General features: G+C 54.1%; 7 protein-coding genes across 15 annotated transcripts in view; 5 read left to right on the forward strand and 2 right to left on the reverse strand.

Moving 5' to 3' along the window:
* Positions 1-6178: 6178 nt before the first annotated feature.
* Positions 6179-12646, forward strand: ZP1 (zona pellucida glycoprotein 1). Its single transcript, XM_039253540.1, has 12 exons — positions 6179-6413; positions 7646-7767; positions 7922-8234; positions 8401-8544; positions 9325-9512; positions 9591-9688; positions 10492-10619; positions 10703-10892; positions 11000-11144; positions 11988-12069; positions 12183-12302; positions 12486-12646. The coding sequence occupies exons 1-12, from the start codon at positions 6179-6181 to the stop codon at positions 12638-12640; spliced, it is 1920 nt and encodes a 639-aa protein (XP_039109471.1). The 3' UTR covers positions 12641-12646.
* Positions 12647-23012: 10366 nt separating this feature from the next.
* On the reverse strand, positions 23013-33691 carry PRPF19 (pre-mRNA processing factor 19). The gene is made up of 16 exons (XM_039253600.1): positions 33467-33691; positions 31673-31822; positions 31434-31510; positions 30534-30675; positions 30378-30451; positions 30201-30263; positions 29295-29336; positions 29095-29169; positions 28712-28787; positions 28442-28551; positions 26995-27150; positions 26748-26817; positions 26435-26520; positions 25944-26114; positions 25696-25801; positions 23013-23538 (listed from the first exon to the last, which is right to left on the reverse strand). The coding sequence occupies exons 1-16, from the start codon at positions 33483-33485 to the stop codon at positions 23441-23443; spliced, it is 1515 nt and encodes a 504-aa protein (XP_039109531.1). The 5' UTR covers positions 33486-33691; the 3' UTR covers positions 23013-23440.
* Positions 33692-38406: 4715 nt separating this feature from the next.
* Positions 38407-50499, forward strand: LOC120246194 (transmembrane protein 109). Of its 3 annotated transcripts, none has more exons than XM_039253592.1 (4): positions 38407-38587; positions 47162-47406; positions 48306-48408; positions 48876-50499. In XM_039253592.1, the coding sequence occupies exons 2-4, from the start codon at positions 47170-47172 to the stop codon at positions 49265-49267; spliced, it is 732 nt and encodes a 243-aa protein (XP_039109523.1). In that variant the 5' UTR covers positions 38407-38587; positions 47162-47169; the 3' UTR covers positions 49268-50499. The 3 variants fall into 3 exon arrangements, with proteins under 3 accessions (XP_039109523.1, XP_039109521.1, XP_039109524.1); XM_039253590.1 differs by lacking the exon at positions 38407-38587 and adding an exon at positions 41697-41875; XM_039253593.1 differs by lacking the exon at positions 38407-38587 and adding an exon at positions 41873-41941.
* A 3682-nt stretch (positions 50500-54181) lies between these two features.
* On the forward strand, positions 54182-57545 carry LOC120246202 (transmembrane protein 109). The gene is made up of 3 exons (XM_039253610.1): positions 54182-54452; positions 55352-55454; positions 55922-57545. Exons 1-3 carry the CDS (start codon positions 54216-54218, stop codon positions 56311-56313), a joined length of 732 nt encoding a protein of 243 aa, XP_039109541.1. The 5' UTR covers positions 54182-54215; the 3' UTR covers positions 56314-57545.
* Positions 57546-58567: 1022 nt separating this feature from the next.
* On the forward strand, positions 58568-71369 carry TMEM132A (transmembrane protein 132A). The gene is made up of 11 exons (XM_039253519.1): positions 58568-58786; positions 61499-61713; positions 61945-62163; positions 63157-63488; positions 64780-64929; positions 66414-66612; positions 66705-66848; positions 67947-68149; positions 68871-69150; positions 69519-69710; positions 70125-71369. The coding sequence occupies exons 1-11, from the start codon at positions 58687-58689 to the stop codon at positions 70872-70874; spliced, it is 2784 nt and encodes a 927-aa protein (XP_039109450.1). The 5' UTR covers positions 58568-58686; the 3' UTR covers positions 70875-71369.
* Positions 71286-84551, reverse strand: SLC15A3 (solute carrier family 15 member 3). 4 transcript variants are annotated; one of them, XM_039253520.1, is made up of 9 exons: positions 83716-84551; positions 80414-80703; positions 78581-78649; positions 78184-78331; positions 76217-76327; positions 75344-75512; positions 73761-73919; positions 72019-72174; positions 71286-71571 (listed from the first exon to the last, which is right to left on the reverse strand). In XM_039253520.1, the coding sequence occupies exons 1-9, from the start codon at positions 84436-84438 to the stop codon at positions 71417-71419; spliced, it is 1980 nt and encodes a 659-aa protein (XP_039109451.1). In that variant the 5' UTR covers positions 84439-84551; the 3' UTR covers positions 71286-71416. The 4 variants fall into 4 exon arrangements, with proteins under 4 accessions (XP_039109451.1, XP_039109453.1, XP_039109452.1 ...); XM_039253522.1 differs by having other exon boundaries at positions 83899-84549; XM_039253521.1 differs by lacking the exon at positions 78581-78649 and having other exon boundaries at positions 83716-84549.
* A 15295-nt stretch (positions 84552-99846) lies between these two features.
* The window catches only part of CD6 (CD6 molecule), a 42878-nt gene continuing 5515 nt past the window's right edge, over positions 99847-137209 (forward strand). For 3 of the 4 annotated variants that reach the window (XM_039253596.1, XM_039253597.1, XM_039253598.1), the window contains exons 1-7: positions 99847-100087; positions 129898-129966; positions 131054-131404; positions 132191-132502; positions 133195-133497; positions 134670-134735; positions 136783-136923. In XM_039253596.1, coding sequence (XP_039109527.1) covers positions 100027-100087; positions 129898-129966; positions 131054-131404; positions 132191-132502; positions 133195-133497; positions 134670-134735; positions 136783-136923 — 1303 coding nt within the window. In that variant the 5' untranslated portion in view covers positions 99847-100026. The remainder of the gene's footprint in view (positions 100088-129897; positions 129967-131053; positions 131405-132190; positions 132503-133194; positions 133498-134669; positions 134736-136782; positions 136924-137209) is intronic. The other variant, XM_039253599.1, reaches the window with a different exon arrangement.

Genomic DNA, 137209 nt, shown 5'->3' on the forward strand with positions numbered 1-137209 from the left:
CTCTTAATGACCAAACTCCTCAGTGGCCATTAAGCCCCCCCATCTTCATTTCTACTACTACCCAGTCACCTCCTAGCATCCATCAGGACCGATCACCACCTCCCAGGCCGTTTCTGGGCCCTTATACTGTTTGCTCCCTGCTTTAGAATACTATTTTGGGGGCGCCTGGGTGGCTTAGTCGGTTAAGCGTCCGACTTTCGCTTAGGTCATGATCTTGCGGTTCGTGGGTTCGAGCCCCGCGTCGGGCTCTGTGCTGACTGCCAGCTCAGAGCCTGGAGCCTGTTTCAGAGTCTGTGTCTCCCTCTCTCTCTCTGACCCTCCCCTGCTCACGCTCTCTCTCTCTCTCCTAGAAATAAATAAAAATATTTTAAAAAATATTTAGAATACTATTTTGTCCCTTAGCGTTTTGAACTCCTATTCATCCTTCAAAACCCTGGCCTGAGGTTGCCTCCTCCGGGAAGCCTTTGCTGATCCTCTCAGACAGACCCTCCCTCCCATCTCCCAGCCCTCCGGCTAACTCTCTCACACAGCTGCTCTCCACCCTCCCGACAGAGACAGTTCCTGTTTCACCGCCACCTCACCAAAGCCAAGCAGAGGGCCTGACGCGTGGGAGGGGCCCTAACGAGCGCTGAATAGAGTGAATCTCCAGGTATCGGAGATCAGACCCACGGAGCCCCCAGTTACGGTGACCCACCTGGATCCATTGTTCTCCATGGCCTGCCGCCATTCTCTCCGGCTCTCTTTTCACCTGTGGTGGGCACAACACAAAAACCTTTGTTGGTGGTAACTTTCTCGGGCCCACACGTGCACCAGTTAACCTTCACAAAACCTAGAACTCTCTAATAGTGTCCTGGGGCTGCCGTAGCAAAGGGTCACCAGCTTGATGGCTGGAAGCGACAGAGATGTGTTGTCCCCTGGTCCTGGATGTCGGAAGCCTTGGGGAGACCATCCCCTCCAAAGTCCCAAGCAGAGCCTCCTGCCTTGCCTCCTTCAGCTCTGGTGGCTCCAGGGGCCCCCTGCCTTGATGCTGCCTCCCCCCCCACCCCCCTTCATGCCAGGTGGCCTTCTCCTCCTCCTCCCTGCATCTCTCATAAGGGCATTTGTCATTGGACTTAGGGCCCAGCCACATAGCCCAGGAAGACCTCACCTTGACATCCTTGACTCAGCTACATTGGCCAAGCCCCTTGTCCCGAACAAAGTCATATTCCTGGTTTCCAGGGGGTTACATACTGGTTTACATACCCTGGTTTCCAGGGTTGTAGACATACTTTGTTAATGTTTTATTTATTTCTGAGAAAGAGATCGCAGGGCGGGGGCAGAGAGAGAGGGAGTCACAGAATCTGAAACAGGCTCCAGGCTCTGAGCTGTCAACACAGAGCCGATGTGGAGCCCGAACCCACGAACCGTGAGATCATGACCTGAGCCGAAGTTGGACACTCAACTGACTGAGCCAGCCAGGCGCCCCTATTGTAGACATATTTTGGGGGCCACTACCCAGCCTACCACAAATAGCAATAGCTAACATTTCTGGGATGCTCATTACACGCCAGGCACCCCACTCAGCACTTCACAGGTATGAGCTGATGTAAACCTCACAACCTCGGCCTTTCCAGCCTGGAGAGGCACCATCCTCCTGGGGCACCCTCCTTCCATCCGTGGCTGACACGAGCAGGAGAGACGGGCGGGAGAACTCAGTGAGCCCTTCTGGCTCAGGACACCCCAGCTAGGTTGATCTTCTTTTTCAAGTTTATTTATTTATTTTGAGAGAGAGAAAGCACAAGTGGGGAATGGGCAGAAAGAGAATCGCAAGCAGGCTCTAGGCTCTAAGCTGTCAGTGCAGAGTCCAACGTGGGGCTCGATCTCACAAATCAGGAGATCACGACCTAAACCGAGATCGAGAGTCGGACGCATAACCGACTGAGCCACCCAGGCGCTCCGAGGTTGCTCTTATTCTTAATTCCATTTTACAGATTAAGAAATTGAAGCCCCTTTTTTAAAAAATAAAATTTTAAAAGGTAATGGAGAAAGGAAAATGATAAGAAGAGGTGAGCAAACTGAGGTTTAGAAAGAGGCCAAGTGAGAAGCCAAAATCCCAGGTCAGGTCACTCTGATCTGACCCTCTTTCCTCCGCAGTAAAAACAGCGGTGGCTTTTATGGCCATCACGTTCAAGAGATGCAGGCTTTGCTCTCAAGTGCTGCACGTGGGGCCTCTTACTTCATCTTCATGGCCAGCCTACAAATTAGGTACTGTTAACTGGCCCCATTATACAGATGAGGAAACTGAGTCAACAAGGTCTCTGGTGGCCGAGCAGAGGAGCTGGCATCCTTCCTGGGCTGATGAGCTCTGGTGCCCGTGAACCTTTGCAAGAATTGGAATCCTAACCAAGTGTTCGGGGCTCCCCCTCTCCGGAACAGCTTGGCACAACTATTCTCAAGGGCACCCTTCCACCCTTGGCCGTGAGGAAGCTCCCTTGCTCTTTTCCTGCCTTTCTGGGGCCTTGGGAGACACACTGCCTCATGAGCAGGGACCTTTCTGTTTATCTGATTCCATCCCTACCGCAGTCATTCCCATTTCTACTTTACAGATGCGGGCAGGTCCCTTCGCACCGGAGCAGCGAGCACAGGACAGAACCCAGGTTCTCCACACCCCTGGTGGGGGCTCTCTCGGCCACCTGAACCCCGCTTCCTGAACCTTCCATTCTGCTGTCGCAGAAAAGCGAATGCACGCAGAAGGAATGATGCAGCCAGGAACTGCCACTCCCGTGGGTGACTGCTTGCCGAGGACTGGGGTCATCACATACTCAGTCTCGAAGCAGCTCCAATGTTCAAAGAAAAACAGTAACTGGACCGCAGAGGCACCAGGCAGACCCCATCTCACCCAAGTGTTTGAATTTATACCAGCAGCGATAGGACACACCAGTATGATGAGCCTCCTGATAGAATGCCCTGAGGACACAATGTCATGTCTGGGCTATTCCTGCCTGTTACGGGCTGAGTCGTGCCCCCCCTTCGTATGTGCGAGCCCTAACCCCCCAGCACCCCGGAATGTGGGTGTATTTGGAGACAGGGCCTTTAGGGGTGATTCAGTTAAAATGAGCCCATAAGGGTGGGCTCTAATCCAGTCTGACTGGTGTCCGTATAAGAAGAGGAAATCTGGACCCACAGAGAGCCGAGAAAAGACGAAGTGAGGACACAGTGAGGAGGTGGCCGTCTGCAAGCCAAACAGAGCGGCCATGGGAAAAACCAGACCTGTGGACCTTGACCTTGGACTTCCAGCCTCCAGAACTGTGAGAAAATAAATGTCTATTGTCGAAACCACCTATGTGGCTATATTTTGTTACAGCAGCCTCAGCCAACTAATACACTGAATCTAATCGGGAGAAAACACCAGACAAACCCGAGTGAGGGCCATTCTGTAAAGAAATTGGGGCCTGTATGCCTCAAAACGTCAAGGGTATGAGGAACAAAGAACATGGACTATGCCAGATTGGAAGAGTCTAAATAAAGAGGCACGATCTTGGTCTTGTACTGGAGCCTAGTCTAGGGGGAAAGAACTTTGTCCTTTGCTATAAAAGTCATGATTTGGACAATTGGGGAACTGAATAAGGTTTGCACGTTAGACATCTGTGTTATATCAGTGTTGATGTCCTGGTTTTGATCCTTTCCCTTGTGTTTTAGGAGTAAAGGAAGTGTTTAGGGGTAAAGGAAGAACCATCAGCAAGCGGCTCTCAAATGTTAAGGGAGAAAGTGTGGCTGTGGGTGTCTGTGTACATAACGGAGAGAGAAAGAGCTAAAACAAATGGAAAAGAGACAGTGTTAAAAAACAAAATGCAACTGAGTACATTTCTAACATCTTATTGGCTTCCTGCAACCATTCACGAATCAGGCAACATCCAGTCCAACAGACGCTCCGAAGAGCTGTCCAAAAAGACTTTCCTAGGCAGAAGGGGTGGGAACAGAGAAGCTACACCACCCAAAATGGGGGTTGGTTAATTGCAAGGTCACTTTCTTTTAGGGCATGGCAGGGGTCTGTAGGGCAGGTCGGGTTACTAACTAGGGCTTATCAGGCGATTCCACATTGGCTGGCTTAAGATTCCATTTTTGGGAGACCCAAGACTTGAAATGTCAGTTTGATACCGTGGGGCTTAGCATAAATGACTCCATTCGGGACCTTTTGTCTTTTTTTTTTTTTTCCTTTTGTTTTTTGTTTCCTTTGGGTCTTTTTTAAAAAAAATTTTTTTTACCATTTTATTTATTTCTGAGAGAGAGAGAGAGACAGCACGAGCAGGGGAGGGTCAGAGAAAGAGGGTGGCACAGAATCCGAAACAGGCTCCAGGCTCTGAGCTGTCAGCACAGAGCCCGACGCAGGGCTCGAACCCACGAACCATGAGATCATGACCTGTACCGAAGTCAGATGCTTAGCTGACTGAGCCACCCAGGTGCCCACTTTCGTCTTGTTTTTAACAACAGTTAACATTTGAGGAATCCAGGTGAAGAGTATATGGAAATTCTTTGCAGGAAGTCTGAAATTCTTTCAAAATAAAAAGTTTAAAGCCTTCCCTTGTCCTTCAGGAAAAAACCCACCTCACCGGCCCTTCCTCCTCCAGGGGCCCCGACCTGCCTGAAGCCCACGTTTGCAGCCCTTATCTCCCCCAAATTCCCTCTGCCTCAACACGATACCCCCACCATCATCCCCTATGCCCCCCACACTTCTGACTTCCCCCACCCCCACCCCTGCCCTGCCCGTGGTACCCCGCCGACCCACCAAGCTTCCCCCATGTAAGCTCCCATCACAGAAAGTTCATCATCGCCAAGCGCTCAGTCGTTATCACACAGGACTTGTCCCACCCATTCCTCGTTGCTGTCCATCTTTCTGTCCATGCTGCGAGATTGGATTCCTATCCCCGGTTCACAAGCAGGAAAATGAAGCAGAGAAAAGTGATGTGGCCCATCCACAGCTAGGAAGAGGTAGGGGCTGGGTCAGAGCCAGTCTCTGAAGGACGGAGCCACTCGGCGCACTGAGCAGCGGGCCACGCTCAGCGGTGTTGGCTAGCGCTGATGGGGTCGGGCGGGGCGCTCCCCTGACACCAGGACAGCGCTAACGAGGCTTTGGGACAGCCTGGCTTGGGGGACCCCTGCTGTCTGTGGGCCAGTCTCCTTGTCAATAGGCTTCATTTCTCTGAACTGTCCGGGCTTCAGCACAGAGGTCCCGGGTTCCCCGCATGGTTACCAACGCACATTCGGGCAGTACGTTTATTACAGTTATTTTTATTTTTTAATGTTTATTTATTTTTGAGAGAGACAGACAGAGTGCAAGTGGGGAGGGGCAGAGCGGGAGGGAGACACAGATCTGTAGCAGGCAGCACAGAGCCCCCATGCAGGGCTCGAACCCACCAACCGTGAGATCATGACCTGAGCTGAAGTCGGAAGCATAACCAACTGAGCCACCCAGGTGCCCCCATTTATTAATGAACCACTGATGACCTGCTGTGATGAACCTAAGTCCGTTTCCTCAGCCTCTACCTGAAGTCCTCCTTCTGCTCCAGGATCCCAGCCAGGAGGCCTCGTTACATGTATTGTCTGTCGTTATATTTCATTAGTAACAGCCATGGTCCCATTAATGTCCTGACCCTCTGGAGAGCCCCGTGGAGGCCCTAGTCTGTTCGCCAGCCTGTCCCCCGGCCATCCATCCACGTGCTCTCAGGGCAAGGGTAGCGCCTCGGCCTCTGGGGTCTGCACAGCCGTCCAGAGAGCTCAGTTAGCAAACTAACCCCGCCTGCTGCCTACCCCTACGGCCCGGAGCCCCCAGTGCACACAGGAGGCCCTGGAGAGCCAGACAGGGCACGGAAGGGACGATGAGGGGCTTGGAACCAGCCCCTCCGCCTACCGGCAGCCTCATCCATCCCAGAAGAGTCCCTCCTCCCCATCTCCCAGCTGGGATCACTCAGCTGAGCCAGCATCAACCCCCAGCTGGAAGGCGGGAAGTCAGGGTGAAGGCAGATTTCTGAGCAGCTACAGGGCCCGGGCCTGGGAGGCTGCCTTCCTCCGCTTCCAGGGTAGGAATTTCACCAGAGCCCCTGGTGGCCAGGCGGGGCTCCTCCAGGTGAGCCCCCTTTGCCCCTAGATGTTCCCAGTCGCCAACCCCCGCCCCCATATAAGGCCGGGGCTTCAGGGAGGCATGAGCCAGTGCGGGTTGCCAGTGGTGGCTGTGGTGTATCTGGTGACGAGAGCTCCGGCCATGGTGTGGGGTTGCTGCGTGGCGCTGCTGCTGGTGGCCGCCCTGGGGCTGGGGCAGCGGCTGCTCCCTGAGCCTGGGGTCCGGGGCCTGCGGCACAGCTCTGACTGTGGAGTCAAGGGCATGCAGCTGCTGGTGTTTCCTCCGCCGGGCCAGACCATCCGCTTCAAGGTCGTAGGTGAGCATGGCCGAAAGCAGGTCCCCACCTCCCTTGTGGTAGGAACAGGAAGAGAGGCCTCTCCACCCCTACTCTGTCACCATAATGGGGAGAGGGAGGGAGCAAGGTGAGTTGCCAGCCTCAGTTTCCCCGGTCACCCAGGGCCTCTCTTCCCACGGTAAGTGTTTACCGCCACCTTGCGGAGTTGCAGGTGTTGGCCCACTCTGGCCACTGGCCCACTCTGGCCACTCTGAGGGACAGGGCCCTGGTGGGTGTGGCCTGGTATGGAGAAAACGGCAGGGGAGGTGTCACAGGTTCCGGGGAAGACCTGAATCTGCAGCTTCTAAACTTTTTGTGAGCAGCTGACCTGACCTCTCTGAACCTGTTTCCTTGACTGTGAGATGGGAAAGATGACCCCAGCCTTGCTATGTGCTCTGAAGGGGGGGGGGGCATGCCCGCATGCCCGCATGCCCGCCCCCGCTGTGTGCCCTGGCGCTCTGGGCGGGCAAACAGCCAGTAGGTGTCCCCCAGTGACTGCAGTGGCCAGTTAACCTGGCAGACGGGTTACAAGACCCCAGGTCCAAATCCTTCTGCCCCTCATTGGGCCCACCTGAGAAGGCTCACGCTCAGCGTCTCAGCCACAGGACGGGGATGCCTGGCTTTTCAAGAACAGATCTGAGATACCCAGCCCAGGGGCACCTGGGAATTTCAAGTCAGTTAAGCAACTGACTTCAGCTCAGGTCATGATCTCCTAGTTCGTGGGTTCAAGACTCACGTTGGGCTCTGTGCTGACAGCTCAGAGCCTGGCACCTGCTTCAGATTCTGCGTCTCCCTCTCTGCTCCTCCCCCACTCACATTCATTCATTCATTCTCTCTCTCTCTCTCTCTCTCTCTCTCTCTCAAGAATAAATAAACATTTAAAAAAACTGTTTTAAATAAAATACCCAGTCCGGTGCCTAAGACCGTACTAACCTTTTCTCCTCCACGTTTTCATTACTGCTTGCAGTCGCCTACCGTTAACAGGGACCCACAGCTGGAAAGATCCTAAATCCGGCTGAAGCTACTCCCTTACAGATGGGTACACTGAGACCAGCAGGGAGGGGCACACTGTCCACGAGTCGGGAAGCTGAGGCTGCAGCTGGGGTCTCCTGCTCCCAAGTGGGGTTTTTTTCTGCACACGCCAGCAGCCTCTGGCTTCACCCTCCAGCACAGCTGGCCCTTCCAAGCCCACAGCCCTCTCTCCCCCGCCTCAGATGAATTTGGGAACCAGTTTGAGGTCAACAACTGCTCAGTCTGCTACCACTGGGTGGCCGCCAAGCCCCTGGGCCCCGCCGTCTTCTCCGCCGAGTACAGAGGCTGCCATGTGCTGGAGAAGGTAGGGATCGCTGCTGGTCTCGGGGCCCAGCCCGACCTCACACGGGCTGGAGAGGGGGCTTCAGATGGCTGTGCTGGTCCCACCTGCCTGTGGGCTGGTGGCCGGAACCAGCCCTCAAGTCCAGCTCCCTGCCTGACGCCCTTCTCCCCTGCAGGATGGGCGCTTCCACCTGAGGGTGCTCATAGAAGCCATCCTGCCCGATGGTCGAGTTGACACGGCCCAAGAGGTCACTCTGATCTGTCCTAAACCTGGCCTCACCTGGACTTTGGACTCCCAGCTGGCCTCCCAAACGGGCTTCTCCCTTTCTTCCCCTCATACCCAGCCCCTCCACCCCACCCCAGAGGGCAACTGGGGCCATCCGACCCCTGCCTCGCTGCCCCTAGGTCCTGGACCCACCCATCCCACCCTGACTCCACCCCAGTGGAGCACCTTGGAACCCTGGGGAGTTGACGAGCCCCTTTACCCAGGTACGTAGGACTTTTCCACGTGTGTACAGAGTCTGGGCCTTCTGGAGCAGTGTGCGGCCTGATGGCCCTCCACTGGGCTCCGGAAGCCACCTGCCTCTGTTTCCCTGGAAGTCCCCTATGCAGTGTGGCCCTTCCTTGTGTCCTCACCACTCTGTCCCATCCCCAGGCGCACCTCTGACCCGGGAGCAGTGCCATGTGCCCTCTGGGCACATCCCCTGTGTGGTGAGAAGAGGCTCCAAGGAAGCCTGTCACGAGGCCGGCTGCTGCTATGACAACAGCAGAGAGGTTCCCTGTTACTATGGCAACACAGGTAGACCTCTCAGCACCTGAAAGCTGAAGCTGCAGGAGGGCTTCCTCCCCTGCCCCTCCCCCAACACTGCACTCCCTTTACACCACCCAGTCCCCAGGAGAGCCTGAGTCCCCTTTACACCACCCAGTCCCCAGGAGAGCCTGAGTCCCCTAATGGGCCACAGGAGGGACCTTTAGATGGGGTGACCACCCGTCCCAGTTTGCCTGATGACTGTTGTCCCACGGAACTCTCTCCCTCCTTTTTTTTTTTTTTTTTAAACATTTATTTATTTTTGAGAGACAGAGCATGAGCAGGGGAGGGGCAGAGGGAGCACAGAATGTGAAGCAGGCTTCAGGCTCTGAGCTGTCGGCACAGAGCCCGATGAAAGGCTCGAACCCACGAACCGGGGGATGATGACCTGAGCTGAGGTCGGACGCTTCACCAACTGAGCCACCCAGGCGCCCCCATGATAGATCTGTCTTTCCATGTACCCCTGCCTTTTTAGATCTAGGACATCTCAATTTAAGTAATCGCCCCAACCCAACGTGGGGCTCAAACTCCTTCCAAGATGAGTCCCATGCTCCCCCCTAGAACATCCCAGTTTAGATGATAATAGCGCCCCTCTTTCTGGAGCTTGTTTTGTTTCCATGCATGAGAAAATCTGGGTCCGTAAAGGGTTTGCTCAAGCTAACACGGGCACAGAGAGGAAGAGACCCTGTCACTGGCCCATCCCCCATGTCTGGGTGGCATGGCCCTAACCCTGGGGTCCCGGTCGGCCTCTCTGACCTCCGTTTGTCCCAGCAACTGTCCAGTGCTTCAGAGATGGCCACTTCGTCCTGGTGGTGTCGCAAGAAACCGCCGTGGCACACGGGATCACGCTGGCCAATATCCACGTGGCCTCTGCCCCCACCAGCTGCTCCCCCACTCAGGACACGGGGTCCTTCGTGGTCTTCCAGTTCCCTCTGACCCACTGTGGGACCACCCTCCAGGTAGGGGCGGGCGGGGCCGCAGGCTGGTGCCCAGGACCGCCCCCCGGGAGGGCCTCACCCCGTCCTCCTCTCCCGCAGGCCGTTGGCAACCAGCTCCTCTATGAGAACCAGCTGGTGGCAGACATCGACGTCCGCCTGGGGCCACGGGGCTCCATCACGCGGGACGGCGCCTTCCGGTGAGGGGAGCCTCCCTTGAAAGGCTGGGCTGTGGCTTGGGTGTGAGGGAGCACAGGTGAGCTTAGGACTGGCTTCGGAGCCACCTGGGCTCCTGTCCATGCTGTTCCCTGCTGCGTGACCTCCGGACAGCCTCCCGTGCCAGGCCGGGCTCGGGGACCAGGGCTGACGCGGGCATCAGCAGAGTCTGCCCCCACGTGGCAGGCAGGAGCCACGGCAGTGCGTGAGCGGGCCGGGGTCCTCAGCAGCAGCCTTTATCCCCCCAAGAACTAAGCTCAGAAACCAAGCTGCAAACATTTTCCTCGAGGCCCCTGGAAACAGTGGAAGCCGTGAGTGTGGCTGTTGCTACCTCCCCATTTCCGAGGTCACCAGCCACAGATGAGGCAAAGATACCTGGGGGGGAGGAGCCCTGGGGGGGGGGCGGTTTGCAGAGAGTTACCTTTTGTTAAAAGGGAAAGCATCTAGAAGCTGGAGGTCAAGGTGGATACAGAATGCCAGGGGGCCAGATGTGGGCCCCCACTAGGAGTGTGTGGGGTCATTTAGGCTAGCGAGAGACCCCAGTCCTGGGGGCCCACCACCTACCACTGCAAGGACCGTGACGACACTGGGGTGCTATCCGTGACCAGCTCCTGTCCGGGGCAGGGGTGCAGAGTCCCCTAGTGCTTGCTCGGTAGTGTCCGGCCGCCCTGCTGGACTGGGCCCTGGCTGCTGCATCCACGTAGTTGGTGTCTAGTTTGTGGAAGTGAGCAGGCCGTGCTGATGCTGGGTCTTCTCCCCGCCCCATGCTCTTGCACTTGGACTTCAGGCTTCATGTGCGCTGCACCTTCAACGCCAGTGACTTCCTGCCGCTCCAGGCATCCATCTTCCCGCCCCCCTCGCCTGCCCCAGTGACCCGGTCAGGTCCCCTGCGGCTCCAGCTGCGGATCGCCAAGGGTATGGGGTCCCCAGGGTCTCCTCCTCCTGCCCCGTGTCCCCACACACAGCCCACCGAGGCTCACGAGCACCTCACCCTGCAGATGAGGCTTTCCGCTCCTACTACGAGGAGGGGGACTACCCCGTCGTGAGGCTGCTCCGCGAGCCCGTGTCCGTGGAGGTCCGGCTCCTGCACCGGACAGACCCCAGTCTGGTCCTGCTGCTGCACCAGTGCTGGGCCACTCCCAGCGCCAGCCCCTTCCAGCAGCCTCAGTGGCCCATCCTGTCAGACGGGTGAGCGGCAGTGGGGGCTGGGACTGCCCAGGGGGCTCCATCCCACCCCCCTCCCCCCACAACCCTCCCAGTCTCTCTGCAGCTTCCTTGGTGTCTTTCTTTCCCAGGTGTCCTTTCGATGGTGACAGCTACAGGACCCAACTGGTGGCCTCGGATGGGGCAAGACTGCCCTTCGCATCACACCACCAGCGCTTCACCATTGCCACCTTCGCCCTCCTGGACCTTGGCTCACAGAAGGCCCTCAGGGGACAGGTAAGAAGTGCCTGCCCCCAGTCTGTTCAGTGGGATAAGCTGGTCCCCGAAGCGCTCTAGCACCCTGCAAGCCAGAGGTCCCCAGATGGGGCTTCGTGGAGGGTGGCAAGCCAGGTCCCGGCCACCAGCAGACCACTGGAGAGGGACGAAGGGAAACCCAGAGTGTGGAGGCCACCAACCCTAAATCTGAACCCAGTTCACGGTGCTCTAGAGTGACTTTGCTTCTGACTCTAGAAATCATGCGTTTCAACATCATCCTGCTTGAAATGGTTATGATCTTACAACTTCTCCGGAAGGTAAATGGGTCCACCTAGGGTATATTTAGGTTTTCTGCAGAATACATGAATGGCCCCATAGGCCATGGGCTGCCACCGAACTTGTTCTGCTGAAAGCCGTTCTCACGTTACTACGTACAGCCCTCTCTGTATCTTGAAGCACATGCAGACAGACGTCGCCAGTTAGCACTGTTAGGGTGGCTTCCTTCTCTTTACCATGTGCCTCTCAGGAGCCCAAGAGCCTCTCCCCTGCTGGATGAAGGCGCATCTGTGGGCGGGGCCTCCGGGGGGCTCAGCCCAGTTCCACTTGTCTGGCTCCTCCTCCTTCTGGCAGCTGCCCCTGGGAAGGAGGGAGGCACAGATTCCAAACTAGGAAGCCACAGTTCTGGCTCTGACTCTCTGCAGGAGGGGCTGTGGTCTTGGAACACAGCCAGACCTCCACCTACCTAGGCCAGCTGGCAGCAGTGTGGACTCGGCCTAGGTCCTGGATTCTGGGTCCCTGTCCGGTGCTTCCTGCCCGTGGCTCCCAGCCCGCCCCATGCCCTTGACCGTCTTCTCTTCCCACCAGGTTTACCTCTTCTGCAGCGCCTCTGCCTGCTCCCCGTCGGGGCTGGAGATGTGTTCCACCACGTGCAGCCCTGGGCCTGCTAGTGAGTCCGGGGTGGGGGTGGGGTCTTCATTCTCCTGTCCGTAGGCCTCTGGGCCACTAGGGCAGAGACCAGCCCCAATGCCACTTCCACCCCCTCCCCCCCCCCAAACACAGGACAGCGACGCTCCTACGCTCCGCACCACGCCGCCGCCGGGCCGCAGAACCTCGTGAGCTCTCCAGGGCCAGTGCGCTTCGAGGGCTCCTCCAGGCTGGAGCGTCCGCTGGCGCCCACCGGTACGTGCAGGCAGGAAAGGCTGTGACAGCGCTGGGGCCGGGGGACTGAGCGAAGACGGACACCGTCCCCCTGACCTGCAGAAGGGCGGCCTCCGCTCTGCGGGGCCTGATCCAAGAAGGTCAGGCAGGTGGGGACCGTCGGAGGGGCCTTGCTCAAGCCTCTGAACCCCTTCTCTTGCACAGGCTCCCCCAGGAGCACCAACCAGAGGCCTCCCCTCTGGGTGGTCCTGCTGCTGGTGGCTGTGGCCCTGGTCCTTGGAGTCGGAGTTTCTGTGGGCCTGAGCAGAGCCAAGCCCAGCAGCTCCAGGAAGTCCATGGAGGGTGACCGGGCTCAATAAACTGCCGTCTCCAGACCACTGAGCAGGTGTGGTAAAGCTGTTCGTGGCGACTAGAAAGATTCGGTCTTAGAAGCATGTTCCTTAGCATCAGTTCTGACCTGGGAGAACCGTGGTCTCTCCTACAAATACTCAATAGGGGCCACACCGTGGGTGGGGTCCAGGGTCTCCCGAGGCTGAATTGGGAGACTTAGCCTTGCGGCAAGGGGAGACGGCATTCCAGAGAGAACCGGACAAACAAGGGTTGACAAGGGTAAAATCACGGCAGGGGTCAGGGCTGCAGTAGGTAGGAACGGGGAGCCCTCCGGGGGTGAAACGGCCTGTGATGGGGGCTCCTCCCAGCACGCTGCTCAGCTCCCTGTGGGGAGGGGAGCCCAGAGCTCCTGGGGCCTTGAAGAAGCTCTTCAGTCTTGCTCTGAGCCTCTCAGCTTCCCACGAAAGGATGCTGGGCTGCCGTTCCCCTCGCCAGCGTCCTCTCCCCTCCTTCCGCGCCCCCCTCCCCCCAAGGACTAGTCCATTCCCAGGCTGGCCACAGCAGCCAGTTGGCCCTGATGCCAGCTGCCACTGGGCATGGCCACCAGATGGGTCAGTATTGGCATTGGCTGAGTGTTCGCCTTCGTGTGCCCATGTAGGACCTAGGCCTTCAGCTCTGATGTGGCAGCAGAGAACTTTCCAGAAGAACATGTAGATCTAGGCCAGGAAGACTTAGCGGGTGGGAGAGGGTGGGGGTGTGGGTGGGGGGTAGGGTTCGGCCTCTGGTGAAGGGAGAGAATAGTCTGGTAGGTGGGTCCAAACTTGACTTTGGACTTTATTCTGAAGGCCTTTGGGTGGGGGGGGGGGGTGCGGTTATGAGCTGTGAGAGGGAACCTGACAAGCAGGCCAGGGGCCTTGACACTGTGCAGGGGCTCCTCCATTCTGGCCCACTCCCCCTTCTCAGTCCAGGCTACAGGTCAAATGGGGCGGGGGGGGGCTCCCAAACCGGGCTTCTTTGTTACAGACCCAATTCCCTTACTAGCTGTGACCCTGTTACTGAACTTCTGGGGGCCTGTTTCTTCCTCTGTAAAATGGGAACAATCTTCATCCCCACAGGGGTGTTAAATAAAGTAACAGAAGAGGAGAACAAACTGAGAACTGATGGGTGTGGAGGGGGGGAGAGGGGAGATGGGCATGGAGGGGGGCACTTGTAGGGATGAGCACAGGGTGTTATATGGAAACCAACTTGACAATAAACTTTTTTTTTTTCCAAAAAGTACATAACCGTCAACGTTTACTGAAGGCCATAAGCCACTAGTTTTTCTTCTCTGCCCCAAGCTTTATGGTGTTTTGTGGGGTTTTTTCTTCTTCTTTTTTTTTTTTTTTTTAAAAGTGTATGTGTGTGTTTTAACTAAGACCAGTTTACAGTCTAGCTGAGGAGGGGCTGGGAAAAGGCAGCCTTCAGGCTTTTCTAGCTAGGGGTGGCAGAATCGGGCCCAAGTGTTCTAGACACTTGTTGCGGGAGTTAGCCAAGGACCTTCCCTTGTCTGGGGCTGTCTTGTGTCCCTGACCAGGGCTGGCTGGTGCCAACCACCTTCCCGGCCTGTGCCGGGGCTCAGGGCTTGTGTGAAATCCTGAGGATCCTTAGCTCTGGTTGTTTGGGGGAGTCAGGCCGACTTGTTCTTAAGGGGTCAAGGTTGTGGCTCTTCCACCCAGGACCAGATCTCCCTTCTTACCACAGCCTTCATCACCCGCGCTCACAGAGCCATTTCGAACAGCACAGAATTGCATCTGTGAATTGCATCAATGCTGTACTTAAACATGATTCTAGAGATACCAAATGGAATCACATTACGTAACTTATCTCTAAGGGTTTGTGTGTTTTCTAGCACAAAGGTAGACCTCTTGAATTGCCTTTCACCATTAATAGACACCTTATCTTCCACAGCGCAGTTTAAACTGATGCATCTGATCTTTTGGTATTACATGTGCTAAGCACTTGTTATCATCTAAGCACGTAATTCTTTGCACACAGTTTTCTCAGAAGTTCTCAACTGCTGGATCAAGAGCTGTGTGCCTTTTCTCAGGCTCTGTGGACCACACAGGGTGCCAGTCCCCGCCACCCCCCAAGATCAATACCACCACAGATCAATACCATTCTAAAGCTTTGCCGCCTGAGCACCCTAAGGCTTAGAGCCTTGAGCACCCTAAGGCAGAGAGCATTGCTGACCTAAAATGTAATTCTTTGGGAAGGCCTGAGTGGCTTAGTTAAGAGTCCAACTCTTGATCTCAGTTCAGGTTATGATCTCCAGGGCATGAGATCGAGCCCCATGTCGGGCTCAATACTGGGCATGGAATCTGCTTGAGATTCTCTCCCTCCCTCTCTCTGCCCCTTCCCCCTTTCTCTCAAAATAAGCAAATCTATATTAAAAAAATAAAATGTACCTCTTTGATTAGAGGATGAGCATCTTTGTAGCCTCGGTGTCTTTTATAAATTGGCTCTTTGTGTCTCTGCCCTCCTGAACTTCTCTCCCCGTCTGCTAAGCCCCTTCAAGTGGGGGGCCAGACAGCATCATCATCTTCCCCCCGCCAGCCCCTGCTCTTTTCCTCGGTGGAGTTCGTCCATCTTGTTGTTAGACGGTGTTCTGCAACTGTTAATTTTTCCCTCCTAGTTTTATCTTCGAATACGGCCAGCACCATATTCCCCTGCGTAGTCCTGAAAGGACCCATTTGCTCTTTTGATGTCCTGACGTGGCACTTGAGGGGTTTCTCATCCACCGTCAAGTGTATGCAGGTGCTGGCCTCTAACACCTTTGGCCATCGGTACTTGTCCACACATCTTGCCGACGCCCGTGTCCAAGGGCCCCATTGCAGGAGCAGACGTACAACCTACGTGAACGGGGAGGGTCGCTGCAGCGCAAGGTCCCCTTGCTTTCCCTGGAGAGGGGCAATCTCGGCTTTGACTTTCCCAGATCTCCAAGCCTCGTCCACGTTTTGCCCAGCTCCGAACTGCTTTCCCTCCCCTAAACCACCTCTGAGTTGGAGCAGGAACTTGAGCCTCGAGAACAGTTGGGTCAGACCCGATGGGACTGATAAAAAACCGCTTGTGCTGACCTGTGGCAGGAAGCAGAGCAGCTCAGGGGCCTCTCAGGTTCTCTCTTCCTGCCCTTTTAGGGAGAGGGTAAGGGCTACGATCACAGCACAAGATCACAGCGCGAGATCACAGCGTGGCTCCCCTGCCCCCGGGCTCCCTCGTACTTCCATGTTGGTGGAGAGCCTTTGCCTTAAAGGGGAAGAACACCTACAGCCTGTCACTTCCACTTCAGGAAACTCCGACTCCCTGAAGAGTGGCTGCATGCCACTGTGCGGGTTCTCATACACAAGTGCCACTTGTACGGCTGGAGCTGGCCAAGGATCCAGGGGCTCCCCTGCCCCCCAGCGCTTCTGTGCAGGCTTCTCCTATACAAGTACCACTTCTGTCCGGGCGGCAGGAAGACTAGATGCCTGGACCAGGCTTCGGAAGGAAACCACTAAACCGTCAGATTCTATGTGCATCTTTTCAAAACCTGTTTACATCATTGCTAAGCTAACAGGAGACAAGGGAAAACATGCACATAGGCCAAAAATAAAAGCAAGAATGCTGAGAAGTAAAACTAACTTCTATTCTGGGGTTTCTGCAGAACTCCGGAGACCTTGGTGTTCCGCTTTAACGAGTACAGGGACCCACGGGGCAAGCCCAGAGCCTGTCACAGGTGGGGGGGGGGTCTTGAGCCGGGCCTCCTATGGAAGCTGGGATGGAGAGGGCTTCATCGTCAATGCAAGGGTGAAGGACAAATAAACCCCTTGCACGGATGGGGGCAGCAAAGGGTCTTGCCTCTGTTGAACTCCGTGCTAGATCGACAGGCAGAAACAACGAAAAGCAGTCCCCAGAGAATGTCAATTCCCTCTTCTCTAGGGCGTGCAGTCCAAATTCTTAGACTAGGGCAGGGGTCTAGGGAATGCTCAAAGTTTCGATCAAAAAAAGCTCAATGGCTAAATTTAATTTGATCTCTGGGCTTCAGGCAGGAGCAAATAAATGCAAATCCTGTCTGGAAAAAAAAAAGCGGGGGTGTGGGGTGGTTTCAGCCAGTCTCAATTCTCATAAAGTCACAATACCTCCAAAATCACATGATACTATAGCGTGGAAAGATATGGCACAGGCTGGGAAGAGAGTTTAACACCTTGAGAGATCAAAACCAGCATGTTCGCATGTGTGCGTGTGTCTGGGCGTGGAAGAAAAGAGGCTCAACCCTATTAATAATCATGGATGTGAAAACTAAGCTTCAAGGCACTATTCTATAACCACCAGGCTAGCAAAACTTAAAAATTAGAAAATATGAAGGGCCGGTGAAGGGTTGGAAGACAGGAATGCTCGCCCACATGGTTAATGAGCATGCAGGCTGGTAACGCTACGTGGGTAAAGCGCTGGTCATGCCTATAGGTGTCTATAGTGCCAGCTATCTCATAAGTCCCCTCCTAGGTTAATATCCTAGGAAAAACCCTTGCAACAGAATGTCCACAGAAACGTTTATAACAGAAAAGCTCAAAGCAACCCGTATGCCAGGTATCAACAGGAAGCCGTATTGATGCACCGCGGTGCGAACCTATGAAAGGAGCCCACAGTGAACGAGAGGGTTCATCTGTTTGGGTTTGTCACTCACAGGCTGGCCTCCCCGAAAAGGGAACCATCCTCTTACAAGGCTCCATAGAGTCCAGCCATTGCCAAGTGCGTAGTGATCAGTCACAAAGCTCGGCCCCCTGATGAGGTCAGAAAGCGCTGGCACCTTTCTGGGTCTGTGTGAGACACATCAGATTGTGGTGCTGGCTAGCCACGTCAGCCAGCTGCGAGGGCACGGCATGGGCCCTAGATCCGCAGCTGCATCAGGGGAAGAGTCAGTGCAGCCACTCCACCCTCCCCCACCCGATGACGAGCTGGCAGATGAGGGCTGGCACAAAGGTGCGGCTGCATCGCAGTTCCTGTGTCCCCTCCCCCCGGTGACCATGGCAGAGCTGTGCCTCGTAATCATGCAGCTTGAATGCGCCGCAGCCCCCGCCGTGGGGGCCTCCCGCCCCCAACACACTGCCCAGCGAGGGATGGGCCGCGTGGGACTACTCCCCTCTCCAAGGAGCGCCGTTCCAGAAGTCTGGTGGGAGCTCTGTTTGGCCACTGCCTTTGTTTGCTGTGAATGAGCCACAATCACACGTGCCGACAGAGGCAAATCTCTTTTTTTTTAATTTTTTTTTAAATGTTTTATTTGTTTTTGAGAGAGAGAGACAGCGTGTGCAGGGGAGGGTCAGAGAGAGAGGGAGTCACAGATTCTGAGGACAGGCTTCAGGCTCTGAGCTCGCTGTTAGCACAGAGCCCGATGAGGGGCTCGAACCCACAAACCGTGAGATCATGACCTGAGCCGAAGTCGGACGCTTAACCAACTGAGCCACCTAGGCGCCCCCAGGCAAATCTCAAGAACGATGTGGAGCAAATGAAGGCAAAGCAAGATGAATGAGTTCATGTGTATAAAGTCCAAAACTAAGCACACCCCCCCCCAACACACACACACACTCAGACTCACAATACAGTGGCAAAATTAAAAAGAAAAGTGAAAGAATGATCCACCGCAATTTCGGGGGAGTGGTGTCTTCATGGAAGAACACAGAAGGCCCCCACTACCGTCCTTAAGCTGGGTTCTAGAGCTGAGGGTGTTTATTATTCTTTACACTGAAAAGGTATGTTCGAACCGGTGTTTCACAATAAGAAATTTCAAAAACGTGAAAGACCCTGTTCCCACGGCTGAACATCTTCAGGTGAGATCTTTGACCTCAGGCTGTTGGTCGAGACCTGCAACCTTGTAACCGCCAGTCTGCGGGACATTTCTCCAGTATTCCCGCACCCCGCCTGTCTACACTGGCCGTTTTCCCCTTCCCACCCCTCCTCGCTTCAGCCAGATGGTGGGCGGCCGCGTCCTCTCTCCTCCGCCGGCCACCCCCACTCTGCTCCTCTGCTCTGTGTCCCAAACCTGCCAGTCACCTCTCCTCAGACCTGCCTGACTTGGGGAACGGTCACAGACACCCCTCCTCTGCATCTGCGCCCGTCAGAACTCGCCCCGTGGCTGTGGTCGTCTGTACCCTGCCACCTCCCTGACTGGCCTCTGTCCCGGTCACTCTATGTCTCTGTAACACAGCAGTCGAGCGTCATGGACCACCACCAACCCCAGAGTGTCGCTGGATTGCAGCGCAGACAGAAGCAGGGAAAACAGCAGCCGGTGTGTGCAGTCCACGTGTGCGCGCCTGGCTAACCCTCAGCCGCCCTCTGAACCAGGCACCCCGATGCAGAAACGGGGACCCGGGACGCGCTCATGGCTGCTGAGCCGGGATCCAAACCAGGCTGGACTCCAGAGCCCACACTTCCCCACGACTCTGCACTCCCAGAAAGCTGGAGGGGGCTGCCAGCTCCCAACGCCTGCTTCATAGAGGACAGGCTAGTCCGCCTGCTCTGTGAAGCCCCGGCTCTGTCACTTGCTGGGCGGCCTGAGGCCAGGGCACCCCGAGAGCCAGTTTCCATCTGTCGAAAGGGGGCATAGCACCTGCCTGGCACAGCTGTCCTCTGGGGCCCAGCTGCCCGGGTGCCAGTGTTGCTGGAGAGACTAATGTCACCACAGTGCCCCCTGGTGGCCACCCTGCTCAGTGCCCCAAGGCCAAGCAACCTTCAAGGGTGGAGGGACATGGGGTTTGGACCCTGGGTCCCCAGGCACGAGCCCAGGCATGGACTGTCAAAGGGCTCAAGTTCATGCCGATGCAGTGAGCACTGATTACACCACCAGACGATTTCCCTTCAGATCCCCCGACTGTTAACCTCTCCTGGATCCCGAACACAAAACGCAGGAAGGACCCTGACAACAGGAATCCAGAAAAGTCCAGAAAAGGTGAGCGCTCTTAGAATCTACCACACTCCAATCCACCAGCTGAGATCTATTGCCAAAAGCTTCCCCTACAAGGCAGCTGAGCCCAAAATGGAGATAATGGCGGGTGGGGGGGGGGCGGGGATGGGCAGCTCTCCATTCCCTTTTTTGGTGGAAATAACCAAGTCTGTCATCACCCTGCTTCTGTGTTCTGAGAGTCAGAGCCTGGGCTCTGGACTGAGCCCCGGGGTTGAATCTGTCTGCCACCTAGCAGCACCGTGACCTAGAGCGAAGGGGGAACGAGGGAGGGGAGTACAGCCCCCCCTCCCTGGGAATGAAAATCTCATTCAGAAAGACAACGCAGAAATGCCTGCAGGACCCCGGTGGGAACTGCGGCCCAGTGAGGTCCCTCGCCCGCAGGGCTGCCTACAGCAGGCCCGGCTCTGGGGACAGTGACAGGAGAAGAGGGTGCAGGGCAGAGCGGAAGGGCTGCGGAGCTCGGGCAGCAGTGCTAGTGGTGGTGTGGCAGTCGCGGCGCCAGGACAGGCGGGAAGAGCCGTCGGGGCAGTGCCGGTGGCGTAGGAGGGCGAGCAGGGTGGGTGAGCCGGGAACGACGCAGAGGTCGGGGTGCCAGCCGGGGGGCTGGAAATCCGTGTGTCAGTCTGACTTGGCAAAATGTGACTAGCAGCCTATTGACCAGAAGCCTCACCGTAACATCAACGCTGGGGAAGACACATGTGTACACGTGTCGTGTGCCTCATGCCGACGGGAGGGCGGCTACAGAAGAGGTTACTCGGAAAACCACGAGAGAATATGTTCACAGCGCGGCCCCGCAGCCACTGAAAACGGATCTGCGTGTAAATGGACCTGCGCAGTTCAAACCTGAGATGTCGAAGGGTCCGCTGTGACGGCAGCAAGAGTGATCGTGGCAGCAGGGGCGGCAGCAGTGGAAGAAGGTGGAACGGTAGACGCGGTCACAGAAGTAACAGCGGTAGCAGCGGTAGAAATGGGAGCAGCAGGTGGTGGTGGTGGTAGGAGAGCTGGGGGCAGGGGGAGGGAGCAGCTGTAGGAGGGGCACACGTGCGAGCAAGGTAGGAGTACCACAGGGAGCAGCAGGAGGAGGGGAGGAGGAGCAGGAGTAATAGTGGGGGGGGGAGCGGTAGGAGGAGGAGGGGTAGTAGTAGTAGGAGTAATTGGGGGGGGCAGGAGGAGGAGGGGAGGAGGAGCAGGAGGAGGAGTAATAGTGGGGGGCAAGCAGTAGGAGGAGGAGTAATTAGGGGGGGAGCAGTAGGAGGAGAGGAAGCAGTAGGAGGAGGAGGGGAAGCAAGAGGGGGAGCAGGAGGAGGGGGAGCAGCAGGAGGAGGGGAGCAGGAGGAGGGGGAGGGGGAGCAGCAGGAGGAGGGGGGAGCAGCAGGAGGAGGAGGGGGAGCAGCAGGAGGAGGAGGGGAGCAGGAGGAGGGGGAGGGGGAGCAGCAGGAGGACAGGAGCGACAGGAGGAGGAGGGGGAGCAGGAGTGGTCATAGTTGAAGTGGCAGCACCAGGTGCCATAAACACAGTACGTGTCATGTGCACCCCGGTTCCGTGACCTTTTGTGCGTACGACATCCTAGTAAGTACGACACCCCCAAGTTATGAAGCAAGCAGACCAGAGAGAAGGTAAGACTATGCCCGAGGGCCCCACCCTGGGGAGTGCAGAGCTGGGATCGCACCCTCCCCTCGTCCCCTGGGCGCAGAGGAAGAGGCCGGAAGCCCCAGCGGGGTGCAGGGCAGGAGGCAGGAGCTGACAAGGAAGGGAAAGCACTTCAGGACTCCTCCCCCAAACGTGAGGCTCCCCATGGCCAGGCCAGCAGGGGGAGGCCGGGAGTTGGGGCAGGGGTGGGGGGGGTGTCTGGGACCGACCGGGGTAGGGAGGGGCGGACTAGAGTCCCTGGGAGATCCTGGAGCTGCATCCCAGGCCCCTCCCTGTGAAACGCGCACGCGAGCTCGGCCGGAACACAGGCTTCACACCGTCGGAGGAGGAGGATGACCAGGGTCCCCCCCTAAGCCAGGGACCCCCCCCAAGAACCGGTGTCTTCATCTCTGTCCTAAACAGTTTTCCGGGAAACAAGCAGATGAACCGCACCGATCACAGCCTGCCAGGAAGCAACAGAGGGCGAGGCCGGCTCAGTGGCAGGCAGGCCGCCCCTGACCCTCCACCCACCAGGGCCTTGAACGCCGCCGCTCCCTCACCTGCAAACCACAGCTCCAACCCCTCCTTTCCAGGCCTCTCCTACCTCGGGAGAAATGCAGGACAGTTCTTCTCTCAACAAGGGGGGATCCCCAACTCTTCAAATCAGAACGGCCTGGACTGGGGTTACTCTGGGCAAGGCTGGTATTCCGAGGTCCCTAGGTGTTCTGAACACCGCCGCCTCACTGCCCTCCTGGGAGTCTCCTTTACGAACTCACCTACCAAAAGGCTGTGCACTTGAAGGCGCCCACGGCAGCTACAGCTGTGGTACGTTCTCCAAAGGTGAGTTCCATGGACAATTACACACACACACACACACACACACACACACTGTTCGAGTCAGATATTTGAGAAAACTGGGGTGAAAAGTTAAAGGGCTTTTTTGCTGTTTTCAAAGGTTTTACTCCCTAAGAAGCACTGGGACCATCCAAGGGAGAACACCGCATGCTGGAACTTTCTCCAACAGGGAACAGGGGCCCACACAACACAAATGGAGCTCTTAGGTGGCATCAACATGGACCCTGTGCTTTGGCCCATGCCTCCGGCCTCAGCCTAGCCACTCATCTGCCGTCAAGGACCCCCTCCTCCTCCCCTCACATTCCCTTACCGGCTCCCATCAGGCCATGGGGCCGCTCTCATCCAGGGTTCAGAAGACCTCCCTGGGCCACCCGGGGGCCACCCACCCTGGCCGCCCTCCCACCCATCCCCATGCCTTGATCACGCCCCCTGGGAAACCTGGCCTCCCGGCAACCCCCTTCCTCCCTTTTAGGTTGTAAGCAAGAAGACTTCAAGCTTTACCACGTGAAGGAGGCCACCTAACCTTCAGCAGCAAGAAGCCTGCGTTCACTCCCAACAGCGGCCTTCACCACCTGGTCTCTCCTGCTCATTCACATCCCGGAGGCCTCACCTGGAACCAGCTCTACTTCAGGTGTTCAAAAGCCAGAGCCTGGAAACTCTGACTTCAGCCAGCCTGGGACAGGCTTCCCAGCGACCCCCGTCCCCCAGCGGGGGAGTCCTTCCTGAAGGCTCACAGTTCCTCACCAGCAAGAAAAGGCTGTTCTTCCCTCCCCTTCTGGGCTGCTGGGGAAGCCAATCCCACAAAGAAGTGGCGGTGACAGGAGAGCCTATGAAACACAAGGTCAAGGCCTGCAGGGACACGAAAGGTTCCTTCTGGCAAATGTGCTCCCCTCCCCCGACCTTCCCAGCTCGAGGCTCCTTTTACAGACACACACAGGAAGGTGCCGGGTTTATTGTTTTCTTTTTTTAATGAAACTAAATCACTGCTTACAAAAACCTGCGAGAGCCCTCACGCCCGTCCCCTTCACACTGCCCCTGGCGCAGCCTCTCCCCGTCTCCCAGCAGCTGGAACAACTCCACAAACGCCATGAGGGGAAAGGCCCTGGGCTCCGACCCCAGCCTTCAGACAGTGACAGTTCGACCTCCCGTGATCCTTCCTGTCAGGCCTGGAGGTTGCATGGATGAGGGTGGTCCCCGCCGCCGTGACTCTCAGGTCACCACCCGGACCAGAGTGAAATGATGTGAATGTCCCGCCCCAGAGACCCACCCCCCCTCCCCCGGTAGTCTCTCCCCTTCCTCCCCCCCACCCCCCACCCTAACTCTACCCGTCTACTGAGATGAGGCCCAGCTCCCAGAGCAGAAGGGCCACGGCCTACAGGCTGTAGAACTTGAGGCTCCTGTCCATGCCCGTTGAAGCGATGAATTTGGCGTGGTGCCCAAAGGCCACCCCTGTGGTCAGGCCGCTATGCTCTGAGGAGAGAGACAAGAGGCAAGGTGAGAGGCTTCTCTCCCCTCGGGTCTGAGTGCCGATCCTGACCACAGGCTCCCAGTCCATCCAGCCCTCCCCGGGTCAGTGCGCGCTCCCCACGGTGGACTCCCGCTGCCAAGGGCAGGGCTAGTCCGGCCTGCACGCATCTATCCCCGGGGCCTCACTCGGCGCCTGGCACACCGCGGGCACTCAGAGTTGTGTTGGGGGGTGAGTGAACAGAGGAGCGTCACTCCCCCTCGCCTGAGCTTCTGGGGCAACTGCAACTGTGCACAGTTCAAGTCCTAGAACCACCTGGGAGCTGGCTAAGGGCGGGACAGACCAAGCAGACATGGTCTCGTTCTTCCGCTTCTCACAACCTTATTTTTAAAATCTGGCCTGAGTTTTCAGTTCGGTTTAAACTCTCAGTGCTCAGCTGACTGGCATATATTTATAGTACGTATTTAGTTCTAACTCCTCGCTTATAACTGGAACCGTCCATTGGCTTGTCCGTGCTCAGTGGCTTCTGACTTAGCTGGGCCCCCCACCCCGGGCAGGGCTGTGGCAAGGGCAGAAGAGGCGAGCTGACATGCCTTGCTGGACTGGGACAGCTCATGAACATCAAAGCCAATTCCTTGTGGGTTTCAGACAATGCCTGGAGCCCCCACTACAGGGCCCGGTCGGTGCTTCTGGCCCCCTCCTCCACCTCACTCAACTCCGAACCTCAGAGCCCAGTGAAGGACCCCCCCCCCATGACAGACAGACAGACCCTAAGCCAGGATCAGTGAAGGACCCCCCTGTGACACCAACACACACACACACACACACCAGGCTCAGCAAAGGACCCCCCTGTGACACTGACACACACCAACACACACACACACCAGGCTCAGTGAAGGACCCCCCCGTGACACTGACACCGACACACACACACACACATACACCCAGGCTCAGCGAAGGACCCCCCTGTGACACTGACACAGACACACACACACACACACCACAGCCCCTCCCCCGCCCCCCCGATCCAGGCTCAGGAGAACACAGGGTGGGAGAAGCATCTTGGGTGCTGCCCACACCCTGCTAACAAGGATGAGAACTTCATCCACAAAGACGCCTAACAGCTGCCATTCACTCCGCTCCCGAGTGTGTAGCAGGCACTGTCACCATACAAGCCACTTCTGTGTCACCAGCTGGCACAATCTGCGAAGCAGTGCCAATGTGACCATTTTAAAAAATGAACAAGCTGCGACTCTGAAAAGGAAAGTCACGTGCCCAGGGCCACACAACTACTAGGAGGTTAGCTGCCCTACTGTCCACGGGCTCGGCATTTTATACTTTTCTTCTCTGACATTTACAGCTGCGGTAACTAAGTAGGGGTGCCCAGGTGGCTCCGCTGGCTGAAGGGTCCACTCCTGATTTCGGATCAGGTCATGATCTCACAGTGGTGGGGTAGAGCCCCATGTCCGACTCCGTGCTAAGCCCAGAGCCTTCTTGGGATTCTCTCCCCTTGCTCACTCGCTCTCCTCCTCCACTTTCACCCACCCGAGCACTCTCTCCTCCAAAATAAATAAACTTAAGAAACAAACTGCAATTAAGTAACTATTTGTGAACTCATTCCGCATCTGCCTTCCTAAACTGACTGAAAATTCCATCAGTGCAAAGACCGGTCGCTGCTCCAATCCCACAGAAGGCCAAGATGCAATACCAAGCATAGCAAATCCAAAAACAACTGTGTACCAAACACCATCCTAATTATTTATGCGTGCGTGTGTGTGTGCGTGTGTGTCCATGTGTGTGACTACACAGCTATTTCATCTGTTCACGTCTGTATATATGAACGTGACCTCACATACATACACGCTCATCTAAAACTCACCTACTCATGCACTGAGTCTGCACTGTTATCATCCCCCAGAGACACTAAGTAACTTATCCCAGGATGCACAGCTTGAAGTGGTAGCGATTGCATTTAAAGCCCAGCAGTCTGACTCTTGAGTTCAGTCTCTTAGCCACTAAGCTATTGCCTCAGGAAGGGAGTAAAAGCTGCCTCGGCAAACTCCTGCCTACCCCTAGAAATTCCTAAACTCGTGGTATTATTTCCCCGCCTCCCCCTGGGTCGGGGCACTCAGAGACCTCGGGATCCTGGAGTCAGACTCTACCTGTGAAATGCAGGATCTCTGTCCATTGCTTGCAGATGTAGATCTGGACATCAGTGCCCCCGAGGGCCAGATAGGTACCGCTCTGATCAAAGATGAGTGACTTCACCTGCCAGAATGAGGGGAGAGGTCGCACAAGCACAGGAGTTATGGGGCAATAAAGAAGAACAGAAGCAGTTCAGACTGATTCCCTGAAGAATCAATGAATGGGGAGAGGCAACCGACGGCACCAGGGAAGGGAGGGGGCACACCTCGAAATTGTTATCCAGCTGCAGTGTCTTGAAGTTCTTGAGCTTGCGCAGGTCCCAGAGCTTGACAGAGGAGTCATCGGCCGCCGTAGCCAGATAGTAGCCGTTCTCTGAGAAGGCAATGCTGGTGATGGGGCCCGAGTGGCCAGGGAAATTGGCCACGTTGGTGCGCTCCTACAGCAGAAGAGGAGTGGTACAACGTCACCCGCTGGTCATGGCACGGGGAAAATGGGAGTCCACCAAACATCTGCCGCGGAGCCATGCTTCTCCGTCCTTCAGGGAAGGACGACTAGCAGGAATGGCAGAAGTAGATGGCCCAGCCCGAGAACCCGGGCCACACTCATCACATCACATCACATCACACACATGCACATTCACAGCCACTGTGTCTCCACCCTTGGGACACCCCTAGGCCTGGGTGCCATGGGCACTTAATCACATGGTGTGGTCAGAGCTCAGACCCTGGGCCTCAGATGGAGGCTGCCATGTCCCACCTTCAAGTCCCAGATCTTGATCTGCGAGTCCATGGTGCCCGTTCCGAAGATGAGCCCATCAGGGTGGAACTGTGCACAGGTGAGAGCTGTGGAGGAGGGACAAGGAGTTGGGGTCAGAGCCCACGGGACAGACCAGCACAGCAAGGGGGTCCTCTCTCTTCACATTGCTCACTGCACCCAGCACAATGCCTGGCACCCAGCTGGTGCTGGTGGTAAATGTATCTTACGAACAAATGAGCAAATGACTAACTAAAACATAATAAATGATAAGCGGCAAAAGAAGAGACAGCCTAGTGCCTCTGGGGCAACTTACAGCAGCCAGAGGTCTCATCTGTCACCTTGGTGAGCACGCGCCCTGTCTGGATGTCAGAGAAGGCCCAGTACTGAAAAAATAGAGACAGTGGAGCCAGTAAGAAGGAGGGTACCCATCAGGAAGGTGGGGACCCCCTCTCCTCTGGGGTTCTGGGTAATCAGCCGGTGTTGGGAAGGTGTTCCCTCCTCCCAGGATGTTCGAGCTTGGAGCCCAGCAGGCCTCTGCAGGGCCCAGACTGGGACCCCACCTGGTCATCGGAGGAGCTCAGGAGATAGTCCCCAGTGGCATGCAGGCTGAGGCCAGTCACTGCGCTCTCATGGGCCCGAACAACCTGCACACAGGAGGCATTCGGGACCGACCAAATCCTGATAGTAGCATCTGGGGAGGCAGAAAACACCAGCTCCTACAGGGAAAGCAAAGAGGCAAAATATCAGAAGCAGAAGAGATCAACCCTGACAATCTTATAAAAGGGAACTGAGGGTGGCCATGAGCCCAACAAATGCTTCTCTTTCAGTCCTGTCCTGTCTACAACCATCCATCCACCTGAAAGCCCATGGTAAACATTACTTAAAATGGTAAAGCAAACAGCCTTGGCCTAGAAGAGAAGGCATCACATCTAGTGGCAGAAGGGTAACTGTAGCAGAGAGCAATCTCCCACACCCTGTTTCCAGGACCAGAGAGAGAAATGTGGCCAGTGCCATTGAGGAAGTGAGTTTTTTATTTTAGTTTATTCCACTTTGTTTAAATAGACACGTGTAGCTAGCTAATGGCTACTGTCAGGGGTAGTGCACGTGTGAATAGATAGCTCTGGGTCTGCGAGGGGCTACAAGGGCCTCTTTCAGTGCATCGCATACTCCAGGATTTCAGGAACAAGTTAATCCTCAGAAAGATTTGGGACAGAGAGAGAACCTCTACAGGATCACTCACCAGTTAGTTGGGCTAAGACAATAGAAACTATAAGGTGAAACCAACTACTCTTTCATCAACACGATTTCATAAGAGAAGCAGCATATCCATACCCTGGCAGCAGGAAAGGAGTGCTTCCCATTTTAAATATACTTAGTTTTATGAAAAATTCACGTTATTCATCATTTCTAATTTCCTTAAGGAACAGGGAAGAGGCTGATTGTCTGGGAAGCACAGACCTGGCCACTATCCCACAGTCAGCCTCAGACCCCAACCATCCCAGACCTAAAGACCCAAATCCCGCAATGTCACTAATCTGGCCTGAAGAGCTGCCTGTACCCTCTAAACCAGCAACTCCATCTATTTCAGCCCGCTCCACGTTCAACGGTCAAAGTCAAGTCCCACACCTACCCCCGCAGGACCATGGGAATGTGGACACACCTGTCCTTCCGAAATACGTTGAGTCAAGATTTTGTGCAGCTTTGTTTTCCATAGTTTGTACTATAAACACTAGAGAACTTTTTTCCTTTTCCTAACACGCCATATGCCTAGAGTCTGTTTGTCCAAGCTCTCATCTCCTCCCTCCCCCTGCACTGAAGGCCACTGCTCTAGCGGCTTCTACAGAGGACAGGGCAGCCCACGGCTGCAAACAAAGGCCTTGAACACCCCACTCTGGAGGCCCAGCCTCCAGACACGGCAGGGTGCTGGGTGACTGAATCTGCAACCCTAAACCACTGCAAACAGGGTGCAGGAATGAGGGGCCCCGGGTGACTGGCAGGACCCTTTACCTGGGAAGGGTGAAACACCACGCTGGTGACTTTCTTGGTATGGCCTTTGAGGGTGGCCAGGATTTGCTCAGAACTCTTGTCGAAGACGACGACGTTTTTATCCGCCCCTCCTGGAAAGGACCCAAATGAGATCCAACAATGAGTCATGCCCACCCGCGTCCCTCGGCTGAAGACGGTGCTTTTGTCCCCAGGCCGCCGCAGAGGACAGGAGCGTGGCCCCTATCCTGCTGCCCTCCCTGCCACGGCCCGCGGGGCCAGCCCGGCTCTCACCAGTGAGGATCTTGTTGGTGTCGGCAGGGCAGAGGTCCAGGGCGAGGATCCCGGGAATGCTGGCGCTGTGCAAGCCCTGAGCAGAGGGCGCGACCCCAAACCCAGTCACGGCCGAATCAAGGCCAGCCACGAAGCCACACCACTCCCCCACTTCCACCCCGGGCCCAGGGGGACAAGGGTGACTTCTGTCCCTTAGCCACTGCGCTTGGCCTCCCGCCTGGAGGCGGCACCTCCCTCGCCGCACTACTGGGAAAGCCAGCACTGGGCGAGAACTCGAGCCCTGGGAACTCGGCGGCAGGGCCCCCTCAGCCCGTGCTGGCCCGCCCACCCCAGCAACAGCGGGAGCACCCCGCCTCCCAGGGAGCGGGGCCCTGGCCACTCACCACGTGGGAGGCCACCTGCCGGTATTTGCTCAGCTCTTCCGGCTTCACCAGCTCCTCAGGCACAGTCTTCCCTCTCTGAGAAAAAGAACAAGCCCCCCGCACAGAGGCGGCAGTGAGCGCAGGACTCAGTGAGGCCCCCGTCCCCCAAGGCGTCAGCCGCCTCCACTGGCCAGCCCCCGCCCGCCTCTGGGGGGACTCACCTTCTTACGCTCCGTGGTCAGCACGGTGGCCTTGTCTTGGAGCTGGGGAAGAGAGGGGAGCGGGCACAAGGTGAGACCCGGCGCTCTGCCAGGATGGCGGCACGCTGGACGCTGGCCACACCTCTGCTTTCGCAAGTGGTACCTACACTCGCGACCTGCCAAGTTCTGTGCTCAAGGCTCATGTGCGTTACCTCTTCTTACTTCCCCCCAAGCTGATGAGGGGGTGCTGATGGCCTTACTTCACGCAGGAGGACACAGAGTCTCGGGGGAGTGGGGTCACTTGCCCGCGGCCTCAGAGGTGACAAATGGCTGAGGGAGCACCTGAGCCGGCTGCGCAGGGCTCCCAGACCGGGCTCGCACATGGGCACCAGGAGAGCGGGGGTGCAAGGTGAGCACGGGAACTGCTTTGGCAAGACACACACGAGCACCTCCTACAGAGGGGAGGCCCGTAAGCACGACAGAGGCGCCGCTCAGCCTCGTGGAGTGTGCCTTTGTGCCTGAGGCTCAGGCTCCCTATCTGTCCTGTCTCCCTTGAAAACGTGCAGCAAAGTGTTCCACCATCTGCAAAGAACCCCGACAACAGTAAGGGCTCCAAGCTGCACTGTCAATAACTACAATGTTTTAAATGCCCACGAGCCTAGAAAACGGACGCCGTTATTCCCGGTTTAGAAGGGAAACGGGACACGGAACCAGTTAAGTCAGCCCAAGATCATAAAGCTGCTAGGCAGTGACCTCAGAGCAGGAACGCAAGCAGTGGCTGGCAGAGTCGGTGCCCAGTGCCACCCTGGCGAGCCGCACACGGGGCAGGGGGAGGAGGGGGGGACATTTCTAGTCACGCTGCACTCAAGGCGGACGGTGAGAGGGGGGCCCACCAGCTTTCCCACCAAGTGACCTCCCACAGCATACCTTCTGGATAATCTCGGGGGTCATTCCCACCAGCTCGCCCAAATCCATCGGCTCGCCTGCACCCTGAAGACAAGAGAGGTAAGGGTGAGGAGGGCACAGATGGCAAAGACACCCGCAGGAGGGCCTCGGGGGACGCCACACGCCAGGGGCTGCTGACGGCGGGGGCAGGGCACTCACAGCAACGCTCGGCTGTGCGCTGGGCACGGCCTGGGGCACGAGGAGACCAGCCTGCGGCTTCAGGGTAGCCAGAGCTGGGGGAGAAGAACACGTTAGAAATGGGGGACTACAAAGCAGGACCAGACAGAATGAGGGTCAGCGGGGCGGAGGCCGCACCTTCTCGGGCGGCGGTAACTTCCTTGGTGAGACGGGCGATGACACGGCAGGCGGCATCGTGCTGGTACAGCGCATGGGACAGCTCCTGGCGGGTGGTCTGCAGCTGCTGGCGCAGGGTGAAGCTGTGCAGCATGACCGCATCCTGGCGGGTGGAAGGGGGGTGGAGGCACCGCCATGAGGCTGCGGGCAGGGGTGGGAGCACCAAGCAGGAGAGCAGCCCTTGACCAAGAGGCTACCACCGCCTGCCTCCACGGCCCGGACCAGTACCGGCAACGCAGGCAGCGCGCAGGGGCCCTGCGTGTGCTGGCGGCCACCCTGGAACGCCAGACGCTGGGCACGGGGAGGGGTGGGAGCTCTCCCCCACCCCCGTCCCCTCTAATTTACTGGCAAGTCTCGATGTCACGCCACCACCTCCCCGCAGCCGGAAAACAATGCCGCTGCCTACGTTCACGGATTGATTGTGCTCGTCGCGTCAGGGACCGCACAAGACAGTCGCTGGAGACGTATTCACTCCACCTTTCAGAGCACCTATTATGCACCAGGTGCTGCTCCTGGCGCTCGGGATATACCGACCAATAAACCAAGTCCCCGATGTGACGAGGGTGACACTCTAACTTTATTCTAAGTGTCCCCAAACCCTGAGAGGTCGGCACAAGTTCCCGTCACAGTCAGGAAAACCAGGACTCACACAGGAGCCAGGTGCCCAAGGACATACGGAGAGTGGGCGCGGGGGCTAAGCATGGAACCCAGATCTGCGTGACTTTGCCAAGCGGGCTCCTACCCCACGATCACCTTGGCCCTCAACCCAACAACCACGCTCCATCCTTCCCGCCCCAAGTCCTAGTGCGGTGACCCGCTCCCCTCAGGTGGAGGGCCGACCGCTCTCTTCCAGGGACTCACCCACTCGTCCTGGAGGGCTTTCAGGATGGCTGGGATGCTGGTGGCGGAGGGAGGCTTGGGCCGGATTGGGTGAGCAACTGCCGAGGGAGGGAGGGCGGGAGTGGAGAACCATAAGCCGGGGGCTCTTCCTCTCCTTCCCCACCTCCTGCCCCTTCAGCCTGCAGGAACGGAGCACCACCTCCCACCCCACTCAAGCTTGGAGTTAAAACAGCCCTGGACGGAGGCCAGCCACCAGGCACCTTTGATGTCAATGAGCTGCTCCTCGGACAGAGGCTGGTTGTTGATGGGGTCCGTGCCATTCTCCGCAATATACTTCTCAATGAGCCGCCGCTCATAAACGTGATTAGAGACGGGGGACACGCAGGGGTGTTCTGGGACTTCATTGGAGACTGTGGAGGAAAGGCAGGCAGTGAGCTCGGGGCGGGGAAAGGGACCTTGGGACAAGGGGATGCTTCATAGGCTACTGGCCCCAACAGAACGTGTCCCCACATTCAACAGAAAGCAGGATGTGACTCTGGTTTCATGGCGTCCCCGTATCCTTCCAGCTGCGTAGCGAGCTTCTCTGTCGCTCCCCCAACAGGCAGTCAACAAATGACTGCGCGACTGCGGTGTGTCACGCACCTATAGAGCTGTCAATAATCCCCACCCGTCTCCGTCTGGAACAAAGATGCTCCAGCACCCAGCACACCCTACGACACAGAGATACACACGGCCACTCGAACCTCTGTCTAGAGCCCAGGTGGGTTTTTAGACAAAGCAATTACACAGCAACGCGACAAGTGTTACAAGAAGAGACATTTACGTGGCGTTTTATCGGGTGCCATGCGTGACTGTAAACACTTTCCGTAGATTAACCCACCCTCACAACAACCCCCGAGGGAGGGATCATTTACATGCCGGCCTCAGTAGACCACATGCCCCTGGAGGATAGGGATTATGGCTGCTCTCCAGCTTCCAGAACAATGCAGATGCCCAGCAGGCACCCAGTAAACATCTCGTGTAAACAGCTAAAGGACAGGGCTAGGAAGATGGAAAGGAGAAAAAAACCTTCCTCGAGACTGAAAGGCAACAATGGACGTGAAAATACTTTGCAAGCTGCAATTTCTTCAATATGAGAGAGTCCTTTTTCTAGCCCTCATTTCCCTTCCTCCCTCGTTTTGTTTTTGTTTGTTTGGATTTATGAAGCTGTTCCGAGAAGAGCAAAGGGCTGGAGAGCTGGCAGCAAATAGAGAAAGGGACGCTCTTGTAACCTGATTGAACAATGAGAATGCAAAACCTCTGAGCACCGCGCTGAACTACCACAAGGAGAGACGCACAAGGCATGAAAAAGGCATGGATTCAGGGGGCAGAGAAACTATCCCCCCCCAATGCCATGTTCTCCTTGAGCCTTAACATCCTCCTCTGTAAACCCAGATCGTCATGTCTGCTTGGATGAGATCACAGACTTGCAAGCGCTGCGTAGACCAGAAAGGCTTTACAAATGTGCGCTGTGTCTGGTAGCCCTGCAGCCTGAGGCTGGGAGCCAGGGGCCTGCATTCCAGCCCTGTCACTGCCTCGAACTCACTGGGTGACCTTCGCCAATTGCAAAATCTCTGACCACCCGAGCGGGACCTCCGGCGTCATCCCGTGCAATGCCCTCTTTCTGCAGATGGGGAAACTGAGGCCCAGAGCCGGCGCCCGATCACAAAGCCCATCGGGAGGGGGGTCCTGCACGAGCCCGATCCCTACACCATAGCTGTCTCCCTGCAGCAGCCCCCTGCATCCAGGCCTCAGTTCACTGCGTAAACGAGGTGGTTGGCCTCAGTGACGTCTGCGACAATAAACTTGAGGCGTTATGTAAACTGTGAGGCGCTGCGCAAATGCACTCCACGCTGAGGAGGAGGAGGACCCCCGCGCTGACAAGCCGCCGCCCTGCCCCCGCGGGAGCCCTGCTGTCGCCTCCGCCGCGACCCCGGCACCGCAGCGGCCCGCAGCTCCTCCCGCTCCGCGCTCTGGCCCCCTGCGACCCGCGATCGGCCGCAGCCGACACTCACTCGAGCAGATCAGGGACATGGCGCCGCTGCTGCGCTCCGAGGCGCCTCGCACCGGGCTCCGGGATTCGCTTCGGCGCCGCCGCGGGCCGCTTCCGGTCCCCCGCTGTTTCCGGGACGCTCCGCGGCTGGCGGGGAGCTGCCCCGCCGAGCGATGCTCGCGTAGCGCTTCACGTGGGGCTGCGGCCGGTCGCGCGCCTCAGCCTCCAGCACCTAACGGAAACTGCCCTTTCCCACAATGCAACCGGGCAGGAAAGGGCCTACCAGGGAACACTCGGCCGTTTCCGGACAGGCTCGACTCTTTCCGTAAAGCGCTCCCGGGGGCGGACACGGATTCGGAACTACATTTCCCACGATGCAGCGGGAGCTTAAAGCCAACGCAATGAACCACACTTCTGCTGAGACCGGTGCTGCGCTCGTCCGTGGGACCGTCGTCTGGCAAGCTTCTTAGTGTATGAAAATTTCCGAATTCTTGCAAAAATGCGTATTGCTGGGTCTGCCTTGGAAAGTCCGCATTTTCAGTGCGTGCCCCCACGCGATTCTGAGGCAGGTGTATCTCGCACTACCCTTTGGGAGACACTTCTAGGTGACCGGGGAAGAAAGCGCAGATACAGATGGATAGCAGCGCTGGCCAAGAAACGGTTCTGGTCCTGCCTCTGGTACCAATTTGCGCTGTGATCTTGGGCAAGGCATCACCTTTTCTGCCCTGTTCCTACATGACTTAGCTAGGCTGGAAAAGCTCTGATCTGTCGGTTCTAAGTGGATATCTGTAAGATAAGATACTCTGAGGAATCGTGTACAGAACAGGTGGTGTGGACTATAAGGGATCCAGACAAAGCAGAACAGACAGGTGAGATCTGCGAAGGCTTCTTGGCTGAAGAGGTGTGAATGAGCTGGATTTTGACAGGTGGGCAATATTCAGATAGAAGAGAAGAAGAATAGAAGGCATCCCAAGAGGAGGAAGACCACGAGCAAAGGCTTGAAGAGTTGCAGGTATATAGGGTGGGAAGGCATAGCGGCCAAGAGCATTGGACTGTGAAGTCAGACTGAGGGTGCTCTAATCCCAGCTCACCCAGCTGGCAAACTGTATGAACTTCTCTGCCTTAATTTCCTCATCTGTAAAATAGGGAGGATGATAACAAAGGTTGAACTAACTCACAGGACTGTTGTGAGGAGTTAATATTAAAAAGTGCTTTGTGGGGCGCCTGGGTGGCTTAGTCGGTTAAGCGTCCGACTTTCGCTTAGGTCATGATCTCGCGGTTCATGGGTTAGAGCCCCGCATCGGGTTCTGTGCTGACTGCCAGCTCAGAGCCTGGAGCCTGTTTCAGAGTCTGTGACTCCCTCTCTCTCTGACCCTCCCCTGCTCACGCTGTCTCTCTCTCTCTCCTAGAAATAAATAAAAAGCATTAAAAATTTTAAAAAAAAAAGTGCTTTGTACTTTGCCTGACACATAATAAGTACGATATACGTGCTCGTGTTTGTTATCATTATCCCTGAAGACAAGTGTGATTGTCTAAACCACTATCATCTCTCTTTTGCAGCAGTAAAATTGCATCCTAATTGGTCTTGCTTCCAGCTTAGCCTCCTTCTAATCCACTTTATATAGAACAGCCAGTGATCCACTTTCCATGAAAAATCTATTTCTGCTCCTCCTCAGGCGTTTCATTCATTCAACAAATATTGATTGGGTGCCTCCTAAGTGCCAGGCTCTGCTTTGCTAACTGGAGATACAAACCTTGGTGGACAAGGTTTCTGTTCTCTTGGAGCTTTCATTCTTTTGGGCAGAGGGTGGGGGAGGGGAGGTGTCATAGACAATCAACTCTAAGAAGAAAATTCTAGAGAGTGGTAAGGGCTAAGAATAAAACAAATCAGAGAAAGATGGAAAGGAAGTGGTGTGGATGGGAGAGATGGGCTGCATTAAGAAGGGTATTCAGGGAGGGCATCTCTGAGGCAGTGACATTTTTGCTGAGACCTGAATGAGGGAGAGTATTTCTGGCAGAGAAAACTCACCCCCGAGGCCTGCACCATCTAATCCCTACTGACTTCCTCACCACCTCACCTCATCTTCTCTCCAGCCACACTCCCCTTTCAGGTCCTCAAGCATACTCCCTCTGGCTAGTTCCACTACTTGTGCCTGGCACACCTCCCTCCTCTCTCCTCCCCTCCTATTCCCTCCCAAGGAAACTTCTCATTTTAAAGAGCACTACCTCTGGAGCTTTTTTCTCTACCCTTGACTGAAGGGTAGTCCCCACAGCACCCTGTAATTCTCCAAGCCATTTGGGTAGTTATGGTCGTTTACTTATTTGTTAATGAGTATCTGTTTGATATCTGTGTTCTCCACTGGACTGTAAACTCTGTGATATCAGGAATCATCATTGTTCTGGTCGCTGTTGTTACTGGGAGTCTAACACAACACCCGGCACACAGCAAGAACTGTTCTTGGTTGAATGACGAGCGTCTTGCATATTTGGATGTGGTAGGAAATAAAATGGAATCATTCAGGCAGGGCCTTGAACCAGAGGCGGTTAGACTTGGGGCTGGCAGCTGATCAGTAGTTGAGCTTTAGAGTGATAACTACACTTCCAAAAGATTCCTCTGGAAGAAATTTATTGGATGGGTTGGAGGAGGACACACTGGAGGAAGAGAGAGCCAGTAGTTCATCTGTTGGACAAATCCTTCTTGAGCACCCACTGTGTGCACACTATGAGCCATTAGAGATACCACTGTGAGCAAAGGGAGAGCCGTTCCTATACTGGAGTACTTATGGTTGTAGCTGAAGAATGGAGAAAACAGGGAATCCTTTCAAGCCTTGTGAATTTCAAAAGCCAGCCTCTCAGGGATAGAAAGGATACAGGGAAATTGATTTTGAAGAACTTGATCTAACAACTTGATCTCAGATTCCTCCCCACTCCCCCCAATCTCAACCTCCCACAAGGGAGGTAAAGATCCCCTAGGCAGGGAAGGAAGACACAGTAATAAAAAAAAAAAATGTTTTTTTTAAAGGGTTATATGCATAGCTGTAGGTGAATCCTTGAGAAAAGAACTCACTGCTCCCTAGGTCATGGCTGCTGCAACTTGGGAATTAAAGGGACATATGGGCCAATAACCCAGAAAAGCTCCCTTTCCCAGGTAGATGTAGAGGCAGCCTGTGGGGAAAAGTGACGGAAGAGCAGGCAAGACAATGCAGTTCAACTGACAGTGAGGATTAGATGACCGCCCCTCCCCCTCCCCCTCCCCCACTTTGGCTCCATGTTATTGTACACTCTGAAAACTAAGGGTGGGAAGAACTGTCTGAGATTGTTTCTTTTGTTGCTGTTGTTTATTTATTTTTGAGAGCGAGAGAGACAGAGCCCGAGTGGGGAAGGAACAGAGAGAGAGAGAGAGAGAGAGAGAGACAGAATCTGAAGCAGGCTCCAGGCCCTGAGCTGTCAGCACAGAGCCAGATGTGGAGCTCGAACTCACGAACTGCAAGATCATGACCTGAGCCAAAGTAGGATGCTTAACTGACTGAGCCACCCAGGCGCTCCTGACTGAGATTATTTCTACTGCACATATGGAAAAGGTTTGAAAAGAAGATGACTTGTCATAGTAGGGGAGTTGGGGGAAGTTACATATCTTTCTTTCTTTCTTTCTCTCTCTCTCTCTCTGTTTATTTTTGAGAGAGACAGAGCATGAGTGGGATAGGAGCAGAGGGGGAGCAAGACACAGAATCCAAAGCAGGCTCCGGGCTCTGAGCTCTCAGCACAGACCTGTCACGGGGCTCAAACCCGTGAACCGCGAGATTGTGACCTGAGCTGAAGTTGGACACTTAACCAACTGAGCCACCCAGGTGCCCCCAAAAGTTACATTTCTTGCACAGGAGTCTGTGACCAGGAGATTGGCAGTCCTACAAATCAGAAACCTCTCACAAGCAAATGTAAAATTGCAACTGTTAGAGAAGCTACAAGGTGAGACCCAGAGTGCTACCGGAGCCTGTTCCAGAAGAAAGAGACCCCTAGCTTAGGCAGGGAGTAATGAGGGTCCACAGGAAGATGGATGGATGCGGCTGAAAAACATCTGAAGAAGAGAAACAACTGGAGGAGGCGAGGGGCTGCTTGCTGCTGAGCTGGGTAGTGTGGGGAGAAGGCAGCATTAGAAGGCTGATTCCCGGAGGACGTGAAAAGAGTTCTGTTTTAGAGGGTTGAGGTTCAGGAACTGTTTCAACATCTAAGGGGAGCTCACCTATGGCAGCCAATGTGAGAGCGGCAACTTGGGTTTTTTTGTCTTTCATGTTGGCTCTTGTACTTCATGGTATCCCCACACCTCACTGTGAAGTGAAGTATTTTAGGAACTTACAGTGCTGTATAGTAAAGTTGAAACAGCTGAGGTTAAGAGGGATGAAGCAATAGTGCCTAGAATCACAAAGCACGCAAGGGATCACCTGATTCCAAAACCTTAGTGGTTCCCCCACAATCTTGCCTTTTTTTTGTGTGTAGAAACGGGGTCTGGGAGTTGGTTCTTCTCTTTCTCTATAATTGAGTGAACATTCGGGAGCCATCGGCAGGGTTCGGGTGCGTCATTGCTCTCAGGGGGAGCGGACGCATCCTCGCGGAGCTGGTACCTCTTACCACTCCCCTAACACCTTTTTTCCTTTGTGCCTTTTTAGCGCGAAAGCGCCTCACAAGACCAGGTGCCTCTTGGCTAGAACTACATTTCCCACAATGCCCGGGAGGTACTGCCTAGCCTGAAACTACATTGCCCGGAAGGCTAAGGGCTTGAGGAGAGAGACAGGCTTCGACTCCGAATTTCAAACATTCAGTTCACTTAGTGTACAGCCCAGATATAGCCACTTCTTCCCCCTTTTCTGCCAGAAACTTCCGTTCCCAGCTCGAGCTTCCGATCCCACTCTTTTTTTTTTTTTTGGTGGGGAGGCTCGGGGGGTTGGGGAGAAGAAACGTGAGCAAGAGGGCAGTGCGCATGCGCCCATCGCCCAGGGTTTGGGCGGAGAGGGGGACCGGCAAGTCCCCGGGCTCATCCCGCCTTGCGCGTGCGCAGACGATAAACCAACGCCCCGGAGTTGAGGCGCGGGCTTGGTGGCGCGTTTTAGCGAAGTCGCACGTGAAGGGCAGTAGTGGCCGGAGCCCGGTGAGTGCCAGTCGAGACCGGAGTTCGGGGGCAGAACGCGGGACGGGGAGGCGGCAGCCGCTGCAGGTGGGAGCAGGGCGGAGTCGCGAGGCCTGGCGGACACGCGTGGGGAGGGGTCCGACGGCGTCCGGCGGGGGGAAACAAACTGGGGACCCGGATCCTCGTTGCTATGCGACAGGGGGCGTCGTTACTAGGTAACAGGAGGCACGCGTTTCCGGGGTGAAAAGGGTTCAGAGCGCTGCTCAGAGGTCCGGCGGAGGCGGGGCGACTGTCAGGCTGGGGTAGGAGGCTAGCGCTGAGCCCCTCGCCCCCGCCCCACGGCCCAGCTTCCCGCCGCATCGCTTTGAGCCCCTTGGGGGTATCCCGAGCCCCTTGGGGTACCCAGAACCCATGGGCCGCGCCGCGTGCCTTGCCAGCGAAGCCACCCAGCAGAGTTTGGCAGGGGACTTGCTGTTCGAAATAGCACATGCCACCGACACCCTGTCTGGGGGAGGCTGGGCCCTGGGGAGGAAGCTGCCCCTTTGCCCGTCGCCCTGCCCCCAAACAGTTGCTGGGAAGCAGCTGTCAGGGGTTTAGCGGGGGCTGCCCCCACCTGCCGGGACGCTGACTTCATTTTCTTCAGTGGCAGCTTCGCCGGTCAAGGAGCTTCCTTTCAACGCAGCTGTGCTTCCCCAGCGGCCGCCGCATGTTTGGATCAACCTTAAAATAAGCCTCCTCTCCCCACTTCTCCTTTGCTACCTTGGCGAGCTTCTAATACTCATCTAACGAGCATCTATTAGTCATCGTTCTGTGCTAGGCACCCAAAAAAGTTGTAAAGTCCAACCGGAGGCGCGCGGAGACTAATGGGGGAGGCAGGCATAGAAACCGCTAAATTATGCTACAGTGTAAACAGCGGGTATTGGCAGTTTGTGGACTGCAACATTTCTATTGACGCTTAAGGTTTAGAAAGTTCTTGCAGAAACACATAACAAATAGTTCTTAAGCCTGCTGAACCCCGTTTGACACGGAGGAGACTGAAACTCAGGGTAAGCAATGGGCATAAGGTGGCGGCTTCTAATGGAGACTGGGATGGAAGTCTAGGTAGCTTTGTGCACCGCCGCACTTTAGAGGCTTTGCCTAGAATAGACTTTTTCCTTTGCCACCAATCACTTCTGGCAGCTGTCTGGTTATGTGTCAGACATCCTCGAGGGGCTCTGCAAGCAACATCCTGAGCCCCTATTTGGGAGCATCTAAGGTGGCCCCGAGTGGGGCAGACATCCTTGCTCGAACAGGCTCCACAGACTTTTCTGCTGGGCGACCGGAGCCGAGAACCACTGCTCCCCTGGGGTAGCCCTGAGCGATGAAATCAGGGCCAGTAGAGGGCACTAAGGCAGCTGCCCCTCCTTCGACGTAGTGATTCATGGTGTGAAAGGAAGCTAACCAGGAGGAAGGAGCCTTGGGCGGGCGGGTGGGCGTGTGTGTGTGTGTGTGTGTGTGTGTGTGTGTGTGTGTGTGTGTAAGNGAGAGAGACAGAGCCCGAGTGGGGAAGGAACAGAGAGAGAGAGAGAGAGAGAGAGAGACAGAATCTGAAGCAGGCTCCAGGCCCTGAGCTGTCAGCACAGAGCCAGATGTGGAGCTCGAACTCACGAACTGCAAGATCATGACCTGAGCCAAAGTAGGATGCTTAACTGACTGAGCCACCCAGGCGCTCCTGACTGAGATTATTTCTACTGCACATATGGAAAAGGTTTGAAAAGAAGATGACTTGTCATAGTAGGGGAGTTGGGGGAAGTTACATATCTTTCTTTCTTTCTTTCTCTCTCTCTCTCTCTGTTTATTTTTGAGAGAGACAGAGCATGAGTGGGATAGGAGCAGAGGGGGAGCAAGACACAGAATCCAAAGCAGGCTCCGGGCTCTGAGCTCTCAGCACAGACCTGTCACGGGGCTCAAACCCGTGAACCGCGAGATTGTGACCTGAGCTGAAGTTGGACACTTAACCAACTGAGCCACCCAGGTGCCCCCAAAAGTTACATTTCTTGCACAGGAGTCTGTGACCAGGAGATTGGCAGTCCTACAAATCAGAAACCTCTCACAAGCAAATGTAAAATTGCAACTGTTAGAGAAGCTACAAGGTGAGACCCAGGGTGCTACCGGAGCCTGTTCCAGAAGAAAGAGACCCCTAGCTTAGGCAGGGAGTAATGAGGGTCCACAGGAAGATGGATGGATGCGGCTGAAAAACATCTGAAGAAGAGAAACAACTGGAGGAGGCGAGGGGCTGCTTGCTGCTGAGCTGGGTAGTGTGGGGAGAAGGCAGCATTAGAAGGCTGATTCCCGGAGGACGTGAAAAGAGTTCTGTTTTAGAGGGTTGAGGTTCAGGAACTGTTTCAACATCTAAGGGGAGCTCACCTATGGCAGCCAATGTGAGAGCGGCAACTTGGGTTTTTTTGTCTTTCATGTTGGCTCTTGTACTTCATGGTATCCCCACACCTCACTGTGAAGTGAAGTATTTTAGGAACTTACAGTGCTGTATAGTAAAGTTGAAACAGCTGAGGTTAAGAGGGATGAAGCAATAGTGCCTAGAATCACAAAGCACGCAAGGGATCACCTGATTCCAAAACCTTAGTGGTTCCCCCACAATCTTGCCTTTTTTTTGTGTGTAGAAACGGGGTCTGGGAGTTGGTTCTTCTCTTTCTCTATAATTGAGTGAACATTCGGGAGCCATCGGCAGGGTTCGGGTGCGTCATTGCTCTCAGGGGGAGCGGACGCATCCTCGCGGAGCTGGTACCTCTTACCACTCCCCTAACACCTTTTTTCCTTTGTGCCTTTTTAGCGCGAAAGCGCCTCACAAGACCAGGTGCCTCTTGGCTAGAACTACATTTCCCACAATGCCCGGGAGGTACTGCCTAGCCTGAAACTACATTGCCCGGAAGGCTAAGGGCTTGAGGAGAGAGACAGGCTTCGACTCCGAATTTCAAACATTCAGTTCACTTAGTGTACAGCCCAGATATAGCCACTTCTTCCCCCTTTTCTGCCAGAAACTTCCGTTCCCAGCTCGAGCTTCCGATCCCACTCTTTTTTTTTTTTTTGGTGGGGAGGCTCGGGGGGTTGGGGAGAAGAAACGTGAGCAAGAGGGCAGTGCGCATGCGCCCATCGCCCAGGGTTTGGGCGGAGAGGGGGACCGGCAAGTCCCCGGGCTCATCCCGCCTTGCGCGTGCGCAGACGATAAACCAACGCCCCGGAGTTGAGGCGCGGGCTTGGTGGCGCGTTTTAGCGAAGTCGCACGTGAAGGGCAGTAGTGGCCGGAGCCCGGTGAGTGCCAGTCGAGACCGGAGTTCGGGGGCAGAACGCGGGACGGGGAGGCGGCAGCCGCTGCAGGTGGGAGCAGGGCGGAGTCGCGAGGCCTGGCGGACACGCGTGGGGAGGGGTCCGACGGCGTCCGGCGGGGGGAAACAAACTGGGGACCCGGATCCTCGTTGCTATGCGACAGGGGGCGTCGTTACTAGGTAACAGGAGGCACGCGTTTCCGGGGTGAAAAGGGTTCAGAGCGCTGCTCAGAGGTCCGGCGGAGGCGGGGCGACTGTCAGGCTGGGGTAGGAGGCTAGCGCTGAGCCCCTCGCCCCCGCCCCACGGCCCAGCTTCCCGCCGCATCGCTTTGAGCCCCTTGGGGGTATCCCGAGCCCCTTGGGGTACCCAGAACCCATGGGCCGCGCCGCGTGCCTTGCCAGCGAAGCCACCCAGCAGAGTTTGGCAGGGGACTTGCTGTTCGAAATAGCACATGCCACCGACACCCTGTCTGGGGGAGGCTGGGCCCTGGGGAGGAAGCTGCCCCTTTGCCCGTCGCCCTGCCCCCAAACAGTTGCTGGGAAGCAGCTGTCAGGGGTTTAGCGGGGGCTGCCCCCACCTGCCGGGACGCTGACTTCATTTTCTTCAGTGGCAGCTTCGCCGGTCAAGGAGCTTCCTTTCAACGCAGCTGTGCTTCCCCAGCGGCCGCCGCATGTTTGGATCAACCTTAAAATAAGCCTCCTCTCCCCACTTCTCCTTTGCTACCTTGGCGAGCTTCTAATACTCATCTAACGAGCATCTATTAGTCATCGTTCTGTGCTAGGCACCCAAAAAAGTTGTAAAGTCCAACCGGAGGCGCGCGGAGACTAATGGGGGAGGCAGGCATAGAAACCGCTAAATTATGCTACAGTGTAAACAGCGGGTATTGGCAGTTTGTGGACTGCAACATTTCTATTGACGCTTAAGGTTTAGAAAGTTCTTGCAGAAACACATAACAAATAGTTCTTAAGCCTGCTGAACCCCGTTTGACACGGAGGAGACTGAAACTCAGGGTAAGCAATGGGCATAAGGTGGCGGCTTCTAATGGAGACTGGGATGGAAGTCTAGGTAGCTTTGTGCACCGCCGCACTTTAGAGGCTTTGCCTAGAATAGACTTTTTCCTTTGCCACCAATCACTTCTGGCAGCTGTCTGGTTATGTGTCAGACATCCTCGAGGGGCTCTGCAAGCAACATCCTGAGCCCCTATTTGGGAGCATCTAAGGTGGCCCCGAGTGGGGCAGACATCCTTGCTCGAACAGGCTCCACAGACTTTTCTGCTGGGCGACCGGAGCCGAGAACCACTGCTCCCCTGGGGTAGCCCTGAGCGATGAAATCAGGGCCAGTAGAGGGCACTAAGGCAGCTGCCCCTCCTTCGACGTAGTGATTCATGGTGTGAAAGGAAGCTAACCAGGAGGAAGGAGCCGGGGGGTTGGGCGGGCGGGTGGGCGTGTGTGTGTGTGTGTGTGTGTGTGTGTGTGTGTGTGTAAGTGTAAGGAGCCTTGGCAGGGTGGGGTGTGTGTGTGTGTCTGGACTGCCCCACCCTGCCCTCTTGGCAAACCACAGCTAAACATATAGTGCCTTCTCGCTACCATAGTCAGGTGAAGCAGTTTCCCCAGCTGAGCCGGGTTCTCCTGGCCCTGCCCCAGCTACCTGGACAGAAGTGGCAGGGCTGGCCCCAGCCTTCTGCTGTCCTCGTACCTCTGGGTACAAAACCATGACCTGTAAGTGCAGCAGGTGGGTCAGCTCCTGGTGGGGACTCTCACTTTGAGCTTTGTTGATATTTGGTGGAACTTTTAAGTGCCCTGAGGACTACATTTTCCTGAGGCCGCATCGGGGTGTGGAACAAGCAGAAAGGCAAGATTTGGATCCTGGGTTCTCTCTTTTTTTTTTTTAACTTTTTTTTTAATGTTTTATTTCTTCCTGAGAGAGAGACAGACAGACAGACAGACAGCATGAGCAGGGGAGATATAGAATCTGAAGCAGGCTCCAGGCTCTGAGCTGTCAGCACAGAGCCTGACACGGGGCTCGAACCCACGAACTGTAAGATCATGACCTGAGCTGAAGTCGGACGCTTAACCGACTGAGGCACCCAGGTGCCCCTGGATCCTGAGTTCTCGAAGCACGTCTCACCCAGTTCTGCCGCGTGAGTTTGAAGATCTCGCATGACCTCTCTAAGCCATAGTTTTTCTGAGTAAAATGAAGAATAGTGGCACCTTGTAAGATGGCTGTAAGAGTTCAATGATGTAGCGAAATACCAAAGCATTTTGTAAATTATAAAGCACCATACACACACACAAGTAAACATCTATGCTTAACATCATCCATACACACACACTGAACTGGGGCAGGTGGCCACTTGTATGTATAAATAGAAATACACACAATATGTTGAGCGCCTACCATTTGAGGCCAGGCACTGCGGCAGCTGAAGATGTTTAAGATCCACTTCCTCTCAGAGCTTAAGACTGCTTCGGCCCTTGACTGCCACGGCTTCTCTTTATGAAAAGTATTTGGTTGGGCTGCAGTGAGGAGGTGTGATGACAGTGAGTCTGATTCTTGTTGCGCAGAAATAGCCTGGAAGAAATGAGAAGGACTTCTGTTGAACAGTCTGAAGAAACGGACCCGCCAATGATCTGCGCTCTTATCTGTAGATTCAACCCTCTAGAATCCTGTTGGGTTTGGTTTCTGGTGCACTTCACAAGGCCAGCTGGCCAGGCGGTGATGGCCTTGCTGCGGAGGGTTTATTCCAAGGTACCCCAGCTCCTGTTGACTGAGGCAGATGGCTGCTTGGAAGTTGAGGCTAGCACAGAATGCGGGAGGCTGCCATGGGGGGAGCAGCTCACATCACCCTGACCTTCTAGAATGGAGGAGATGACATCTGATCCCTCCTGGTGGAGGTCCTTGGATATAGGATCCAACCCAAGATAGCAACCCTGCTCGTTAAGTCCCCAGTGTGGTTATGACCCAGATAGCTCAGGAACTGACCTGTGCCTCCCTCATGTATCACCACCAGAAGCCAGGAACCATCTGGTTCTTGATTTCTGCCAAAGAGAGAGAAGAGCAAAAGGCTTCCCAGCCTGAGGCTGCTCCCCATGAATGCATGCTTTATAGCCCTGCACTCCACAGACCTCAAGAGGAACTTCGGGCAGGTGTTCCTGGGCCAGAGGTGCCCCGAATATTATTTTTATAACTGTTCCTTGGATTCTTCTCCTTTCCACAAAGAATGGAAACATCTTCCCTCTCCTCCGCCCTGATGGCTCTGATTTCTGGGTAACCCCCTGAGGGATCTGGTAACTGCAAAAGCTTCAAACACCTGGCTGTTCCGACATCAGGGGCATGGCTTAGCCTCTGATCGTCGGGTCTGAATCATGAAACTCCCTGGAGCTACAGGTTCATTTCGGACCCTGCAAGAGAAGCGGGGATTTGCCGGTGCTGTTTGACATCTCTCAAGCACCGTGATACATAAAGTGGACCTGCAAACAGGTTTTTTGGCTGATCCACACCCGCTTTATGAATCGATACTTGTTGGGTCTTAACCTTGCCTGTGGCATCCATGTTATGGATGAGCTCAGAACACAAAGCGGTTAAGTGAATTGTCACCAATAGTAATTCACGGAGATGGTCGGAGATGATCGGTAGATGCAAAGTTTATTTTAGCTCTTGAATGATCTATCGTGTGACTTTCTAAATCACTTTAAAAAAAAATTTTTTTTTATATGTTTTATTTCTGAGAGAGAGAGAGAGACAGCCAGCATGAGCAGGGGAGGGTCAGAGAGAGATGGAGACAGAGAATCTGAAACAGGCTCCAGGCTCTGAGCTGTCAGCACAGAGCCCAACCTGGGGCTCAAACCCACGAACCATGAGATCATGACCTAAGTCAAAGTCGGATGCTTAACTGACTGAGCCACCCAGGCACCCCTCACTTTTTTTTTTTTCTTTTTGAGAGAGAAAGAGAGTACTCTTGAGCCAGCAGGGGAGAGGCAGAAGAAAAGGTAGAGAATCTTAAGCAGGCTTCATACCCAGCACGGAGCCCAACTCTGGACTCCATCTCACGACTGAGATCATGACCTGAGCCAAAATCAAGAGTTGTACGCTTACCTGACTGAGCCATCCAGGCGCCCCTTAAATCACTTTTGAGACTGACTTGGGAGATGATATGGTAGGGCAGTGTGTGCGAGGGGTCTGATACCAGATGCATCTGGGTTCAAATCCTGTTTGTTTTATTTTTTTCCCTCCTTTACTGCTTATTCTACCTCAGTTTCTTTATCAGTAAAATGGAGAACAGTAACAATGCCTGCCTGGTGGTGGCCAATTATATGAGATAGGTGGCATGTGGTTAGCTTTTTACTAACGATAATATCTTTCCCTAAAGGCTGCGCTCTAACTAACCCTTTGCTTACATTAGGGGCGAGTGGGGGAGGGATTGAGATCGTTCTGTGTCAGTGGGTCTTAACCTGGCACAGCGGAATCACCTGGGGAGCTTTTGCACGTTCAAGCCTAAGTCACACCCAGATAGTGACACCGGAACGTCTGAACTTGGGACAGAGGTGTCAGTAGTTTATGAAGCTCCCAGGTGATTTCCAAAGAGTGGCCACTGTTGAGATCCGCGGTGTTCCCTTCTCTCCCAAATAAGTGTGCAATTTGGAAGCAGAGGCTTGGCTTCAAATCCTGACCTTTCTACTTAGTCCAGTGACCCCTAGCAACGCTTAACCCTTGAGCCTGTTTCTTCCCATTTGTTACGAATAGGAGCGAGGACGCTAATACCACCTCTCATGGTGGGTCCTGCAGAGCGGAAGGGATGTGTGCAGGTGTGTTCTCGCCTGAGCACATACCCGCGCACTTTTCTTTACATCACGACACAGCAGTAATCTTATTTGCGTGCTATTTTCTAAGTTGGTTTTTATGTCAGCTTTATCTTAAGTAGATTATAACCTCCCCGGGGACAAAGCCTCATACTTTTTTTTATGCCCATAACACCTAAGACCCAGAGATGGGCCTTCAGGTTTTTAGAACTGGAACAACCCTAGATCTCCTCGTCTCCCCTAAGGACTTGAACAATGCTTGCTGATTTACGAACGAGCAAGTGGTAAAGAATGGGGAAGAGGAACCCATGAATCAGATGGTCGTGCCCAGCTGAAGTTGAAAGGCCCACTCCTGCCTTTCTCAGCTCGCGGGGCAGGGGCGGAGGAGGGCGTTAGGGCCGGTCACAGCTGCGCCGGTGGGTGTCCACGCCCCTTCCGGCGCTCCGCTCACCCTGTGCTTCTTTCCCGGCAGACCCAGCCATGGCAGGCCCAGGCAGCAGCTCGCCGCGGGGCAAGCACGAGTTCAGAGTCGTCCTGACGGCCCTAGTGGCCCTCGTCCTCCTCCACTCGGCATCATCCCAGTCCCGTGCAGACTTTGTGCCACCAGGCCAGCAGAAGAGGGAGGCCCCGGTTGATCTCTTGAGCCAGATAGGTCGGTCTTTGCGGGCAACGCTGGATGCCTGGCTTGGCCCTGAGACCATGCACCTGATTTCCGAGGTAAGGAAGGTGGCTCCTGTGGTGACTGCACGCACGGAAGAAAGATAAAGGAGGAGACATCGTTCGCGGCCACCCCATCCTGGCTCCACATCCTCCCTGTGTCATAATCCCCGCAGCGGAGAGCCAGCCCCACGTTCTCTCCAAGACGCAGCCAGACAGTTCCTGCTTTTTCGCAATCCCATTGTTTGATTCCTACCTCAGGGCCTGTAGCTCTCCCTTTCCCCTTGTTCCTCCCTCTCTTGTCAGAAAGACTGGGAAACGAGCCAGTCTTTACAAACCCATGTCACCGGATGACCATAGAGTCTGACTTTGGTCTAAACCTGACCTGAGGTCTTAAATTGGCAGAGTCTCAAGCCCTGAAAATCCCTTCCCCTCTAGAGGCAGAGGTAGGCGTGACTCAGGGACTTCAGGCAGGGCTGTCTCTTCCACCTGATGACATCCCAGGTGTGGCATTGCTTTCTTTCGATAGGTCGTTCTAAACAGTTGGGACGATCGTTGATAAAATCCATAATCAAGCAGCACTGATGGACTCCTTCTTCCCTGAAACCTCCTGGCCCTTCACAGATGTTCTTTCCACAACTCCATGATTCTCTGGGAGGACCCCACTTCTACAGGGTGACTACTGTAGAGATTTGATGTCCACCCCCCAACCCAACACACACACATTCACCTACTACCATCACCAAAGTATTCTAGCAAATCAGCTGAATTAGTGCCCAGATGTCCTGAGTTCCAATTCAGGAAGGAGAAATGGCCTGCTGCCCGAGCTTGGTGGGCAGACCTCTGGCTGAGAAGGAGGTGAAGGACATTCCCTCCTGGCCTTGCCTGGGCACTGGTTGGAGGCTTAAAGAAGGGCATGACTGATTACGAGCTCATCTCCTGCCCTGCTCTTTCCGCAGACCTTGTCTCAGGTGATGTGGGCCATCTCGTCAGCCATCTCGGTGGCCTTCTTCGCGCTGTCTGGGATTGGCGCGCAGCTGCTGAATGCCTTGGGGCTGGATGGTGAGTGGCACCGTACTGGTTAGGTCCCCTGGGGCTTAGCCAGTCCCTTCCTGTTTGTGGGAGCTTTATCTTTTCGGGGCCCGGACATTTCCCCAGGTGCGCAACACCTGCCAGGTTTCCCCAGAGGCAAACGTAAGAGCGGGCCGATGGCTGCCGCTACCTACCAGGTGTTGGCTTCCTGTCTAGCAAGGCATTGTGCTCAGCCGTAGTGGCTCATTTAATTGCTACCCACTACCCAGAGCATCACTCCCATCTTACAGCGGAACCAGGTTCAACCGAGGGAGGTAATCCGCCCCCAGCCGCGGGAACAGGAGCTGACGATCAAGCTCCTATCTCTGTGACCCTGTGGGGGAAGGATTTTGCCTTTGCAGGGGGTTTTAGCTCCTTTCTGGGTCTGTCATCCGCCCCCCCCCCCCCCGGCCCTCCCCACTCGAGGTTGGCTGATTGTGTGGTTCTCCCTCTTCCAGGAGATCACCTTACCCAGGGCCTGAAGCTCAGCCCCAGCCAGGTCCAGACCTTCCTGCTGTGGGGAGCAGGGGCCCTAGTCGTCTACTGGCTTCTGTCCCTGCTGCTTGGCCTGGTGTTGGCCTTGCTGGGCCGGATCCTCTGGGGCCTGAAGCTTGTCCTCTTCCTGGCCGGCTTTGTGGCCCTGGTGAGGTCGGTGCCTGACCCTTCCACCCGGGCCTTGCTCCTCCTGGCCTTGCTGACCCTCTACGCTTTGCTGAGCCGGCTCACTGGCACCCGGGCCTCAGGGGCCCAACTGGAGGCCAAGGTTCGAGGCCTGGAGCGCCAGGTGGAAGAGCTGCGCTGGCGACAGAGGCGGGCGGCCAAGGGGCCCCGGGGTGTGGAGGAGGAGTGAGGGGTCGCCGGGACAAGGCCACCTTCATCGTCATTGTCGTCGTCGTTCTCCTCCTCACCATTGTACCAAAGAGCTGCACTGCTTCTGGATCGCACAGCCCTCCTTCCAGCCCCTGCCCAGTCTCTGACTGTCACAACCTTCCTGTCTTCACCAGACCCTCCTGGCTGAGAAAGAGGCAGACTGTTCCCCCTGCCGGTCCCCAGGGGGCCCTGCCTTCTGGGGTTCTCTGTCTGGGATTGGTTCTCTTAACCCTTTCTCTGCTCCCAGCCTGCCTCAGTCGGGGCGGGTTGGAAGGGCCTCCCCTGTGGCTCGGTGAACCACCCTGAGTGGGGAACATCACTGCCACTGGGCTCCTGGGACTCAGCCGGCTCCCCTCTGCCGCCGCCTTGCCTCCCTCCTGATGCGCTCCCGTCCTTCTGTGGCCCCTCCTCTGCCAGGCTTCCTTCCTCGCTGGTCTCCTTCCGGCCCTGGCCCGTGCTCTGCCTGAACCCCGTCCCTCCAGGCGAGCTGCTGTCCTCCTCATTGCCCAGCCCTGGGGAAGAGGCAGGGCACGCGGGACCTGAGGGGCAGGGAAAGGGGAGGTTCCCACACGGGGCCGGCAGCAAGGACATACACCATACGTGGAGTCTGTTCTAAGTGCCTTAATCCGAGCCAGCAGGGCCCTCTGCCTGCCCGCCGCTGTACTGTATGTAGGAAAGTGCACTGTGGCTGCTTTGTGTCAAGAAGAGAGTTTTCCTCTGAGGTTCTCGATTCCCCCTTCAGCCAAAGCAAAAGGTGACTGCTTCATAGGCTCGTGCCTGCAAGTGGGACCCTACAGTGGCCCTCAGATCCCCTATGGGGATTTCAGACACTGAAGGAGAAAGGGGAACTCACCTGTCTGCCCAGCTCCAGATGGTTCTCCACCCCTCTCCCTCCACTCACTGCCACGGGGAAGTTGCCCATCAGGGTGGTGGCCCAGGAGGAGTGCGGAGCTGCACACCACGGCCCCTCCCTTCACCCGCTCCCAGAGGGGCAGGGTGAGGCGGCCATAGCACCCTCTCCTCCAGGGCTCCCATTCTTCCTCCGAGGTTCTGGGGGAGGTGTGTCCTCAGCCAGGCCCAGCGCATGACGTGAAGAATGAATTAAACGCCCAGTTCTTAACTGTTAAGGTTTGATGTGGAATCACAGCTGCAGTGTGATATATTTTTATTGGCGCTTGGTTGGTTTTAAATAAAATGCACGCTATTTTATTATCTTGTTCCATATAAAATGTATTTACTCAAAGTCTGGATTGCTTTCATTTCTCCCTCCAACTAAATCCATTCCTGTAGAGCCGCCTGTTTTCTTGACTTCTTCCTGCGGGAGCAGTGTGAAGCTGGTGGGGCGGGGGGGCAAAAAAGAATTGCTAGTACCAGGTACCCTTCCCTCGTGGAGTGTACGGAATGAGGAAGGCATGCCGCCCTTTACAAAACTTCCAGGAACTGGCCCACCGCACAGGTGGAATAGTGGGGGTGTGCCGGAGGGCAAGGAAGATACCCTTTCCCCATTAGGCGTAAGAGTATGAAAGGCTGGTGGGCCGGTGACCACAGAATTGCCTGCCCTCACCGCGCACAGGAGTTTCCTGCATTGTGGTTCTCAACCTGGCTGTAAGATCAGTTGCTTTGTAGAGGGGTCCAGGCATGTTCTTCCCCCCACCCCCGCCGCCTTTTTTAAGCTGCCCAGGAGCAGCGGGGCCCTCACCCTTCCTAGGCCCACAGGCCTCTCCCAGCGCTGGGGCTCGGCAGCAAACTCCAGCTGTCCGCCCCTGAGAACTTGCTCCACGGGAGTGACCCAGGGCTCTATCAGCGAAGGCCCAGGTGATCGTTGCCTGGGCCCTGTTGGCCGCTCTCTCCCCCTTTCCACCCTTGCAGTACGTCTCTGAATTCCAGTCCTGGTTCAGGTGTGGACGCCTCTACAGGTGAGTTGATCGCGGGGCGGGCGTGAGGCACAGGAAGTGGCCGTTTCCTCCACGGGCAGGAGCTTCCGAGAGGCACGCGAAGCGAACGCATCGAATCCCTCTCGGCAGAGGCGGGTCACCCCCGTGGTTCAGTCCCCAGGGAAGCGGCCTTCTCCGCGACCTCGTGCACAGGGGGCGCTCGGGGCCCGGGGATCCGTAGGGCACTAGGACCCGGCGGGGCGGAGGGGCAGCCCATGTGCCGCGCTCGCTCCCTCCCACCCTCCTGCTCCAGCTCCCGCTCCATTGTCTGGGAGCTGCGGCCGCGGGCAGGCGGCCGGGCGGGCGGCGGCGGGGACCCAGCCGGCCGGGTCGGGGCGGCGCGGAGCGGGCGCGGGAGATGCCGGGCGGCCGGGGGGCCACCTGAGCCGCCCGCCTAGTCCCCGCCCTCCACGGGAAGGATGTGCGCCGGGATGGCGGGGCGCGCGGCAGCTGCTCCCCGGGGGCCCTGCGGCCCCTNGTTGACTGAGGCAGATGGCTGCTTGGAAGTTGAGGCTAGCACAGAATGCGGGAGGCTGCCATGGGGGGAGCAGCTCACATCACCCTGACCTTCTAGAATGGAGGAGATGACATCTGATCCCTCCTGGTGGAGGTCCTTGGATATAGGATCCAACCCAAGATAGCAACCCTGCTCGTTAAGTCCCCAGTGTGGTTATGACCCAGATAGCTCAGGAACTGACCTGTGCCTCCCTCATGTATCACCACCAGAAGCCAGGAACCATCTGGTTCTTGATTTCTGCCAAAGAGAGAGAAGAGCAAAAGGCTTCCCAGCCTGAGGCTGCTCCCCATGAATGCATGCTTTATAGCCCTGCACTCCACAGACCTCAAGAGGAACTTCGGGCAGGTGTTCCTGGGCCAGAGGTGCCCCGAATATTATTTTTATAACTGTTCCTTGGATTCTTCTCCTTTCCACAAAGAATGGAAACATCTTCCCTCTCCTCCGCCCTGATGGCTCTGATTTCTGGGTAACCCCCTGAGGGATCTGGTAACTGCAAAAGCTTCAAACACCTGGCTGTTCCGACATCAGGGGCATGGCTTAGCCTCTGATCGTCGGGTCTGAATCATGAAACTCCCTGGAGCTACAGGTTCATTTCGGACCCTGCAAGAGAAGCGGGGATTTGCCGGTGCTGTTTGACATCTCTCAAGCACCGTGATACATAAAGTGGACCTGCAAACAGGTTTTTTGGCTGATCCACACCCGCTTTATGAATCGATACTTGTTGGGTCTTAACCTTGCCTGTGGCATCCATGTTATGGATGAGCTCAGAACACAAAGCGGTTAAGTGAATTGTCACCAATAGTAATTCACGGAGATGGTCGGAGATGATCGGTAGATGCAAAGTTTATTTTAGCTCTTGAATGATCTATCGTGTGACTTTCTAAATCACTTTAAAAAAAATTTTTTTTTATATGTTTTATTTCTGAGAGAGAGAGAGAGACAGCCAGCATGAGCAGGGGAGGGTCAGAGAGAGATGGAGACAGAGAATCTGAAACAGGCTCCAGGCTCTGAGCTGTCAGCACAGAGCCCAACCTGGGGCTCAAACCCACGAACCATGAGATCATGACCTAAGTCAAAGTCGGATGCTTAACTGACTGAGCCACCCAGGCACCCCTCACTTTTTTTTTTTTCTTTTTGAGAGAGAAAGAGAGTACTCTTGAGCCAGCAGGGGAGAGGCAGAAGAAAAGGTAGAGAATCTTAAGCAGGCTTCATACCCAGCACGGAGCCCAACTCTGGACTCCATCTCACGACTGAGATCATGACCTGAGCCAAAATCAAGAGTTGTACGCTTACCTGACTGAGCCATCCAGGCGCCCCTTAAATCACTTTTGAGACTGACTTGGGAGATGATATGGTAGGGCAGTGTGTGCGAGGGGTCTGATACCAGATGCATCTGGGTTCAAATCCTGTTTGTTTTATTTTTTTCCCTCCTTTACTGCTTATTCTACCTCAGTTTCTTTATCAGTAAAATGGAGAACAGTAACAATGCCTGCCTGGTGGTGGCCAATTATATGAGATAGGTGGCATGTGGTTAGCTTTTTACTAACGATAATATCTTTCCCTAAAGGCTGCGCTCTAACTAACCCTTTGCTTACATTAGGGGCGAGTGGGGGAGGGATTGAGATCGTTCTGTGTCAGTGGGTCTTAACCTGGCACAGCGGAATCACCTGGGGAGCTTTTGCACGTTCAAGCCTAAGTCACACCCAGATAGTGACACCGGAACGTCTGAACTTGGGACAGAGGTGTCAGTAGTTTATGAAGCTCCCAGGTGATTTCCAAAGAGTGGCCACTGTTGAGATCCGCGGTGTTCCCTTCTCTCCCAAATAAGTGTGCAATTTGGAAGCAGAGGCTTGGCTTCAAATCCTGACCTTTCTACTTAGTCCAGTGACCCCTAGCAACGCTTAACCCTTGAGCCTGTTTCTTCCCATTTGTTACGAATAGGAGCGAGGACGCTAATACCACCTCTCATGGTGGGTCCTGCAGAGCGGAAGGGATGTGTGCAGGTGTGTTCTCGCCTGAGCACATACCCGCGCACTTTTCTTTACATCACGACACAGCAGTAATCTTATTTGCGTGCTATTTTCTAAGTTGGTTTTTATGTCAGCTTTATCTTAAGTAGATTATAACCTCCCCGGGGACAAAGCCTCATACTTTTTTTTATGCCCATAACACCTAAGACCCAGAGATGGGCCTTCAGGTTTTTAGAACTGGAACAACCCTAGATCTCCTCGTCTCCCCTAAGGACTTGAACAATGCTTGCTGATTTACGAACGAGCAAGTGGTAAAGAATGGGGAAGAGGAACCCATGAATCAGATGGTCGTGCCCAGCTGAAGTTGAAAGGCCCACTCCTGCCTTTCTCAGCTCGCGGGGCAGGGGCGGAGGAGGGCGTTAGGGCCGGTCACAGCTGCGCCGGTGGGTGTCCACGCCCCTTCCGGCGCTCCGCTCACCCTGTGCTTCTTTCCCGGCAGACCCAGCCATGGCAGGCCCAGGCAGCAGCTCGCCGCGGGGCAAGCACGAGTTCAGAGTCGTCCTGACGGCCCTAGTGGCCCTCGTCCTCCTCCACTCGGCATCATCCCAGTCCCGTGCAGACTTTGTGCCACCAGGCCAGCAGAAGAGGGAGGCCCCGGTTGATCTCTTGAGCCAGATAGGTCGGTCTTTGCGGGCAACGCTGGATGCCTGGCTTGGCCCTGAGACCATGCACCTGATTTCCGAGGTAAGGAAGGTGGCTCCTGTGGTGACTGCACGCACGGAAGAAAGATAAAGGAGGAGACATCGTTCGCGGCCACCCCATCCTGGCTCCACATCCTCCCTGTGTCATAATCCCCGCAGCGGAGAGCCAGCCCCACGTTCTCTCCAAGACGCAGCCAGACAGTTCCTGCTTTTTCGCAATCCCATTGTTTGATTCCTACCTCAGGGCCTGTAGCTCTCCCTTTCCCCTTGTTCCTCCCTCTCTTGTCAGAAAGACTGGGAAACGAGCCAGTCTTTACAAACCCATGTCACCGGATGACCATAGAGTCTGACTTTGGTCTAAACCTGACCTGAGGTCTTAAATTGGCAGAGTCTCAAGCCCTGAAAATCCCTTCCCCTCTAGAGGCAGAGGTAGGCGTGACTCAGGGACTTCAGGCAGGGCTGTCTCTTCCACCTGATGACATCCCAGGTGTGGCATTGCTTTCTTTCGATAGGTCGTTCTAAACAGTTGGGACGATCGTTGATAAAATCCATAATCAAGCAGCACTGATGGACTCCTTCTTCCCTGAAACCTCCTGGCCCTTCACAGATGTTCTTTCCACAACTCCATGATTCTCTGGGAGGACCCCACTTCTACAGGGTGACTACTGTAGAGATTTGATGTCCACCCCCCAACCCAACACACACACATTCACCTACTACCATCACCAAAGTATTCTAGCAAATCAGCTGAATTAGTGCCCAGATGTCCTGAGTTCCAATTCAGGAAGGAGAAATGGCCTGCTGCCCGAGCTTGGTGGGCAGACCTCTGGCTGAGAAGGAGGTGAAGGACATTCCCTCCTGGCCTTGCCTGGGCACTGGTTGGAGGCTTAAAGAAGGGCATGACTGATTACGAGCTCATCTCCTGCCCTGCTCTTTCCGCAGACCTTGTCTCAGGTGATGTGGGCCATCTCGTCAGCCATCTCGGTGGCCTTCTTCGCGCTGTCTGGGATTGGCGCGCAGCTGCTGAATGCCTTGGGGCTGGATGGTGAGTGGCACCGTACTGGTTAGGTCCCCTGGGGCTTAGCCAGTCCCTTCCTGTTTGTGGGAGCTTTATCTTTTCGGGGCCCGGACATTTCCCCAGGTGCGCAACACCTGCCAGGTTTCCCCAGAGGCAAACGTAAGAGCGGGCCGATGGCTGCCGCTACCTACCAGGTGTTGGCTTCCTGTCTAGCAAGGCATTGTGCTCAGCCGTAGTGGCTCATTTAATTGCTACCCACTACCCAGAGCATCACTCCCATCTTACAGCGGAACCAGGTTCAACCGAGGGAGGTAATCCGCCCCCAGCCGCGGGAACAGGAGCTGACGATCAAGCTCCTATCTCTGTGACCCTGTGGGGGAAGGATTTTGCCTTTGCAGGGGGTTTTAGCTCCTTTCTGGGTCTGTCATCCGCCCCCCCCCCCCCCGGCCCTCCCCACTCGAGGTTGGCTGATTGTGTGGTTCTCCCTCTTCCAGGAGATCACCTTACCCAGGGCCTGAAGCTCAGCCCCAGCCAGGTCCAGACCTTCCTGCTGTGGGGAGCAGGGGCCCTAGTCGTCTACTGGCTTCTGTCCCTGCTGCTTGGCCTGGTGTTGGCCTTGCTGGGCCGGATCCTCTGGGGCCTGAAGCTTGTCCTCTTCCTGGCCGGCTTTGTGGCCCTGGTGAGGTCGGTGCCTGACCCTTCCACCCGGGCCTTGCTCCTCCTGGCCTTGCTGACCCTCTACGCTTTGCTGAGCCGGCTCACTGGCACCCGGGCCTCAGGGGCCCAACTGGAGGCCAAGGTTCGAGGCCTGGAGCGCCAGGTGGAAGAGCTGCGCTGGCGACAGAGGCGGGCGGCCAAGGGGCCCCGGGGTGTGGAGGAGGAGTGAGGGGTCGCCGGGACAAGGCCACCTTCATCGTCATTGTCGTCGTCGTTCTCCTCCTCACCATTGTACCAAAGAGCTGCACTGCTTCTGGATCGCACAGCCCTCCTTCCAGCCCCTGCCCAGTCTCTGACTGTCACAACCTTCCTGTCTTCACCAGACCCTCCTGGCTGAGAAAGAGGCAGACTGTTCCCCCTGCCGGTCCCCAGGGGGCCCTGCCTTCTGGGGTTCTCTGTCTGGGATTGGTTCTCTTAACCCTTTCTCTGCTCCCAGCCTGCCTCAGTCGGGGCGGGTTGGAAGGGCCTCCCCTGTGGCTCGGTGAACCACCCTGAGTGGGGAACATCACTGCCACTGGGCTCCTGGGACTCAGCCGGCTCCCCTCTGCCGCCGCCTTGCCTCCCTCCTGATGCGCTCCCGTCCTTCTGTGGCCCCTCCTCTGCCAGGCTTCCTTCCTCGCTGGTCTCCTTCCGGCCCTGGCCCGTGCTCTGCCTGAACCCCGTCCCTCCAGGCGAGCTGCTGTCCTCCTCATTGCCCAGCCCTGGGGAAGAGGCAGGGCACGCGGGACCTGAGGGGCAGGGAAAGGGGAGGTTCCCACACGGGGCCGGCAGCAAGGACATACACCATACGTGGAGTCTGTTCTAAGTGCCTTAATCCGAGCCAGCAGGGCCCTCTGCCTGCCCGCCGCTGTACTGTATGTAGGAAAGTGCACTGTGGCTGCTTTGTGTCAAGAAGAGAGTTTTCCTCTGAGGTTCTCGATTCCCCCTTCAGCCAAAGCAAAAGGTGACTGCTTCATAGGCTCGTGCCTGCAAGTGGGACCCTACAGTGGCCCTCAGATCCCCTATGGGGATTTCAGACACTGAAGGAGAAAGGGGAACTCACCTGTCTGCCCAGCTCCAGATGGTTCTCCACCCCTCTCCCTCCACTCACTGCCACGGGGAAGTTGCCCATCAGGGTGGTGGCCCAGGAGGAGTGCGGAGCTGCACACCACGGCCCCTCCCTTCACCCGCTCCCAGAGGGGCAGGGTGAGGCGGCCATAGCACCCTCTCCTCCAGGGCTCCCATTCTTCCTCCGAGGTTCTGGGGGAGGTGTGTCCTCAGCCAGGCCCAGCGCATGACGTGAAGAATGAATTAAACGCCCAGTTCTTAACTGTTAAGGTTTGATGTGGAATCACAGCTGCAGTGTGATATATTTTTATTGGCGCTTGGTTGGTTTTAAATAAAATGCACGCTATTTTATTATCTTGTTCCATATAAAATGTATTTACTCAAAGTCTGGATTGCTTTCATTTCTCCCTCCAACTAAATCCATTCCTGTAGAGCCGCCTGTTTTCTTGACTTCTTCCTGCGGGAGCAGTGTGAAGCTGGTGGGGCGGGGGGGCAAAAAAGAATTGCTAGTACCAGGTACCCTTCCCTCGTGGAGTGTACGGAATGAGGAAGGCATGCCGCCCTTTACAAAACTTCCAGGAACTGGCCCACCGCACAGGTGGAATAGTGGGGGTGTGCCGGAGGGCAAGGAAGATACCCTTTCCCCATTAGGCGTAAGAGTATGAAAGGCTGGTGGGCCGGTGACCACAGAATTGCCTGCCCTCACCGCGCACAGGAGTTTCCTGCATTGTGGTTCTCAACCTGGCTGTAAGATCAGTTGCTTTGTAGAGGGGTCCAGGCATGTTCTTCCCCCCACCCCCGCCGCCTTTTTTAAGCTGCCCAGGAGCAGCGGGGCCCTCACCCTTCCTAGGCCCACAGGCCTCTCCCAGCGCTGGGGCTCGGCAGCAAACTCCAGCTGTCCGCCCCTGAGAACTTGCTCCACGGGAGTGACCCAGGGCTCTATCAGCGAAGGCCCAGGTGATCGTTGCCTGGGCCCTGTTGGCCGCTCTCTCCCCCTTTCCACCCTTGCAGTACGTCACTGAATTCCAGTCCTGGTTCAGGTATGGACGCCTCTACAGGTGAGTTGATCGCGGGGCGGGCGTGAGGCACAGGAAGTGGCCGTTTCCTCCACGGGCAGGAGCTTCCGAGAGGCACGCGAAGCGAACGCATCGAATCCCTCTCGGCAGAGGCGGGTCACCCCCGTGGTTCAGTCCCCAGGGAAGCGGCCTTCTCCGCGACCTCGTGCACAGGGGGCGCTCGGGGCCCGGGGATCCGTAGGGCACTAGGACCCGGCGGGGCGGAGGGGCAGCCCATGTGCCGCGCTCGCTCCCTCCCACCCTCCTGCTCCAGCTCCCGCTCCATTGTCTGGGAGCTGCGGCCGCGGGCAGGCGGCCGGGCGGGCGGCGGCGGGGACCCAGCCGGCCGGGTCGGGGCGGCGCGGAGCGGGCGCGGGAGATGCCGGGCGGCCGGGGGGCCACCTGAGCCGCCCGCCTAGTCCCCGCCCTCCACGGGAAGGATGTGCGCCGGGATGGCGGGGCGCGCGGCAGCTGCTCCCCGGGGGCCCTGCGGCCCCTGGCACTGCCTCCTGGTGGCCCTGGCCCTGGACGTCGTGAGAGGTCAGCGGGAGGGGCGGGGCGGGGCGAGGGGCGGCCGGGCCCGGCCGGGGCCGGGCTGGAGGGATGCGGCGAGCCCGGAGCTGCGGGTTCCCGCACTGAGCCCGGAGCGGGGTCGCCCCACAGCGGGCCCTGAAGGCTGGAGGTCTCCCCCACCCCCGCCCCCCGGGATCTTGCCAACCAACCGCGCTCCTCTGTGGCTTCCCTCACTCGCAGAACCCGGCAACTCTTCCTGACTCAGGACCCGCCGGGTCCCGGGCTCTCACTGCCAGCCCTCCCACCCCCGCCGGGTCCCCTAACCTTCGCGAGCTCCCCTCCCGCCCGAGCATTTAACCCGGCTGCCCCTGCCCGCGCGCGCCAGCTCCCTAATCTGCGGTCCACACAGCTGCACCCCGGCGGCTCCTCCCCTCCACCCCCACCACCAACCCAGCCCCCACGGGAACGGAAAGCAGCCCCTTTGCCTGGGACCGGCGAGGTGCGCAGCCGCCCTCCCCCTGCCCCCAAGGAGCAAGCTGACCTTAGAGTCTCCAGGGATTGCCCCATCCGTGCCTTCCTGGATCCTGCGGGGATCCCCATCACTGGACGAAGGAGCAGCGACTCCCCTGTGCCCGGGGTGGGGGATCAGACTGCCCTTGGCAGGGCTGTGGCTGCTAGGTGGATGACACCACACAGAAGTGGGGGGAGGGATAGTGAGGCATTCTCTACCCCCCCCCCCCCCCGTGAGAGCTGAGCTCTGGGTGCTGGGAGTCCGTGGGAGTCAGGCCACATAGCATCTTATAATTATCCTGGCAGTGGAATAAGAGGAGGACCGGAGGTCAGGGGCTGTCCCCCAGGAAGCCATGGTCACTTAACCTGTTCCGCTTGGGGGCAGGATGGCTGGAGCGTCTCAGACACACGCTCTTTGGTGGGGAGGGTCTCAAAGGAGGTTGAAACCATCAAGTCCACCAGGCCAGGATGGGGAGGAGAGGAAGCTGGCTCCGGGGCTGCTTTCAGCCACCTGCTCCCCTCCCCAGGGGACCCAGCAGGAGCCCTAATAACCCCTTCTAAGGAGAGATGAGGAAAGCCTTGTCACATCCATTATTCAGTAGCCATAACCCCTCTCCCCCAGACAGCACTCTGCACTTTACAAAGCCCTCCCCTGTTCACGGTGTCACTAAAGCTCATTCTACAGGTGAGAAAACTCGGGCTCTGAGATGTTAAATGATGGACCCAAACTCCACTGAGGCAGAATTAAGACATAAACGCAGTCCTCCGGGCTCCCAGGACATCCTCTCCAGGGAGAGATGCCCGGCTCGGAGGATTCTGGAATGAGTAGAACAAGTCCCCCTGTGAATAGACAGGAAGACAACTAATTCAGAGGAGGCAACTGGGGGGAGGAGGGGGAAGACTGAGGGGTTTGGTGAGAGGGCAGGCAATCAAGAAAAGCTTCCTTAAGGAGGCGGCAGCATTCACTCCGGACTCTAAGGGAGGAGGGAGAGACCCACAGTCCAGGGAGTGCAGGTAGAAGCTGTCAGCTTTGCAAGCAGCATAGGGAACAGGAACGACATGTCCCTCTGGGTATAATGCCTGAGCTCTGACTCCCAGCTCCACCTCTCTCCAGCCGTGGGACCCCAGGCAAGTCCCTCCACCTCAGCCTCATCTTCCCCATCTGGAAAGTGGAAATAATCGTGACAGAACCTGCGCTCAGAGTTAGTACACAAACTGAAGAGTTAATATACATAAAATGTTTTAAATAGTAGTCTGCGTGTAGTTAGCGTTCAAAAATGCTTATTTTTATTGGGACTAGCTGATAATTGGTACAAACTCAATACGGTCTTCGGGGCCCTTTTTTTTTTTTTTAATTTTTTTTAATGTTTTATTTATTTCCAGGAGAGAGAGAGAGAGACAGCGTGAGCAGGGGAGGGTCAGAGAGAGAGGGAGTCACAGACTCTGAAACAGGCTCCAGGCTCTGAGCTGGCAGTCAGCATAGAGCCCGACGCGGGGCTCGAACCCACAAACCGCGAGATCATGACCTAAGCGACAGTCAGACGCTTAACCGACTAAGCCACCCAGGCGCCCCGGGGCCCTTCTAAGTCATTGAATATTTTGACTCCCTCCCTAGGCTCATGGGCCCCCCTGCCCCCGCCCCAATTCCACTTTTGCACTCTAGTACCCAGTTGGGACAGGGAAGAGGGGAGCAGGTTTAGGAAAGCAGTGCACGGTTGCCATGGTGATGATGGAGGGGGAGGATGGGTGGACACCCAGGCAAGTCTGGCCGAGGACCCAGGGACAGAGAAAGAGTGTCTGCTTCTCCAAAGCCCACCTTGTCGCCACCTTTTACTGCCCAGGCCCTGTCTAGGGAGAAGTGTACCCTACAAATGCCTCGATATCAAGTAGGTACGAGGGCAGGAATGAGGAGGAAATGCTGAGAAGGTTCTGGTCAAGGGAGGAAGGTCTGAGTCCCTGGAAGGTGGAAGAAGGAATGCTTTGGAAGCTGGCATCCAGTCTAGGATATATAGCCAAAGCTTGGCTCTATCACGTGCTACCCATTTGAGGCTCTTTGAGCCCCAGTTTCCTCCTGTGTGAAATGGGACCACCTTCCCTACATCCTGGGGGGATGGGACATTTATAACCCTTTTCTTCCTCCGCCACCCACCACCGCTGTGCCCCAGCCCGGAGCTCAGGTCAGCGCTGCCAGCTCTGGAACTGGCACTGTTTCCATTCTTTCTTCCCCAGTGGACGGTGAGCAGCGCCCCTTGGATCCTGTCTACCTACCTGCGGCCCTGGAGCTCCTCGACGCCCCTGAGCACTTCCGTGTGCAGCAGGTGGGCCGCTATCCACCTGCCAACTCCTCTCTGGGCTCCAGATCTGAGACCTTCCTGCTGCTGCAGCCGTGGCCCAGGGCCCAGCCACTTCTCCGGGCCTCCTACCCGCCCTTTGCCACGCAGCAGGTAAGGAGAGGGGCTCCAGGGACTCCCCGGCTAATAGGATTTGGAGCTGAGGTCTGCTGTATGTGGTGCAGGAGTCTTCCCCAGCCGTGCTCCCCATTTTCCAGAGGGGAAAACTGAGGCCTGCACATGCTCTCTCCTGCCAAGCTGGGATTGGAAGCCTGGCATCCCATGTTGCCAGAGCTCACTTCCCCCAAGCCCCTGCTTTGTTGAGCACTCTCCTTCTCCCTCCAGGTGGTCCCTCCACGGGTCACCGAGCCCCACCAGCGGCCCGTGCCATGGGATGTGCGGGCCGTGTCCGTGGAGGCTGCCGTGACTCCAGCAGAGCCCCACGCCCGCGTCCTCTTCCACCTCAAAGGGCAAGATTGGCCGCCGGGGCCCAGCAGCCTGCCCTGTGCCCGGCTCTACGCCACTCACCCCGCAGGCACTGCTCACCGAGCCTGCCACTTCCAGGTGAGTGGGCGGGCCCTGCCTAAGCTGGCGCTGCCTGCTGTGCCAGCCCAGAGGATCTGGGGTGGGAAAGGAGAGGGCTTACCACTCCCACACTACCTGGGAGTCACAGACCACCTGACACCCTCCCTGCTCTGCTTGCTTTCTTGGGGACCCTTTGAGAGGGTGATTTAGGGACCCCTCAGGAAGTCAGTCCATTGTTGATGACTTTGGGCAAGTAAGTTTTGTGGGACTCAGCTTCCCCATCTGTACAATGGAGTCATAACGATGCCTACCTCCTATGGCGCTGGAATAAAGACTGAATGAAATGCAAGCAGGAGTAGCTTTTAGCACAGCGCTGGTGCCTGGCACAGCGTAATCACCTGGAAAGCATTTGCATCGTTGTCAGTTATCACCTTTATAATGGCAGCTTCACTGTTTTGGGGGGTCTAGCCCAGGACTCCACTGGAGAGGGGTATTCTTTTTCTTAATATTTTTATTTATTTCTAGGAGAGAGAGAGAGACAGCGTGAGCAGGGGAGGGTCAGGGAGAGAGGGAGACACAGACTCCGAAACAGGCTCCAGGCTCTGAGCTGGCAGTCAGCACAGAGCCCGACGCGGGGCTCGAACCCACGAACCGCGAGATCATGACCTAAGCGAAAGTCGGATGCTTAACCGACTAAGCCACCCAGGCGCCCCTGGAGAGGGGTATTTTGAGGGCTTTGGGATTCTTAGAAGCCTGGGGTGTGGTCAGGGTGGTCCCAGGGTGTAATTATGGGGGAGGCATTGGGACCGGCTCACTTTGGAATAAGACCGTCCCCAAAGGCAGAAGCGTGGCTCTTGGATGAGTGCTGAGCCCTGGCCCCAGTCGTGTCACTGGTTGGCTGTGTCACTGGGCATATGGCTCTGGCCCATGCTGGTCCTGCCTTTCGTGGAGCCCTCGAGCCCTGCATCTCCTGTCGTGGGTGCTGGAACCCCCTCCCCCACCATGCCGACTGAGGCTGCTGTGTGTCCGCAGCCATCCCTAGGCGCCTGCGTGGTGGAGCTGGAGCTTCCCGCCCACTGGTTCGCCCAGGGCTCCAGCACGCGAGCCGAGCTGGCCTACACGCTGGAGCCCGCAGCCATGGGCCCTGGGGGCTGTGGCCCCGGCGGGGACGAGGACGCCAGGGAGCAGGCTCTGCCGGTGGGCGGTGTGGAGCTGCGCTCAGCGGATCCCCCGCAGTACCAGGAGGTACCCCTGGATGAAGCAGTGGCGCTGCGGGTGCCTGACGTGCCAGTGCGGCCCGGCCAGCTCTTCAGTGCCACCCTCCTGCTCCGGCACAACTTCACGGCCAGTGTCCTGACGCTGCGGTGAGAACGGGGCTCCTGGGGCGGGCCGGGGCAGGGGCCTTCCCTTTTGGGGTCCTTACTGGAACCCTGGATCTCTGCAAACCTGAGCCCACTGAACCCCCTCCAGGCTAAGAGCCGTGATTGCCCTGGCTGCAGGCAGGACCCAGCAGGGGGCACAGCCCTGAACTTGGAGTCAGAAGTAGGAAGCTCCCAGTCCTCTGGCACCTCCCTGCGACTCCCTGTCCAGTGGGGCTGACCTTGCCTGCTTCCCAGGGCAGCTGTGAGGCTCCAGGGAGGGGGAACAGGAGAGGGTTCGGAAACTGGAAAGTGCAGTGCCTGGGGGTGGTGAATGCTCTAATGCCCCAGGAGGGGGTGTTTGCCCAGTCACATTCATCTGCATGTTCTCCCACCTGCCCCTCACCTTTGGACAGAGGCTGCTCCTCCCCACAGAAAGGCTCTCATTTTTATGTCCCCCTCTGCAGGATGTTGCCCCAGAGTAGCCCCCAACCCATTCCACTGATGGGTTTGCAGGGTATGACGTGCCTCTCTCATATTTGGGTCTGTGTGTATCCTGTCCCCATATGTCTCCCAAGTGCCTGTCCCGTCCCCCTGTGTGTCACACCCTCCTGTGTTCACTCGCACACTCATTAGATCTTTCCTAGACACTTAAAATATGCCAAGCCCATATGCCAATATGTTTCCACTCTGGAGCTACAGAGGCTAGCAAGGCCCAGTCTCCGCCCGGCACTATGGGGACCAATGGGTAGGGAAGGGACTGTGTGGCACACGCTGGGTGCTAAGTTCTGGTGGAGGTATGAGGCGCCGTGGGGGTCTGCGTTTGGGGTGGAGCCAAGGGGTAAATCTATCCTGCCTCAGGAAGAACTTTCTAAACAGTATTGAGGTTGCCGGAGGCTTGAAGAAGGAGCAGATGTAGAAAGCTGAACGCGCAGCCTGAGCGAAGACTCAGGCATAAACGGGCTGTGCGTGGGGGAAGAGCTTTTGGTGTAGCTGAGGCAGGGTGACAGAGGTGTGACAGCCAACGATGACACTAGAGCAGATCCTGGGGGGGCCTCAAAGCCAGGATTAGACTTGACCCTCGGGACAGTGGGTCTTTGGGTGCCGGGGAGAGCTGTGTGGCACGACCTGTACTGAGATGGGGTCCTTGTGGATCGGAGGAGGGGGAGCAGAAGATTCAGATGGCAGTCAGGGAGGCGGGACGGGAGGCGGGTGCCTGGAGCCGCTTGTGTTGCTCCTCGTTCAGTCCACAGTTCGGCACCCACCTTGACATCCTGGGCCCGTGTCCTCTCCCCAGGATCAAGGTGAAGAAGGGGCTGCACGTGACGGCTGCCCACCTGGCCCAGCCCAGCCTGTGGACGGCCAAGCTGGACCGCTTCAAGGCTTCCAAGCACCACACGACCCTCATCACCTGCCACCGTGTAGGGCCCGCGGGGCCAGACTCCAGGTGGGCAACTCCGTCCTGGGAGGAGCAGAGGAAGGAGGGAGCGGGTTTCTGGGGCCCAAGGGAGGGGGGCTGCCACGCCGCCTCCATATCCCCACGCGAGCAAGTGCAGAACAGAACAGACGCCTTCAAGGAAACAGCACAGGGCAGAGAGGCATTCGTCGAGCTATTTATCCATGTCCAGTTGCATTACAGTGAGTGTCTGTGAGTTTTTGTTTTTTTAATGTTTTATTTATTCTAAGAGACAGAGAGAGACAGCGTGAGCAGGGGAGGGTCAGAGAGAAAGGGAGTCACAGACTCTGAAGCAGGCTCCAGGCTCTGAGCTGGCAGTCAGCACAGAGCCTGACGCGGGGCTCGAACCCACGAACCGCGAGATCATGACCTAAGCGAAAGTCGGACACTTAACCGACTAAGCCACCCAGGCGCCCCTCTGTGAGTCTTATTCCAGGTGATGCCAGCCTTTCCTGGCCCCACAGTTATAGCCCTCACAGCCACTACTCTGCCTCCCATACCCACCAAGGCGGGGGTTGGGGGGGGGCTTTTTCTGGGCCATTAATGTTTCCCAAAAAAAAGCTCTGCTGTGATTCACATTTACGATCTCTTTCTTATTTACGCTCTGAGACTGGGCCAAGGCCATGAGCATGGTAGCGCCCATTTGAGTCCTGGTTCTGACACTTTGGGATGAATAACTGTGCACAAGCCAATTTACTTCCCCCTTTACTCGCCCCCTCCCACTAAAGCCTCAGTTTCCTCACCTGCAGAATGGGGATAGTAATGCATCCCTTAGGGTTTGTGAAAATGAAATAAAATCCTATATAGCAAGCATCTAGCAAGGTTTTTTGTTTGTTTTTCGTTTTTAATGCTTAGTTATTTTTGAGAGAGCACAAGCCAGGGAGGGGCAGAGAGAGAGGGGAACAGAGGCTCTGAAGCGGGCACTGCCTCGTGCAGGGCTCAAACTCGTTGAAGCGGGAGATCATGACCTGAGCCAGTCAGACGCTCAACTGACTAAGCCACCCAAGCGCCCCAGCAAGTGTTTGCTCAAAGAAGGCCGTGAGGGTTATTATTCAGGGGGTTGAGTACCGGTCCTGGGGCTTCGAAGTGACTCTTCCTCCTTGGTAGAAATTGACGCAGGTGCTTTACGCTACCTCAATGGCCCTGGAAAGTGGAAGACTGAGAGGAGGGCGCCTGGGAAGGCAGGAGAGCAAGCAAGCTGTCCAGGGGGGAGGTGAGGTAGCTACACGGATCTTCCAGAGGCCAAGCGTGTGTGAGAGCTTGAGCTCTGGAGCCGGGATGCTTGAGTTTAATCTCAGCCCCGCCACCTTTCACTCTGTGACTTTGGGCAAGTTCTAGAACTTCTGTACTTTAGTTTTCTCATCTGTAAATTGGGGATTCTCATAGGACCCACCTCATGAGTAGAGCAAGTGCTTTCAACAGTGCATGGCCACTAGCAAGCACTCAGTCTCTCTCTCCCTCTCTCCTCTGGCCAGCAGCCCCCTTGAACTATCCGAGTTCCTGTGGGTGGATTTTCTGGTGGAGAATGGCACTAGCGGGGGTGTGGCGGTCACTCGCCCTGTCACATGGCAGCTGGAATACCCAGGCCAGGCCCCCGAAGCAGAGAAGGACAAAATGGTGTGGGAGATCCTGGTGTCTGAGCGGGACATAAGAGCCCTTGTCCCACTGGCCAAGGTAAGGAGTCCCCACCTGTGCCTGGCCAGGCCCCGGGGCCAAGCGAGGCGGAGAGGCTGGGACTAAGCTCCTCCTGCCCCCCCCCCCCCCAGGCAGAGGAGCTGGTGAACACGGCTCCATTGACTGGAGAGCCGCGGCGTGTGCCTGTGCGCCTCGTCACCGTGGACAGTGGGGGTGCTCTGGTGGAGGTGACTGAGCACATCGGCTGTGAATCGGCCAACACCCAGGTCCTGCAGGTGAGTGGCACGCGCCGACCCCGTGTGAGTGTGCCCTGACGTGCCCAGCGACGCACCTATGTCTTCCTCACTCAGTCCCTGAAAGAACAGTTTCTTACTGACACCAGAAACCTCAGTGGGGGAACCCCAGATTCAACTTCTTTCGTTCCCACCACCTCTGTGCACAGTCAGGTGCGAGCTAGGTAACCCCAGCAGCCCCAGCTTAGGTGCCTTCATGTTCATTACCGCACTGACCGATGAGCTGAGGTGGGAGAGCTGAAGCACTTTGGGGGCACCTGGCTGGCTCAGTCAATAGAGCACGCGCCTCTCGAGCTCGGGGTTGTGAATTTGAGTCGCATGTTAGGCATACAGCCTACTTTAAAAAAAAGAGCATGTACCTTGGGATCGACAGATTTTAGTCTGAAACCTGTGTTTGTTATCAGTTAGCTGTGTGATCGTGGATAAGTCTCTTAACCTCTCTGAGCCTTGGCTTTCTAAGCATTAACATAGGAATATATTATCCTGTTGCAAGAATTAAAAGCATCACAGATAATTATGAGAGCCTGGTAATGATCCATGAAGTAAAAGACAAAAAGGGCAGGGCAACCTTCCCCACTTTGAAGTTTGAAGAGGAGAAGCCCAGAGCCTGCCTTTCCTAACTCCTTGCTGCCTGCCTGGAAAAGGTGTTTTGCCACTTATGATCGTGCTTTGCCCCTGTGAGCGGTTCCTTCCTGAGGGCTCTGGGGTGGGTAGGTCTGGCCTGGCTCTCTGCCTTGCTTCCTATAGTAAGGTTGCCAAGGGGCTCCAGCAAGAAAGCCAGCGGCCAGCACTAACCAGGAGCCAAATTTGTGGGCTCGAACGTTCCTCTGCCAGGAGAAAGATTTTGTTGAATGCGGATAGCCAGTTTTCCCAGCTAAACCCCAGGTGAACTTGGGGAATGACTGGTTCGTCCAGAGCGGATCTTTGACTGCATGGCGAAATCTCCCTCATCTTAAGACATGCGCGTAAAATGCACCATGAATTTCAGCCCTGCCCCTTCTTACCGGGAGGGGTCAGGGCAGCCCTCTCTGGTCTGCACCCGTTTTCCTTGGCCTAGCCCCGCTCCTGCCCTCGCGCTAGGTGTCGGAGACCTGTGACGCTGTGTTTGTGGCCGGCAAAGAGAGCCAAGGCGCTCGCGGGGTGCGGGTGGACTTCTGGTGGCGCCGCCTGCGGGCCTCGCTGCGGCTGACAGTGTGGGTTCCGCTGCTGCCCCTGCGCATCGAGCTGACCGACACCACCCTGGAGCAGGTCCGAGGCTGGAGGGTCCCCGGCCCTGCTGAAGGGTGAGTGGAGGCCTTGGCGAAGTTGCTCTGGGACGGAGAGATGGTGCAGGGAATGTGGGCATGGTCCCAAGCGAGGGGGTGGGGGGTGGAGCCCTGAACAACGGCCCGGTTGCTTCCGGTTCCTCCTACCCACCCGCTTTTCACCACCAGCCTCTGACCACTTCATTTGTAGTTGCAGAACTCCGCCGCCCGCCCTCTCTCTCCCCCTTCCACCCTCACTTCTGTGAGGTGTGTATCACTTTCTGATGACCGCGTAACATCGGTCTGTGTGCGGTCTGTCCACCCCCTTCACACTCGCTCCTCCCCGAGATTGTAAGATCTTGAAGGCAAGGGTTTTTGTCTATTCCGTTCACTGCTGTGTCCGCAAAGCCTATGACGGCACCTAGCTCAGTAAATATTGAGAGAGTCCCATCAGAGCCAAAGGTGACGCTCCTCTCGACCTTGACTCCCAGGAGCCAAGAGTTCCAATTAGGAGCCAGAGAGCGGCTTGATGGACAGGCACAGGCACCAGTTAGGAGCGGGGCTGGGGCGCCTCGCCAGCGGGTAGAAGTGGGGAGAAGCGCCCCACTGGGATCAAAGGCTGTGCCCAAAGTTTGAAGAATGCGCCTCCGGGAGCTGGTGGGGTGGGTGGGGTGGGTGTGTCTCCAGTGGGCGGGACCCTCAGAGGCTGGGGGTGGGGCCTGGGCTGACGCCCCGCCCCCGGGCCGGCCTCTCCCCACAGGCCGCCAGAGCCCGAGGCTCCCGCGGTCGCAGAGGAGGCGGAGCGGCGCGCCCGAGGCTGCCGCCTGCAGTACCAGCGCGCTGGCGTGCGCTTCCTTGTCCCCTTTGCGGCCCACCCGCTGGATGGCGGCCGCCGCCTCACGCACCTGCTCGGCCCCGATTGGCTGCTTGACGTGTCCCATCTCGTCGCACCGCACGCGCGAGTGCTGGACCCACGTGTAGCCTCGCTGGAGGGCGGACGTGTCCTGGTGGGCCGGGAGCCTGGCGTCACCTCCATCGAGGTGAGCAGACCCCCTGACAAGGGTGGAGGTGGCCCCCAGAGTGTTCATGGGCAGGTGTAAAGAGTGTCAGAGGGGTCTGCGGTGTACCTGGTCAGGTATGAGCCCAGTGGGATTGGGGGTTGGGGGAGAATAGGGTGGCCCGTGTAATGGGGGACATTCTCAGAGCATGAAGGGCTGGGGTTGGGTATGTGGGGGCTAGGTCTTGAGGGTGGAGGAAACTGTCCCCTAGGCATGGGATTGGGGTCCAGGTATGTATAGGGCACATGGGGTGCAAAGGGTGGGGAAAGGCAGCCGGTTCAGATGCTGGGGCTCAGCGGGGAGAGGCTGGGCCCCCCTCCCCCCAACTTGCAGCTCCCTCTCGCCCTCAGGTGCGCTCCCCACTGTCTGACTCCATCCTGGGGGAGCAGGCATTGGCCGTGACGGATGACAAGGTCTCGGTGCTGGAGCTGCGGGTGCAGCCGGTGATGGGCATCTCACTGGCCCTGAGCCGGGGCACTGCACACCCCGGGGAGGTCACAGCCACGTGCTGGGCACAGTCAGCCTTTCCCGCCCCAAAGCAGGTGACAGCTGGGGGTCAGGGGGATGAGGCCAACATCTCCAGATGGGGGCTAATGACGGGGATGGGAGATACCTGGACCCCTTGGACCTTAGCGTTTTCAGAATGAGGTCTGACTGCCCTATAAGGTAGTGAGCTCTCTGCAGCCGGAGGTGACCAAGCAGTGGCTGGCTGGAGTGTGGCAGTGGGAGGTTGATTAGCTGGCTCTGAGGACCCTCCCGATGACTCAGACCCCAGGGCTGAGTGGCAGACAGGTGATTGACGCACGCCCCCTCTCTCCCTGTGTTTTGTCCATTTGCCTGTGTCTGTTTTCTCTCTGATCTCTCCTCCTCCGTGTGGCCTGTCTCTGTGGGAGTGGTCTCTGTGTGCATGCGTGCGTGCCCTCGCATGTCTCTGCCTGTGTCCGTGTGCCCTACAGGAGGTGGCCCTCTCCCTCTGGCTGTCTTTCTCTGACCACACCCTGGCCCCCGCTGAGCTCTACGACCACCACGACCTGGGACTGTCCATCTCAGCTGAGGAGCCCGGTGCCGTCCTGCCAGCCGAGGAGCGGGGCGCCCCGCTGGGGGTGGTGGTGAGTGGGGCAGGGGCCGAGGGGCTGCCCCTGCACGTGGCTCTGCACCCGCCCGAGCCCTGCCGCCGGGGCCGCCACCGTGTGCCGCTGGCCTCTGGCACCGCCTGGCTGGGGCTGCCCCCGGCTCCCACCCCGGCCCCTGCCCTCCCATCCAGCCCTGCCCGGAGCTCTCCAGCCACGGAGGCCAGCACGGGGGGTAAACGATGGGAGGCAGGCAGTGTTGGGGGCAACAGGGGCGTGAGGGGCAAGTTTGAGCGGGCAGAGGAGGAGGCTGGGAAGGAGGCAGAGGCTGGCGACACGGAGGAGGAGGAGGAGGAAGAAGAGGAGATGGTCCCCGCCCCTCAGCGGGTCACCGACCTAGAGCTGGGCATGTACGCTCTGCTGGGCATCTTCTGTCTGGCCATCCTCATCTTCCTGGTCAACGGTGTGGTTTTCGTGCTGCGCTACCAGCGCAAGGAGCCCCCCGACAGCGCCACGGACCCCGCCTCCCCCCAGCCCCACAACTGGGTCTGGCTGGGCACTGACCAGGAGGAACTGAGCCGCCAGCTGGACCGGCAGTCCCCTGGCCTGCCCAAGGGGGAGGGGGGCTGCCCCTGAGAGAGTGGGGGAGGAGGGGAGGCCCTGACCCTGACCCAGGCCCCTGCAGGGGGCACCACCGGCCCCTCGAGCACGCTGGCCCGGAAGGAAGCCGGGGGGCGGCGGAAGCGTGTGGAGTTTGTGACGTTCGCACCAGCGCCCCCGGCCCAGGTGTCTGAGGAGCCCGCAGGGGCCCCTGCCGTGCAGTCCATCCTGGTGGCAGGCGAGGATGACATCCGCTGGGTGTGTGAGGACATGGGACTGAAGGACCCCGAGGAGCTGCGCAGCTACATGGAGAGGATCCGGGGTAGCTCCTGACCCCTCCCTGCCTGCCCACCCTCTGGTGCTCGCTGCTCCAAGCCCCCTGCCTCGGCACTCAAAAGGACTCCCACCTGGGCCCCCTCCGCCCTGCCCCCCCATCATGGACCATGCTCGTGAGGAAGGGCTTAAGCCCCTTATTTATGGGAACCATTTCATCCTAATGTCGGGTACAGAATAAACTCAAGGAACCCCCCACCTGTGACTGCTGCTGTCTGTGTCCTGGGGAGAGAAGCAGGGGGTGCTCAGCCCCTATCCCTGCTGGGGCAGCTTTGGGAGATTGGGCCCCGAGCTGCCCTCTCGTAGCGACCAGCGATCCAGATAAACAGGAGGGCCGTGGCGGCCTGGATGGCGGCCAGCAGGAAAAAGTAGAGGTCCATTCGGCAATTGTTGATGTTCCCTGGGGAAAGGAGGGGTTGGCATTTGGGTTGGGCCGGGCAGGGCTGCCCCGGGCCTGGCCGCCAAGGAGGTATGGACAGACAGTGGGTGGGCAGACAGCCCTCCAGCATCTGGCCACCCCTGGTGTTTCCTGTGGCGTCTGCAATTCCTGCTATTCTTTCCAGGGCTTAAAACACCAACGCTACAGGGAAAGGTGACCCTTTCAGCCAGAATGACAGACTTCCAGATGCAGGGAGGAGCCCTGGAGGCCTGCTGAGTTCACGGGTTCCTTTTTGACAGTTAGGGAAACTGAGGCCCGGCGTGGGGAAGCCACGTTGTGGGCAGCTGGCCAAGTTTGGGCTAGAACCCTGTCCCCCCGAACCCAGCCTGCTATTTTCATTCTGCCTGGGGTCAAAGCCCTTAGGCTCCTTTCCGGGCCTCCCACCCCCAGGGAGGACCCCACACTCACCGAAGTCCTTGGGGCAGTAGAGCCAGCCCCCTGGCAGTGACAGTAGTGCCACGAGGCTGGAGCCCAACAGCGAGCCCACTCCTGACAGGCAGAAGAAGATGCCCATGATGGCACTCTGCATGGAGCGAGGAGCCTCCGAGTAGGCGAACTCCAGGCCTGCGGGGGGGCGTGGGGGGAGGGGAATGAGACCCAGGAGGCCAGTGGAGGAGCAGAGACGGGGCCCCAGACCCCTGGCCCACACTCAGCAAGCCCCCATCCGGGTCTCCCTGGACTGCCCACTACATGGCTAGGACAACACCTCTGCACCGCTGGCACCTTGCCTCTGCCCTCCTCATCTGTTCCCCTCCCCCCTGGACGCCCCCACATTGCTCTGTCTCCCCTCTTCCTCTTCCTCCTGGGTTTCCCATCTCAGATAGCACCTCTCTCTCCCCTGCTCTCTCTGCCCACCTTCAACATCATCACCAAATCCTTTTTTTTTTTTTTTTTTTAAGCTAGAGAGCGCACCCATGTGCATGAGCAGGGGATGGGCAGGGGGAGACAGAATCCCAAGCAGGCTCCATGCTCAGTGCAGAGCCCGACATGGGGCTCCATCCCACAACCCCTGGATCATGACCTGAGCCAAAATCAAGAGTCAGGCACTCAACTGACTGAGCCAGCCAGGTGCCCCATCACCAAATCCTTTCGATTCAACCTCAGAGATCTCACTGTCTGTCCTCTCTCTTCCCTCTACCCTGGACCACCCTCCAGACCTGGTTATTTCCTGCCCAGCCCCAGCAAACGCCTCAACTCCCCTGCCTCCTGTCTTCCTCCTCACATAGTCAGATGGGTCTGTCTAAAAACCCTCGCATGGGATCCTTTCCCTACCAAAATCTCCTGGGCGGGGGGGGGGGGGTGACTATGGCCCCCAGGAGAAACTTCAACATCCGGGTTTGGCCCTGCACCTCTCCAGTCTTCCAGACACTCCCCACGAAAAGCTCAGCTCTTTGCCTATGCTGTGCCTATTGCCTGTGACACCTTTCCTGCTACGTGCTGAGTTCTGCCCCCGCTGCCCACCTGCTTCCTTCCCACCTCGTCCTTGGGCTTTCCCAACATCCCAGAGTCCCTTCCACAGTCCCCCACTGGGTATTACTGTCTGGGGGATCCCCCTCCAATTCTGAGTGAGTCCCACCCGGGCCCAGCCCTGGCCTGCAGCTGAGGAAGCTGCCCGCTGGCTGAGTGAAGAGTCCACCCCCACCCTACAGCTCTGGCTCACAGCCCGGCCGGGGGTACAAATCTGGACTGCCTTATTACAACACAGCGACCCATGTGCTGTGATAGATGGGAACAAAAGGAGGAAAGGACTCCCTCTGCCCAGGGGCCTCGGAAAGGGCCTTATGGAGAACCTGGCATTTAGGCTCAGAAGTGAAGGGGAAAAATAGTCCTTCGCTGTGAATCTGAGGCAGAGGGAACAGCACTTGCACAGACACGTGGGGATGAGGAACGTGGTGCCAGGGACTATGTGGGAAGTCCTTATGGGAGTGTCTCAATCCTCTCCAAATCCGCAGTGCCCATCATACTGCCTGGCACAAACCAAGGGCTAGCAAGTCTCCACTGGGTGAAGGCAGCCCTACTTAGAGAACCCGGCCTTCCTCCACCCACATGCACTTGAGAAGCTGTGCCTGCGAGGCCGCTGACTTTGCTTGAGGCAGCACCAGGCAGAGCCCATCACCTGGTGCCACTGCAGGGGGAAGGGTCCCGGGTACCTGGGATACTGGCAAAAATCTCACTGATCCCGATAAGCAGGTACTGAGGGGCCTGCCACCAGATGGACAGAGGTGCTGCATAGTACACATTCTTCCCGATCTTCTGGGACACCGTCTCGTTGCGATGGATGTACTGTAAACGCTCCATCTCTAGGCCTCCTGGAGGGGGGAAGGGGGGAGGGAGTGTAGCCAGGCCCACTGTGTGCAGCTTAGCCCATGGCAGAGCATGGCATACAGTAGGTGTTCACTAGGTGAACTGAGCAGCAGGTAAAGAAGAGAATACTGGCCTGGAGGCAGGGTGGAGGTCCCAGATTTGAGTTTCAACCCTTTGATTTTTGCTTTGGCAGCTAGGAAGCTCGGGATGAGGTTTTGCAGTCATTCACAGGAATGACTTGCGTTGAGAGCCTGTTACGTGCTAGGCATCTAATATGCAGCCTTGCAAATTAAAAAAAATTAGGTTAAGCAACCAGCCCAGAGTCACATGGCTTATGAGTAGCTGGGGTGGATTTGAGCCCCGGTGTGTCTGATTTTGCCACTGGCGCCATTTCCATGCGATCACGTGACTTGTCTACCACTGCATCAAGTGTTGCAGAAGGGTTTTCTAACCCGGTGTTCAAGCTTCGATTTCTCTCCTTCCCCATTGTTTAGGAGACAACTGCACTATAGTGAAATGAATACCGGATGTGGTGTTAAGTGACTCAGGTTCTAATCCTGGCCCTGCCACACTGTGTGACCTTGGGCAAATCAGTTAAGCTCTCTGAGACCCAGTGCTCACTCAGATGCAAGGAGTAAGAATAAAAATCCCAGGGTTGCTATGAGGATGGAACAGGACAGAGCGCATTAAAGCGCGTAACTGACAAAGAACTTGGTTTGGTTTTCATCCTTGTAACACAATACTATCTATTGAGCTTTAATCCCCCCTGGCTCCTACCCCTGTGATCCAGGCATAGTACTGGGTGTTTTACAGACGTTACCTTTTTTTAATCCTCAGAACACTCCTGCTAGACTACATTCCATGAGGGCAGAGCCCCTATCCTACACCAGGGATGAATGAATTACTATCCCCATTGTAGAGGTGGGGCTCGCAGACACTAAGTAACTTCAGAATCATCAAGTTACTAAGTGAAAAGGACTAAGGTTTGTGCAATAGCATGAAAAGCTTCTTTACCAGGAGCTTACAGAAACTTCTTTACCATTTTATAAATGGCTGCAAATCCTTTAGAACCAGAGGAAGGAAGAGAATCAATGATAAGTTCTTTTTAAGTGGCTGAGCGTCTGAAACATTCATTGAACCCAAGTATTGGGCACCTGTGTGCATTAAATGAAAAAGAAAGGAAGAACCTTGCCTTTAGGAAGCTTACATCCCACTGGGGGACATCTTGTTCCCTCTCTTGGCCTGAGTTTCTTCATTTGTCAAGAAGAGGGGAAGCTTGGACTGGAGGAGGACGGTCCCCTTCAGCTCACACCCTCTGGGAAGCCAAGATGGCACCCACGGCAGGAAGGTCTTCTTGGCCCCCTGGCCCACAGCACTAGCATCAGCCCGAAATGGAGCCAAGCACCCACCACCTTGTCCCTCCACTCACCGGCCACAACCACGGAGGCAAAACCAAAGAACATCCCCAGCGCCATCTTCTGCAGGGCTGAGGGCAACAGCTTGCAACGCAGCAGCAAAGGGTCCAGCAAATGATCCTTCACAGGCACCAGGATCAGCACCACCACGACGTTGGCCAGGAGGAGCCAGGCTTCCGGGGTCTGGGCAAGAGGGAGCCAAGCAAGGCAGGCTAGCAGAGCAGAAGGGGCTCTGGGCTGGAGTTGGGAGAGCTGGCCTCCGGACCCACCCTGGCTGAGCCGCGGCCAGCCCCTTTCCCTCTCTGGAATGCACATTGCTCAGCTGTGGACATCGATGATGGGGGTAGATCAGGGATGGAAGATAGGTTCCTCTGACCTCCGCCAATGGGGAGTGGCTGCCTGGAACATACTTGGGCCCAGCATCAAACATGTCAAGATTCATCAGTGATGTCTTGCCTGGGTAGGGAACAAAGGTACAGCGGCCAATGTCATTTAACTGCCAGCTCTGAGGGCCTTTGATTGTATGAGTCTTTGAGATGCCAGGGGACTGGTTTGGAAAGTCCCGGCGAAAGGCAGACATCTGGGCAGCCGGGGGCCCCAGGGAGTGGGAGTGAGGGGACTCAGGAGAGACCCAAGGGTCCCAAGTGCGCCCTTCAGAGCAGCTGTGGGCGGGAGCAAAGCTGGCCTGAATTCTTCTGAGCAGTTGAGCATCTTGGCAGGGTGCCTAGGCTGGGGCACAGCTTTACCCACCTTCCAGGTGCTTTTCCCTTTCCCTGAGGACCCCCTGCCCCCTGGGTGTGGAAGCAGCTTCATTTCCTTCTCTTTTTGTAGGGGGAGGCACCCAGGGCGGCCGGAAGTGGGGGCTGAGCACCCACCTTGTCTCTTACCTTGTAGCCGCTGCCCTGGGCTCTCAGAGCCACAGAGCTGTTGGCCGGGTAGGCGGGGAAAATGGTCGGGATGTGGAGGTGAAGACCTTGCAGGACATAGGTGGACTGCATCTGTCAAGAGAGATGGAGGCGTGCCTGGAACAGACCCTCACCTCCAGCCCCAGGAGAGTCCCAGCTCCCCAGACAGGCCTTCCGTGGAAGTAGCTCAGAGCGGTCCCCTCCCCCAGCCTCAGGGGGAGCCGACCTCCCTGCCCTCCTTCCTCTGGGAGCCTCCTGCAGTCCTGTGCTCTGCTCCCAGACCTGTGAGCTTGCCTGCGCAGCCCTGTCCCAGAGCCTGGGCACAGCTGGGCCGGCTCACATTTGTGTCTCCAGGGCCTGGCGCAGAGCAGGTGTGGATAAATGGTTGTTGATATAGGGAAGATAATGACATGGCTGTCCCCACGGGGAGCTCTCATTTGACACCGCGGCCAGGCTGAGTCCCACAGGCTGACACAGCACAGGCACCATCTAGGCACCAACCCACCTGATTGGCTCTGGACACAGGTGCAGGAGCACGCTCTTGGGGGCCCAGTGCCCACTGATAGCCTCCGATATCACTCCTTTGGCTGTTATATAACATGGGGGTGGGGAGGTCCCGGAGAATCCCACAGGAGGGTCTGGGGCTGGGGAGGGCACTTAGGTTGCTCAGGACAGCAGCTATTTACCAAGTGGTACGTAAGGATGTCAATATTCTGACAACCAGTATGACTGACAATCAGCCACGGGCACCTGCACCCCATGTCCTGTCCCCTCATGGACACCTTCTCTGTGCCACCTCCAAGTAGCAGGCTGGTCCTGCATAGCCCCCATCTTCTGTAATGAGCAACAAGCTTCCTATGAAGGGGGTATGGAAGGCAATGACCTTGTAGTCTGGAGGTTAGAGGCTGTGGGAGGCTGCTGCCCACCCTGTACACCACACACACACACACACACACACACACACACACACACACACACTGCTAACCCGCTAACCTTCCCCTCAGGAAATGGTGGGAAGAATGGGGAGCCTGGGTGGCTCAGTCGGTTAAGTGTCCGACTTCGGCTCAGGTCATGATCTCACGGTTTGTGGGTTCGAGCCCCGTGTTGGGCTCTGTGCTGACAGCTCAGAGCCTAGAGCCTGCTTCGGATTCTGTGTCTCCCTCTTTCTCTGCCTCTCCCTCACTCATGCTCTGTTTCTCTCTGTCTCAAAAATAAACATAAAAAAAAAAAAAGAAAAAAACGGAAATGGTGGGAAGGAGTAGCTCTCCAACCTGGCTGAGCACCAGTGTCACCCAAGAAGTTTCTAATTCTAGAGACTTCCCCCAGCAATTCTCTTTCGGTCGTCTGGTGTGGGACAGGGGTGGCTGAGACACAGCTAGGGCGGGGAATCACCACTGCCAAGTATTCAACGCTTTCCCCTAACTGGCTGTGAGGCATTGGGCACCCGGCACACCTTCTCTGGGCCTCAGTGGAGGTGGCCGAGAACCTGGATGCTGTAAAGCTGTTAGAGCCTCAAAGCCACCTGTTATACACAGGAGGCCCAGACAGGTGGGGTGACAGTCAAGTCCGGGGGCCTCTGACCTGTCTCCAGTGTTCCTCGTGCTGGAGTGGAATGGTCGAGGGGCGCCTGGGTGTATCAGTCAGCTGAGCGTCTGACTTTGGACCAGGTCATGATCTCATGGTTTGTGTGTTCAAGCTCCACATCAGGCTGTGTGCTGACAAATCCTCTGTCCCCCTCTCTCTCTGCACCCCCCTCTTCCTCTCAAAAATAAATAAACACTTTAAAAAATTATCAGGATGGCTTTGTGCCAGCCCTCAGGTAGCTCCAGTTCACTCTGTGAACCCCTGACCCCCTTTCCACATGCTCTGGGCTTTTTCAGTGAGAGCTGAGCCCAGTCGGGGGGCTTGGGGAGCCAGTGTAGACCAGGACCAAAGGCCAAGATGCTCACCTGGAAGTACACCATCCAGTAGGGCACCAGGGTCACCATGACGGGCAAGATCTTCACCAGAACCTGGAAGTTGGCGATGTCGTCTTGCGGGGAAGGGCCAGGCTGGGGAGACCTCCGCGCAAGCAGTGTTTCTGTGCCTTGAAGGTCTCTGTGGGGCCATGGGAGCAGCGGGGAAAATCACCACCACCACCACGGCCGCCATGATCCCCTAATCTAATCATGCCCCCCTATCACCAGTGACCAGAGCCATCACCTCCAAAATCACCCGTCTCTTCCCTCCACCATGAGCGCCACCTTCTCCATCCTCATCCTCATCGTCGTTAGGGAGGTGAGCGCCCCCAAAGCCAGCCTCCTGCGGAGTGTTCATTACACTCCCAGTCACTGTCCTCGCTGTTACCTCCTTTCCTGCACAAGTGGCTTATCAAGACCCATCCCACCGGAGCTGTGGCTCCATGGTCCCGTGGTCCTGAGGAAAGTAGACCAGAGACTGTGGTGAGCGGAGTCTTGGGGGATTTTTGGCTCACAGCATCACTTTCCAGTGGGAAGCAGGGGAGTCCCAGTCCAAGCCTGACTCAGAGAGGCTGGCCCAGGTTTGATATACCCCACCCCCCCGCCAAAAGCCCCTGCTTGCTGTCTCCAAGTCCACCCTCCTCAACAGATGACATTACAGCCCTCTCCCCACGTGATGAGGAGGAAAGGGGCAGAGAGGTGGGGGTACAAGGAAAGTGATCAGGAAACCGGATAGATCAACCACTGCTACGACCTTTGCCCTTTCCCCTTTGTCCTCACAGGTTTCTAATCCCTTCTTGGTCAAGCGCCTTGCCTCATCCTTTGAAAATTAAAAAAAAAAGTTAATGTTTATTTATTTTTGAGGTGAGGGGAGGGTCAAAGAGAGCGGGAGACACAGAACCCAAAGCAAGTTCAGCCTCCGAGCTGTCAGCACAGAGCCTGACACAGGGCCCGAACCCACGAACCGTGAGATCGTGATCTGAGCTGAAGTCGGACGCTTAACTGACTGAGCCACCCAGGCGCACCTTGCCTCATCCTTTGAGAAGCCAAAAGGGATAACACCAGTGTGGTCATTCCCAAAGAAGGGCCACCATCAGCTTTGCTCTTCCCCGCCTAGTATGTGATGCTGCTCTACCACCGATGGGTGTTTAGTTCCCCTGCCCTGAATCTGGGCCAGCCTTGTGGCTGTGCTGACCAATGGAATGAGCAGAAGCGATGCTTCTGCTTCCTTCCCTTTGGAACGTTCTCTCTTGGAAAGCTCCCTGCTCTGGTAACCCAGAAGCCTTGCTGTGGCAAGTTCTAGCCACAGGCGTGAGGCCACGTGAAGGGGAACCGAGGCGCCCTTGTTGACGGCCAGCATGGAATGCTCACATAAGTGAGCTGTCTCAGATGTTCTGACCCCTTCGGGTTCCCCAGATGACTGCAGCCCCTCCGGTGACATCACAAGTAGCAGAAGAACTGCCCGGCTCCACCCAGTCACCCACAGAATTGTGTCAGGTAATGAAAGGTGGTTGCTTAACCCACTGAGTTCCGGGGTGGTTTGCTGGGGTGCAGCAGATCATTAAAACAAAACCCCACGACAATGCGCTAGCTTGGAAGAACACGTTCTGCACCTTTCCCATCTCGATCCTCCCGACAGCATCTGTAATGGGCTCCAAGGCCTCCAAGTTTGCTTAGCATAAGGAGTCAATGAACTCAGGAGGGAGGGAGCAAAAGGAAACCGTTGTGCATTCGCAAGATCAGGAACCATCCTCCCTGGGGGGCCGGCTAACGGAGGAGGGGCAAGCTTGGCTGACTTCTTAGACTTTCTTGTACTTAATGTCAAGGTGGTGGTGGATTATTTCTATCGTATCCCAACAGGCTTTGCTGGTACCGTATCTCCGTCATCACCTGCCATAGTCAGTCACCATGGCTTTACCTTCACTACGGCTGCTAACAAATCCCTCCATCTCTACCTTCATGGCCACCATCACCGTCAAGATCATTAACATCCCCATACTTTCTACGGTTAGTCCATTGCCAGGACCACCACCACCACCTTGACCTTCGTCGCCATCCTCCGTCACAGTGGGCAGCGCTGGCCCCTGGAGAGCAGGTTGTCGTAAAGGGCTACCTTGGGAGCTGGACCGGAAAGTTCTTCCAAGTGGATTGTGCCTACCCAGGAGAAGCACGGCGCTTGCCCAGGCTCCGCGGCCCCCTTCACCAAGAGCCCTCTCCTTACCTGGCAAAGTGTCGGTGCCGCAGCCGGGGACAGCAGTTTTGTAAAGCAAGTTTAAGCATAGAGGACACTTGGCTGCCCATGGGGGGCTTGGTGACGAAGACGGGGGTGGCAAAGAGGAAGATGAAGAAGGCCAGGCCCACGCAGCCCACGGTGATGCCGTAGCCCAGCGGGAAGTTGATGTTCTGCTGGATAAAGGCCACCACCAGCAGCGACAGCACAGCACCCACGTTGATGCTCCAGTAAAGCCAGTTGAAGAAGCGGCGGCTGGCCTGGCGGCCAAGATCCATCACCTGCTGGGCAGGGGTGAGAGTAAGGGCCCAGGAGGTCCGCGGGCACGCCGCCACCGTGTACCTGTGCCCCCTTTCCCACAGAGGCACTGCCTGGGTCAGAGGGCAAACATTCCAGCACTTCCCTAGTCCCTGATCACTAAATAGACATTCAATAAATATTTGTTCATTGAATGAATAAACTTTTCCCTGGGGAGTCACTTGTTAATGACTAGGACATTTTGGCACAGCTGTTTTTTCAGGCCCATGGCACACAGCGCTTTTTAATTTTCACCAAGGAGGGCACACAACAGATGTCCAGTGCATTTTGTTCCTTTCCGGTCGATGTATCCCTTTGTCTCTGACTGAACAACCTTCATATGCACCACCTTTATAATCAGAAGAAAGCCAATAAAAATCGGGTCTGTTCCACATTATTAAATGTGATGGACGCGCATGACTGCAAGAACAGTTAAGAGTCTAATTGAGAGTCTCCTCTGCAATTTGCAGATGCAGGGTTTTCTATCGTGGCCCATCCCTTCCCCCTCGACTTGCTCCCTCGATACACACAGGCAGTGGAATAAGGTTGGCATATCAGGGAAAACAGAGGTGGGCTCAGATAGAGCCCCAGGAGAGGATTCTGGTCTGGTGGGGGAAAAAAAAAAAGTCCGGCCCCTCAGCAAGGGCAGCAGGGCTGAAAATCTTTACCCAGGATTTGGATCAATCTGCAACCGTCAGGCCCCAGGCCCCCTTCCAGTCTGCTGGCTCGAGTCAGCTGCACTGGCTGACTCCACCTCAGACCGGTCCCGGTTCCAACTCAGTAGCTCTGGGGAAGGGGAGGGGAGGGGAAGGGAGGGGAGTGGTGGGAAGGTAATTTTATTTCTAAAAGGCAGTGCATTTCTAAAAGGCAGTGAGGACTAGAGATCAGTTCTCTAGGTGATTCTGTGCACATTACACCCATCACCCTTTCAACATACCGCCACATCTCAAAATCGAAAAAAAAAAAAAGCTCTCCTCTTTTGTCAAGCTTTACTTTCTGTAACTGCATTGGTGGAAAAGTGTGTATTTTGTTCCTTTTTCAAAAATGAAATGAAAGTCCATACGGCGGCATTCCCTCGGAGGTTCTGAGGGGGTCCTCTCGGCAACCGAGAAGGAGGGGCGTGTTCACTCCGTGAGAGTTTTTGCTGTAGATTCTCAAGCAGGAAATTAAATAAGTCTCATTATGTGCAGCCACTTCCATTTATTAATTGGAAGTAAATGAACACGACAATTGCAGCTCTAAGGGGAAGAGCAGGCAGCCCATTCCGGATATAAATGAGCTCTCCCAAAATGAGCGCTCTGTCAAGAATGATGGATGGTCCTTTCTGAAATCAGCAAGTGTGTTAAAGCTGCAGCCCCTGGCTATGGCCATGTGCCAGATGGTGCGGACTCTTCCCACCCACGCATCCTTCAGCTGACTGACCCCCCCAAATTCTGCAGCAGCCCCTCGCAGCTCTGATGTACCTACCTGTCACCCCCATCCACTCTCCACTGCAGCCAGAGATGTTTTTAAAGAAGTCACATCCAGTGATGTCCACCCCTGCCTAAAATCATTTCAGTGTTTCCAAGCCATCCTAAGTCAGGTTCAGACCCTGTAGGGCAGCCTGGCCTCAGCCCGCCCACAGTCCAAGCTCAGTAAACAGGAGAATGCTCAAGAGCAGTTATCACTGTTGATGCCACCGGAGTTCTGCCACCAGGTGGAGGGAGAGACGGGGGACACTGGATGGTGGAGTCTTTCTGGAGGTCAGTGAGGTCAAGGGCACAGGTTAAGGGCACCTGGCAGTAAAGTGGATGTCACTGAAAGAGTACAAAGAAGGGAAGAAGAGGGATTCCTATTGGTAGATGTTGGGGGTCTCCTAGCCTGAAGGAAGGTCAACAGATTCCTGAGAATGGACAGGTTGCCCTGGGGCCACTGAGTCCCCCATCACCAAAGAATCCAAACAGGCTGGATAAGGAAGTCCTTGGCAAGGACACCAGAAACCATTGGATGTTGAATTGTGGATGCTAGTTGGATGCAATGATTCTTTTTAAAATGCCCTCTTGATGATGGTGAATACATACAATGAAAGAACATTTGGAAACCAGAGACAATGAGGGAAAAGTACGACTAGTCCAGTGGCCTGATCCCACTACTGCTACAATTTTTTTCCTGTTTTCCTTTTTAGCTGACTCCCAGTCTTTTCATATGGCTATAATCATATTCTGTATGCAGTTCTGCCTCGATTTTGTTCACTTACACCATAGATGCTTGTTATAATCATATTACAGGTTACTTAAAATTATTGTCTAATATCCTACTGAGGAAAGCTATCAAAACATAGTCATGTCTGAGGCATTTACTCATTTGTTTAGTAAATATTTACTGACTTTCTCCTACGTGCCATGCTCTGTCCAAAAGCATACAGAGAAATGCTCAGAAGTTAAGATATTTGCCCAAGTGCTCCTGGCTGGTAAGCAGCAGAGTTGGGATCCAAACAAGTCGGCTTGAACCAGCCTCTATCCTGCTGGTTAGGAAGAGGCTTTCTCCTTCCCTAGCCCCCGGATCTCTGTAACACATGAAGGTGGGGTTCATGGGAGCGCCTGGGTGGCTCAGCTTGTTAGGCCTCCAACACTTGGTTTCCATACAGGTCATGATCTCCCAGCTTTGTAGGTTCGAGCCCCATAACGTCGTAGGCTGCGCTGACAGCAAGGAGCCTGCTTGGGACCCTTTCTCTCTCTCTCTCACCCACTCTCGCTGTCTCTCTCTCAAAATAAATAAATAAACTTAAAGAAATATGGGGTTCATGGTGGGGCCTGAAGTCCAGCTCCCCACTCCTTGACCTGCTCTCTATGTGAACAAGGGCAGGTTGATTAATATCCGGAAACCTCAGTGTCCTCATCTGTAGAATGGGCGCAATAATACCACCTACCTCCTGGGTAGTTAAGAGAATTAAACTAGTTGAAACATTGAAGGTGGCTCACAGTCAAAGAAAACCAACTACCCACTACGGTCATTACCATCGTGGCCATCGTGACTGTTCGAGTTAGCTCCCCCTCTTCTTTCGAATAAGGAAACTGGGCGCGCAGAGGGGAAGTGGTTTGTCCGAGGTCGCTCCTGGCTCTGCGTCTCAGCCCCCACGAACGCCACTGGCCCTGTGCGTTCCCTGGGCCTCCGCGCGGGGCGGCCCGCCTGCCACTCACCTGGTCGGCCCCGAAGGAGGTGAGGTTGCTCCGGATGGAGCTGGCGGCCAGGGCGAGCAGCAGCAGCCCCGAGTAGAGCGTGGGCGCGCAGTACTGGGCGGGCGGGGCGCGCGGGCAGTCGGGCGACGGGCAGGCGGGCGCCAGGGAAGACTGGGGCACCTCCCCGCAGAAGGAGCGGCGGCCGTCGAGGAAGGCGGTGGCGAGCAGCAGGCCGGAGGCGCACAGGTAGAGCAGCAGGCTGAGCGCGATGGCGCGGTGGCGGCCCAGGTACGCGTCGGCCAGCCAGCCGCCCACGGGCGCCAGCAGGTAAGACGCGCCCAGGAAGACGAGCGCGGCGCGGGACGCCTGCTGGCCGTCCCAGTGGAAGCTGGCGCTGTTGAGGTAGAGCACGAGGTTGGCCGAGATGCCGAAGAAGGCGGCGCGCTCCAGCGCCTCCACCAGCAGGACCGCGGCCGCCGCCGTCCGCCGCCACCGTCGGGGCGCCCGCGGCCTGCGCGCCAGCAGCGGCCGGCGCTCCTCCCCGGCGCGCGGCGCGGCCATCCTGCACCTGCGGCCCCCGAACGCGCGGGCGGCCCTCCCTTCTCACCCCTTGTGGCCCCCCTTTCCGCCTCTGTGCCTCTGACCCCTCTGCCTGGTTTTCCCCTTCCTGCCTCTGTTGGCTACCCAGGCCCCACCTGCCTGCCCCTGCCCCTCAACTCTCCCCTCGCCCCTCCACCCACCCCTGATTCTTCCTCCTTCCTCCCCCCTGGCTCTTTCTCCCCCTCCTCTCCACCCCGCGGCCCCTCCTGCCGACCCTTTTCGGCCCCACTTTCCCTGCCCCTCCCCCTCCTTTCCTGTCGGTCTCCCCGGTTGGCCGCTCCGTCTGAATTGTCCCTTCCCCCTGTGACACCTGGCGAGCCCTCTGGGGAGGGAGCCCTCCCACCCGGCTCGCGCCGCCCCCACCGGCCTTGCTGTCTCCTACACCCCCTCCCTGACCCCCCTTCTGCCTCCCCTCCTCTCTGGCCCCCGCTGGCTCTTTCTCTCTCCCTGCTCAGCGTCCTCTGTCCAGCTTTGCGCTTCTTGAGAAAGTCTGGGCTCTCCTCGCTTCCCCTTTCTGTGGCGGGGCCGCGTCACATGGTGCTGTGGGGTGCTTAGGAGAAATGAAAGCCGGGGTCACAGGATCTCTGCCTGCCCAGCTTTCTAAAAACTTCCCTCCTTCCCCGACTACTCCTCCTACACCCCCCCCTCCCCCAGCCTGGAGGATTGTTTTCCATCTTTCACTTTCATTTCTTCCCTGGATCCCACTTGTGCTGCATCCTCTCCCAGTCACTATCCAAAGCTACAGTGATAGCACCGGAAAGGCCCTTTGCATCATTTGTCTCCCCCACCTCTCCCCCGCCACTTTACAGATCTGGAGACGGAGGCCCCCAGGACCTATAGGAAGGGAGGGTGGGGATGACTGGCTCATGCTAACCAAACTAGGGGTGAACCACTGTAGGGACTCTGAGTGACAGAGGAAGCTTTCCAAATGCAACTCAGGTTGGGTAACTGCCATTGGGAGGAAGGAAGCGGGGACACCTTCAGGAAGCGTGTGGCGCCACAGAGGACTCACGAGTGAGTAGAGATTGAGAGCCATCTGGACCTCAGACCAAATCCAAACAGGGACTCAGCACGGTCTCCTCAGAGCCCTGTGATGCCCTTGGATTAAGAGCTGGCCCTTGGGGCGCCTGGGTGGCTCAGTCGGCTAAGCGTCCAACTTCGGCTCAGGTCATGATCTCACGGCTCAGGTCATGATCTCACGGTTCATGGGTTTGAGCCCGGCGTCAGACTCTGTGCTGACAGCCAGCTCAGAGCCTGGAGCCTGTCTTCGGATTCTGTGTCTCCCTCTCTCTCTGACCCTCTCCTGCTCACGCTGTCTCTCTCTCAGAAATTTAAAAAAAAAAAAAAAAATTAAAAAAAAAAAAGAGCTAGCCCACACACGGGGGTCTAAAAGCCCAGAGAGTTCTGACCCCAGCCCTCCTCCAACCTCATGACATCCCCATGTCCACTTAGGTCCAGGCCCGGGGACCTTTTTTCCATTTTCCCCGACTACTGAACTCTGCCCTCTGCTGGAACTGCTCTCCCTACAGAGCTCTGCATGGCTGGCCTCTTCTCCATATTCAGATTTCATCTGCAATGTCTTCTCTTCATGATGGTCTTCCTGATGGTCTCTTGCCTGCTGGGTCCCCAGTACCCTCTATCTGTCACACAGTCTTGTTTTCCTGTCTTCAGAGCACAGAATACTCATTCATTCCATGACTGGTTTATTGTCTTCCCCAACAGAATAGAAGTTCCATTTGGTCAAGGACCTTGCCTTTTTTTTTTTTTTTTTGTAAGAATAACGTTTTTGGGCACCTGGGTGGGGCTCAGTTGGTTAGGCATCCGACTTCAGCTCAGGTCATGATCTCTGGATCTAGGAGTTCCCACCCTGCGTTGGGCTCTGTACTGACAGCTCAGAACCTAGAGCCTGCTTCTGATTCTGTGTCTCCTTCTCTCTCTGCCCCTCCCCCTGCTTGCTCTCTGTCTCTCTGTCTCTCAGAAATAATAAACATTTTTTTTAAAAAAGAATTTTTTAAAGCAGTTTGGGGTTTACAACCAAATTGAGAGAGAAGTGGAGAGATTCTCATAACACCCTCCCCCACCCCCACCCCGGCCCACACGTGCACGGCCTCCTGTTATTAACATCACTCCCCAAAATGGTACATTTTCTTAGTCAAGGATGAACTGACATTGACACATGATAATCACCCAAAACCTATAGTTTACCTTAGGGCTCGCTCTTGGTGTTGAACATCCTATGAACAAATGGATGATGGCATGGACCCATCATTATAATATCACACAGAGTATTTCCACTGCCTTAAAAATCTTCTGTGCTCCATTTATTTATGCACCCACCCCCATTCCCCACCCCTCCCCAGCCCTGGCAACCACTGATCTTTTCCCTGCCTCCATTCTCTCTTTTCCATAATGTCATCTGGCCACAATCATACAAGAGGTAGCCTTTTCCGATTGGCTTCCTTCATTTAGTAATAGGCACCTTAAGATCCCTGTAGGTCTCTTCATGGCTTGATACCTCATTTCTTTTGAATAATAAATATTCCATTGTCTGGACGCACCATGATGTATTCATTAGTCTCCTGAAGAACACCTTGGATGCTTCCAAGTCTGGGCCATTATGCATAAAGCTGCTTTAAGCATCCTTGTGCAGGTTTTCACGTGGATGTAATTTGTCACCTCCCTTTGGGTAAATCCCAAAGGGCACGATTGCTGGATCATATGGTAAGAGTATGTATAGCTGTGTATGAAACTGGCAAACTGTCTTCAAAAGGGGCTGTGCCAGCTTGCATTCGCCCGGCAATGAATGAGAGCTCCAGTTGCTTCCGGTTCTTGCTGGCATTTGGCGTCCTCAGTGTTCTGGGTTTTGTACATTTTAATAGATGTGTAGCATCTCATTGATGCTTTGATTTGCACTTCCTTGATGATAGGATGTGGAGCACCTTTTCCTATGCTGCTTTTATTCTTTTTTTAAAATTTTAAAAAAAGTTATTTATTTATTTTGAGACAGAGACAGTGTGAGTTGGGAGAGGCAGAGAGAGAGGAAGAGAGAAAGAGAATCCCAAGCAGCCTTCACCCTGTCAGCGCAGAGCCTGACATATTTCTGGAACTCACGAAACCGCGGAGATGGTGACATGGGCTGAAATCAAGAGTTGGATGCTTAACCAACTGAGCCACCCAGGCGCCTCTCATATGCTTATATCTGATCTGTTTATCTTTGGTGAAATGTCTGTTAAGGTCTTTGGATCCTTATTTATTTTTATTTATTTTTTAAATATTTATTTTTGAGAGAGCAAGAGGGAGAGACAGAGTATGAGTGAGGGAGGGGCAGAGAGAGGGAAACATAGAATCTGCATCAGGCTCCAGGCTCTAAGCTGTCAGCACAGAGCCCAATGCGGGGCTCGAACTCACAAACCATGAGATCATGACCTGAGCCGAAGTCAGACGCTTAATAACGGAGCCACCCAGGCACCTCTGTTGGATCCTTTTTTAATTAGGCTGCTTGTTTTCTTATTGTTGAGTTTTAAGAGTTCTTTGTATATTTTGGACAACAGCCCTGTATCAGATGTGTCTTTTGCAAATATCTTCTCCCACGCTGTGATTGTCTAATTCCCTTGATGTTGTCTTTCACAGAGCAGAAGTTGTTAGTTTAATGAAATCAGCTTATCAATTATTTATTCTGTGGATCACATCATTGGCATTGCATCTAAAAAGTCATCATCATATTTGAGGTCATGCAGGCTTTTTCCTGTTATCTTCCAGGAATGTCACAGTCTTGTGTTGTTGTTTTTTATTTTTTTTAACATGTATTTATTTTTGAGAGACAGAGCATGGGTGGGGGAGGGGGCAGAGAGAGGGAGACACAGAATCTGAAGCAGGATCCAGGCTCTGAGCTAGCCATCAGCACAGAGCCTGGTGCGGGGCTCAAACCCATCGACTGTGAGATCATGACCTGAGCTGAAGTCAGATGCTTGACGTACTGAGCCACCAAGGCACCCTCAGGGACAGACTTGGTGAGGGCCTCTGGAGGGAATGCGTCCCTACCAACATCTTGACGTCAGACCTCTGGCCTCCTGAGCTGTGAGAGCATACATTTCTGTTTGTCACCTGATTTGGGGGACTTTGACAACAGCAGAAACTAATACAGAAGATATACATCATCAATGAGTGTGTCTCAACCTGGAACATCCAATCCAAGGTTCAAACGGCCACATGGAGCATTTATGGAAGAGGTCACTGATGTGGGATGAGGGTGATCTCATTTGCAGGTCACACAAAGCTGGAAAAGTTAGTAAAAACTTTGGCCAGCGGGCTCCAGACACTGGAAGATGTGCCCACAAGGCAGTGGACAGATCTGAATGTCAGGCCTTCTTCATGGGGCGCTGTAGCCCCATGTGGAAAGGGCCAGGATGATGTGGCTTAGCAGTAGGAAGACAAAAAAAAAAAAACAAAAAAATCTTGGGGATTTCATCAACAGGTTCGGGATGAGTCAACATTGTTTGGGCCACTCAAGGCCACAGCATAACAGCGGCTGTCATGGTGATGAGATGATAGTGCTTTGTTTTCTTTCCCCACATTTCCAAAGTTCCTCTAATGTAGTCTTAAGGCGCTGACTATGGCGTAAAGGGCAAATTGGGCATCACCTTTGCTCCAGGTTGGGTTCAGCAGAGCACTGGGTCCAGTGGGTTCCACACTTAAAGATTCAATGGGGAGCGATCAAGAGGAGGAAGGGCCTTGAAATCTTGCCCGTGGGAGAGAAGAGACAGCTCGTCATTGTGTCCCCATGGCCAAATGTCTACAAGGCCACCCCTCGGAGAGGGCTGATGTGTCTGGGGCAATGCTTCCGAAAAGAGCTAGGATTTCAAGGCGATAGGTTTCAGCTCTGAGCACCATGGCCTTTCCTTAGAACCAGCAATTTACAAAGTCAGGTCCATGGATGCCCTATGGGTCCCTGAGACCGCTTCTGGGATCGAGGAGGTCAAAACTATTTTCTTTCTTTTTTTTTTTTAATGTTTTATTTATTTCTAGGAGAGAGAGAGAGACAGTGTGAGCAGGGGAGGGTCAGAGAGAGAGGGAGTCACAGACTGAAACAGGCTCCAGGCTCTGAGCCGGCAGTCAGCACAGAGCCCGACGCGGGGCTCGAACCTACGAACCGCGATATCATGACCTAAGTGAAAGTCGGATGCTCAACCGACTAAGCCACCCAGGCGCCCCCAAAACTATTTTCATACTAATATCAAGACACCATTCACCTTTTTACTGTCATAATGTGCCCAGTACAAAAGTCTTGATGGATATAGCTGTAGTGGCATGAAGTTGTCCTAGAAGCCACTGAATTCTTCAACCCCGTGCTCAGAGGACAAGCAGGAAAACCATTACTAGCTTTACCTAAGAATGTCCTCAACGAAGCAGTTAAAATTATTAACATTATCAAATCACAACCCTTGCGCGCACAATATTTTAGTATTCTTTTTTTTTTTTAATGTTTATTCATTTTTGAGAGACAGAGGGTGAGCAGGGAAGGGGCAGAGAGAGAGGGAGACACAGAATACGAAGCAGGCTCCAGGCTCTCAGCCGTCAGCACAGAGCCCGACGCAGGGCTCAAACTCACAAACCAGGAGATCATGACCTGAGCTGAAGTCAGAGGCTTAACCAACTGAGCCACCCAGGCACCCCAATATTTTAGTATTCTATGTGACAAGAGGAGAATATATAAAGCTCTCCTGCTGAATCCCACGGTACAGTGGTCACCACCGGGAAGAGCTCTCGTCTTATCTGATTTGCCAGCGAGCTAGCTGGGTTGTTGGGATTTCTTTTTCATAGAATGCCATGTTTCCTTGAAAACTCTGATAATGCAGACTAGAGAATTTGGCAGATAATTTTTTGAAACTGAGCAAAGGAAGTCTGTCATTTCAAAGAAAACAAATGGCGGTGATTGCTGCCAATGATGGACTTGGAGCTCTTACATGAAATTTCGAATTTTAGAGAACTCTCATCTGCCATCATGCCCTTGACAGCTTCCCAATACTGGGAGATGAGATCAGAAATGGTATTAATGAATGCAACTTTTTCATATCATATAATGAAACATGTCAACATTTGGAAGATCTGCCTAACTTTGGCGAACCAGCATGTTCCAGAATGATCGATGCCTGTTATTACACAACCATGCATGCATGAAAGATCCATTCAAAGCACAAGATAGGTCAATGGATTTTAATTTAATAATGGATTAAAGTTCATTAATACAATTTTAGATCCCATACTGCAGCTAACCTTTAGAAAACATCACTTGTCAAATTTTGTTGCAGTATCAGAGAAGAATATCTAAAATTATCTTTAAAAGGTATAATAAAAGTACTCCTCCTTTTTCCAATTGCATATTATGAGGCCAGATTTTTTTCCATATACAGTGTACTTTGACCAAAACAACACATTTCAACAGATTGAATGAGAAAGTTGGTACGAGAATTCAAGCATCTTCTATAAAGCCAGACATTAAAGAGATTTCAAAACATGTGAAACCATGCTACACTTACCCAAAATTTTTTGGTTTGGAATATACAGTAATTTTTCATTGAAAATATTATTTGCATTGACATGTGATGAGCTCATTGTTGCTATTTTTAAATGAATTAAATAAATGTTTAAAATTTGCCGGGGCGCCTGGGCGGCTCAGTCAGTTAAGCGTACAACATCGGCTCAGGTCATGATCTCACAATTCATGGGTTCAAGCTGCGTGTCGGGCTCTGTGCTGACAGCCAGATCAGAGTCTGGAGCCTACCTCAGATTCTGTGTCTCCCTCTCTCTCTGACCCTCCCCTGCTCATGCTGCCTCTTTCTCAGAAATAAACAAAACATTAAAAAATTTTTTTAAATAAAATAAAATTTATCAGTTTAACTTTTAATATGGTAAGTATCAATAGGTATAACCACGTAAACAAAGGTTCTTTGGGTCTTTGGTAATTTATAAGAATATAAAGGATGCTGGAAGAGGCACCTGGGTGGATCAGTCAGTTAAGTGTCTAAATTTTGACTTTTGGTTCAGGTCATGGTCTCATGGTTTGTGAGATCCAGCCCAGTATCGGGCTCTGCACTGATCACGTGGAGCCTGCTTGGGATTCTCTTTCTCCCTCCCTCTCTGCCCTTCTCTTACCTCTCTTTCTAAATAAATAAATAAATAAATAAATAAATATTTTTTAAAATTGGAGGCGGCTGGATGGCTCAGTCCGTTAAACATCTGATTCTTGATCTCAGCTCAGTTCATGACCTCACAGTCCTGAATTCAACCCCCTCATTGGGTTTCCCATGGGGCATGAAGCCCACTTTAAAAAAAAGACTATAAAGAAGGCTTGAGACCAACAAGGTTCAAAACCATTGCCCCCTGTGTCCTAAAAGGTGGGACACACACCCCACAGAGATTCAGGTGGCTGCCATATTGGGGAAGATTTTAGGTACCTACAGGTCTGGGGTATGCTAGGATGATGTCTCTACGGCACCTACTCCCACCAAGAATAGGGCACAATATGGGGCACCGGGGGGGCTCAGTCAGTTAAGCGTCCAACTTCCGCTCAGGTCATGATCTCATAGTTCGTGGGTTCGAGCCCCGCATCGGGCTCTGCGCTGACAGTGCAAAGACTGCTTGGAATTCTCTCTCTCCCTTTCTCTCTGCCCCCTCCTCTCAAAATAAATAAAAAAAACTTAAAACAAAAATGAAAACCATCTCATGCTGTGCTGCCAGGCCCTCATAGAGACTCGTGTCTGACGATGGGTGACCAATGACTAAGAGACCTCAGTGCTGGCTGTAAGCTGGAGATTGTAAGATCTAGGGGGGAGGGCAGCTGGGATTCACTGCACACAACAGCTCTAGGCCCAATCAGGCCCAGAAAGTGCAAAGAAGTTCCAAGAACAGATGGCCCCTACCTCTGTGGCGTCCGTGTTTCTCTTTGAACCCATACCTCTGGCCTCCACGGAGCTGCCATTGATGGAAGAGAAAACATTCAGGCTTGGTTCACAAATGGGGCGGCAGAGTAGGCAGTTACTAAGTAGAAATGGAAATCTTCCCAATGGGTGGAGATATGAAAGTACCTTTGGTCATCTGCTGCTTGTGGAGGGAAAAGTGGCTGAAGGCATGGGTGTGCATGAGCGCCCGGGCAGGACCTGTGGAGAGGTCTGGGGGAGTGGGCACCAGTGTCTTACGTGAATGCCCAGCACAGAAGGTCTACCCAAGGGAGGCTCCAGCAATATGCCCATCACGGTGGGTGTGATGCTTTCTCCCGGAGGTGTTAGCCAACTTCTCTGCTTCTGTCCTTTGGCCGCCGCAGGGCTGGTACAGTAGGAGGCAGGAATGGTACCTGGGGCAGACTGTTCTGAGAACCATCTGGTAAGTCTGACATCCAGTACCACTCGCTATAGTAGGGCCAACCCAATGGTGCGCCATTTTACTGACTTTCCTTCTTTTCCTTTGTCATCCTTCCGTGTTCCTCTCTGTTCCCTGGGAGCACACTCCCAACCAAGGCTCTTCTGAAGGGGGCAGGCTGAGCCCCTATTTACAATGGCACCCCCTTCCTGTCTCCCCTAACACCCCTGACTCAGCTCGACTTCTTTTCTCCATATGATTTACTTCTTTGTTATGTCCATTGTCTACAATGTGACTCTCCCACTAAGAACAGCAATGCTGGTCTGTTTCACTCAGTGCTGTGTCCCCAGTCCCCAGAACCCACGACATTTGTGTTGAATGAGTGACCAAATGATGAGGGTTAATATACGTACATTTAAGCACTGGATAAAGAGACTGTGATACAGAATGCTGGGCCTCAGGAAAGACGAGGACTGGCTATGGCACTTCTGGGATTATTTCAGGACTCCGGGGACTGAGAAAGCGACTTGGGTTGAGCTGGGGCAGGACTGGTCCAAGATTCAGAGCCCCATAGAGCCACAGCTTTGCTGTAGAGATGGCCATGCTTCAGCCAAAGCATTCGTGCTTAAACAACTCCCCCGCCCCCCCCCCCCCCCCCCCCCCCCCCCATTGCAAAAAGGCTGACCTTCCCAAGGCTAAGAGCTCAGGGTCTTGGCTTGGACAGACAGGAGTCAGGAGCCTGACTCTACTCCACTTCTTAACTGTGGCTTCTTGGGCAAATGGCCTCTCTAAGTTCAGTTTCCTGATCTGCACTGGTGTGTTAAGGACAGTACTTGTTTCATTGTGCTTCTGTGAGAACCGGTGTGTGTGTGTGTGTGTGTGTGTGTGTGTGTGTGTGTGTGTCCCACACAAAGCACTGGACACAAGACAATAAGCTCACTAAGTGCCCGTCAGCATGAGGCTTCCCCCCTGCGCCCCGTGGCGGGGATGGAGTTTTAGGGCCTCCCTGGCTTCCAGCCAGAAAGGCAGACGTACTTCCCTGAATAATGTTGCTTATTCCACTTTGCTGGGCCAAGGTCAGGAGAGAGGTGCAATGTGGATGGAAGATGGCTGGCCTCTCCACAGGGTGGAAGGGCTCTACGTGTCCTTGAAATTGGAGTTCAAAGGGTCTTGGCTCCAGGGTGCCTGGCCCGCTCTGTCGGTAGAACACGTGACTCTTGATCTTGGGGCTGTAAGTTCGAGCCCCACGTTGGGCATGGAGTTTACTTTAAATAAATAAATAAATAAATAAATAAATAAATAAATAAATAAATAAATAAAACCTTTTTAATAAAAGGGTCTTGGTTCATAAAAATGAGCTCATTGAGTTGGGCATTCAGCTGGGTTTATTTCCCAGCATTCCGTTGAGAGCTTTACGTCCATGAAACGTTCCTGAGGTGTGTCACATCAGTTCCCAGGGACGCTCCCACCATGCCGTCCTGCCTCGACTTACCCCATGCTCTCTGCCAGGAAACCCACCATCCTTCTGCTTGTCCTGCGTCTCTTATTTCTTTTCCTTTCTTTCCTGCCTCCTAATGGCTTTTCTATCAGGAGCTTCAACTCATTCCATTTTACTGTTCCACTGGTTTAACACTGCATGTTTAATTGAACAAAGTCAAAAGCTAGATGATGTTTTATGCTTCTGCCAAATAATAGACCTTTCCAGCTCAGCTCACTCCTTACTAATTCACACCATTATCTTCCGGTTCTCTATTTTTATCTTGTGTTTCCTAACCCCACAAATTAGACATTATTATAATTGTTATATACCATCAAAGCTTATTTAATTTGCCTCCGTGTTGATGTATTTCTTGGCTTACCGTTCCTACTTGAAATGTATACTTTCCTTTTCAGACTATTTTCTTTTCTTTTTAAAAATATTTAATGTTTCTTTTTGAGAGACAGAGCACGAGCAGGGGAAGGGCAGAGAGAGAGGGAGACACAGAATCCGAAGCCGACTCCAGGCTCTGAGCTGTCAGCACAGAGCCCTATGGGGGCTCAAACTCATAAACTGTGAGATCGTGACCTGAGGCAAATTTGGAAGCTTAACAGACTAAGCCACCCAGGTGCCCCTCAGACTATTTTCCTTGTTCTTGAAGATGGTCCTTTAAAATTTCCTTAGGTGGGGATTTGTTAGTCGTAAATGCTCTCAATGTTTATCTGAAAATGATTCTGTTCAGCCTCATTCTTTTTTTTTTTTTTTGAGTCTGTAACAAAGCCATTCTGTTGTTTTTTTTTTTTTTTAATTGAGGCATAATAGACATATATCATATTAGTTTCAGGTGTACAAGGTAAGGACCTGATGCTTGTATACACTGCAAAATGATCACCACAATGAGCTTCATCACAATCTGCTATGATCACAAGCTACAAAAGAAGCTTTTATTTTCCTTGAAATGAGAGCGTCCAAGATACACCCTCCTAGCAATCTTCAAGCCTGCAACCCAACACCACACTGTGGTCTGCACACCACATCCTGATGACCCGTTCATCTCACAACTGGAGTCTCTATCTCCCGACCCCTTCGTGCATTTGCCCACCCCCAACTCCACCCCCCAGCAACCACCACTCTGTTCCCCATATCCATGAGTTTTGTTTTGTTAGTTTGGTTTGGTGTTTGGATTCCGCAAATAAGTGAGATCATACGGTATCTGTCTTTCTCTGTCTGACTTATTCCACTTCGCATAACGCCCTCAAGTTTCATCCGTGTTGTTGCAAATGGCAAGATCTCATTCTTTTTGAGGGTTGAGTAATATTCCATTGCACATATATACCACAATTTCTTTAGCCATTTGCCCACAGATGGATATTTACGTTGTTTCTGTATCTTGGCTTTTGTAAACAATGCCATAAAGAATACGGGGCTACACGCATCTTTTCGAGTTAGGGTTTGCATTTTCTTTGGATAAATAAATACCCAAAAGTGGAATTGCTGGATCATATGGCATTTCTATTTTTAATTACTTGAGGAAACCCCATCCTGTTTTCCACAGCGGCTGAAACAATTTACATTCCCACCAACAGAGTCTGAAGATTCCCTTTTCTCTACATCCTTGCTAACACTTGTTATATTTTGTTCTTTTGCTACTAGCCATTCAGAAAGGTGTGAGGTGATATCTTATTTTGATTTTATTATTTATTTATTTTTATTTTAAGTTTTATTTTTTATTTTTGAGAAGGGGGCAAGTGGGGGAGGGACAGAGAGAGTAGGTGAGACTGGGGGTCTGAAGCAGGCTCCACTCTGACAGCCAAGAGCCTGATGCGAGGCTCAAACTCACAAACTGTGAGATCATAACCTGAGCTGAAGTCGGATGCTTAACCAACTTAGCTGCCCAGGCGCCCCTATCCCATTGTGATTTTAATTTGCATTTCCCTGATGACTGGTAATGTTGGGCATCTTTTCATGTGCCTGTTATTCATTCGAATGCCTTCTTTGGAAAAATGCCTATTCACATCCTCTGCCCATTTTTTAATCAGATTTTTTTTTATATTGGGTTGTATGAGTTCTTTACATATTTTGGATATTAACCCCTCATCAGATAGATATATGAGCTACAATCTCTTTCTTGAAACATTCAGTCAACTGCTGTTTTCTTAGCACTTCCAGACGTTATTCCATTGTCTACTGGCTTCCATTGCTACCAAGAAAAAGTTAGCCATAAGTCTACTTTATAGTCTCTCTTTCTAGCAATTAGCAATTTTGTTACCATAAGTAATTGGTGTAGATTGATTGATTGATGTGTGTATGAAAACTTTTTTATTCTTTTAAAATTATTTTTCCTCCCAGTTTTGTTGAGATAGATTTATTTTGATTTAACAGACGGAGGTTGTGGGAGCTTCTGGAATCGGAGGGCTACGTATTTCATCAGTTCTGAATTCGAGCCATTCACCTTGTTCCATCCTCTGTGGTAACTTCCTTTAAAATTTTTTTTAAGATTTATGTATTTTTGAGAGAGAGAGAGAGAGAGCTAGAGCATGAGTGGAGGAGGAGCAGAGAGAGAGGGAGACACAGAATCTGAAGCAGCTCCAGGCTCCAAGCTGTCACCACAGAGTCTGATGTGGGGCTTGAACTCATGAGCCACAAGGTAATGACTTGAGCCAAAGTCGGATGCTCAACAGAGCCACCAAGGCACCCCTGTGTTCTTAACTCGTGTTTCATAATTTCCTTTGTCTCTCTGGGAGGCATTCTTGGTAAGTTCTTTAGGTCTACTGTCTAACTCACTCATTCTCCCTTCTGCTATGTTAATCTGCTAGTTAATCTGTCCATTGCATTGCTAGTTTTGAAGACTAAATTTTTCATTTAGAGAAGTCTTTTTTCCCCCTCAAATCTTCCTGGTCACTTAGTGCCTTATCCATAGTCTCTTGTTCCTTCTCTGTCGCCTCGATTATCAATTTTATTTTTCTTTAAGTATATGAAACATTCCTATTTGATATTATGTATACCATCATTCTAGTAGCTTAAGTGTTAAAGGTGTGAGTCTACTGCTTCCTGCTTTGTGCAATTCTCACTTAAAAGGCTTTATTGTAATGGTAACTTTCAGGTGTCAATTTGACTGATCCATAGGGCGCCCAGATCTCTGGCTGAACATTATTCGGGGCGTGTTCGTGAGGGTGTTTCTAGGTGAGATTGGCATTTAAATCAGTAGACCGAGTAAAGCAGATTGCCCCCCTCCCCCACAGTGGATGGGCTTTGTTCACAGAAGGCCTGAATAGAACAGGAAGGAATAAGAGAGAACTGTCTCTCTCTGCCTGTCTTCAGATTAGGATGCCAGTGTTCCCCTGCCTTTCAGCTCAGGCTTCAACTGGAACTCACACCACTGGCTCTCCTGGGTCTCGGGCCTTTGGACTTGGCCTGGAATGGTACCACCAGCTCTCCAGAGTTTCCAGTTTTCTGGCTGAGATCTTGGGACTTAATTTCCAAAATCACTTGAGACAATTCCTGACAATAAATTTCTTACAAATTCCATTAATTCTGGGGAACCATGACTAATACACTTGTGTCCTACGTTTTATGACTTCTTTTCTTTTCCTTTCTTTTCTTTTTTCCTTTCCTTTTCTTTCCTTTCCTTTTCTTTTCTTTTCTTCTTTTTCTTCTCTTCTCTTCTCTTCTCTTCTCTTCTCTTCTCTTCTCTTCTCTTCTCTTCTCTTCTCTTCTNTCCTTTCCTTTTCTTTTCTTTTCTTCTTTTTCTTCTCTTCTCTTCTCTTCTCTTCTCTTCTCTTCTCTTCTCTTCTCTTCTCTTCTCTTCTCTTCCTTTCCCTTCCCTTCCCTTCCCTTCCCTTCCCTTCCCTTCCCTTCCCTTCCCTCTCAGACCCCATTGCAGGTGGCCCTGTGGTTAGGAGCATTCAGGGTTAGTATTTCTTTTTCTTCCACTCAGAAGTCAGTGCTGAGCCAAGCACATCCTACATCAGAGCCCTTTGCAAGGGTTTTCTTTCCTGGTTCCTCCACAGTTGGGTGTTGTTTTTCATTGTTTGGCTTTAGGTAGAAGGTTTCTGGTTTTGCTTTTCATTTGCTCAGGCCCTAGGATTTGTCCCCTTAAACTCAAGTTCTTGGCCACCTGGGATCAGCAGGTACCTCAGAGCACCCTCTGCTCCTGCTGTCAGTCATGCCTTTGGATTTGTGCTTTCTTGTTCCGTTGGCCTCTGATGGTGATCCTTACCTTCTCGCCACCTCCCCTTTGCATTTCTCAAGATGTTTAGAAGTGGTTCTTGTACCAGGAGAACTTTCAGCACATGCTACTTACCGTATTGTGAGAAATGGAAGTCTAGCCTCTTCTATCTCCCTAAATGTCCGTTAAAGGAAAGTGAACCCAGGAGGTAAAGGCCCCCCATGCCCTGCCTGTGCTACCAGGGACCCTCCACAAGAGGGCAGCCTCAGCTGGTGCCAGAGCCCCGTCCACCCCGCAGGTCTGGGCAGGGCTTACAGTGGAGGGGCCTGGCTCCCTGTTACTCCCATACCTGCAACATCAGACACCCCCGCGGACGGGGACGCAGTGGAAGAATCGTCCACATTCCATAGACCAGAAGATGAAGTCAGGCAGGGAGGGCGGAAGAGTCAGGCCAGGCCAGATAAATCTGAGATGAGGTCATGTGGGGAAGGGCCAGGACACAACCAGTCTCCTCTGGAGTCCACTTCTTCAAGGGTTCTGCTTATATAACCAAATTAAATGACCTTCTTTCACTCAACATTTATTCGGCACCTACAGTATGCCCCGCAGGGAAGGCAGTGGTGGATTAAACACACTAGGTCCCTGCATCCGGCCTATGGCTTCACCACAGACCCGCTGAACAACTCAGTACTTCCCAGCAGCCCCGGCCTTTGCTCCTGCTTTCCTTCTTGCCGTTCCAGGCGCCTTCCGCCATCTCTGCCTGGTGAAATCCTGCTCATTCCTCCTGGGCCAGCTCCTGCCTGACTCCCACTGAGGAATGAGCACCCAGCCCCGTGCCCGCAGGTGGGGGTCACTGGGGCCTCCTGTGCCGCCTCGGGGGACAGCTCCAGCCTGGGAGGACATGAGGGACACACCGTCCCTCAGACCCTTCTCCATTGACAATTTGCCGAAGGGAATCGGGGGCTTCCTCCTCTCAAAAGTGCAGGACCACACCCTCTTCCCAACCAGCCACAAACACCCAAGGACAAGGTAAACGTCAGGATTTTATCCTGGAGGAGCTGGGTCCCATGGACTAGGGGACCGGAGGTGGGTCATGCTTTCACTCTTCCCACATGTATTGATTGATCATCTACTATGTCTCAGGTCTCCAGAAAGGAAGCTTGTTCCCACTTCCCCTTTCTTTGGGAGACACTTGGAGGAAGTGTGTGTGTGTGTGTGTGTGTGTGTGTGTGTCCCACGCTATGACTTCTGGGGTTCAGCAGGGCTAGGTGGGCTCGCAGGCAGCTGGGCTCTCCCCCTCAGCCCCTGTGACACCAGCCCGGCTTCCTGGAGACCAAAACCACAAGTAGCGAGCACAGAGGCGTGAGAGTCACACTCACAGGCTGGCTTGGTCACATGCGTGCAAAGGAGTGCTCCCTCCTGCAGAGAGAAAGTTAGAAACGGGAGCAGCCAAGGTCCGAGCGCGGGTGTGAGGAGCGCACAGCAGCCACCTCTACCTCATCGCCCTGGGATGGCGCTTCTCGTTGGCACACGCGCATAGCAGTCAGAGATGGCGCCAGACATGTGGCTCTTCTCTGCCATCCTTGGATTGCTGACGGCGGCCGTCTCAGGTAGGGTCTCTTTCCCACCTCCTGCTGCTCATGCTGGCGGACCTGGGTCCTGGCCTCTTGCTTGGCCCCCTTTCTGGTCATTTTCTCACCTTTCTAGAGCCTTTTAGCCAAGACTGTACCAGGGAGGCCCCAGCCATGGCTACGGGACCTGAGAGGGTCCAGGACCCCCCCAGGGGGGCAGGCTGTGCTGTGCTCGGACAGTACTAGAAGACTCCGCATGCACACATGGTGTCCTGTGAGCAGGCTTCCGGGCTCTGAGGCGGGAGACGCCCGCCACCCTAAGTTTGAGAACTCCCCCATCCCTATTTCTCGGCAGCTCTCTGGAAGGAGCCGTCTGCCTTCCAGAAAGGTAGACCACTGCGCATTATTGTCATCATTATTGTGAGCTGAGGCTCTGGACTCACCAGGCTTGTACCACTCACGGCGGAACAGTCCAGAGACAGGACTCGGGGAAGCCTGTGGGAATTGAGGACAGCCGGTGGCTGGTGACTCGAGTGCAGCCAGTAAGGGGTAGCTTCAGGCACAGGTGAATAGGAAAGCTCCTGAGGGCCCCCTCCTCCCCCATCCCGAGGTGCCCCTGGGCACCAAGGTGCTTTGCGACCTGGGCCGGGGCATCAGGTTTGGAGGCTGGCTGTGTTCGTCGGCTGGCTGTGCTAAGTGCGGGGTCCAAGCCGGCAGGAACTGGGTGGGGGCCCAGGTGGGTGTGACAGATCCTGCTCCGGGTGGAATCCTCTGGGCATGGGGAGACTCGTGGAAACAGAATTCTGGGCCGGGGAGTCTGGGTCCACTTGACAGTGGAGACACCAGAGCTTTCACTTTGCTTTCAGAAGGAGACCCAGAGAGGCCCCGTCAGGAGGGCCAGCCTAGCCGACTAGGAGAGCCGAGCGAAGTGGGGAGTTATTTGGGGAGGGGAACAGCTCTTCTCTCTGCCTCTATCTAGAGGTTCTGCCTCCTGACTCACCCCGGGGCGGGGAGAGCCACGTAGCTGGAATGTGTGCACCTGCAGCTCCGTGTGGGGCAGCTTGGCCTCTCTCGCTCCATCAGGAGCACCCGGAGCTCAGCCGCCTTCTGCCTCCTGAGCTAAGACAGACAGACGGTCAGACCAGGGGCCCCTCCTTCCCCGTCTCCATCGCCACCACCCTCCATCCTTTTCCATGAGGCCCAGCCACCGGCCTCGGCTCAGAATGAAGTCTGGGACGGAGCGGGCTGCTGGCCTTGAGTGGCGCCTGAAAACAGGGGGACCCCAGGTTCCGGGAAGAGCTCAGGAGGGTGAAAAGGAGGTGCTCTTGGGGCCAAGGTCGCTGCACCCCAGTCCTTTCCATCCCCTCCTGACACCCCTGCCAGGCTCACACTCCCAGTACAGATGTTTCCTTCATGTTTCTGAAACCACATTTATAGTCAATGGACTCGCTTGTTGCTAATACGAGTTTAGTCTTGAAAGGAAACTTTATGTCACTATTGTAAGTGGAAAACTGACATCATGTGCCATAAATAAAAGATGAAGGTAAGCATAAAAATAAATGGGGGTGGAAACCAATTTCTGTTATGTACTAGCAAAAGGCTAAAAGAAAGCAAAGGTCCTTGACCTTGAAGCCGATACCTGCCTCCTCCGTTAAAGGGGAGATAGGGGCGGTGAGGAAGATACCCTGGCTCCAAATTGTTCTTTTCTTCTTGATTTTTCAGGGGGACCGATAGCACTCGGAGCAGGGAGTAGCTTCCCTGCCGTGCGAGTTAATGGCACTAAATGCTGCTTCCTTGAAGCCTCCTAAGGGTCCCCAGAGGTGTATGTCCTACTGCTGAGAAATATCGCCTGGCGGGAAGGCCATGGCAGGCAGAGGGAAACGGTGTCCCCAGAGTAGGGAAGGCCAGAGCAAGCTGATGTAGGGAGGGCACTCCCCGGGCCTTCTAGAAAGTTCTTTACCCCCCCACTCAGGTCCAGTAGGCCCAAACCCCAGCAGAGGAGGGCAAGATGGATCCCAGATCCGCCTGTGGGGTTCTCCTTGGCGAAATCAGTGTGTGGGCCGGGTCAGCTTTGGTAAAAGGAAATGAGGGCCTCCAAAGAGAGAAAGAAAAAGAAAGATAGGAAAACAACAGAGAAGGGGGAGGAAAGGATCCAGGGAGAATGAGGCCCCAGAGGGTGTGCCAAGGCCTTCACTCCGGTGGCTGCTTGGAGGCCCGGAGGGGTTAGCAGGCTGCGCCTGGGGCGGCGGCGGCTGGAGCCTGGCCCTCCAGGCCCCCCGGCTGACCCAGCCATGGCTCTTCCGTGTCCTGCTCCCCTCGGCAATCTCGGACCCAGGCTCCATCCTGGGCCTCGCACAGCCATTTCTCTGGCCAGGCCGGCCTGGGTTCTGGGCCTTACTCCCCTCAGGTCTGGGTGGGTGCTGTTCAATGATCAGGGCAGGATCTGCTGGTGCTCTCCGGAGGCTGGGTCCAGGACCAGGGTGTGCACCTACCCTGAAGTTTTGTGCCTCAGTTTCCCAATCAGTCAACTGGAGACAAAAAGAGAAAGAATGGACTTGAAGCGTTTTTATTGGGGAAGATTGGGTGGGGTCGGGAGACCAGGGAATTGCCTGGGCCCTGTCTCCGATTCACCCTGTGTTCTTCTCTGATCTGGACGTGGGTTTCTTCACCAGGGAAATGGGGTGCTTTGGGCGGAGAATCCCTAAGGGCTCGGTCAGACCTGACATTCTGCATGCGGAGCTGTAACATGGGATCAGGCCTCTCCCCGTGCCCAGGCCGGTAACTCTAATTCTGTCTGGACGGTGGTGAGTGAGGTACTTGAGGCCTTTTGTTGTGCATAAAAAGGCTGCTTGTGGTTACTTTGTAAGAAAAAAAAAAAAAGTTTAGTAAATGAACACATTTTTTAAAATCAATTTTTTCCCTTCACTTGTAAATTCAATATACAAAAATCCTTTTATTTGTAAGTCCAGTAATCTTCGACAAGGACTCTCAGGGAGGCTTTGATGAATATTTCATCAAATCGGGTTGAAAGGAGTAAGCACCTTAAATAATAAATAGCACTCACAAAGGTAGCTAATTAAATTCCCTTTGACCTGTAATGTCCAAAACCGCGGTCTGCAGAAGATGCATTTGAATCATAGTAGGCTGAGTTGAGAAGGTTGGAAGGGCAACATCACAGCGGGTTTTGAAGACATGTTCAAAAAAGAACATAAAATATCTCCTGAATAACTTTTGTACGAATTGTGCGTTGAATGAGAATTTTCTGGCTATGTTAGGTTAAATAAATTTTATTATTACAATTAAGTTGATCTGTTCCTTCTTAACTCTTAAAAGATGTGGCTACGAGGACTTTAAATGACATATGTAGCTTGCATGATGTGTATATCGGATATATCGGCAGTTTATAGCACTGCCTTGCCTGATCTAAGCTGCATTTGCACGTTTAATGAACTCAATTCTCGTATAAATGCTTCAAACACCCCTAAGGAACCCAACTTGTCCAAGGATTTCAGAGAATACTTATTTACAGATCTAAAACACTAGCTTTTAACCAAAGTGGGTATTAAGTTCTCTGAAAATACGCTCATAATGTTTACAGACATCACCAAATTCTCTTCAATTTTTTAGCTTAAAATTTCAGCTGAAGTCAATTACTCGGTCACATACCCGAGAAATGCTAGGGGCCACGCGTTCCTAAATATCACAGATAACGGGACTTTGTGCAGCAACACGCAGGAATCAATCTAACCGAAACTTAACATAAATGTGTAATTACTCTGGGCTTCCATTTCTTTCCATCATCTTTATTATTTTTTTTTTTAATTTTAAAAATGTTTTGTTTATTTATTTGTTTGTTTGTTTATTTATTTATTTATTTTTTGAGAGAGAGACAGACAGCATGAGCAGGGGAGGGTCAGAGAGAGAGGGAGACACAGAATCCGAAGACAGGCTCCAGGCTCTGAGCTGGCAGCACAGAGCCCAACACAGGGCTCAAACCCACGAACCGTGAGATCATGACTTGAGCTAAAGTCGGATGCTTAACCAACTGAGCCACCCAGGCACCCCTTTATTTTTAAAATTTGAATCTTCTGGGGCTTCAAAGCCACTTACCAAGGAGAAAAGGATTGTCCCGTAGCAGATAATGTGGATTATCCCCAGGAGACTGGAGGGTCTGTCCTAACGCATTGAGATGAGGTCAGCTTTTCTATTGTGCTGCTGAAATAGAAGAGATTCTCATGTGCTGCGGGTGGGTGCCTCAGTGAGCTTTTGGATAGCTTCAGCCCTCCACTTGGGCCGGTCCCTCGACCCATGACCTCTGGACCCAACTTCTACAAACCTGATTCTCTGCGTGTCCTTGATCGGATTTAACCCAATCCACTTGATTGGATTAAATCAAACAGATGTGTTTGCTATTCATTCTTCGTCTCCTTTTCTTCTTTTTTTCTCCCTCTCATTCTTCCCAGCAACTGACAGATGTATAAATAACGTGTGACCAGCATCTGTGTGTTTCTCCTGGCTTAGTCTGGCTCTCTGGTCACAGGTCGATGACTGGTGGGGACGGTGGCTCAGCCGTCGCCATTGCGGTGATGTGGGAAGATGCAGCTCCCAGGGTAACATGGCTTGTTACAGACGCATCTAGAATGAGTTAGAAACACTGTCCACAGACTCCCTCACTCGGCCTGCGTTTATCGAGGCCTGCTCTGAGCCAGCCTCATCTTCTGGTAGAGAAGCCCAGGAATTACATTGGGCCCCCAGCTGTTCGATTCCAAGGCTGAAGAATCAGCCTTATTCTTCAGGGGACAGGGGACGGATTAGGCAGGTGGCCCCAACTGAGGCTGCGGGACAGGGTCTTGGAGGAAAAGGCTGGGACCTGGCCGGGAAACTGTCAATCCGTACCCATGCCAATGCAGACCCTGGTGGGGGCTGGAATCCCCAGACCCACCTCCTCCCACTCACAGTGTCCTCCATATTCTCCATCCCACCCCCAGCACGGCCTCCCACCCCCACCCCCAGGGTCAGGGCTATGGGAGTTACTCAGAGCTGCTCTTCCTGGAGGGTCCTCCTTCCTGTCCCTTCCCAGGGTTTTCCAAAGCTGCCGATTAACTGACAATTTACTTAATATTTTAAATTGATGTTTTGTTTTTTATTTTCTTTTAAGATTTTGGTAATGTTTATTTATTTTTGAGAGAGACAAAGCACAAGCGGGGCAGGGCAGGGAGAGAGGGAGACGGAGGATCCGAAGCGGGCTCCGTGCTGACAGCAGAGAGCCCGACGCAGGGCTTGAACTCAGGAACCGCGAGATCATTTCCTGAGCCACAGTTGGTCGCTTAACCGACTGAGCCACCCCAGGCGCCCCTAAATTGATGTTTTAAAGTGTAAATACTTTCATTTTGAGAAAAAAACTTTACGTTGCTCCCTTAAAGAGAAAGCCATTGTAAATCACCTTAATGGTAGTAATGGTGAAAATAAACATCATGGAAACAAAATGTCACTAAATTCTAGCCAAATGTGTTGCTGCTTTCCTTTATCTCAAATGGGAGGGTTTCTAGATGTCAGAGAGGCATTATGGACCCAGCACGTGGGAGATTTTCTCCAGAAAGGCTGAAAGAGAAATTCAGGGCATAACTTCCTTCGTGTAATTTAACACCATGTCAGTGATTACATAAATCATTTCTCAAATCTTCGGCTATGGGACTCACCCTGGTCCAGAGAAAGGATGATGGTGGTGGGCAATTTGTCCCCCTTATGGGACAGAGCCTGGGGAAGCCTTCTGCTCACCTTCCTGGGGCACACCCTGGACACTGGGGCCCCATATCAGTCTGTCCCCAGGACCCCAGGCCCCCAGGACAGCCCCTAGATTCCTGGTGAGCCTTGAAGTCAAAGATGGTGCCCAGACTCACATCCCCCAATTTAGCTCTGGGACCGAGCCCCTGCAGTCTGGGGAGAAGGAGCCAGAAGAAGGGGTGAGGTGAGTGTGGAATTTTAGAACTCACTCTGGCTCTCAATTGCTGGGGAATCTTGGGCAGGCCTGTTCCTTCCTCTGACCTTAGTTTCTTCACCAGAAAAGTGGGCACACTGAACACTAAAAACCCAGACTAAAAATCCTTGTACTCTGTGGCTTTACCGTTTGTGGAACGAGGCAACAGAGATCCGGCCATTAGAAACCAGACGGAAGATGGGTGGGACATGGTGACCCCAGCTGGCACCTGCCATGTGGAATCATGAACCCTGTTCAGAGGCCAACTTGGCTTCTCAATCCCAGCTCTAGGTGACCGGGGTTATTTCTTAGCTTCTGGGTGCCTGCGTGCTACAAATAAGAACACCCACCTCACCACATTATGCAATTTAGATAATACATTGGAAAAGGCCTGAAAGTAGTAGTGCTTACAAATGTGAGTTATAAATGTTACACTGCAAGGAGAAGGGGCTTGTAAATGTGAGTGCAGGATTTAGCGGTTAGCATGCTGTTTGCACAAGGAGCTCGTTCACCCACATGACAAGCCCAGCATACAGATGAGGAAGCCGGGGTTTATCGAAGCTGAGAGACTGGTCCAAAGTCTGTAGCTAGTAAGTGACAGGACTTGAGCTTAGGGGTCCCAACTAGCAACTCTGGCTCTTTCCCCAGGGGAAGTGGGCTGGTTTGCCTCCTGGTGGCTCCCCTCGGGGCTCCTTGCAAATATGAGGTTCTCCCTCAGCTACCCCAGTCACCCCCCAGGCTTGCAGCCTGAGGGTCCTCTGAGGTTCCAGGGTCCCCTGGAAGGCTTCTCAGGGACAGATGGGGTCTAATGTGGCTGCACCCTCATGGGGTCTTACTGTGCACCCACCCTGCCTGCCTAGGCGAGAAATGAATGAAGGTGATGCCGAAAAGGCACCGTGAGCCTAGGGACAGCTTGCCTGACAGGTCACATTTATTTGGCACATTTATTTGACACCTGCTTTGTACCAGGCCCTGCACGATGCTGAGATGTAAGATATCTTTATCTTACACTTTGCACTTTGTGAGGAGGATGATAAAACACACAGGGTCAGCCTGGGGTAGGTGTGACAGCAGGTGTAATCCGATGACAACCATAACCATCATCCACTGCAGGGGACTTACTGTTATATAAGCATCAGCTGCGCTGAAGTGGTCTCGCCCTGACATCAGGGCAATCACCCCATTTTATTTTATTTTATTTTTTAATGTTTTTTATTTATTTCTGAGAGAGAGAGAGAGAGACGCATGAGCAGGGGAGGGTCAGAGAGAGAGGGAGACACAGAATCTGAAGCAGGCTCCAGGCTCTGAGCTGTCAGTACGGAGCCCGACGCAGGGCTTGAACCCACGAACTGTGAGATCGTGACCTGAGCCGAAGTCGGACGCTTAACCGACTGAGCCACCCAAGTGTCCCCAATCACCCCATTTTATAGATGGGTCAACCAAGGCTCAGAAAGTTACATATTTTGTCCCAGGCTGGGGGCTGATACGGAGTTTAAATTCAGGTCTGTAGGTCTCCAAATACCTACGTTCTCCATCATGGGGCTACACTGCCTTCCAGAGCTGGGAGTCTGAGGAGGGGAGAACCAGAACCTCCTGGAGACATGTGGTGGCTCTTCAGATCAGGGAGGGGGGATGTGGCTGTCTCAGGGGGCTGGACATACAGAGAAGGATGGCCAAAACATTCTGGGCACAGAGACATCTCAAATGACGGGTGTGTGCCCAAACTACCGAGGTCTGAGGAAAGTGTGTATAGTTAGTTGTTCGGTGCCCATATCAGCTTCCTGGTTTTGGTAATTTACTCTGGTTAGTTACATAATATGTCATCATGGGGTGGGGGTGCTGGGTGACGGATACACGGGCTCTGCTCTGTGCTGAGCTGCAGCTTCTTGTTGAGTCTGTAATTTCAAGATAAAAAGTTAAAAGGAAAAAAAAAAACCATTCCTGGCAGAAGGACTGATTTGAGCAGAAGCCTGGAGGTGAGACAGTCAAGGTCGAAGCCCAGGGGGGCGCTGGCTCTGGGGACGGCCCTGCTGGTCCCATAGGAGATGTTTTCTTCCTCCTGATTCATCCAGACTGCTGTGTGGTGAGGAGTCAATGTGCTAATGTTCATGAACATGCCAAGCCCAGCGACTAGCCCGCAGAAAGTACACACATAATCCATCCGCACCGTTAAGGATGTTAGATGGGCAATCTCAAGGGTAACGGTTTCCCAGACACCACCTCGTAAATTCATGAATCTGTCTTCTCATCGCAGCCCTGTGAAATAGGAGTTATGACGCCCATTTTACTGATTAAGTGGCTTAGGCTCAGAGAGGTGAAGGGACTTTTCCTAGATCACACTGCTAATAGATGCACAGCTAGTAGATCTCTAACTTGACCTTGTGGCTCCTACTCCATGTTCTTTCCCAGCCCTGGAAAATAGGCAGGGCTTGGGCCATAGACCCCGTCCACCTCAAGATTTCTTCGGGAAAGGTCTCCCCACTTTCTGGAGACTTCATCTCACCCACTATCAGCTGGGCTGTCAAGGAAACTGGATAAACACACACACACACACACACATACACACACACACACACAAAACAAAACCTTGAAGCTACTCATGAGTCAGAAGTGACTTCCTGGCTGAGGAGCTACTCTGAGCCTCAGTTTCCCCAGCTGTAAAACAAGGTCAATGTCAACCTCCAGACATCCCCAGGTCTGGGATGAGGCTCCATGAGATGTTGGCTCTGGAGTACTTGGGAGAATATGGGGCTCACTGGGGTGCTGAAGAGCCCCAGGTCCCTTAAGTGCTACTGGGCCAGGGGCCATGGCAGGAGCTCACAGGGACGGCAGAGAAAGATCAGAGGGAGGCCCCAGTTTCCGCCCACCATTTTGTAGACTCCTGTGGCCCAACTGCCTTCTGCCAGAAAATGGCGGCTGAGAGAGCATCTGAGAGGCTGGGAGAGAGGGTGGGGGGCTGAGGAAGAAGCTGCCATGCCCTTGGGGGATGTTGGACTGGGATCCCATAAAAGGGAAGTGATTCCCTGGCTTCCCCCTGGCTCTCCTGTGTTAGGAGGTGGCAGGCACACTAGAAGGTCCCTCCCCCGCCGCCCCGTATGTTTCCAGGCCTCCCCTCCATCATGGCCAAGCCAAGCTGGACTCTCCAGGCAGCGCTCGCAGATGCCCAGGGTGTCTGTGCAGGGGCTTCAGGCTGTGCGAGTGAGGAAGAACCTTAGCGTTGGGAGCTTCTCAAGATGCCTTGGGGCATCCCCCCTGAGCACCTCACTTCCAATCTGGAAGTCACCTGCTGAGCCCTGAACTAGGGAGGGCACAGAGGTGAAGTCACCATATCCCCACAGCTATGCACAAAGCCAAGCTTAGCTCTGTCCATTTTACTGAAGGACAAACTGATCCTCAGAGAGCTCCGGCTCGGCAGCCGGTCGCTGAGACAACTGGGACCCGAGTCACCTTCTGGTCACCAACCCACACCCACCAGCCGCATCTTTATAAATGGAGCTGAGGGGAAAGATTTTATCTGTGCTATGGTATAATTCTTTGTTGCTAGGGGGCTTGCCTCATTGGGGAGGGGTGCGTGAGAGCTGAGCTGGGCCGGGGAGCAGAGGTGGGAAACCATCCCCGGACCATGTCACCCCTCCTCGCCTCACCCCTGCTGAGTCTGCTCCGGGAGATTCACTTTTCCCTAGTTCCCTCGACTAAGCTGAAGTCAAGTCACTTGCCAAATGAATTCAACTCCATGGGGAAATGTGCCACACTCTCCAGATAGAATTTGAGAAATATCATGACAGTATCTGGGCGGGAAGAAACCCCAGGGGGCTGCCAGTCATCGACTCCTGTTTGTCAGAGGAGAAGACCGAGGTGCAGAGTGGGGGGCAGGAGAGACAGGCTCAAGGTCACGGAGCGGGAGTGGAAAGTTGGGTCTTCAGTGGGCGGACCAGGGGTCCGGTGCCCGCCACAATGGACTGTGGTCCACCACGGTCTGAGGTGAGCACAGGTGACCCGGGCTCCGAGACGTCAGATCGGTGACGCGAGGAGCTGGCTTCCTGCACCTACCCTGCCTGCACCATCTCGAAAGCCACCCCATCCTCAGCCCCTGCCTTCTTTTTCTTCTTTTTCCCAACACTTCATTTCAGCGTAATTTCAGACTGGCTGAGGACTTGCAAGGTCCATATGCTCCTCGCTCAGATTCCCCAACTGTTAACATTTTACCACAATTGCTTTCTCGTTTTCCTGGCCCATCCATTTTTCTATCTGTCTGTCTTTAACTTTTTGCCTGGATCATCGGGGAGTAGACTGTAGACATAATGTCCATTTCTCCTAAATACTTCAGCGTGTGTGTGGGTTTTCTTAAAGGACGTTCTCTTAAATAACCGCAGTCACACATCAACGTTGGGGAGTTGACATCAATACAACACTAATACTCATCCACAGAACCTTTTCCAGATGTCAGTTGTGCCAATAATGTCCTTTAAATCAAAAGAAAGCTCCGGTTAGGGCATCCTGCTTTATTCTCAGGTGTCTTTCTTTTCCTTTAATCTAGAATAAGTACTCAGGTTGTTTTACTCTTCCGTGACATTGACCCTTTTGAAGAGTATAGTCCTATTATTCTGTGACCTGGGTCCCAAGTCGTAGTTTGTCTGACGATTCCTCCCGATTGGTCCTGCCTTTGATGGCAGAAATGGCGCAGAAGTGCCGAGGTGTCCTTCTTGGTGCCCCGTGACGAAGAGGCACGCCGCATCAGCTTGTGGCATTTTGGTGTTCTAATCTTGACTGCAGGTAAAGTTACGCTTCCTCCTCTGTGATTCATGTGCGTCTTGTGGGCCGATTCTGTGAGAGTATGTGAAACTGTTAGTTGCTCTCCAATCTTTACCCACTTGTTGTAACATTAGTGATGATTTTGGCCTGAATCGGTTATTATCACTACTATTTCTCAGTGGTGATGTTATAACGCCATCATTCCTTCTAAGAGTTTACTTGCTGACTTGGCTCTCTTTGCTGGTTCAGAGGGTAGGAGCCAGCTGGCTCAGTGCCTTGAAGGCTGGGGCTGATGAGGGCAAGGCGTGAGCCCCTCAGCCTCAGCCTCTGGCGGCCGCCATCTTGCTCTGCCTCATACTTTGGAGCTTGGTTCAGCCCCTCTCTGCTGCCAGGGCCACTTTTCTCTCCACCTACAATTTTTGCCATTCATTTGTAGCTCCTGCCTCATGTTGGGCATGGTTTTCAGCCACTGAGGATATGGGACAAAGCCTCAGACTTCACAGAGCTTATGTTCTAGTGGGGAAAATAGACAAATGAGGAAGCCTGTTTTAAAAATCGTATCACATCAGAGAGGAATACATGCAACATAAAGCAAAGGGACATAAAGCAAAGTAAGGGAGACAGAGAGCGACTGGGGTAGGGGTCCAGGTAAGGCCTCGGGGGCATTTGAGCAGAGATGTGACTGACTGAGGCGATTAGCCTGGAATCGAGATCAAGAGATCAGGGAGAAGGACCTTCCAGGCAGAGGGAAGGCAGGTGCAAAGGCCCTGAGGTGAACCAGCTGACGTGCTGGAGGAGATTGCTGAGTGAGTGGGAAGCAGAAAAGATGGAGATGGACAGGCTGCAGGTGTCAGGGAACATCAATCACGTAGGAACTTGGAAAGAAGCCGTGGGAAATGGGAAATCATCAGAGAGTTTTAGGTGTAAAAAGATGTGATCCGATCCGCGTTTAGGAATATACAATTATTTAACAAATGTTGTTTATGATCAACTCCATATTTAAACCTAAGTCAGTTTGTTTGAACCTTCTATCACCATCATCCATCTCCAACAAATATTAGTTTGGTAAATAGACTGTGTCCATATAAACAAAACACTGAAAACAAAGTGGCTTTCGAGAGCTTGCTATCCAAGCCTGAGTCACTCTCCCCTTGGTACAAAGTGTTGGGTGTTCGAGGCTGAGGGGCACCACCCAAGACTCATAACCTCAAACACTAAAGAACCGGAAAAGGACGAATTTGCTTTGCCGGGGGATTCAGTACTAGTTAATACCCAATCTTCAATGTCTGAGGACATTGGGGGGGGGGTGTGCCGTGAGGGAGGGAAGTACAGTCTGCCAGACACCCTCAAACCAGCCGTCAGAGGCAAGGGAGGCCCCTCTTTACGGAGGTCAGACCCCATCTGGCCCGGTTGGCCTATTTTACCTTGGAAAAACTGAGCCACCCTCCCCCCGAGGGGCAGGGACTTACCCAAGGTCATAATAATGGCCGGTCTCACTTCTACCAAATTCCGTTGTCACTCCCACCAGATTCCAGCTGAAAATTGACACGTGCCGTAAACATTAGTCATCCTTATTGTAAAAATCATCCTAACAACCACATGAAAAGAACCCTCGCCCGGCACCCTTCACACGACTCGGCCTTTCATTTTTGAAGGAGGCAGTTTGCAAGTCCTCGAGTGAGGCGCGAGTTTAGTCTCTCATCAGCATGAAGGTGGGTGGGGTAGGCATTGTGGGGCTCCGGTCAGTGTTTTCAGGATGGCTGTGAGCACGTGGAGTCTGGGGCCCGGGAGATGGGCACTTGACTCCAGGTTCCACCACCTCCACAGTGGCCCTGGGCAAGTTCCAGAACCTTCTGAGGGAACATGGACATACACCCCAATGCCAGCCCCTCCATTCTTATGCTTGAGATGGACTTTCCATCTTCCCTGAAGATCTTTACGGACCATTTTGAGCCACCTGCACGTGTGCGGAGGGCCTCACTTCCAGCCGTGTCAACAGAAACCGTGAAACGGTCCCAGAAGCACTTGCAGGTTTAGGGGCTGGCCATCTGGAAGTGAAGGAGGGGCACATCCATGCATTCTGCAAGGTCCCCCCACCCCCTGCCTCCTGGAATTCCCTAGAAGCTCCCACGGGCCCTCCCCGGCTCCTGCCTCGGGGAGAGAGTCAGCCTTTGTTGCAGATGTGGGTGACTTCGTTTTCTAGAACTACCATAAGACAGCACTGCAGCTTGGTGCGTGAGCAACAGAATGTATCGTCCAGCTCGGGAGAGGCTGCAAGTTCAAGATCAGGGTTTCCTTCTCAGGCTGGGAGGGGGCGTCTCTTCCAGGCCTCTCTCCCAGCTTCTGATGGTTTGCTGGCATCCTTTGCCATTCCTTGGTTCATAGAAGAACAGTCCAGTCTCTGCCTTCATCTTTACATGGCGTGCTTCTTCCTACGTGCATACACCTGTGTCCATGTTTCCCCTTTTTATGAGGACACCAGTCCCATTGGACCCAAGCCCCCCCCCCCACCAGTGACCTCATTTTAATTTGACTACCTCTGTGAATTTCCTATCTCCAAATAAGGTCACATTCTTAGGTACTGAGGTCAGGATTCCAACATACCTTTTTTGATGAGACACAATTCAACCCATAGTAGCGTGTGTGTGTGTGTGTGTGTGTGTGTGTGTGTATGTGAGACTCAGGGGTAGAATTTCTGGGTCATGACTATGGAAATGTTTTATTGTTTTGTTTATTTATTTATTTATATTTATTTTATTTTTTTCAAGAGAAGTGTACTCTTTTTAAAAAAAATTTTTTAATGTTTATTCATTTTTGAGAGAGAGATAGAGTGTGAGTGGGGGAGGCGCAGAGAGAGAGGGAGACACAGAATCAGAAGCAGGCGCCATGCTCTGAGCTGTCAGCACAGAGCCCAATGCAGGGCTTGAACCCACGGACCATGAGATCATGACCTGAGCTGAAGTCAGATGCTTAACCGACTGAGCCACCCAGGTGCCTCTGGAAATGTTTTTCAAGTGGTTGTGTGGATTCTGCTTCCCCCAGCAATCAACAGGGTCCCTGCTGACTCCCATTCTCAATACTCAGTATTACCCCACTTCTTAATCATGGGTATAAGATAGTATTTCCCCGTGGCCCTTTGCATTTTTCTGATGACTGGGAGGCCAGATACTTTCCCTAAGCTTATGGGCCCTATGCGTTTCCTCTTCCGTGAAGTGCCGATTTGGCCCGGTTTTCTATCGCTTGCCTTTTCCTTATTCATTTATAGACAATCTTCTTTTCTAAGGAGGGTCTCCTTTAAGGAAAGGTGAGGAGAGGCAAGGAGGGAGAGGGAGGTTAGGGCAACTTCTCTGGCCTTAAATATGGACATAGTTACTCCTTCGGGAGAGAAACAGAAAACCACGCTGAGTCCTCCATCTCTTTCTGGAACCTGTGGGTTCGGGCATAATTCAGAATCTAGGCTGCTTGGATTTCAGAAAGGGGACACGGTACTCTCTTCTACACCTTGTCCTGTCTCAGTCAGGGCCTGGCCAGCCACCGGCACCAAACACATGAATACATCTGCACCAAAAATGTGTGATTTTCCACACCACACGGAATCAACAGAGACTTTGCTTCAGTAAAGGTCAGGTGTCGCCGCCAACAGAGTTATAAAAACACTTTCAGTTTGGGGGGGTCTCTGGGGCTTCCTGCAGTTAAGGCCTCTGCACCCAGGCACCAAATTGGGCCTTTGTGGTTCCCCCTTTCTCTGCCAATCCCCTGATGGCTCCAGGAAGGTGATGTTACCATCACCGTTTATGTGGAGAAGGGTCACTGAGGCTCGGAGAGGTTAAGAAATCCAGATCCTTCTACCAAGAGGAAGAGGTGGGGTTTGGACCCACATTGGTCTGACTCCAGTGCTCACAGATGTCCAACCCTCTGGTGGTGGCTTCTTGGTTTCTCTCTCCCCAAGGCTCTAGAGTTTGGAAACAGAGTCTCAAGCCAGAGGAATGGATTGGGAGAGCAGGATGCAGCTGGGAGTCAGTGGCGGGAGGTCAGTTGGCTGAACCAGACTGTCACCCCAAAGCAGGCGTGCTGGTGGCCACAGCTTGGGACGCCCACCCCAAAGCTGCAAAACTTGCCAAGTGTCCGTCATACTCTGGTACTGACCACATATTCAGCCAGGCCTCTGCTTACCCTGCTTTGAAGCCTCAAGGCTTGGGGAGAGGTGCTGATCAGAGATCTTAGCCGCCACTGGGAGCAGGGGCTGGGAAAGCCACATGTCCTCTCAGGGTTTAAATCGGGGCTAGAGCAGAGAATGATGGGAAGGCCGTGAGGCCAGGCCACTGGCAGGGAGGACGAGGGGAGTGCAGGCAGAGCAGAGGGTCGCTGCTGCCCTTGGTGATCTCTCCTCCTGGCCCACTGGCCTCTGGGAAGGGGCAGGTCTGGTCTCTCAAGTTCTGTGTCTAAGGCTTGGACGGCTCTCTGTCTCCATCACTTTCTCATCCCTGAGAACTCCTACTCATCCTCTAAGCCCCCTCCCAATTGTCCCCTGCTCTTTGGAGTCAAAGAGCACCTCCCACCTCTACTTCTCCTAGAGCACTTTGCTCTGATCCCTGGGATAGACATTCTACCTGGCTGTACTGAGCCATGAGTACACATGTGTGCTCGACTGCGGCGTGCTCACAGAGCCTGGCCAAGAGCGAGGAATGCATGAAGGACTCAGTGAGCGCACCTTCTTGGCTAAGGGTTAAGATAGGCAGAAACGTGGAAGGATTTTGAGCCCCCTCAAAAGCAAACAGACGTGTGACTCATGGAGGAGAGCGTGGGGCGACCTTGAGGCTCGGCGGCTAAGAATGTGGGGCTTGGACTGGACCTGAGATGATATTCTGCCCCCGCTCCCCGCAGACATTCCCGTCCCAGCCTGAAGTCACATGCTGGGGAAGGGCCCTGGTCCCCTTCCTCAGAGGGCTGCCGATGACTTCCAGCAGTGCCGGGTGCCTGACATCCGGGGGACCCTTCTCTTACGGGGGCTTTAGGCCACCTCAGCAAGGTGTTAGCACCACCCCTAGGAGCTGGGGTGATTTTCTTCCCGTGCCCACACTCAAGCTTCATTCACCAAGAAACTGCTGCTCCAGCAGCTCTCGGAGACTCAAACCAGAGTCCCTCCTGAGAGCCAGTGGGTGGGGACGGGCCCCCTGGAAAACCCTGTGCCGCCCAGCAGGGTTTCAGAGCTTCCGCTGAAACCCAGAACCCTAGCCCTGAGCTGTGCACAGGGGGCCACGCTCTGGGGATTTTATTCTTGAATCTCATTCTACCTTCACACACTAGTCCCTGACCCACCTCGGGGCTTTTGCTCGTGCCAAACTCCTGACCCAGAATGCCCTGCTGTCTCCTCCCACTGGCGGCCGCCACATGAAGTCGTGGAAAGAGTACATATGGGGAACAAACCGGGATTTGAACTCTGGGTCTGTCAACTCCAAGCTTTGTGACCTGGAGCTGGTAACTTGATTTCTCCGAGCTTCTTTGTCAGGAAAACGGGTTCCCTCACGGGGCTGTCATGAGGATTCTGTACAATAATGTATGCAAAGCGCTTGGCACAGAGGAAGCCCTTGGTAAATGTAGGTCTGCTCACCTGGCCCCAGTAAAATGCTCCTTGACCATCAAGGTCTGGCCCAAAGTCCACAGGACCTTCCTAGACTCACCCTCCTCAGGGTCCCTTGAGGACACCCTTCATGCAGCCAGGGAGACAGGGTTTAGCCAGCTCCTGGGGCTCCCTCACCTCCACCTTCCTGCAGCAGAGCCCAGAGAGGGCCTGGCCGTGGGCATGACCCTGAAAATGTGGGTGGAAGTAAGGTGACTTACACAGACTTCCACTAAAAATAATGGTAACTAGGATATGTTAAGCACTTACTGTGTGTCCTGAGGTATTTATCAGATGACAATTAAGGCAGCCCAGGAAACCATCTGTCTGGGTTCAAATCCTGCTTTGTCTCTTATGAACTCTGTTGTTCTGGAAAGTTCCTTAACCTCTTAGATCCTAACTTTCCTCATCTGTAACATGGGGACAATAAGAATACCTTTGTTTTAGGGGCGCCTGGGTGGCTCAGTCAGTTAAGCGTCTAACTTCAGCTCAGGTCATGATCTCACAGTTCATGGTTTCGAGCCCTGGGTCGGGCTCTCTGCTGTCAGCACAGAGCTTGCATTGGATCCTCTGTCTCCCTCTTTCTGCCCCTCCCCTATAGTCTCTCTCTCTCAAAACTAAGTAAATATATACGTAAATTTATTTATGTACATTATATAAATATATTTTATATAATATATATTATTTATTTTCTGAAATAAATATTTATATATTTTATATAATATTTTTTAATTTTGTATAAATCAACATATATTAAAATAAAAAAAGAATACCTTTGCCACAGCATCCTAAAGGAGGTGAAAGAATTTGCAACTATTAGAAACCCATGTAAGCACACAAGAATCATCAACAAGCGGCATTGATATGATTCAAGCAATTTATAAAAGTTTTTCAACTATATTGTCGTTAAAAAAAGTCATTTTTATTTTCATCACTAAAATTATACATAATACAAAAGTTACAGAATTTAGAAAATAAAGGAAAAAAAAAACCCTTACCAGTAATGTTACCTTCAATGATAACAGTTGTTACTGCCCTGTTATAGAATCTATCAGATATTTTGTTAGAGAGAAAGATCACAGACATACAGAAATGCACTGCGAGTGTTTCAATAATCCCCAGGTATCTCTATCGCCCTTGTTTAAGAAATGTTTACATTTAAAATTATTTTAAAAAATTTAAAAACAAGAAATGTTTCCATTTTTATTACATTTGGCAAAAAATATCTCTATCAATAAGAAAGAAAACCAAACAGATACTGTTGAAATACTTTCTTTTCCTTCCTTCCCCAGAGAATTCACTCACTCCAAAGTGAGGCGTGTGTACCTATCTCTTCTATGCCTTTATATATATATAATAATTATATATATTTTTTAATGTTTTATTTATTTCTGAGAGAGAGAGAGAGACAGCATGAGCAGGGGAGGGTCAGAGAGAGAGGGAGACACAGAATCCAAAACAGGCTCCAGGCTCTGAGCCAGCTGTCAGCACAGAGCCCGATACGGGGCTCAAACCCATCAATGGTGAGATCATGACCTGAGCCAAAGTCGGACGCTTAACCGACTGAGCCACCCAGGCGCCCCTCCTTTTATATTTTTATTACACAAAAATGCATCAATACCCAACAGATGGGCACATGTACAATATTTTATATAAATGCTATCACGCCGGACAGGCTGTTCTAACACTTTTCTCATTCAATAGATTATGTTTGCAAGATCTATCCAAGTGGACAGATACAGATCCAGCTCATGCTTTTAGTGAAATAACCCAGTCTATGAATGTAACACAGTGTCTTTATTATTTCCTGCTGGTGGGCTGTTAGGTTACTTCGAATTTTCTTCAGTTACATACAAATAGCGCTGCAGGTAAAACCCCTGTGGATGGCTATATGTCAACATGCCAGAGAAAATTTTCTAGGATATATATGGAAAGGCTTGGTTTGAGGGGTCAAGGTCTGAACATCTTCAACTTTTTCGATTCCTTATATGTGTAAGGATGTGATCACCCTGAATAATCCGTTTATAATTTGCTTTACCCGCCTGCTATGCCCATGTGCACACACATATCATCACATACACACATTCACACTTGTTGATTCAGCAAGAGCTTGAGTCCTGAACCGGGGCTGGTGTTGGGTCTTTCTAAGGATCGTACTTCAGTCCCGTGCAGCTTTTACACCTGTGAGGTGGGGGAGGCAAGACTGGCGTGTAACGAGATTTGCCCACCATCCCCATAGCATGGAAGCAGCTGGGTTTCACACACCAGGCAGGTTTGAGTCAAGCACCCCACCCCAGCCCTACTGAATCAGAATTCTGGCGGAGGGACTGACATCCATCTGGCGCACTCGGTGGTCTGAATTCTTATGGGGGATCAAGCAGGTAGGACCTGTGAAAGCCCAGCGCCTCCCACCTGCTGGGCTCTCTTGGAGCCGCAGCCTTTCTGTTATCCCTTGGGATCAGTATTGAGCTGCTCAGGATTCTCTCTGCGTGGTGGTGCCTCGCCTTACCGTGCGGCGGCCGCCTGAAGTCTGGCACAGGAGCCTATGGGGTCGGGACCACAGGAGCCGCTGGTTTTGGAGGAACTCCTATTGCCATGGCAACAGCAGGCCCCATCTCATCTCCAGGACCGAGGTGTGAGTGGCTCCAGGATTTGCAAGGCGTGGGGAGGGGGCTGCAAAAGGTGAGCGTGGGGCAGCTCAGTGAAGGAAGGTTCGTAAGGGAGATGGAGAGGAGGGAGGAGGTAATGAAGTCTTTGGGGAGCCGGAACAGTCCCTTTGCAGAGAGGAAGGCTGAAGGGCCCCCGGAGTCATCTTCACGCCTGGGACAGAATGTGTAGTAGTGGCCGGATGCCCTCCCACATCCACGGAGGACTGGGCAAGGGGAAGTAGACCAGCGACTCAGGATGGGGGGTAATCACGACACGTATCACGTACCATGGCTTTGGTTAAAGTTGAAGTCTAGCAGGGCTCGGTGACCTTCCCTTCCCTGACACCTGCTCCCGCCCCGGCATGCGGTGAACGGCCAGCGGGTGTGAACGGAACTGAACGTGGGCCAGCGGTAGACTCACTTCTCAGCTCTCAGCCCAGTGTCACTCACACACCCTCGCTCTCTTGAGCAAGAGAGAGAATGGGGGACTTCCAGAACCGTAACAGACCCCAGAGCGGGTTACCTTGCAGTGTTCCTATGGCCAAGCTTCCCTTTCAGTGGAAATTGTGAGTGATGGTTGGGTGGTAGAGGGGACGGAATTCCATCCAGGCATGCAGGGAGGAAGTCATGCAGATGACCGTCTTCTGCGTGTGACAGCGGGACACAAGAAAGTTTAAAAGGCTGGATTCTCTCTGAACTGAGGGAGTCTCGGAGTCCGGTGGAGCCCCGAACTCCCGTCAGCTGTGTGCTGTTTTAGCTTGGGTGGCTACAGCCAAATACCACAGACCGGATGGCTCAGATCAACACGTGGTCTCACAGTCCTGGAGGCTGGGACGTTCAAGGTCAAGGTGCCTGCAGATTCAGTGTCCGGTGAGGGTCCTCTTCCTGGTTCATGGCTGGCTCCCTGTGTCCTGGTCTTTTTTCCATCATGAGGGCCCCACTTTCATGACCTCATCTACCCCGAATTCCCTCCCAAGGGCCCCACCTCCTGATACCATCACAATGGGGAGTAGGGCTTCAATATGCAGATTTGGGGGGACACAAATGTCCCGTTCATAGCATGTGCACTGAGTTTCCTTTGTGTCCCCAAGCTTTTCTTAGGTAGAGGAGGAGAGAGTGAAAACAAGCAACAACTCCTCCAAATAAAATAAATCCACAATCCCAAGTCATTGACTTACCTTTGTTCCCTGGAAAAATTTTTTTTTCACTTCATTTATTTTGAGAGACAGAGAGTGCGAGCAGGGGAGGGGCAGAGAGAGGAGAGGGAGAGAGAGAGAATTCCCAAGCAGGCTCCATGCTGTCAGCACAGAGCCCGATGTGGGGCTCAAACCCACGAACCTCGAGATCATGACCTGAGCAGAAACCAAAAGTCAGATGCTTAACCGACTGAGCCACCCAGGCGCCCCCTGACTTCCCTATAGGTTCTGAAGGAAGAAAGATCACCCCAACTTTCTTGGACTTAGAGATTCTCAGTGGGTACAGCCTGGTCTATTCACCACAGCTGCTCGACACCAGTCACCTCTGTGAGCGAGGGCCACCGAGCCCCTGGGCCAGCCTCGGTCTCTGTGACAAACTAAACGCAGCCCAGCTGGACGTCACCACCTCCCCCAAGTCCCTCCCAAGACAGAACCCAGCGACCGGCTCCGAATCAAGTGACAGGTTACGTGCGTGAGCCAGCACCACGCTTCTCTCCAGTTTTAATGGACTCGTAGGCTGTTCCTTTTTAATTTCCAGTTGTGCCATGGATCGCTCCCCAGTAACACCCTCCAGGGGATTTCTTGAAAGGAAAACAGTCACATAGTCCCGGGACCCTTCCTCTCCTGGCTCCTTTCCCCAGAGCCCCCACACCACCCCAGCTCTGTTGGTGGTTGGCTTTCTAATTGTTGCTTTACTCCTCACAATAGACAACGGGGTTAGATGGTACCGGACCCAGCCTGTGTCAGGAGCTGGTGGCTAAGCCGGCAGACCTGTCTCCTCCATGTTATAAGGGCGGTGGGACAAATGTCACCCCGGGGGACTGCGTGAGGTCTCCTCATGGCGGCAGCTCAGCCCCTTTTGGAGTCAGGGCCCCTTTTAGAAATTAGTCCCTGGACATGTACCACCATTATGGGGGGGGGGGGGGCTTTCGTGTCTGAGTTCAGGGCTTGCTGAGCAGTGCAGAGTTGGGAGGAGTGTGCAAGACCCCCTGGCTTGTCAGGGCTCCCTGCCCCACCCCCACTCCCCACCCCCCACATGGTCACCAGGATGCTGGATTCCAGCCAGTGGAGCAGGGTGGTTAAGAGCATGGGCTCTGGAACCAGAGGGCCTGGGTTCAAATCCCAGCTCTGCCACTTTCTCACTGTGTCGTTTTGGATAAATTACAAAAAAAAAAAAATCTTTGAGCCTCAATTTCCCCACTTTGTGGGTTTGCTGTGGGTATTAAATTAATTAAACTAAGGTATTAGAAGGGGCACCTGGGTGGCTCAGTTGGTTAAGCATCAGACCCTTGATTTTGCCTCAGGTCATGATCTCATGGTTCATGATCTCATGGTTCATGGGTCTCCCTTTCTCTCTCTGCCCCTTCCCTGCTCACATTCTGTGTGTGTGTCTCTCTCTCTAAAGTAGATTAAAAAAATAATAATCACATCTGCATGTCTCAACAGTTTAGAAAATGCTCACAAAAAGCCTTCTTAGAGAAGCATTATTAACTCCAGCTTATGGAAGGAGACTAAGGTCACAGGTCTAAATGACTCATTAGTAGTTAATAAGGGCAGGGGCACCTGGTGGCTCAGTCAGTTAAGCATCTGATTCTTGGTTTTTGCTCAGGTCATGATCTCAGGGTTCATGAGTTCAAGCCTGGAATCAGGCTCAGCCCTGACAGCACAAAGCCCTCTTAGGATTTTCTCCCCTCCCCGCCCCCGCCTTCTCTGCCCCTCCCCCACTTATGCACGTGCTCTCTTTCTCTCTCTGCATTTTGGACCCCGAGTGCTCCAGGTGGGTAACTGTTTCTATCAGTGTGGGTTGGAAATAGAACACAGGGTACCCACCTGACTCTCTCTCTCTCTCTCTCTCTCTCAATATAAAGAAATAAACTTTAAAAAAAGAGTTGATGGGGCGCCTGAGTGGCTTAGTTGGTTAAACGTCCGACTTCAGCTCAGGTCATGATCTCACGGTTCGTGGGTTCGAGCCCCGCGTCGGGCTGTGTGCTGACAGCTAGCTCAGAGCCTGGAGCCAGCTTCAGATTCTGTGTCTCCATCTCTCTCACAGAAATAAATAAAAACATTTAAAAAAAAAAAAGAGTTGATAAGGACTGAGCTGGGACTCCCGTCCAAGCCTGTGGACACAAGTCCCATGTTCTCCCCCACATCGTGCTGTCTGATGCAAATGTGATGTGAGCCACATTTGTCATTTTAAATCTACCAGTGGCCACATGTTACAAAGTAAAAACAAACAGATGAAGTTAACATAATGACATACTTTACTTAACCCATATGTCCCAAATATCACTTCAACATGCTGTCAATATAAAAAGTTATTGAGCTATTTTACATTCTATTTTTTTCTTCCTAAGTCTTTGAAATATGGTGTGCACTTGGCATTTAAAGCCCATCTCAATCTGGACACTAAAGCTCCGTATTTAGATTTCATAAAATTTACTATGGTGAAGGTAGATGCACATATCTAAGTAGCTCAAACAGTTTTTGAGGTTTTCCAATGACTAGATAGAATAGCAGTATTTAAAATTAAATTTAAATGAGCTGAATTAAATAAAATGAAAATTTCAACCATATTGGACAATGCAGCACTACACAATTCTCCATTTAAAAAAAAATTTTTTTAGTGATTTTTATTTATTTCTGAGAGAGACAGCATGAGCAGGGGAGGGTCAGAGAGAGAGGGAGACACAGAATCTGAAGCAGGCTCCAGGCTCTGAGCTGTCAGCACGGAGCCCGACACGGGGCTCGAACCCACGAACCGTGAGATCATGACCTGAGCCGAAGTTGGACGCTTAACCGACTGAGCCACCCCGGCACCCCCACAACTCTCCATTTTGGACAAAAGGATCTCTAACATCCCCAGATTTCTACTCCTCTGCTGCATTTATACCTAAGAACTCTTTGCATATGATGAACCGACCCCTGTAACAATAGACTGAGAGTGTAGGACAGAATTCCCATCTATATGGACAGGATATTGGAAGTAGTACAAAGTAGTGGTTTAAAAGAGTGGCATCTGAGCTGGCCTCTAATACTGATGAGCTGGGTGATGGTGGGTGAGTTACTTAACCTCTCTGTGTTGCAGTTTTCTCTGTGATGACACACAGATGCTAATAGTACCCACCTCATAGGATAGTTTCTGGATCTGAATAGATACTACATGGGAATGAAGCACATTGATAATAGGTGTTATCTATGGGGCATACAGTGAGTGTTCATTGGATGTTGTCTTCCATTATATACTTTATCCAATTATGATGAAAGGATCGAAAGACTCAAACAGACCAGAAAGTTATCAGTCTGTTGTCTCCCAAGTGAGAAAATAGGTTCAGGGAGTATAAAAGACCCATCCAAGGTCACACAGAAAGCTAATGATAGAAATCGGCCCGGACTCACCTCCTCAAACACTCAGCCCCGGTGATGCCTCCACTCTGCCCCCAACGATGCTGACCTTTACCAGAGAAGAAAGACCTTGACCCACAGAGCACATGAGCTCTTCATTTTGCCCCCAGGAGCGATGTGGCTCTGGCTGACACGTCCCCATGGGCCACATGGTCTGCCAGGCTCTGGTGAGCGGATTGAGTGGACAGTTAGTTGGCTTAAACGGCATTGTGGGGGCACCTGGATGGCTCAGGCAATTAAGCGTCCAACTTCAGCTCAAGTTATGATCTTGTGGTTCATGAGTTCGAGCCCTGCGTCGGGCTCTTGGCTGATTGCTCTGCTCCTCCCCTGCTTGGGCTCTCTCTCTCTCTCTCTCTCAAAAATAAATGAACATTTAAAAAAACTCATTGAATTAGCACCGCGAGTGAGCTGCATGTTCTCCCCAAAAAAGGGCTGCTTGTTTCTTTGGAGACCTTTAAATTTTAATTTGTTGTGGAAGATTTAAAAAATTTAGAGCAACAAAAAGAGAGAGAAAAAGACAAAACTAGCCGTGTGGGCATATTTCCTGCTAGTGTTTTTTAATTTTTCCTATGCTTCCCCCCCTGCCCTGTAGTTGAGATCACATTTCATTTATTTATATCCTTTTAGCATCTCTTCTGGGCAAGACACTGTGCCAGGTGCCGGGACTATGGGAACAGTTCCCGTCCCTGGGACCCTTAGAATCTAGTGGGCCTGATGGGAATCAACAGCTCATCACCAAAACCACTGTAATTGCACGTGACTGGAGCCACGGAGGATAAAAAGTCCACAGTTCAAGGAGAGGACAGAATAGGGGACTGAACTCGGGCTCCCTCTGGGTCCTGGAAGACCTTCAGAAGCTTCAACCCAGGCTGGGTGGGGGCAGGGCTGGAGGGGAGAGCACAATGTATTTGTCGTTTCCCCCACGTCGCTAAAAACTCTTCGTGAATATTTCTTGCCAATATTTATATTGTTGATCTTCCTAACCAATCCGCCAGTTGCTGTTAGACAATTCAGTTGTCTTGCAGTTTGGAGATTTTTAATTTTTTGCCTATTAGAAACGAGGTAGGGGAAGATTTTGTCTCACATGTGTCGTATCTTTTCATATTCCCTGGGGAGCCTGCACTGGGGGTCCTTCTTGTTCCCATTTTACAGAGGGAATGCCTGAGGCTCAGAGAAGTTAAATGATGTACCTGGATCACACAGTTAGAAAAGGTTCAGGGGCACCTGGGTGGCTCAGTTGGTTGAACATCCGACTTGATTTAGACTCGGGTCATGATCTCACGGTTCGTGAGTTCCAGGCTCACACTGGGCTCTGTGCTGACAGCACAAAGCCTGCTTGGGATTCTGTCTCCCTCTCTCTGCCCCTCCCCCACTCACACTCTCTCTCTTAAAAGGGGGAGAAAAAAACCCAGAAAGGGGCTCAGCTGGAGAAAAGAACCTAGAAGTTTCCAATTCTGACGCATGGACTCTAATCTCTATGTAGTATTCCAGATTATTTCTTTAAGACAGGTTTCCAGAAGCAAAATGATTGGATCCAAAGGGCTTTGCTGTTGTTGTTCTTAAGGCTGCTGACATGGGCTCACGACACTTTACACTGATGTTAAAAAGAAAACATCGTGTTTGCGGCAGGTGATGCGTGCCACGCTCCGTACGCTGGTTCTCTCTGTGGGCCCCCTCCACATGGGTATAGCCCTCCGTCTCCACCCCGCCTCCCCCCCACCCCCAACCCTGCAGCCCCATCCCCTCGGCAAGAAGACCTCTCAACACATCTGTCGGAGCCGGCGGGGGGCGGACGGGTGTCTTCAGCTGGTGTCTCTCTCAGCCCGTGTGCTGGGCGTGCCCAGGGCCGCGCTCTGGTGAGCCCCCCAAGGGACCTGGCCCTCCCTGACCCGGCTTGCTCTGACACTGGGCCGGCCAGCTGGGACCTCGGCTTCTCCTTCAGTGTCTACGCCTTCTCCCTTTCCAGGTCCCCCAGCTCTTGAAGCCCCCAGTAGCCCCATAGGCCTGGGTGACCAAAGAGGACAGGTGTCTCTCAGGCTCCAAGCAAGGCGACTCTACGTTTTTCCTGTCCTCAGTTGCCTACGTTTTACGTTCCCTTGGCACCTTCCCCCGGCTACACTGTCCAGGGTCCTGTCTGGTTCTGCTCAGGGCTGGCCTGAAACGCTTCTGTCGCCCCAGGCTGGCGTGGGGGGGGGGGGGGGGGGGGGGGGGGGGGAGAGGGGAGTGGAGCTTTTCTCTTCCCACTCGGAAGCCCTCCCCTCCATCCCTTATCCTTGTGGGTCCACACCTTTGCAGAATGGGGGACACAGCTCAAGATGATTTTGTGGGGCACACAGGGTAACTGAGCTTAGTATCAAATAACACGGAGTCACGTGGGAAGAAACAGGTTTCATTATTTTAATTATTTTCTCTTCAAGGCTCTGTCATTCTTTCTGAGCCTATCAAAGAGACTGCCTTTGGGGCGCCTGGGTGGCTCAGTCAGTTAAGCATCCGACTTCAGCTCAGGTCATGATCTCACGGTTCGTGGGTTTGAGCCCCGTGTCGGGCTCTGTGCTGACAGCCAGCTCAGAGCCTGGAGCCTGCTTCAGATTCTGTGTCTTCCTCTCTCTCTGACCCTCCTCTGCTCACGCTGTCTCTCTCTCTCTCTCAGAAATAAATAAAACATTAAAAAAAAAAAAAAGAGGCCGCCTTCATTTGATAACGACATGTCTTTTAACATTTCTTAGGTGGCATTATTTTTAGTAAACATAGATTCACAGTGAGCTTCGATCTGGGACAAGCAGTACAAAAAGTCCATTTGTCTTTTGTATATTTTCTAAGATTCTGCATGTCTACCTCTGTACCTGATTTTATACAGAAATGGATTCATATCACACGTGGTTTTCTAAATACAGGCTTTTATCTCCTTCTTTCCTTGCTTGCTTTCTCTCTCTCCCTCTTTTCTCCCACCCGCTTGCATGTTCAGCCCCAGGACTAGTTACAAAAGGTGTAGATCCCCCCCAGTGCAATATAAAAATGTAGAGCCCCTTGTTCAAAAATTATTAAGAATTTCAAGATGGGAACAGCATTAAACAATGTTCAGAGAAATTTCTAAGCTGGGGGCCTGTGAACGCACAGGTCACATGCCCATAAATCTGCTCCCCCCACCTTCCCCCCCACTCTTCCTCATGTTCATATAATCGTGCCTCTTCATAAAAGGTGGGTTTTTCCCTCCTTTTTGGCCATAACATTGCCAAAGTTGTATCATATTACATTTTCTTCTCTGCATCTTGATTCCTTACTGCCTCCAACTGGCGTGTGTCCATTTCATTCTTTACAAAGGCGGCATCAGATGACATGCTGTAAATGGGCCATAATTCATTCTGTTTCCCTGGTGAATGAGCATTCGCTCTGTGTCTGGTGATTAGCTATTCAAGACACTGCAATCGACACTTTTACATTTGAGTATCTTCATGCTCCAAAGCAGATTCCCAGGAAAAGGTAAAGGTTCCTTTTCAAATCAATGTACTCCGGCAAAAAATGAATCAAATGTCAAGAAAAGTGTGAAACGCAGGACCAGACAAAAGCCATAACGATGCCTGGGATGCACTGGTCCTGCGCTGGGCCTTCCGCCCGAACCGCGGACTGGATGGAAGGAAGGTGGGAGGCAAATCCTGCCTCTGTTCCTCCAGGCACAAGAGTCAGAGGCCACCAAAGCCAGGATCCCTTCTTGGGATGGGGGCCAGGAAAATGCCTTCGACACAGAGAACAAACCCTTGAGTCTGAATAAACTACCTTGGTGACAGCTGACCTTAAAGCCGACAGGTCTACTCCCTCCTCCATCGGTCAGTCAATCAACAGCCACGGGGTTGGGCAGCCTGGGGGACGCACGGCTGGTTCAGCCTTGAACCCTGCCCTCTGGGGGTTTCTGGTCTACCAGCGAGCATATGAGTTTTCACACACGGGAAAGTGGTTTCCCAGACCCAGAGACACACACACAACCGAGCCCTCCCCACACACACAGACACTCACACACAAACGGTCACAACCACACACTGACACGCCCGCCACAATCACACGCACACACATCCCGCAGCCAGCACCCCATTCCCCACCCCGGGCCCTAGCACACATACTGAAAACTCCTCTGGAGCAGCGGGGCCGTTGCTGTGGGAACTGGGGTTCTGCAGTCCTAACCTGTGGGCATCTGAATTCTTGTTCTGAATATTACATTAGCCGTGGAGTGTGTGCTCGGAATTCGGAGTCTTTCCCCTCCAGGGAGTTGGGCCGGGCAGCCAGGCAGGGAGCTGGCGAGGACAGGCAATTCCAGGCCTGGTTACTTTCTGTCTGAGTGATGGAGTGGCCCAGACGGAGGCCTCAGGAGAGCCGTGTCTGCAGGCCTGAGCAGAGGTGCGCCTGTGTGCACTTCCGTGTATGAGTCCGTAGAATCTTCCCAGGGGAGGTCAAGACTATGTAGGAGCCGTGCCTGAGTCTGCAGCCAGTTAGGCCAGGTCAGGCTGGGCTGGGGTAACAAACAGGCTGAAATCTTCATGCCTTAACCCAACAAAGGTTCACTTCTGGGTTCTTTTTTGTTTTTTTCGTGCGTTTTTTTTTTTTTTTTTTTTTTTTTGGAGGGGGCACCTGCATGTGAATTTGAATAAAGGTTTACTTCTTACACAAAATTCTAATTGGGTCCGCATTCTCCTCCATCTTGTGGTTGCATCAGAGCCTCAGATACGGGGTCAAGAGAAGAAAAGGAAGGAAGGGTTGAAGGAGGCTCCCTGCCTTTTCCGCACATCGGCCCATCAGTGAACGCACCTCCTTCTTTCTCGAAGGCAATGGCCCAACCTCAGTACAAGAGTGACCCTGGATGCAGAGGCGTTCCCTTGGGAGCATAGGCGGCCAGCCCAGCCGGCCACAGCCCTCCCTTTGTGCATCTGCAAACTACCCAGCAGGGAGCCGATTCCTTGCAGCCCCGGTCAAAGCCAGGTTCTGCTTCCTGCTGAGCTGGGGGGCCTCGGGCCAAATATCAGTCAGAGTACCAACTGGAAACGGGAGGCACTGTCAAAATAGAAGAGTTTGAAGGGACTTATTTACAAAAAGACTATTTACAGGGGCACCTGGGTGGCTCGGCTGGTTAAGCGTCCGACTTCGGCTCAGGTCATGATCTCACAGTTTGTGGGCGGGTTCGAGTCCCGCATCGGCTTTGCGCTGACGGTGTGGAGACTGCTTGGGATTCTGTCTCCCTCCCATTAAAAAAATACAGAAAAAAAAAAGACTGTTTACAAGGGATAGGTAAGCAAGAACCAGAAGTGGCTAAGTTGTCACCATCCTGGGCTCTAGGAGACAGGACCAGGGAGTGGTCAGTGAGATCTGGAAGGAGAGTCAAAGACAGGAAGAGCCTGGGAAATAAGCACCTACCACTCCACGTCCCTCCCTCCCTCCTACCTCTGCTGAGGCTCCCCATTGCCTGAGCCAAGCACACACTAAAGGGCCCAGGAGATGTTGATTTAGTCCAAACCAATCAGTCCCCAGGGGGCCAAGTGGACAGCAGGTTTCGAAGGACCAAGGGGTACCATCTTACAGAGGCGAGTGGTTTCTATTCTTTGGGCCTCCCTTTCCTAATTGGTAAAAAGTGCATGCTAATATCTACTTCACTGCGTGGTTGAAGGAAAATGAAATACTATCAGTGGGGACCTGGCATAGCTTCAGGCTTCAGCAAATGTTAGTTTCTCCGTATCTGAAAGCTCTGTAGTCCGACGGTCCGGCCCCAGGATGCGCCGATTCCCCCGAAGTCTGGTGTGAGTTTCTCAGACAGGTTTTCCAAACAAGAAAGTTCTTCCTGACAATAACTCCCATTTGAGCTTCTTCTAGTAGGCCCAGTATTTTATAGGTATTGACTCCTTTTAGCCTCACAACACCCCACCTAAGTGCTCTTGCTGATAAATTGGGACTCTGGCCAAGAGAGGGTAGTAACCCATCCATGGTCACTCAGCCAGGAAGTGGGTGTGGCCCCAAAGCCCCCAGTGACTACCCCCTACTCTACTGAGCACGTTTGCACAGTTCAAAGGTGCAGTGGAAGATACCCCAGCAAGAAAGCTTGAGAATTGCCCTACCCTGAAGGGAGTCAACTATGCCCAAGGCCCAAGACCATGCCATGTCAAGGCCCCCACGTAGCCACAGCTCCAGAAAGTGCCCCCTGTCCTTCAAGGCACCTCTGTGCCATCTATCTCTATGCTCACTCACGCACCACGGCTGCTGCTGGTTAATTTCAGGTCACCCGTCTCCAGCCCCATCTGGCCAGCCTGACACCAGCAGTGCAGAGAGCCAGCCCTTGGAGCCAGGTAAGGGAATAATCCTTCTGGGGCACACCGCCAGCTTTCTGAGACCAAGCAGGTGGTGTCCTGGGTGATGGGGAAAGGAAGCAGACTTTGAGGGTACCAGGGAGGCTCCCTAACTTCAGACAACACTTCTTCCTGGCTCAGTGCTGGATTTCCACCATTACATTCACTCTGAGATCTTTAGAACTATCATCTTTGAAAAGCCACTGATAAAATGCTACATATGCGTGGGGCACCCGGGTGGCTCAGCCCGTTAAACATCCGACTCTTGATCTCAGCTCAGGGCTTGATCTCAGGGACATGAGTTCAAACCCCACACTGGGCAAAGAGCCTCCTTTAACATGAAATGTCACAAATGCATGGTCAAAAGGTTCAGGGAACATTTTAAGGAGACTTGTTGAGAGCAAGCTGAAGACCTCTTAATGAGGGTGGTGGGGTTCCACCGAGTGGGTCCTTGATTAACTCAACATATATCAAGCACCTACTCTGTGCAAAGCTGTGCGCTACCCAGAGGGTGCAGTCCTGGGCAAAAATAGGCAGGTGACTCCTCAAAGAGGGTGTCTGGGGAACCACTGTCCCAAACAGCCTGTCTTCAGCCCCATCCCTAACCCATAGCCATCTTCCAGGTCTTCAAGGTCATGATGGCAGCCTCAGCAGTAGGACCCTCAGAACAGCAAAGGGGCCTAAGATAGTGGAAGCATGGCACCCACGGTACAGGGGCAGGGCCTTGAACCCAGAACTCCGCCCTTCTTTCACACAAGGGTGCCCTGGAGCCAGGGGCAAGAAAGGGAGGTTTGTGGGGCCTGGACCCTCAGTTCTCTGCCACCCCAGACCTAACAAAGGCATCCTGACCTCTTCGGTCACCCTCAGCCCCCTTCCCCTGACTAAGGAGAACCGGGTCAGGCCTCAAAGGGGGATTAGGGATGAGCCAGCCCAGCCCCATTTTGCAGACTGGAAGGCCAAGGCCCAGAGCCCAGGAGAGAATAGCCTGAGATAACACAGCAGGTCGGCTGTGGAGCCGGCACCTCCCATCTCTGGGATCTGCAGTCCCAATCCCCGGAGGCCTCAGCTCCTGTCTGGCACCTTCCAGGACAGCGACTCGGGGTCCGCCTGGTGAACGGAAGCGGCCACTGCAGTGGGACGGTGGAGGTCTGGATCCAGCAGTCCTGGGAGCCCGCGTGCGGGGCGTTCTGGAACCGCAATGCCACCGAGGCCGTGTGCCGCGCGCTGGGCTGCGGCGGGGCCGGGCCGGGCATCCAGCCCACCCTGCTGCCCTTGGAGCTGCCACTTGGTCCAGGCGCGGGGAACGCCAGCGAGGCCCCGAACACCACGCTGGCACTGGCGCCCGCCGTCCTGTGCAGAGGGGCGGAGTGGCCGCTCTGCGACGTGGTGGAGCACGTGTGCGACAGCGCCGGGAAGCAGGCTGAGGTCACCTGCGCAGGTACAAGTGGACCGCCACCTGGGCCCTGCCTGCCCTACCCTCAGGCCTTCACGCCATTGCCCCTCACTCCTGTCCCTAGCCCTGGCCACTGGACCCAAGCCTTGCCCTCCGGGGCTTCCCCCCCCCTTCCTGTCCATCCCCCCTTTCCCCCTTCGCCTCCTGTCTCCGGCTACCAATGCACACATAGCTGGTTCCCACACTGGAGAACTGCAGCACTGTCTCATTTCCAGCTCTGAGCAAGCCCTCAGATCTGGACCCCAGACCTCTCCCCCCTACTAATCTCCAGCTCTACCACTTTAGTCCCCAACCTGACCCTTGGGTCCCCAATACTAACTGGGTCTCTAGCCCTTACTTTTCCTGGTCCCACCTCTTCTTCTGCTCGGGACCTCTATCTCTGCCTCTATCTCCCATGTACATAAATACGCCAGGTTCCCTGTGTCCCTTAGCATCGCAGCTCTCCAGCCGGGAGACCTGCTCTTCAGGCCCCGCCCACCAGGTCTCTAGCCCCACCCACCAGCCTGAAGCTCCGCCCTTCCAGTCCCCAGCATTTCCCCTGTCCCGCCCTCCAGGTTACTAGCCCCTCCCATAGGCTCCATAGCCCACCCACAGTCCCTGATGAGTCCTGCGCCTCTGCCCACTAGGTCCTCAGCCCTAACAGGGTTTTCCAGTCCTGCCCGCTGAACTACCAGCTAGTCTCACTGGATCCACAGTCAAGACCACCCTCCCACCCCTCCCTTCCTCACCCTCTTCCCAACCACCCACAATCCTCTTCCCCTCTTTTCCCAGAGAACCACGCAGTGCGGTTGGTGGGCGGCAGCAGTCCGTGCGCCGGCCGCGTGGAGATGCTAGAGCACGGCCAGTGGGGGTCGGTGTGCGACGACACGTGGGACTTGAATGACTCCCACGTGGTGTGCCGGCAGCTGAACTGCGGCTGGGCAGTTCAGGCCCTGCCCGGCTTGCACTTTACCCCTGGCCAAGGACCCATCCACCGGGACCAGGTGAACTGCACAGGGAATGAGCACTACCTGTGGGATTGCCACGGGCTGCCGGGAAATGGCTACTGTGGTCACAAGGAGGACGCCGGCGTGGTGTGCTCAGGTTAGCAGGCGCTCACCTACCCACACTTACCTGTCCTAGGCCCGGGAGCCGGGAGGGATGAACCCTGCCAGTGCGAGGTCAAGTCCAAGAGGGAAGCTTAAGGGACAAGCAAAATCCAAGCGAGAGAGAGATAAATGCCCTAAGAAAGGCCGCTGGGTGGAGTTTAGAGGGAGCAGACACTCCAGAGCTGCAGGGCAATCCTGTGTACTTCCTGGAGGAAGTGACATCAATGGGGAGACTCTTCCCCAGTGTGAGTCTGTCTCCTGGTTCAGAGCAGCAAGGGGAGATGGAGGCAAGGAGACCCCTGAGGAGGCTGTCAACGATCCCTAGGAGGCCATGAAGTTCCGGTTCAGACAGTTCTTTTCACTTGTGCCCAGGAATGGGGGCGGGGGAGACGAGGTCTTCGTAGAGATTCTGATTCAGGGGGTCTGGGCAGGGCTCGAGAGTCTGCATTTGTAACCAGATCCCATGCCGGGCCGCTGCTGCAGGTCCACGGACCACAGTTTGAGTAGCAAAGCAGCATGCGCCCGCGGAGGGTACAGATAGAGAAGGGAAAGGACACAGATTCTGGAGACTGATTGGCTGTAGGGTGTTCACATTCAGGAGTCTGGTCTCATGGGGAACTTCAGCTCAAAGGGTCCTGTGACCTGACTCCGCCCCCACCCCTGCCCCCCTGCACCTCTCCTCTGCAGAGCACCAGTCCTGGCGCCTAACGGGGGGCGCCGACCTCTGCGAGGGGCAGGTGGAAGTACATTTCCGTGGGGTCTGGAGCACAGTGTGCGACAGTGAGTGGTACGACTCGGAGGCCCGGGTGCTCTGCCGGGCCTTGGGCTGCGGCACCGTGGCCTCGACACCCAAGGGGCTGCCCCACTCCCTGCCGGGGAAAATGTACTACTCGTGCAAGGGGGAGGAGCCCACCCTCTCCGATTGCTCCTGGAGGTTCAACAACTCCAACCTCTGCAGCCAGTCGAGCGCAGCCAGAGTCCTCTGCTCAGGTATCCCTCCTCTCCACCCCCTCCTCCCCACCACCCCCAGATGTAGACTAGCAATTCCACCCGAATTGGAAGCCTTAGAACTGGTAGGCCAGGGCCCACAGTGTGGCCTGGGTCGGGAGCCGTCACCCTTACCATGCCCAGGCAGACGTGGCTGATCAATCAGGACATTCTTGCCCACAGATCCCTTGAGTCAGCCCCCAAAGCATGAGTCCGTTACTTGGTGAGATATAACTATATGCTAAGCAGTGGTCTCTGTGGACTGGAATCAGTTCAAGGAAATGAAACCAACCGCCACCCCAAGGCTGGTGACATAGGAGAATAAGATTGAGAGACACTAATAATAACATCTGGGGCCCTGGTCAGGTGCCATGCATTGACGGAGCACCCGGTACCTCTTATTTCGGCGAAGCCTCATTTCCACACTGTGAATTGGATTCTATCGTATGTCACCAAATCTAAGGTGGCTTTGATAGGTCACACCATTATTACTTTAAGTACCATAAAGGACAACAATGCTGCCAAAATACACCTGGGCCATGCCATCAATTGTAACAATTGATGCCATCACCCCAATTTCAGAGGTGTTAAGCTATGAAAAAGCCAGAGCGTTAGACCCAGGGAAACATGGAATTAGCGTCGTGATGGGGTTCAGACCCCTGTCTGTGAAGCCTGGCTCTACCATTTACCCAGTGGGGGAGTTTCAGTGCCATGAAATACGTGGATGTGGATATCGCCATCTCACCGGGTAGCTGGGAAATCGGGTAATAGCCACCGAGGGACTTTGCAAGCTCCATCCCTTCCCTGTCAAGTGATTATGATAGTGATGATAACGTCAGCTTCCCAGCTCCTGGGGCCAATGTGAAGAATGAACCCAGGACTTAACAGAAAAAGAGATTTGGGGTCTGTTGTAGATTTTATAGAAAGAAGGGGTAATTCTTTTTATTAGCCTCCTACTCTAACCCAAGAAACTTCCCAGCCTGAAATCCATGAGGCCCCCCTTACTGTGGGGGGTGGGAACGGCACGTTTCCGTACCCATATGCCCCCCCCCCCATGGGACCATGCCCCTGGTACCAGGTCACGTGCCTGTCTTGCTCAGTTTCTCACACAAGGACTGGCACACAGTAGGTGCTCCGTAATGTGTGTTGAGTGAATGATCAGTGCTTTCTGACAGGCTCCCGGAGTCTGCTCAACCTGTCCACTTCGGAAGCACCCACCAGCCTTCAGCCGGTCACTGTCGGTGAGTGTTGCTGGGCATGCGGCTTCTCAGCGAGGTGGGTGCACGCCTCCCACGTCCCCCACCTCCAGACAACGGACTTGGGCTCCTCCCGCCCCCACCCTGCCCCCGCGCTCCATTCTGTGGGTGCTTTTGCCCTTCTCTTCTCCCCTCCCTGCCGTGTAAGCCCCACAGCTTCCAGAATCCTGGTATTTCATGGACAGAAGCCCACTCTCCTGTCGGGCAGGAGAATAGAGCAGGAGAGAGAGCCAGCGCTGGTCTGGTCTGGCACCAGCTGGCGGTAGGAAGCAGTCAGTGTGTTGGTAACATCCCGGGCAGCGGCCCAGAGCTTTACCATCATTATTTCCCAGCCCTGTAACCCTCCTGGCATCCCCATCGGGGAGGTCTCATTAGAGCCTTTACACGTAGAAAGAGGCTTGCGCTCACAGGGTAAAGGCACAGCCAGCCAGCATCGGCCGGAGCTCGCGTCCAAGGCTCTGATCTGAACCACGCTTGGTCTACCCACCAGCTGTGTATAGCTTGGGCGACTTCCAGGGGGACTCCTGAGGCTCAAAGCCCAGCTGTGTCCCCAGCTAGCTGTGCAACGGTGAGCTAAGTCTCTCTGAGCCTCAGATCCCTCGACTATAAAGTGGGGATGATAATCTCAGTAGCTTTCTTCTGGCAGCATCGTGAGTCTCCAGTGAATTCATTTCTTGAAAGTGCTGAGAACAGGGTGGAGCACACGGTAAGCAGTGTCTGAGCATTAGGTATTCCCGTGATTGTTTAGTCTGGGCGCAGAGCCCCTTGGCGACCCCGAGATAGCCATGGGGGCTGGCCCAGGTTCACGGTGTGCGAGCCATCCCCTGCTTCCATTGGCTTGGGGACGGAGTAGAGGGGCACTAAGCCCTGACACAGACTCTGCAATGGATGAGGGCACAGAGAGGGGATGAAATGCTGGGGTGCAGGGTACACTCTTGCCAGGACCCCAGACACCCGCTCGCACACACTCTCCGAGGTCAAGGTGGGGGGTCTCATCAGCCTTCAAAGAGCAGAGAAAGATCTACCTCCAAGGACCACACTCTAGCCTTTGGCCCTTCAGCCTGTTCCTCTGGGCCCCCGCGGCCCAGCCTCTCTCTTGCACCTACTTCCTGCTACAAAATCCACCTCCACCCGGGTCCAAGTCACCCCCTTTGTTGATGGAGGAGAACAGGGAGGGGATAATCTCTTGGCGGGAGCAGACACTACACCCAGCCAGGGGGTCGGGATGCTCTCATCCCACCAGCCCCCTGTGATGCTGTCACCACCCTTCATCCAGCCCTGTGGCCTGACCCTGAGAAGGAGGTGGTACCCATCTCTCCTCTCGCGAGGGCTCCACTCCAAGCACCTACCTGTATCCAGGCTTTGGGTTCTTGTAAGCAAGGGTGGGGCCAAGAGAGAGGTGAAGACAGTGAGCCACATCGGAGCTGCAGAGCTGGGAGGTCCAGAATCACGGCCCTCACCTCTGCCCTCAGGGCATACATGTCTGGTAGGAATGATGTATCCGGGGCACAGAAGGGACATCTCGCTCTCCCGATGGTCTGTTCACTGCCAGAGGTGGCTCCAAGTCACTTTCTCTGGAAAGCCAGCCTCGGCATCCCGCCCCTGCCCCCCCATCGGAGAATCAGGTACCCCTTGGAAAGCCTCACACCTGCCCACACCTCCTTCCCAGCAAGCATGGCACCATATTGGATTGAGTCAATGTGTTGATCTTCCCACTAGACAGTGGCCCTCGAGGCCTATGATGCTGATGTCATATTTGTATCCCTAGAGCCTAGTGGGCACACAGTGGGCACTCAATGACTGGGAGCCGGGGGAAAGGCTCCCTCAGTTAATTGTTCATTCAATACCCACTTCTTGAGCACCTCCCAACATAAGGCATCTAAAAGCAGATGGGAACGTTCGAAGAAAAGAAGAGAGGAAGAAGATAAGCCCAAAAGGGAAGTGGATCAGCTGTAGAGAGGCTGGAGAGACAAGGAGGGCAAGGAGAACTCTGTGTCCCTTCCTCTTTCTGATTTGGGGTTCTTGCTTCCAGAATCTACTGTGACCCAGCAAGCGGAAGCCTGGAAATCCCGAGAACTAATGCTTCTCATCATTTGCGTCATTCTGGGAATTCTCCTCCTCGGCCTCCTCATCTCCACAGCCTTCATCCTCTTGAAAGTTAAAGGAAAATATGGTAGGTGCAGAGTTCTGGAAGCCACAGGAAAGGCCCAGGGAGGGAAAGAAGCAGGCCTGAGGTGTGGCCTTCTTGGGGGGATGGGGGTCTCAGGGGACTCAGCAGAATGGAGCACCATCTGGCAATGGCTGGCCTCCTGGGAGCACCTCCCGACAGGCAGGATTTTCCCAGCATGCCCGGCAGAAGTGGTCCATTGGAGGACTAGACTGCGTGTGTGTGTGTGTGCGTGTACTTGAGGCAGAGGTAGGGAGACAGGTGTCTCCGTTGAGAACAGGACCAGGTGGCC

The sequence above is a fragment of the Hyaena hyaena genome, unplaced genomic scaffold (assembly GCF_003009895.1).
Source record: "Hyaena hyaena isolate Hyena2069 unplaced genomic scaffold, ASM300989v1 scaffold_456, whole genome shotgun sequence".
Lineage (NCBI taxonomy): Eukaryota > Metazoa > Chordata > Mammalia > Carnivora > Hyaenidae > Hyaena > Hyaena hyaena.

Excerpts from the sequence above, each read along its gene's own strand:
- PRPF19 (XM_039253600.1), bottom strand. Across the intron at positions 30,676-31,433 it reads AAGCCCTCCAGGACGAGTGG|GATGCGGTCATGCTGCACAG; the intron begins GTGAGTCCCTGG and ends TCCACCCGCCAG. Across the intron at positions 23,539-25,695 it reads AGAGATCCTGCATTTCACAG|AGCATAGCGGCCTGACCACA; the intron begins GTAGAGTCTGAC and ends CTCTCTCCTCAG.
- SLC15A3 (XM_039253520.1), bottom strand. The coding sequence starts at position 84,438 with ATGGCCGCGCCGCGCGCCGGGGAGGAGCGCCGGCCGCTGCTGGCGCGC. Across the intron at positions 78,650-80,413 it reads CGGCACCGACACTTTGCCAG|GACCACGGGACCATGGAGCC; the intron begins GTAAGGAGAGGG and ends TACTTTCCTCAG. Across the intron at positions 73,920-75,343 it reads TGCCTCCGTGGTTGTGGCCG|GAGGCCTAGAGATGGAGCGT; the intron begins GTGAGTGGAGGG and ends TCCCCCCTCCAG.
- ZP1 (XM_039253540.1), top strand. The coding sequence starts at position 6,179 with ATGAGCCAGTGCGGGTTGCCAGTGGTGGCTGTGGTGTATCTGGTGACG. Across the intron at positions 12,070-12,182 it reads GTGCAGCCCTGGGCCTGCTA|GACAGCGACGCTCCTACGCT; the intron begins GTGAGTCCGGGG and ends CCCCAAACACAG. Across the intron at positions 12,303-12,485 it reads GCGTCCGCTGGCGCCCACCG|GCTCCCCCAGGAGCACCAAC; the intron begins GTACGTGCAGGC and ends TCTCTTGCACAG.
- TMEM132A (XM_039253519.1), top strand. The coding sequence starts at position 58,687 with ATGTGCGCCGGGATGGCGGGGCGCGCGGCAGCTGCTCCCCGGGGGCCC. Across the intron at positions 61,714-61,944 it reads CGCCCTTTGCCACGCAGCAG|GTGGTCCCTCCACGGGTCAC; the intron begins GTAAGGAGAGGG and ends TTCTCCCTCCAG. Across the intron at positions 69,151-69,518 it reads CTGGCGTCACCTCCATCGAG|GTGCGCTCCCCACTGTCTGA; the intron begins GTGAGCAGACCC and ends TCTCGCCCTCAG.
- LOC120246194 (XM_039253592.1), top strand. The coding sequence starts at position 47,170 with ATGGCAGGCCCAGGCAGCAGCTCGCCGCGGGGCAAGCACGAGTTCAGA. Across the intron at positions 47,407-48,305 it reads CCATGCACCTGATTTCCGAG|ACCTTGTCTCAGGTGATGTG; the intron begins GTAAGGAAGGTG and ends CTCTTTCCGCAG. Across the intron at positions 48,409-48,875 it reads GAATGCCTTGGGGCTGGATG|GAGATCACCTTACCCAGGGC; the intron begins GTGAGTGGCACC and ends TCCCTCTTCCAG.
- LOC120246202 (XM_039253610.1), top strand. The coding sequence starts at position 54,216 with ATGGCAGGCCCAGGCAGCAGCTCGCCGCGGGGCAAGCACGAGTTCAGA. Across the intron at positions 54,453-55,351 it reads CCATGCACCTGATTTCCGAG|ACCTTGTCTCAGGTGATGTG; the intron begins GTAAGGAAGGTG and ends CTCTTTCCGCAG. Across the intron at positions 55,455-55,921 it reads GAATGCCTTGGGGCTGGATG|GAGATCACCTTACCCAGGGC; the intron begins GTGAGTGGCACC and ends TCCCTCTTCCAG.